Source organism: Pipra filicauda, unplaced genomic scaffold (genome assembly GCF_003945595.2).
Source record: "Pipra filicauda isolate LSUMZ 115617 unplaced genomic scaffold, ASM394559v2 scaffold206_size1356665_pilon, whole genome shotgun sequence".
NCBI lineage: Eukaryota > Metazoa > Chordata > Aves > Passeriformes > Pipridae > Pipra > Pipra filicauda.
In genome coordinates this window covers 618,241-759,921 of record NW_024104317.1, presented here as the reverse complement: position 1 = coordinate 759,921, position 141,681 = coordinate 618,241, and the positions used below count along the sequence as shown (strand labels likewise).

At 45.4% G+C, this 141,681-nt stretch overlaps 3 protein-coding genes across 15 annotated transcripts in view; all 3 read right to left on the bottom strand.

Annotated features, from left to right (window-relative positions):
- Positions 1 to 36,559: 36,559 nt before the first annotated feature.
- Positions 36,560 to 69,912, bottom strand: XXYLT1 (xyloside xylosyltransferase 1). The gene is made up of 4 exons (XM_039380907.1): positions 69,517 to 69,912; positions 63,967 to 64,114; positions 49,895 to 50,027; positions 36,560 to 37,691 (listed from the first exon to the last, which is right to left on the bottom strand). Exons 1-4 carry the CDS (start codon positions 69,910 to 69,912, stop codon positions 37,295 to 37,297), a joined length of 1,074 nt encoding a protein of 357 aa, XP_039236841.1. The 3' UTR covers positions 36,560 to 37,294.
- A 68-nt stretch (positions 69,913 to 69,980) lies between these two features.
- Positions 69,981 to 133,928, bottom strand: ACAP2 (ArfGAP with coiled-coil, ankyrin repeat and PH domains 2). 10 transcript variants are annotated; one of them, XM_039380899.1, is made up of 26 exons: positions 133,788 to 133,928; positions 117,588 to 117,645; positions 114,974 to 115,093; positions 114,293 to 114,346; positions 111,683 to 111,741; positions 111,006 to 111,189; positions 108,664 to 108,708; positions 107,673 to 107,768; positions 103,200 to 103,274; positions 101,827 to 101,838; positions 96,533 to 96,645; positions 92,742 to 92,762; positions 89,632 to 89,683; positions 88,150 to 88,250; positions 86,848 to 86,953; positions 86,221 to 86,429; positions 85,939 to 86,008; positions 84,529 to 84,623; positions 83,030 to 83,214; positions 82,590 to 82,694; positions 82,110 to 82,202; positions 80,624 to 80,811; positions 80,184 to 80,293; positions 79,689 to 79,799; positions 79,385 to 79,446; positions 69,981 to 74,593 (listed from the first exon to the last, which is right to left on the bottom strand). In XM_039380899.1, exons 1-26 carry the CDS (start codon positions 133,838 to 133,840, stop codon positions 74,490 to 74,492), a joined length of 2,481 nt encoding a protein of 826 aa, XP_039236833.1. In that variant the 5' UTR covers positions 133,841 to 133,928; the 3' UTR covers positions 69,981 to 74,489. The 10 variants fall into 10 exon arrangements, with proteins under 10 accessions (XP_039236833.1, XP_039236835.1, XP_039236836.1 ...); XM_039380901.1 differs by lacking the exon at positions 133,788 to 133,928 and adding an exon at positions 118,206 to 118,301; XM_039380902.1 differs by lacking the exon at positions 82,110 to 82,202.
- Positions 133,929 to 136,091: 2,163 nt separating this feature from the next.
- The window catches only part of PPP1R2 (protein phosphatase 1 regulatory inhibitor subunit 2), a 14,419-nt gene continuing 8,829 nt past the window's right edge, over positions 136,092 to 141,681 (bottom strand). For 3 of the 4 annotated variants that reach the window (XR_003543893.2, XR_003543892.2, XM_027738138.2), the window contains 2 exons: positions 140,805 to 140,855; positions 136,092 to 139,450 (listed from right to left, as the gene is read on the bottom strand). Coding sequence is in view for 2 of the 4 variants with exons in the window: in XM_027738138.2 (XP_027593939.1) it covers positions 140,851 to 140,855 (5 nt within the window). In the remaining 2 variants the exon portion in view is untranslated. The remainder of the gene's footprint in view (positions 139,451 to 140,804; positions 140,856 to 141,681) is intronic. The other variant, XM_027738135.2, reaches the window with a different exon arrangement.

Here is a 141,681-nt window from a genome sequence, read left to right as displayed (position 1 = left end):
CTGAGCACAGCAAGGATCCGTGCCACGGGAGACTGCTGCAGGCCCCCGGGAAGGGCAAGGCACAGGGAGCCGCTGCTCCAGGGAGGGGAGGCTCGGAGCGGCTTGGAGGAGCTGCGGGGCAGATCCAGGCTTAAGGAGAAAAAAAAGGGAGAGGATCCAGGTTAGGAAACTGAGCAAGGAGGCGGTGGTGGGAAAGCCAGTCAGGAGGATGTCTTATGCTTTCTGGAGCATGACAGATCAAGTCACTGGGGTTTGTCTTTAGCAACCCTTCCCCTCATCCTTATCCTCTGCTAGTCTCCCTCACCCACTGCCCATTCAGTTGGTGATGAAATCATAGCCATGTTTCTTTCTCAGCATTCCCTGACAGGCATTTTACCTGAGTTCTCACAGGAAACTGCCTGCTCAGTGCCTTCAGCCAGAGGAGGTAGAACACATGAAACTCCACAGGGAACAGGGATGCCCTGAGGGGAGCAGGACTATTCCAAGGGGTGCTGCAACTCAGGTTTTGGAAACTGGACTGCCAAGGGGGCACACCTGGCAGTGTACTGGGGAATGCACAAAGCGCCCCAGAACCTGCCAAGAACCTGCAAATGTGGTGGTGCAGGATTGCATCCTGCAAAACATGACTCGGCAGGCAATGGGGAGAGCTGCTTTGATGTCCTGTCATCCAGCTGGAATTACAGCCCCATCTGCTCTTCCTTGAGGGAGATCTGCATGTCTGGGAGGAGGCTTTGTGACAGGAGGGCACTGCACCGACACTAACAGGGGCTGTACTGCCTGCTCACTCTGGACATGCACTGACACCCCCGCTCATGCTGCACCTTCATCCCCCAGCACCTTCTCCCACTTACCACACAGCATCACTGCCATCTGCCAGGAGAGGTTCACTGTCCTCATCCTCCTCCTGGCAAGGCTATTTGTGTGGTGGCACCTTTTGCTTTTCCCCCACCTGGTACTTGCATGAAGCACTCAGAAAGAGATAATTTTGTTAGACCTAAGAAGTCTGAAAGCAGAGTACATGTATCTCTAATGGAGGAAGTTGGGAATTTTACTTCTAGTCTGATCTAATCCCTATGCTGCAGGTCCCCACTTCTTCCAGCTCCATTAGGAAATTCCCAAGCTGTGTAACATGGCAAGAGATAGGTTCAGAAGGAAGATACATTTCTCCCAAGCCTCATCTCATCCTACTTTAATACTGGTTTATCACACTGAATAAACTGGAGTAATTGTGCAGAAAATTGCTCCATCCACATCATGCCCATCATATATGAGGATTTTCTGCTCTGAGTAACTTGCTGTCACCGGTGGCCAGACCCACCACTGACAGCAGTTTCCTGGGAACATCAGGGAGTATAAGGTTGCTGTGGGGACCAGGGGCTTTACCCCCTGGGAAGGTAGGGCAGGACCTTGCAGTGGGCCCATCCCACCATTCCAGAACAGGACACTGGGGGCAGTCTCAGCGCTGGGCAGCCCCATGGTTGAGATCAAGGTGGGAAGTCCACCTGCAGGTCTGGACCAGGGGAGGCCATGGCCAGGCAGGCACAGCATGTTGGTGCTCTCCTGCTCGCTGCCACTCCGGGGAGTGATGTTGTCACAGGGGTGGGTAGGGGCAAAAATGCCATCTCCCCAGAAATAGGTGCCTCCTTGGACTGGTGTCTACAGGCTGAGCAGGCAGGGCAGGCTTTAACCAGTGCCCAAGCCTGGAGCTTTGGTCCCTGCAGAACACTGACCCCACATCCTGTTCCTGCTGGTCCTGATGTGCTGGGATGGCAGGGACAGGCACAAGCAGGGCACAAGGACAAGTGACTGAAATGTCCTACATAACAGTGTGGGGGAGGAAAGCCTCCACCCCAAGGACTCTTGTACTGCCTGTGACAACAAGAAAGGGAATAAAAATAGTGCCTATTGTAGTGTGCAGGCAGCAGGCTGCAGCAGGGTTGTATAATGGTACCAGCCAGCACAGGCTGGCTCTCCCAGAGATAGCAGGGCTGCTGTGGGAATGTGGGTCAGCTGGGCACAGCCCAACATGGGGCCAGGTGGCAGTGGTCCCTGGTGGAGAGGAGGGGTGTCCCAGCCACTGGCCAAATGCCAAGCTATAACCCCCCAAGTCCCAGTCTGGGGCTGCTGCCAGAGCAGCTGGCACCATTCTCTTCTGCATGCGTCACCCCAGCCTGCCCTTCCCTGGAGCAGACCAGGTCCTGCAATCTATCCTCCCCATGCTCTAGCCCTGAACAGCATGCCAGCCTCCTCCAGATGCTCCCCAGTTCCCCTGTCCCCTCTCAAGCTGGAGAGCCTAAAGCCAGCCAGGAGCAGCCTCACCACTGTCCGGTGGAGGAGACACTCACTCCCCCCTGTGCCCTCCTCCACACAGGAACGTGTCCCCCTAACACTGGTCTGCAAAACTGTGAGATTAAAGAAGGGAAAGAGCTTCCCAGCAGCCAGCATGGCATCAGCAGGAGCCAGGCGGGCTGGACCTGCAGCTGTGCCAGGGCAGCTGTGCTCCTGTCCTCACCCTGTGCACTGTCGACGTGTCAGATTTTGCAGCTGGTGAGCTGCTGTGCTTTGCTGATTGGCTTTCAAATTGCTTTCCGATACCATGGTCCTGTCAAGTGCTTTAGCAAAACCTGGATTTTGCTTTTTTGTGGATTAAACACAGGTCTGTCAACACCAACAGGAGCTGGTCTCCAGCCAGAGGTGTGGCTGCAGGGTAAGTGGGTCAGGGAAGTGGTTTTCACAGACACCAGCCAGAGCTCCGAGCTGCCTGCCTGCTAGACATCATGCCCAGCGCTCTGCCGGCACTCAGAATTCACTTGCAGACGTGGCTTAGCACAGGCAAGTGCCAACCACTCAGGTATTTGTGGTTTTCGATGTAGCACTGTGTCTTAACCTGACCAGAAACCCACAGGTGTCCGTGGGCTTTGCTGGGAATCAGACCAGGGTCCTGGAAAGGGTGCAAAGCAGGTCGGTGTGACTGTCACATCCACTGAGCACCAGCCTGACCTGTGCTAGGGACTCAGGACCACACACATCTGCAAGGCAAGGTGGAGTGGTCTCCTCCATCCCACACAAAACAGCTTGACCTGAACCCCCATCTGACTCCTCTGCTCTCCTTAGTGGTGGCAGAAAGCAAAGAGCAGAGGTGATAAAGGCAGAGACACCAGACATTTGCCCCAGCAGTAACCCCCACCTCATTGCTTCATGACAGCCCAGGGCACAACTTTTCTTATGAAACGCCAGAGCAAGATGCTTCCATCTTAGTGTAAATCTTCACTGTCCTCACCAGCACTTGAAGTTTGTTCCTACTAAATCCCTGCGTGGCTCTCTCCCTCATTCTGAGGAGCATGCAAATACTTTTAGAGTTGATAAGTCCTTCCTATGTCAACTTTCAGGTTTATTTATACAGCAAAATATCGCTTCATTACAATGCAAATGGAGGAATCCCTGGGAAGCAATCAAAGCAAGCAGGGAGGTTTGTTTGCACCGTTTCATGTCAGACAAGCCGGGATGAAAGGACGGGCTGGCAGGAGCTGCTGCCTACAAATGCCACCTACAAGTACCTCTGTGCTCCTGTGCTGTTCGTGCTCATGTGGGCAAAGGGCTGGAGTGAACTGAGGCTCCTCTCCATGCTGGCTCTGGCAGATAACCTTCCTTCCCCTTCACATGGCTCCTGGCCATCACCTGATGTGTTGGTGACACCAGAACAGATTCACAGATTCCCATCAGTTGCAACACCTCCCACAGCAGACACCAGCGCGCTGCCCGGTTGGCTCGGCAGCTGCCGGCGTTGCCCCGGCTCTGTGCAGCCCTGCACCCAAAAGCCACTCAGACCATTACCCAACACCTAATCCTGCTCACAGCCTCACCCTCAGTCCTGTCTCCTCACCCTGCTCCTGCATCTCTATTGCCACTGAAAAAGCAAAGCCATCTGAGCAGCTCACTGGTGCCCAGGATGGGGAAGGGCTGGGGGCTGTTGGTCCCCTGTCTGTGCATGCAGCAGGACAGTACAGTGGGCTGTGGGAAGGAGAGGGACAGGAGGAGCAGCAGTGCCAGTGAAAGAGCTGGCACAGGAAGTCATGGTGCATGCCAAGCAACCACCACAAGCATCAGATCACTACCTGTCCTTAGGAGAAGGAATGGGGACCATGGTCACCGCTCCCCAGTGTGGGAGTGCCCAGCTCCCCTTTGGGCATCTCCAAGGGTGTGCTGGGGCGTGGGGACAGCATCCCCTCCCCAAAGGCACTGTCACCACAGGGACACCCTGCAAGTTCGGCGGTGGTAGCTGGTGTTGGTAAAACAGGTTGGCCAGTAAAGTAGGTTGGCTGGTTCTTGCTGGGAAAGCAGGATGCTGTCCTGGGCAGGGAGGCAGGGCTGTGCCCACAGCCCCGGGCCTGGCACACACGGAGAACCGGGGAAAGAGGGCCTTTGCCCACCCTCTTCCTGAGCAGAGAGACTAGCAGGATCCATGGAAAGGCTGCTGGAGGCTCATAAGCTGCAGACTTTGCGTGCTTTAGAGGGCTGGATATTTGCAGTCCAAGAGGAAAGCCTCTGGCGCGGCTTAATCCAGCTGAAGCAATTGTGCTTAGATAAAGTCACTAGGTGCAAATGGCTCATAATGAGGGAGTTTAGCTGGATGAATATTTCTAGAGTAATTGCAGCTTTGCCTGATAACACAGGCAGCCTAAATGGGTTTGCACTACCCTTTATATGGGGAGCTGAGAGCATAGTGCCCGGTGACAGTGCTCCTGGCCCAGCTCTCAGGGGGTGCCTACTTCACACCCCCAGACAAAAAGGCTGATTTGCCTCAGGATCTGACTGTCCCTGCTAGGGTGCCTGCATAGGCAAGGCATAGGCAAGACTCCTGCCTAGGCAACACCAAATATTTAGCTGAAAATGGTCCTGGGACACTGGTCTATGTGTCTCCCTCGCCCTAAGGGGGCTGCACTCCCTGCACACCCCTACCACGAGCTTGACCTGCTCCAAGTGCCTCCCCATAAGATACCAACACTGCAGTAATAATCAGCCTATTTTTAAAGGTTAGGAAGGCTCCTAGCAAATCCTCCCCCGAGTTTCCTTCCCCAGAGCTTTTTCTCACCCTCTGCCTCTTCCCTGAGATAGCAATCAATGATACCGCAGGTTTAATTAGTGTTTTTGACTTCCAGCACAGGGATGTGATTTCTCCTCTGTGCTTTTGCCAGAAGTTCTTATCCTGCCAAGCAGGCAGGTAATCTGGGCAGGCAAGACTGGCTGCATACCTGTAGCTGCTAACAAGGCAAGGGTTGTGCCTTTGGGGATCTGTGGTGGTGCTGGCAAGGCAGTAGATCCCCGGTGCTTGTGCTGGGCATCAGGTGCTGTTGGTAGAAAAGCTGTGAGCTCAGGCAGAGCAATGCCAGACCTCCACTGGGAGGGGAGGAGGAAGAGGCACCCCGGGGCAGAGGGGCAGCCGGGCTGTGTTTCTCCCCAAGGATACCCTGGTGCAGGGAGGACAGAATGCAGTGGGCAGGATGCTGGTTTGTTCGAGGGACACAGGACCCCGTGTGTTTGACTAGATAATCCTTGCTTTCAAGCAAGAGCAGCATCAGCACTGACTCTGCAAGCCTCAAGTTTGCAAAGCCCTGGCAGTGATTTCTCCCAAGAGCAAAGAGGGACAAGCTGCTCCCATGGGACCCCAGCACATCACCCGTGCAGTGCCTCAGCCCCTGCCCGCAGGCTTTGCCACGGTGCAGCACTGGCGCCGGCGTGGGGGCACCCAGATAGCCCTGAGAGCAGCTGGCACGTTGCTGTGGTCCAGGGCTGTTCCACGGCCTTTCCAGTTTTGTCCAAGACACTCAGACAACGTAAAATTAGCACTAGCCTTAGTGCTAAAAAAGAAATGCTAATAACATTCAGCTGAGGGCTAAAGATGGAGCCATGTCTATTAATACCATGTCATCTTCACCCTCCGGAGTGGGATTTCAAGCCAGCCTGCTCCAGCACAGCCAAGGACTCACTGTTGCTCAAGAGCCACCTTTAGCCATGACTCTCTGTCATGCAGGATGGCAAGAACACATGATACAGGTGGCTACTTCTAATTACAGGGAGGGCTTTTTCTTCTTGGTGTTTAATTAGTACTGATCAGCAGAGATGTGCCATTAGAGCCAAGGAAAGCTCTGTAGGTCAGTGTGATCTGGAAGATGGTCAGGTAGCCCTGGGAACAAGGCAGCAGTGGAGGCAGGATGAGTGGAGAGCTCATGGCATTGGGTGCACTCAGAAAGCACAGGCTGGTCCAGCAGCAGTGGAGGCTTCAGGTCCTCAGGGACATCAGTGCCAGACTGGGAAGGTGATCTGTGCCAACCACAGCAGGGAAGGGGAAGAGGGCCCAGACAATGCACAGTGCCATAGGCCTCTTGTGCTCATGCAGTGCATGTTGCAGAAGGGGAAGGAAAGCTTGGATCTTCTCCCCTCCCAGTGGCACTCGCCCTGTCTAAGGTGGAGCAGAGAGACATGGGGTAAGAGGAGGTGATGATCCCGTTTGTCCTGGTCCTGCCTGCATTCCCATGTTACTGCACTTCTGAGAGTCCCAGAAAACAAACTCCTAAGGTCTATGTGAGGGTTAAGTCTATTAATCAGTTATTAAACTAAAGTTTTGAGTTAAAAGCTTCCCAGAAAGGTGCTGACTGTATGCAAAGCAGGAGATATCCAGTCATATGTGGTTGAGCAGGAGTACCTGCGGGCAAAACATACCCCTTGCACTGAAACAAAAAGCCATGGGTAGATGACATATCCTGGGAGCAAAGCCTTCCCTCTTCCCAGCCATAAATCACTCATGAGTGGGCTGTGATGTTCTCTGCTCTGCCTGTTATCCCAACGACACGTGAAGCTCCCCTGCAAACACTCCCATCTCTGCAGGCAGCATGAGCGCTGCCTCCAGGATGAGCAGGCTGCACCCTGACTTGTTTTTTTTACCACCAAAATCCTCAGAGTCCCTGGGTTACTTCAGCCCCATGAAGCAGGGGATCAGCTAACCACCAGGCTGCCTCTATGCAGAACCAGGGATGACTTTGATTGTTTTGCCTCCATCCCACGAACGTTACAAACACCCTGTGCCGCTGCAATAACTACACTTCTGCTCACGAACCCTCCACTGCAATACCCACAAAAATCCCGTAGTACACTTCCCTCAGCTGCCTCCTACCCCCCCAGACCATGGGCTGGGGGGGCTGCTGGTGCCCCAGGCAGTCTGTGCATGGTGGGTGGGTGCCAGGCACCAGCTGCAGCCCTGACAGACACGGGGACCCCCACACGGTGCCTGCTCCTGCTGCTTCTGGGGCCCCAGAATGAAACGTGCCAGCAGCCATCCCTGGACTGGGAGGAGATGACAGGCAGGCACCCACAGTAGCACAACCTCTAGTTTCCTTGGGAAACCAGGACAACAGCAGCCCTATTTCTGCCTGAATAGATGAAAGCAGGAATGGGGCTTGCTGGAGGAGATGAAGATCAGTGCCAGAGGCAGTTATTCGATCTCAGAAGGAGAGCACAGCCTGGCTGTGGCAGCAAAGCCATGCTCTGCAGGCTTACACTGGCCAGGCTCAGTCCCTGTGGATGCACCTGAAGGATGGCTGTCCTGCACTGCAACTCCTGCCTGCAAGGAGACTGGCAGCTCTTCCCAAAAGCAGCTGGAGCCATAAGCACTGGGTTGTGCTGACAGCTCTGCTGCTCATTTACCCACGGTGCTGCTGGTGGCTGTGGCAGGCACTCACTGGAGCGCGGTGTGTGCTGCCCACCAGCCAACTTCACACCTCTGATGAGCAAAAGGCAGGAGGGATAGTGGGTTTCTCCATCCTGTCACCAGCACATGGCCATGCCATGTGTGCCCAGGCTGTTGGGAACCATCAGCCTGGCTGGGGAGGCTGGAGTTGGGGCTGCAGGGCGGCAGGGAAAATCTGTTAAATGCTTACCACAAATACTGTAGTTTCTCTGAAACTCACAGCAGATACCTGCTCGCTTCCAGGCACTCCTGCCTGGTTGATTGATGCACACCGACCTCGCTGCTGCTTGAGAGGCTGTTTGAGCAGTGAGCTCAGCCCTGGCTCTGCCTGTTTCCTATTTCCCTGGCAGCAGGCAGGGGCACTGCTGGAGTTGTGGGCAGAGGACAGTCAGGGATGCTGAGGCTGTGCAGTCTCCAGGCTGGGTCTCTGCTGCACCACAGGCAGACCAGCTGCATCAGACCTATACAAACCTTTGGGAGCACCCTTGGCCCTTGCTCCTGGTGGTACCCAGCTCTTCCTGGGGACTTTCATGGGCCACAAAGGCAAGTTGATGGGCAGCATCACCCACCCCCCTGCCCTCCAGCCATCATAGGGTGTCTGTGCCAGGGTGTCCTTGGGGGAACTTGCTCCAGCCTCCCCTTCCAGTATGGGCAGAAGGGGCAGCAGAGCTGTGCCACCGAGCACAAATCCCATTAAACGCTCCACAGCGCTGAGCTGCAGCTCCAAGCCCTGAGCCTCCCAAAGGACATAAGGCTGCTTAGGACACCCTAAGCTCTTCATGCAGATGAGTACTTGAGGCCATCAAAGAGGTCTTAAAAGCTTAAGGCAGGTAAATGTTTAAACTGCTCTAAGCCCTCAGTGTCACAGCTGGGCCAGAGGGAAGTCCCCAGCTCAAAGCTGTCTCTGCACAGTCACTCTCTGCCACAGCACAGCAGCCCTTGAGGGCCACCATACCCTTGTATCCTCAGTTGGATTTCTCCTCCAGGTCTGTCCTTCTATCCCCACTATCCTCCCCCAACCACATCTGTACAGCAGTGGCTCAGGCTGGGATGTCTCTCCCAGTACCATATTTATTTTCTGTCTAGACACTGGTGGATTTGATATGCAGCCCTCCAAACCCCAGCCGTGCATTCTGTTCTCTCTCATCAGGAGAGTAATAAAATGAATGCTTTTTTGTGGGCAGTTACACACTTAATTTAAGCTCTACCCACTGAAAAGCCAGAATGAAATTGCAAAGAGTGTAGCTGGTGCCCCAGGAGTGTTTTCATAAATAAATCTGGAGGTTTCAGTGGGATCTTTAATACACACTAAGTAGGAGTCTGTCACAAACTTGTCCTCTTGCTAAGAGACAGCAGAATATCTCTCATCCATAACAGCAGATCAATCCACACGGATTTTCCTCAAGTGGTTTCTCAGTGTCACTAATGACTTGTTCCTTCTGGTTGCAAAGAACTGTATTTGCAGGAATGGGATACCACAAAGTACTTGCTTCCAAGATGCTGAAGCTGCCCTTAAGCTTAATACTGCAAGTTATTGCAGGTATCTGTGCCTTTTTTCTCTGAGGTACCATGAGAAAAGCCTTGCTGCTTGTCTCCCTCCCAGGACTTGTGTTCCTACATGTTTATTGTCAGTGTGGGAAAAAACTGAGCTCTCCAGTTTGGGCCATGCATCTGCCCTGGAGAGGTCCCTGGGTGCGAAATGCTCACCAGCTGAGATTCCATCCTGCACCTATTTCCCTCCTCAGACTCCGTTAACTCAGCAAGTGCCATGAGTTTAACATTTCCAAACATATTCCCACAGGGCAGGAACACCATGTCCCTTCCCAGAGCTGTCTGCCTCGGAGCAAGGCTTGCTTTCAGACTACCTCTTCGGTTTTAGAAATATTTATTGTGCCACGTTAATGACTGGACTTGACGTTCTTAGAGGTCTTTTCCAACCTAAATGATTTTATTCCTACAGCACCAGCCTTCAGTTTGCAATTTAACTGTGCTGGAGTACACACCACCTGCAGCACGTAGGCATTGCAAAATCAAAGCAAATTAATGCTTTATTTTGACACAAGAAACATCACGTCCAGTCAAGAGGTTCAATACCTGCACACGTCCTTTTCGGCATCCTCCCCAGCCCAAGCCACCATAGCATCCCATTCAGTGCACACTCTGCTGCCACTGCTGTGCCCAGTCTGATCCCAGTCTAACATGACCCCATAAAGGATATCTTGTGACCTTCCCAGCTTTTGCAAGGAGATGACACAACGACCAGTTGTGACCAGTGCACTACTGCCTCTGAAGTTCAGCCTGGAAAGCCCAGCAGCTACTTCCCCAGCACTGTGCTGTGTGAGGGAGGGATTCATGGGCAGCACGTGATGGATCACCACTTTTAGCCCTGTGACAGGCATGAGAATCTACTGTTGGGTCTTTCATAGGTTTTATCTCAATGTGGAGCCATAAAGAAAGTGGAAAATGCAGCCAAGCACTTTGATGTGGATCAGCACAGAGAGTTCCCAGCATTCAGGCGGTCACCTCAGACTCCCCAGGTCACCAGAGGACGTTTTCTTCTTCCAGCTAAGGGCACAGACCTCTGAGAAAACTGCTGCAGCCCCAAGAACCTGGCATGTGTGAAAGTGTATTTGGAGGGAGGGGGGAATTTCCATATGAAAGAAGGAGTTGACTTGGGAAGAAATAGGGAGACTGCAGCGATACTAACATGAAAAGCACACTCATGAATATGGGCTGGGTAGGAGAGCCCAGAAACACCCATTTCCATGTTTGCAAATGCAGATTTATTTTGCATGCAGGACAAATGCTTTCATGTCCCAGCAGTACAACCCTGCTAGAGGGGCTCCAGGCCCTTCCAGCATAAACCTGCAGCAGCATGCTTGGGATGCTCCTGTACTGCTGCCACGACACTCAGACCCTGCGGATGGGGATGCACCTGCAGGTCTCATCCCAAAAACCATTGCTTCCCATGAGTCCCACTGCTGGAATAGGAGTGAGGGTTCTGCAACATACTGCTCACAACACTCCCTATTCCTCCTCTTCCCCTGCATGAAACCCTGCTCGCTAACTCACAGTCACAGTTTGGGAGACCCCGGGATCCCAGCACAAGAAATACTGGCATATAAGTTCCCTAAGGCTGAGGTACCCTTTCTGTTGAAGGATTCTCACACATATTTCAGAGTTTCTTTGAACAAAATCCAAGCCCAGTTCAGCAAATTGAATCCTTTACCATGGTGCTAAATTTCATACAAATTTCTAAACCTAAAAAAGCAATTTATTAGGATTCTATAACCATGCAATTACATCATGAGACAGGAAAACAGTGACAGAACTTACAAAAAAAAAGCCAGGCTTACTCAGCTCTTAATGTAGCACAAGTGATCACTCAGGCATCCTTGGAATGAGAATTTTGAATTAAGGTTGATGATAGCCTGAAATAATAACCTCCATACTGTCTACAAGGCTTTTATTCTATTAACTCCAGCATCTCAAGCAGGATGATAAATTCACTCACTAATGGTCAAATAGCACTTTTTCTTATAGCTTATATTTTATTTCTCTTTTGCAGATACTGTCTGTACAATCCAGCCTGTGCCGGTGCCGACAGCACTTGCAAGAAGCCTTTCTATTCAACTGACTTTTAATGACTGAGCAGCTTTGCTGCTGGGGAAGTTTTGGTCTCTGAGATGAAAATAAATGGGACATGCCTTTATGTCTCGCTACTCTGTGCTTTGCCAGTTCTTTTTTTGCACAGAAATATCACCCGAGTCCCCAGGACATGGATGAACACATTCACAACCCCAGCCCTCTGGTCTCTGCTGCCTGGTTCAGCTTCACTTCTCCAGGTTCAGACCTCCTCATATATTTTGAGGAATATCATGATCCCCTGAACTGTCATTTATATCCCACACCTGGTCTGTCACAAGTTTATCAGGGTTGCTGTAAGGGTGATAAGGACCCTGGCTCTGCTGTGGGAATGCAGTGATTCAAACAAAGCCTTGCCTAAATACTGTGTCTTGTCTGTGGACAAGGCAGCCTGCAGCAAATAACTTTTTTGATTTATACTCAGGACACAGGTACAATAAGCAATTTGGTAAATAAAATGCAATGCCAGCTGGGAAGGGCTCAAGCTCTCAGGGAATTTTCCCCTTCAGAAGAGCTGATTATTCAACAACCTGACATTTAAAGTGTCCTAAATTTCTTAAACTGGACTCATAACTGGAAAATGCAATGGTGGATATCAGGTCCTTAGTGACAAAGGGGAAAATGTGAGTCCCGATTCCCCTGGCCCCTTCCCCTGCCTGGTATTTTTCCATGGCCTGGTTACCCTTTGGACATATCCCAAGTTGCTTCCTGTGGTGGTCTCTGAAATTCATTTAAATCAGGAAATTACTCTGCCTGTTTTTCTCCACAGACTATATGTGTCCAGGCTGACAAAGCACAGCAGGATGGATGTCAACCATGATTTAACCCTTCATATCCAGGGCCAGGCCCATCTGAAGGACACCTATCCTCTCAGCCTAGTGTGCCAACACCGCAGCTTCTGGAAAGGCTCATTTTAGTTACCCTTGTCTGGATCCTCCCTGACTCCAGTTCATCATCCTTGGGACTGCTCACAGCCCTTGGGATGAAGGCACACAGTGGTTTTAGGCAGGTACAAGCTCCGCTGCAGGGTGGTGGCTGATGCACGAAGCAGCATGTCATGCAGGTAGTGCCAGGACCCGTGGCAGCAAGACCAACACCACTGCTGGAGCATGAGGGAAGGGGCTTTAAGGAACAGAGCCACAGGGCTGTGCAGAGGCTATTTCTCAAAGAGACCAGAAGTGTTGTCAGTGTTGCTACAGGACAGGACATGGCAGGGACTGTTCTGCAGTCCTGTGGGGGCTAAGCAGGTCTCACCTCCCCAAGAGACAGCTGAGCCACAAGTGCCTTCAGTAATTAACATCAGTTTCTGACAGCTACATCAGCCTTTCTGGTGCATCAGCTCCACAGGGAGGACCAGGGACTTTTCCAAGTCTGGAGCACTCCTGGCATAAATGCATCTGCAGCAACCAAGCAGAGGTGCCACCTGAGCTCTTGTTGTGAGCACTGGCAGCCATAGAGACCATGCCTGCTTAGCAAGGGAAGGATGGTCACTTCTGCTTTTTTAAAGGACTTTCCCAATCCCCATGTGGGACCAGATCACACCCATGGTGGGGCATGGCAGCTGTGGCAGAAAGCCAGATATAGATTTGAGGCTGACTGTAGCCTTTAAATTCACATTGGGAATGATTTGAAGAGACTCCAGGTATTCCTGCAGTGATGATTCATTTGGCAAGCTCACATATGTGGGAAACCTTCTGACCTAGACGTGTATTCCAAGCAGAGCAAATGGCCTGTGCCCACTCCTGCCAGGAAACTGCCCAGGCTGGTGCCACCCATCCTGCCTGGCACAGCAGGCAGAGGACCAGGTCAGGAGGAGGGAGCTTACAGAGTAGGGCTAGACCAAGGTTAAGCCAGCCAAGGTTCCCGTATCCTCCAGCTCAAACAGCCAAGCAGAGCCTGCTGCAAGAAGACAAAAGGTTGGAAAAGTTGATTAATAGAGGCTTGGGAACAAAGTTGACTTGATTTCTTTTGAAATGGAGAGCAGTTCCTCAGACAGCAGCTGGCATGAGCCTACACAGCTTCCAGGGGGAAGGAAGATAAATGCTTACCTGGATAGAGTCCAACCCAGTGCGAAGGGCGATGCATTAAGGAAGTAAGTGGTTCACAAACAAACACGTGGTTCTCAGTCCCAAGGTGCTGAGATAGGCTTGTAGGACCACGACTTGGGCAGGGACCACCCCCAGAGCACTCTGGAGGCAGTGCCAGACAGTGTGGAGTGGTCACAGCCACCTGTGGGACAGCCACACTCTCATCCCTGCTTGAGCAGAGCAGAGGCCAGCAGGAGACAGACCCTTCCATCAAAGCCACTGGGCCAGGAGATGCAGAGAGCTGGTTTACAGCCCCTGGCAAATGTTCCAGGAGTTGGCCAGAATGGAGAGCAGAGCTACTGCTTGTTTCAAAGTCTACATTGCACTGGTCCTATAAATCAAAGCTTTTTCCCTGCACTGTTTGTGATGTGGGTAAACAGAGCACCAACTCCTGGCCAGAAGGACAGGGAAGGCGGCACCAAGTATTTGTACTGCACAGCACCTTCTGCTAAATGGGGAATAGATTGGGGTAAACTACTCCAAACCCATGTGGGAGTGGAGCTCCAGTCCCCCTCTCCCAGCAGGATTGCAAAAGACCTGCTTGGCCTCCATTGAACTGCCTCAGCTTGCAACTGTGGCAGGTAGTCCAGCCACAAACCACACAAGCTAAGGGAATGATTCTTTTAATTAGGGGCAAGCCTCATCTCTTGAGCAGCTTGCAACACTTAAAGGGCTGTTTGTAAAGAAAATGTTTTATTTCCAGGGAGATGGCTCACTTATGACAGCTGTAAAATCCATTAATGAGAGCATAAGAGTTCTAGAGCTGTTACAAAATCCACTGGCTCATTTCTTGCCTTTAGTGTGGCTTACAATTCAATTTGCACACAGGATCATTTGTTTAGCAGATGTCACAGTAGCAAAGGTGAGTTAACTGCATCCAGCATTCCCTCACTCCCAAGGCACAACTGCATGCTGCCAAAAACCTGTCTGCATGACCCCTCTGCCAGGATGGGGCCAGCACACAGCATCTCCTGCCACAAGCACATGGTCCCAGCCACTGCTTGCTGGTCTCTTGGCATTCCCCTGGGTCACACCAGGCAGCTGTCCCTGTGCAGCCCAACTCCACCCAGGGGGGTTCATAGGTGCCCCAGGCAGTTGTGCAGAGTCCCAGCATCATCTTCTGGGCTTTGCTTCCCATCTTCACAGTGCCTAGAGTATCTTGCAATACCCAGCCCACGTGGACAGGTCCCTTCTTTGCAGGTCCTCTCATGTATGGGGCAGCCTTGATTATGGTATGACAGCAAATGGGGGTGGGAAGAATGGGGCAGCTACCCATCCTAATCCTAGTCCTTCTTCCATAGGGACAATAAAAAAATAACATATATTCCCATAGGAACACCACTCAACTTTGCACATTGAACAGAGAATCCATTAAACCAAACAGCCTCTCCTGAAGCTGATTCTGTACAGTTTAATTAAACTCCACAAACAGCTTCACACACCCAGCTTTAACAAGGAGGCAGAAAAAACCCACTTCAAAAGCTCCAGCAAAGTCACACCAGGGCAGAGACACTGACCCAAGCAGGCAGGAAAGGTCTGGGGCAGAGGGGCTGCTGGCAGTGCCAGTCCCAGGCACCTTCTGTCACCGATGCTTTTGTGATGCAGAGATGGGAGTGCAGCTTGTGTTGATTGCTGTGCTGAATTGCAGTGCACTGTCTCCATTTATTTGATTTGTATCGCCTGCAGGAAAATGCTTTTGCTGTCTTCATGCACTCTAAGCATTTGGCTTCAAAATAAAAGCTCTGGGGACCTGTCATCACATGCTTTCCTTCCCATAAAGAAAAGGCAAGATCCAGTCTTTTTGAGCTGAATTGCAGAAAAGTGCTCAAGCCCACCGCTGCTGCTTGCTCAGGGATGACCTTGCAAAGGTTGTTTTTGAAAGCAGCTGCCTCCTCCTGCTGCAGTTTTACATTTGAGCTGTCACATCCTGACTTCCCTGCTTTACCTGGAGGACTTCAATAGCCTTTGGAGGAATCAGAAAAGTAGCAGCATAGCTCAGGCTCTTCCACCCTGAACAAATGCTCTCAGAACTTCATCTGACATGTCCACACGCACGAGTGCTTCTGCTTTTCCACTGGCATCGCAGGGGTGCTCGTGTGCATGGCACAGCCCTGTGCCTCTGTGGGATGGGAACAGGTCGTGTCTGCTGGGGGCCTGGGTCCTTCCCCTCTGCATCCGGTGAGCTCTGGCAGGATTTCCTCCTCTCCAGACATGCTGAGGGCCATGGGGGAGGTATGTGATGTTTGTGTGCTGTGCTCAGTGCTGCTCCTCCTGTGGTCCATTACAAACACGCAGATCATGGGGGATGTCACTGCCAGCAGGGACACCAGGCAGCTGCAGTGCACCCTGGGCCCCACTTTCCTCAGACACCTTCACACAGCTACCTGGCACCTCTAGAGCCACGCATGCCCAGGCACCCACCCACAGGAGCAGAGCCTCCCTGCCAGCCCACCACCAGCCACAGAGCTCATTCCTTATTCTTAGGGGAAGAAAATATTTTAATTATCTAATTTGCAACTGACTCCAGTCCGTCAGATCAAGACATTCAGCACAGCACACCTAAATAATATTTGCCTAATTCTGCATTGCTCCAAAGCACTGTTTTGCTCTGAAATATTTAGCTTGCTTCAACAGCACTGTTACTGCTCTACCAGATCTCACTCCTCCTGTCTCTCACTTTATCTTTGCCTCTCCTCCCTCCCCCTCCTGTTTTTCCCATCTGTGTTTGGAGCAGAGGAAGCGGAGATGAAACACAGGCTGCTGACTCTTCCTGCGGGCTCTGAATCGCCCAAACCAGTCGACTCCATTCAGTCTCTGCCTTTCTCTGCCCAATTCTGACAAGCTCTGTGAAGATCACAATGTATTTACTCTTCTCCCAGTGCAGTGAGGAAGATGAAGCATGAGTACTCAGTGTATTGGTACAGAAACTGCAAAGAGAAGCTCTGCAAATGTGATGGTCAGAGGATCCAGAAGGCTCTGACCTGACCTAGCACAGGGTCCTGGTTAAACGATTTGCTGAGGGTTGCCAAGGGGCTGTGCAAGCATTGTGCAAGGCAGCGTGCTGCTGACTGCACAAACTACCTGCTTATTTGATTTGTTACGGTTTACAAACACACACACACACACACACACACACACAGCCTCTAAAGGGAAAAAAAAGGGTCTTGAAAGCTCCCACCGATTGTGCAGAGAACTGCGCCATTAGGGATGTGAAGGTGGGTGACCCCACCAGCTCACGGTTCATTCAGCAGCAGCTCATGGGTGTTGCTCACCGGAGAGCAGAGCCATCTCTGGCAGCTCCCTGCCCTACTTCTCTTTCAGAAATACATAATTGTGACATTGTGTTACATAATTTATCATGTTACATTGAGATTGGGCCGTCCTTGTTCGGTTGATTCCTCTGGGTGTTCGAGCTGCTAGGGAGGAGAGACAAGAAGTGCTTGCAAGGAGTTTTCTCGACAGGAGAGGCCCCATGCTGCCATCCCACAAACAGCCACTACTTCAGAAAAAGCTTTTAGAGTTTAGAACAGTTTGAGACACCCTATTCCTGAGCATGCAAGCAAAAGGAGTTGTACAGAGACCAAAGTTTAAGTTCAGAGCAGACCTCAGTCTGAGCTGGGAGTAGAGAGATGGCATCTCCTGCCTGCACCATGCATGTGCACAGCTCCCCAGTACACTGATTGAACCACAGGGTGTCAGAAAGGACCCCAGTACACCAGCAGAGATCATCTCAAACGACCTGCTGTTTTTCCAGTGCTCCCTTACGTGCTGACCAAAGGCACAAGAAAGGGGCAGCCACGAATGGGTGGCAGTGCCTGTAAGACGGTCTGTAGAGCCAAGCAAGCCAACATTTGCTGGACAAGTATCCTTACAGAGGAGGGTTACATGCTCACAGCCACAGGCAGACTAAACTGGCCAGAAAACATCTGTGCAGAGCAGCAGGAATTACGGTGCAAGCGCTCATTTCCCAGAAGGTGCTAACGTAAGCAAGGGCTCCAGGTGCCAACATCCCCACGGTGGCTCCACATCTCCCATGGGACAAGCTTCACGTGCACCGTGTTTCCACCTCCTCCACTCGCCAGAAGGATGAGGCTCAGCCTGTCCCGTGACACATTCTGCCGAGTCCTGGCTCAGCCCCTGCCTGGAGCCCTGCCTTTGCACTCCCAGCACAGTCCCAGCTGCTGCTCCCTGTCCTTGGCACATGGAATTTCACTGGTATGCAATAATGGCACTTATCCTGGGAGCTGCCACTCTCATTCCATCAGTGGCAGGATGGCCAGCTCCAGCCTGCATCCTCCCCCGTGCCGGAGCGCCAGGCATCTCTCACCTACTCCCCCGGCCTGACGTGGTGATGAGTTTTGCAGGCACAGCAGCAATTCCTGAACCAACCCCCTCAGCTGTTTAACCTGGAAATGAGTCTATCAGCCCCAGGAATCATGACACTGCCCCATCCCTGGAGACTCCAGCCTTCACCCAAGCAAAGCATGTCCAGCTATGGGACCTACCCATCAGGGAGGGGATGCCAGCCATGCCCAGGGCAGCACAGAGGCACTGTGGGCAGTCACTGCTCATGACACTTCCCCCAATGCCACAGCAGTGGCCCTGTGTGTGTGCACACCACCAGTGAGCCCCAGCACGCCCTTGTAACCACTGCCTACCCCCAACCTCCTCACGAGACGGGGGTGCTCAGCAAGGCACTACCAGGAACTGATGGCAGACAGCAAACAGTCCTTGCTGTCCCCAGAGGGAACTTGCTTCTCCTGTTAATATTTGTAACTGATTGACACTGAGTTTTGCTGCATCAAAGCCTGTTGAATAGAGGAGTCAATGCAGTGTGGTACCCAGGAGCTTAGGAAGGATGGCTACAAACCCAGGAACAGGCAGACCTTGGGGCTTCAGCTCAGAGAGGCACAGGGCAAGAAACACTCCAGTGCCACCAACCTGGCACAAATAAAAAACACTGCATACGAATACATGCTCTGACCAAGTCTCAAGGGCTAGAGAGAATTAAAGATGCCACTTGGCTATTATGAGCAGCTCCTAGGGGATCAGCTCTTGGTGTTGCATAATTTAATACTTTAACCAATTAACTAAATGAGTAGAAAAGTCTTTCCTGGTAAGACAAGCAGATGACACAAGCTGATGGTGCCATAAACAACAAGGAACACATACTGTAAGTGCCAGTGATCTGAGTCACCCAGGGAACAATTCAAAATACTCCTTGAAACTGTGAGCACAAGGTCAAGCTTGGACCTGAGGGCACAGATGCTACAAAGGATGAGAGACTCAGTATAGGGAAGCAATAGCTGAGGACATGACCTAGAGACCACAGCTGATGAAAGCAACCAGGCTGCCCTGCAATGATGAGGCCATTGATAAATCACTGTTCTGTGTTAGACATAGCACTCAGAGAAAAATAAAACAGCTTAGAAAAGATCTCTGGAGGTTTCTGGTCCAACCTCCCACTCTTATCAGGACTATTGTAAACACTGGATCAAGACATTTGAGTTTTAGAGATCTCCAAGAACAGAGACACCCCCAGCCCTCTACCGCCAGTGACTCCTGGCACAAAAAGATGGGGGAAAGCTGCCTGACCAACAAAACAAGGCTTCAAAGTGAAAGGTATGAAGAGCAAGATGTTGCAGGTATGGTTAGTGGACACAGACATGTCAGAAGGAGAACTGAACCCTCTATCTAGGGGAGATCAAATAGCACCTCAGAACTAAAATGCAACACCCAACAAAAGTTACTTCAACATCATTAAAGTTTTTCTACAGTGAGACAGATCAGACACTGACCAGTGAACTAGGAGAACCAACTACTGCCATAGGTCTCAAGCACAAGGAAGAGTGAGCCTTCCTTCGTGAGCAAGGGAGTACCTAAATAGCCTGACCAGAACCAGTTGGGTGCAGGAAGCCAGTGGATGGCTAGTAACAAAAGCCAGCAAGGGCAATGAAGGTGTGTTGTGCTGTGGGATTGGGTTGGGTGTTAGGAGAGTTGTCAATTGTATGCAGCTGTCCTTCCAAGGTAGCAGCTGATGTGCAGCTTTGAGAAGTCCCTGTACCAGCTGAATCAGCCTTCCATCATACCTCTGTTAAACCTTTTTGTCCTGCTCACACCTACAGGCATCTGTCATCGCATCTTCAGCAGGTGTGGGTGTGCTGGGTAGTGGTTGGGCAGCAGCACCCTGTGCTCTGGGATGCTGTCCTTCTTGTGGCCATCTTCCTATTTCCTTCCCCATTCTCATGACTGAGTCAGTCCCTGTGCAATCCCAGAGTGCTGACAGCAAACCAGGCACACGAGCTCTTGCACAGGGCCTGCAGCCCTGTGGGAAGTGCCTTGGGGCTGGGATGGGTGGCGAGGCAGCAACCTGGGAAACAAGTGACACTGGACGCACAGCCCAGGGGCAGCCATGCAATTTGGTCCCCACTGTGTGGATGTGCAGCCCATGGGTTGCACCAGGTGCTGCTTCTGCATGAGAGTACGTGGAAGAAGGCGTTTAGGATTTAGAGCAGCCCATGGATTTGCTGGGGTGAAGGTGGCCAGGCAGGTCAGGAGCGAGGGGCTGGGGCAGGGTCACAGCCAGTGCATGCTGCCATTTAGCCTGGCTGGAGAGCTCGCCATTCCCCAGCCACCAAAAATAGCTGCCACCCAGCTCTTGGGTGATCCACAGGCAGAAATATGTCCCAGCCATGCAGTGACCTCCTTCAAAGAGTGTACAATTAAAAAGCAAGTTTATAATTTGATAATTTGTAGAGAAGAAATTAATTGCTGGCTGTATCTTGTCCTGTTTGGCCTGCTATGATGACTGGTGCACATGCTGGCTCAGGAGCTCCTGGGAAGGGTAATTACTGGGGAGGAACCCACAGGAGGCCAGCACAGCAATGAGAGGTGCTGTTCACCTGACAGCCTCAGACTTGGCCATGCACACATGTGCATCAGGCGCTCCAGCATTAGAGACATTCAGGTTACAGCACTCGTTTCCTGCAGGACCCTTCCTAGATGTGAAATGTGGGAGAGTCCCCCACTCCACCACAGCCCCTGTGGGCAACCACCAGCCTGCTCCTTCTGGGCTTCTTTTGGGGCAGGAGAGAGCTGGAACCTTCACACACTTTCAAAAGCAGGTTTCTTTTTATTTTCTTATTGTTACTGAAGCCAGAAATGTTTTCTGTGTGAAATCCCAGCAGCCAAGCCAACGTGCTGCCCAGGGAGGGGTGCATGGAGGAATCCCATCCCTGCACAGCACAGCACTGAGGAGCCACTCACCCCTCATGGGGCTGATCCTTTGGAACATCACCTCACAGGGTGCCCAGTTTCCCACTAGCAGAAGAGCCCTCTCCCTGTGCTTTAGGTGTTGGCTCCCATGCTGCTAATCGTGTGTGTGGGTAGCATGAAAGGCTTATCTGCCCCTCCTGGGATGAAAGGCAGCCATCACACCCACCCTTGCAGGAACCTGCCCAGCCACCCACCTCCACCTCTGCTCTGCCGGGCGCTGCCTCGGTGCGATGGCTGGAGAGCCCAAGGGGAGCAGCACCCGGGGGTCTGTGCCCACACAGAGCAGGACAGTGCCACAGCCCACTGGAACAGTAAATGGGTTGGAAAACCCGTTACTGTGAAACCTGGAAATGACTGGCCAGCAACAGGGTCTGCAAATAGAAACCTCAGTGCAGAGGCCAAGAACTGCCCCAGCACGTCGGCCTCGTCCTCAAAGCTGTGATCAGGAGAAGGTGCAGATCTGCACGTCACGGGGTAAAGGCAGATGCAAAAATAAAGACCAGAATAAATAGTCTCTGACAAACTGCATGAACATCAGGAGCCCGCGAGAGTGGTGGGAGAAGCAGTGAGCATAAGGAGAAATCTCTGCCCAGACTAGAAACGCAGAGGTTGACAAATCATGTAGGCAGCAACCCAGAAAAGGAGAGGTATTTGATAAATATTTCTGTTCAGCATTTAGTAAGCAAAAGCCAAACAATACAGCATGTTATAAAATAAAATATAATCACTATAAAACACTTTCCACCCTAGGAGGTCTTCAGGAAGATGTTAAACAATAGCTACTGAGGTTAGGTTTTTAAATCGGCAGGTCTGACACATCGGTGAGTGTAAAAAGGAGCCGGGGAGGGAGCCATCTAATTAGCTCCTGCAGGTCCCTGGGACTTCCCCCGGGGTCCCAGCGCTGGCGCACTGCCCGTTCCTCCATGGAGTAAACAGGATGTCCCAGGCCAGTCCAGCTGACATCAGTCCTGTGCTGCGGGGTGAAACGGCCACGACCGGATTCAGTCGATAAAGGTCTGAAGTGGGGAATTATCATTAGTGTCAATTAGCACCATTTTATGAAAAAAGAGATCTTGGCATATCTACGTTCTTGAGATTGTCCCTATCAGTCACACTGGCGGCGGCACTGATGTAAGCGGCTTGCGTAAGGCGTTTGGCAACTCCAGCTGCTTGGAGTGAGCCCATGGAGCCAGTGCATTGGAAATCCAGACACTCCGGAGGTCCCAGAGCCTTGCTGCAAACATGGCACCACTGCTCAGCTGGGGTGTTTCCGGGGGCCTCTGGCAGGGGTTAATTCTCAGCCCTCCATAATTTAACACTTTCTCAGTTTCTAGTGAAGGTGGAGCTGCCCAGGCTCTGGTGAAGCACTTCTGGCACAGGTACTGGGAGCAGGCTGTACTGTTGGAACAGCACCCGACACCCAGGAGAGGAGGCTGCACCCAGGGAGGCTGGGGGACACCCCCCCACCCCCCAAAAAAAAGATGCCTCCCCAGGGAAGGGACCGAACACAGCTGCCTGGGAGGGGCTTGCAGCCTCCCTGCAGAGCCATGCCCAGTGCAGGGTCAGCATCTCAGGAGGAGGCAAGAAACTGAATAAAGCCCAAAGAGGAAGCCGAGGAGTGATGGATGGCTAAGACAGACTTTTAATGGAGAGAAATTCCCGGGACACCATCCATGTGGGCCAGAAAGAGAGGTTAAAGGGCTAACTTGATCCCAGCTTATTAAAGCTCTTTTTGATGTGATTAAATGTTTGGCAGTGCCTCTGTTTGGCAGACAAAGATGAGAGAAGGCTGTGGTTAGAAATAAGGCATGGATTTCAGTGTGTGAGGGCAGCACCCCCTGAAATGCCCTGTCAAAGCCTGCGGTGAGTTCCCCATCCCTGGCAATGCTGTAACCAAGGTGTGGGAAGGCTCAACATGACACAGCCCTGCAGCTCCACTCTGGACAAAACCTGTGTTTACAGACCAGCTCCTGCCATGGGGCTGACCCCGTGCTAGCCCTGCTCAGCGGAATGCACCAGGGCTGCAGGCAGAGGGAGAAGCTATTGATGGGCTTTCATAAATATTGACATAACGACTGCTTCAGGGAGGGATCTGGGTTTACAGCTGGCCTCTCCCTGCCCGTCCTTCATCATTTATCTGGAGCAACAAATCATAGTCCCCATGGACTTGTCACTTACTGGGTTTTGATGAATGCCTCTTCTAGGTAATTCCAGGTGAAGACAACTGGTTGCTCCATTTTAGAAGACAGTTTGCTGCTGATAAGAAGCAGTGAAGAAAACTTGGCTGATTAATATACTGTCTTCTTTGACATGCATGCTAGAAATGGAGGAGTGAATAAAAAGGTGATGATGAGCAGTGTGATTACAGACCCACAGGGGGAAATGAACATGTACTTCAAACTGGAGGCAGCAGAACACAACTCAAGCCAAGATTAAAGATGGATTCTTTAATCTGTCCTCGTGTGGAGGCCACCAGCTTCTCTGTAATTTGGTGTGTAATTGGAGTAATTACTGAGAGCTCACTCTAAGGAGTGTGATGGAACATTATGTTGGGTTGTTTCTCTCTCTGGTGATGTGGCAGCTCCTTGTAAATTGTTCTGAAGTACCCGGGTGTGATGCCAAAGGAGCTGGGCATGGTCTGTGCTGGCCTCTGCACCCATCCTGTGAGAATAGAGAAAGAGTCCTTCAGCAGCAGAGGTAGTGCTCAGAAATTAATTGCCCAGCAATCATTTAACTCACGCTCCTCTTTTCCCCTCAGTTCTCCCAAGAAGCATTGCTTGGCAGGCTGGGCTGCCTGTAATCACTGCTCCACAATCAGAGCTGTTTTCCTTCCAGCAGGCAGCTGCCCTTCTTGGGTTTTTCCTTCTGCTCTAGCCTCCTAAAAAACCCTCTGCCAGCGGCTGCCTCTTCCCTGTCGCTCAGAAATGTGCCACAGTTGTTCACAGTTGCTGCAAACCATCCATCAGTAGTGTGGTGATGCCCTCTTACTTTAATGAAGGCATAACGACCCTGTCATGGTATGACTATTATGGCAATCCCAGGTATCAATCCATTGGCTACTGCCAGTGATGACCAGTCCCCACTCTGTGGTTGCAGTGAGGCTGCAGCATCCCCTGCATCCCTGTCCTGGGCACTCCCAGCTCCCAAACCTCCCCGGCTGTGTGAGCCAGCTGGGGCTGAGGCACCTCCTGGGTGTGAGCCATGGGCAGGTGGGCAAAGCAAAGTGGGTGAAGCCACACACCAGCCAAGAGAACACAGGACATTTATCTGCCACCTTGGGAATATCAGCTGAGGAGTGAGTTTTGCAGAAGACACTGGGCAACACGTGGCTGGGAGGGACATTTATGCCCTGACCACAGTCCCTGCTACTGATCTTTGCCCACACCACGACACCAGTGGGACAGCAAAGCAGCTCCCCCACAAAGGGACCTGTCCCATCTCTGCACATCCCTGTTCCAGCACAAGCCAAGAGCAGCACTGATAGGTGCGAAGGGAGCAGGAGGGTGCTGTGAGTATTTTGAAACTTGAAGAGCAGAAGGCTTTGCACTCCACGAGCAACAGGGCACAGACTGGCCCACAGCCCAGTTTCAGTGGCTCCTCTTCCCAACGGAGGAGCTCAGCAGCACTAGAAATCAGACCACGACATTATGCAAGACCTTTTCATGGCTGCTTATTGCTCCTCAGAAGCCACAGAGCAATCCTGCTCCCTGTGCCCCAGTGTGTAACCAGCTGGAAGCACTCGTGCTGCAGACCACGAGGCCTTCCCTCCCCAGGGCCACTGCTCTCAGGGGGCTCAGGACATCACACTCCAGCAGGCAGGCAGCCTGCTCTGCAAGGTGCCTCCTTGGCTGGAGCTCGTGGTGCTTTCCAGCACCGGATCAAGCGCACGGTCAGTTTTCCTGGCTGCTGCAGTGCTCTGCTGGGAGGTGTTGATTAGCTTGGCTGGTTGTTAATTGCCAGGAAGGGCCCAGTGCAGAGGTCAAGGGTGGCTGTTCTCTGGGAAGAGGGAGGTGAAGGCAGCCTCTGTATGGGACCAGCTTGGTTAAGTGGGTGGAGGCTCCGTCCCTGCTTGGGGAGAAGGGGTCCCACCAGTGCCAGGGCTGGGAAAACCCTACTGCTGGAGCGTGATTCCGTTTTAAACTCCATGGATTGACATTGGTTTTGAAAAAACACAGTCAAATGTCCATCTGTGGCTCACCTCACATCTGCTCCTCACATGCTGGAGGAAAACAAAGACCACAGTATCCAGAAAGCTCCTCCAAGGTGCACAGACAGCCAAGCCACAGCTGTGTGGTGAGCTGCTGCTTAGCCCCATGTTAATAACCATTAGCACCTCCCTCTTCAGTTTTAACATTTTTTAAATTATTTTTTTCCCCCAAATCACCCGCAGGTCTGCCCTGGGGCTCCTGCCTCAGCTTCCCCCAGCAAAATGCTGAGCAAACACCCACGGTCCTGTTCTGCAGCACAGCCCTGTGTGCCCATATGCCAGGAAGAGCACCATCTGACCCGCCTGCGGGACACTGCCCAGGCTTCAAAGGCTGGAGAGTATGGCATGAAGAACCTACCCACATACCCACACACCCATGTACAAATTCACACCCACATGTGCTTGCCCTCCTCAGATACTTGTTCCCTTCAGACAAATGTCCCGTCACACAGACAAAAGGTACACCCTGCATTTTGGGCCAGGTGTTGAATGAAGCCAGTCTGTGAGAGATGGTGAGGGTGTTTAAAGGCTTTGCTTATGATGTCTGCTAATGATAAGCCTCCAAGAAAGATGAAAGATGCCCTTTGGAAGCAAGAATAAGGCAGGAATGAATGCCAGCCTTAAATTACTGTGAAAGCTGACACTACCTTTTAACATTAAATGTGCAAAAAGCCTGTGTCCCACCACCTCTTGAAAGAAGCCTCCTGGATTATAAGTGTGACCGATAATGACTGGAGAGAATTCATGCCTCCTCCTGGTGAGTGCACAAGCTGCCACCAGACATTGTCTCTCGTGCTATCACTTTTCCCTGGAAGGCATAGATTCACAAGGTGTGAACATAAATCCATGCAGAAAGCCCAGTTGATGCAGAATATATGGTGGAGAACAGGAGCCCTGGTTACTGCAAGGTCTGGGAGTAAGGAAGGGCCAATGTTTGGGCTTTCACCTGACCAGGCAGAATAAAGCACCACTTCTTGATTTATTTTGCTTTTTGATTTATAGTCACAGACTCTCAATGCAAAGCCTTCCATGCAACACACATGGAAAGTGTTTCTTCAGGAATGAAATTGTTTACTGGACTTACTACAATCAACAGGAGGTTCTGAGTTTCCTCTCAGGCTCTCAAGGCTTTAAAGACGTCATGGTTGGCAGATATTTCACCTGGCATCATTCTGAAAGAAGAAAAATAGCTGAGGCCTCCAGGATTAACTGTCCTTTCTGTGAGAAACATTTGCCACTGTTCATACTTCTCTCCTCAACCTTTATTTCTATCAAATGCCTGTGACCAAAGATCTTTGCCCTATTTGAAGCCAATTTTTTCCCATCAAACACAGATCATTCAACACTCTCCCACACATACAAATTTCATGCTGCTAGAAAATTAGTTTCCATATCAGCTGGGCAATGAGTTTCACCAGACCACTATACTATATTCTGTGGGATAAAATGTGCTGTTCTCCGAGGGGAGGATGTGGGGGCAAAAAGGAATGATGCTTCCCTCCATCCTCCACCCCAGAACCCTGAGGACCTCAGCTCCAGGAGACAGGTCCCCAGTTCTGGGAACCACCCCAGCATGTTCTCAGCCGGGTTTGCAGCATTCCCCAGCAAGAACTATCCCGCAGGCCAGGAGGGCACCATGGACTTTCTCATGGGATTTTCTGGGGACCAGGAATCTGCCTGCTCCTTTTTTTAACAGCAGTGCTCAGAGAGGTCCCACAGGTTTGGCACTGGCACCAAGGGCTGGGAATGAGCTAAAAGTGCTCATTTTGTGACCAAATTTTCTCCTAAAAAAAATAAAACACCCTCTGCTTGTTTGTAAGGGGTATGGGACAGCTGTGACCCCTGTCTCTGCCCTGTGGTGGGACATTGCAGAGGGACTGGAAGTGACTCCACAGCCTTTCCCACGCCATTCCAGCCACAGGCAACAGAAAGAAAATGTGAGGGGAACCCTCTTCTGTAAAATTTGCTTTGTTTGACCAAAGAGAAAAACAGTGCAAGCAGAGGAACTGCAGGAGAGCAATCCCAAATGGCACCAGGGGACCTTGCACACAGCATGGGAGTCAGGCTGGGAAGCCCAAACCCTTGCACACAAGCCCAGCACAAACCTTGGTGGCAGTTTTCCTGCTGCACTGAACAGCACCCTGACCCACTCTCCACAGGGAGAGCCCATGACAGGACATTGTGGTCAGGACTGAGCTTGCCCAGTGAGATTACCACAGGTTTCTGCACTTCCCTGTCAATCCACATAGGGAAATGGAACAGCAGAGATTTATGTTTATCCCCAGCTATGGAAAAAACGTATATCTGCCACCACCAAATCCCCCCCATTTGTTGCAGAAGTTCAAAGGGCTGTAAGGCAATAAGGAACCTAGTTTTGTTAGCATTGTTGGGCATGGCTGCTGGTGGCTCTGAGCTCTTTGAAGGTTGTGGGAGACACTGGAGATGAGCAGCAGACAGAAGCTACGTGCTTTGAATACAATACCTTGGTTCTTCTTTCATCCAGAAAAGAAACTATTAAAGATTTGCCTGAAAGGGGCATTTTCCTCTGACTGCCATTGATACTTCTAGCTGTAGAAATATCAGCATATTTCCACTGCTTGTTTGTTATGGCAGTTTGCAAGGAGAAGAAACCATTGCCTGATTATTTCCAAGGCAGCAATGAAATTGAATTAACAATATTTGAAAATATAAAAAGAAAACTACAAGCAAATGGTTTGAACTTCTGCAATATTTGCAGCTGATAATGATAATTTTCAACTGGTGAGACACTATCCTAATGACACGCTCATGGAAAATTAGGAGGAATATTTGCTTCCAGCTAATTGCTGAGCCTCTATGCTGTGTAGCAGCACAAAGCACGTTCTAAATAAATCATCATTTGATCTTGAAGGTTATGCAACAAAACTTTTCAATTGCCTTTTCTCATCATCAAAAGAATTTTAGGATTACAGGGGAGAATTAATTTTTTTGTCTCTGAGAACATGGAAAAGCAGAGGCGTGCCCTGACAAGCCAGTTATCTGTGTGCTTTGCCATCTGTGATGATCTGGGGATGTTTCCCAGCTCAGACATTTCCTCGTGTGTGAAGTGAGGGCTCAGGGTAGGGGTGGTGGACTGGGCAGAGAAGCTGACAACGCTGGAATCCCACCAGTGCTGCTGCCCAGCCCACACTGCAAGGCAGCCCCTGCGTTGGACATGCTCCAGAGGCAGGGCAGTGGGAAGCAAAGCAGCCTTTGGCATTGCCCTTATCCCAGACCCATTCACCCCCTGGAGCTCAACATAGCTCCAAAGCTAACAAGGAGGGTGCAGCTCCCTGTGCCCCTGTCCTAGGGGAGGCTCATGTGGGCAAGGGGCAGCATCCCCTCCTGGCAGTGCCCACTGCACCCATCCCACTGCTCCTGAACTGCTCCTGAACACTGCGTGTGCAACCTTGGCAATGGATCATTCCTATGCTACAGACATCAGAATCCACTGATTTATCTTTCTCAGCACAATTTATCATTTCAGCATAAATGCTGTCTCACCTGGTGTTGCAGCTCTGTTTGTACCATCCCAGGCAGGTGTCACAGAGCAAAGGCTCCCCTCTCCTGGGGCTGGCCCCCGCCCCCTCCCCTGCCAAGCTGAACCTCTTGGCAGCTTCTTCCACAATGCACCATATGTTTTTTTTACAGGGATGGTTAAAAATATCACAGTTCAATCTTCCTTATGTGAAAGACTGTGACATCTGAGGGAAAAATCAGAAAAAAGCAAACGAACTTGCCTCTAACTAAAACTGGACAGCATCAGGGCACATCGCTCTGCCAGGGGACCTCCTTAACAGCACCACACAGCCTCAAAGCCTCCAGCTGCTGTAAGCAAAATGAATAGGTCACCTGTGCTCCCCACACTTGGAAAAATTAGCATGCATTTTACTGTGTTTTACGGTCTGAGCCCAGGTGGTCTTGAGAGCTTGCTGCATGCTCACATGGTGGGCAGCGTGCCGGTGGGCAACCCTGGTGGCGGTTCTGGGACCCCAGGACATCACAGCTTATGGCTGCAGAGGGTGCCTGCACTGTGGGCCCCATGGGACAAATGCCATCCCTGGGTGTGTGGGGCCACAAGTGTCCCCTCCTTCAGCCCAGCCCTGCTGTGGCCACAGCACTGATTTAGCTTTGGTCAGGTCTGTGCCTGCTCTTGCAGTACCAGAAGGTCTCTATTCTACAGCCAACTATAAAGGGCCCGAGCACTTGGACAGTATCAATTATGGTTTTCAGACAGTGGATCCACAAAAAGCAAAGTTATTTTGAGAAGGATAAATGTAGCCCAGGCCAGTATATTTAATTCATGTCTGCCCACAGCCTTCCTGCTCTGCGGAGTGCGGTGGCACTTCAAACTCCATGTCTTGTCCTAGATGTGACTTTAGGGGCAGGAGGACTTTGCTTTCTAGTGTTGCAGCTCCTCCAGGAGGAATTCTGACTGCAGGAGGTGTCCCCAGAACATGCTCTGACACCCTCCAATGCTGCTCCAGGTACTCATGTGCACCCTACCAGGTGCTGTTACAGGTATATCCCCAGCATCCTGCACCACATCCTTCCCAGCCAGCACATGAAGCTCTGGGTTCCTGCTGAACTGCCCATCCCACCAGAGCAGGGTGGGCATCGCTGCCCTGTGAGGGATATGAAAATGAAATAGGGAAAAGGACCCACAGCACCCCAGGACACCTGGCTCCCAGGTCAGCCTCCCATCCCTTCTAGTCCGGGGCATTTGGGACTGGCAGCTGAAAGGACAGCCAGAAAACCTTGAAATATCTCCAGGCCCCATGTTGGACAGTGTTGGACAGCCTCTGCTTCTTTTTACTTTCTAGAATCAGGACAATGTGGTCCCTTCAGAGAGGCTTGGCTGAGCATGGGCCACAGAAACTCAAAGGGCAGGAGGAGCTGCAGAACTGAAAACACCAGTAAGTTCATACTGGAGACTACAGAGTCATTCTTCAGGATCTGTATGTGACGCTACTGACCCCCACTAGCCTGCCTGATGCTCCTGCCCAAATCCATCTGACACATTTATTCATTAAGAACCTGGTACTCTGTTTTTATTACAAATGTATGACTGCCTTGGCACTCCCTACTTAGCTCAGCATTATTTAAAAGCTTCCCGTATTTGATTATTTGATAATCCATCCTATTACACACAGCTCTTAAGGGAAGGAGAAGATGAAACACTGTGATTTTATATCCTCCTTGTTCTTTGCTGGTAAAACTTCGCCAGACTAATGACTGGCGAAAGAAATTTAGTGGCATCTGCTGAAAAATTCTTGAGGTTTACAAGTAAGTGACTCATGATAGGATATTTAATTACATTTGCTTTAATAATGCTGACTTCTTGTATTTCCTATTTTTGCAGCATCTGCTGCTTTGAAAATGTGAAACACTGGTGTGTCAGCACAGGCATGATGTGCTGGCCTCCAGTTTCTCTTCCACCATATGGAATTTTCTTCTAGATCTGCTCCTGCATCTTTTCCAGGCCAAACATTTTTGACCTGGAAAATTTACTATCCAGTGAATCTTACACCAGTTTTCTCATCCTTTTGCCCAACTTGGGAGTTAAGGCACTAGCTCGGAGTGCCTTAACTGGCACAGGACTGGCATCCTCCTTGCCTTTTGCACAGGCATTACAGTTAATTCCCATTATTTAACTGGAATACACCCAGCCCTGCTGGACTCCAGGCACTGCTGTTTGCCTTCTGTGGAGTGCAGTAGTTTACAATGCCAGGACATCTTTTCTAATTACCAAACAAAAATTGCTGCTGGACACCTTTGCCTTTTCTGAGGGACTGAAAATCTCCCAAACCGCTGAGCTGAGATCCTGCACAATTGCAAAATTTCGTTTGTTCCCAGGAGAGGGTGGGAACGTTGCTGATTCTCCTCAACTGCACTGTTCTTGTCCATAGTCTGAAGGCTATTTTAATCCCTGGGGATGATTCCCCACAGCTGATGCACAACGCTCTGCCCAGCACAGCCTCTGCTCCAGCTCCAGGGGGCTGATGGAGTGGAGTCCGAGGATGGTTTCAAGGCTGGAGGTGTGACTCTGTAAGTGCAGCCTGCAGGGATACACAGTCAGGCAGAGCATGGCCTGGCATTTCAGCCATGTGGTCCATCTGCCTGCTCTGCACTGGCAGTTCTCCTGTCCTGTGCCCATGGAACAGCTGCTGCAGTGGGTGCCCCCTGAGCAGCAAGTGGAGGGAAATCCCACCCTGGTCCACCCTGCATGTGGGTGCTTGGCTTCAGCAAGGTGAGGAACTGTGATACCTCCCAGATCACCTTCCTGCTCTCCACTGCTCTTCCCTGTACCCTCGAGTTATGCCCTTCTGCACCTGCACTACCCAGCATCTATCAATGATGAATTTTATTCCCATTTTACTACCTACTGCTCCATATCAGCCACATTTTCTGCAGTTCTTCACATCAGCTCTATATTTCCCTCTCCTGAATAGCTCAGCATCAGTGGCAGGTCACCATTATCCCCCATTTTCCAGATAATGGTTTTTGACTGCAGGACCATAAGGCCTGTCAGCTCAGCTGAGCATCCTTTACCTGGACAGCTCTCCAAGCCCCCATTCCACAGCTGAGGGGCTCAATCTCACATGCCCATTCACTTTTTTCCCTATTGCTGCTGGTGTTTTTAAGCACTCTGTATAAAATTTCCCTCTCCTTTGAGATCAGCAGATTATGCTGGAAGGGCATGTCTTTGCTGTGTTCCCAAGGTAGCCAGAGAAGTCCTCCAGCACAGAAAAAAAATGAGTTTGAAAGGAAGAAGCATGCAGGAAAAAAAAAATACACCTTTTCTTTCTGACACACTGCCCAAACCCCCATGTGCCACAGGGCATCCGTAAGCAATTTATTCCCTAAACTGATACTGTCCTTAGGATCTTAGGATCTGAGTAGTGTCCTTAGGACACTACTGTCCTTAGTGTCTGTTTATCCTGACCAGCTCCAAGGAGGGGATGTGCTGTGACAAAGGCCCCAAACCTTTCAACAGCTGCAAAATGCACTAAGAGCAAGACATCTGTAGGTGAGAAATGGAGACACTCCATGCAGTGCTTTCTGTGAGCAGGTCTCTGCCAGCAGCCTGTGGCTTGCACAGTTTTAGGATTGTCACCAGCAGGGTCATAAATTGCTGCTAAACGATGGCTGAGCAGGAGCAGGAGGAGAAGCTGGCACTGGGGCTCTGCTGGTAAAGGCTGGCACTGAGGACAAGTGCCTTGTCAGGGCTACAGGATGCCAAATCCATCAGGAACAAGCCAGGAGAAAGAGCTTGAAGGTGCCCATATGTTCGGAGCCCCAGGGTGTGGTTTCCTACCTGCTACAACGGCAACATCTGCCCCAGGAAAATCACATCTGGCTCTTAGGAACACCCCAGGACAGACACATCTGGCTCTCAGGAATGCCCTGTAAACTGCTGAGCATCCCCTCACTGGTGGGCAATGCCAAAGCCTCCAGCAGTGCCAGACCTGCAGCTCATTCTGGCAGCTCCAGACTCTGCTTTCTTTCAGCTTTTCCTTCAGATAGGCAAATTGTCTGAATTAACACTGAGGCTTTAGGTACAATACAGCTAATGCCTATGAAATACCACAGGAAGGTAATTTGCTCCAAGCACTCCCCTTGGTTAGCAGCTGATTAGTGAATAAATAATTTCCAGAGGAGAACTGCACAAAGTGAACCCTGATAGCACTGAAAGGCTAACAGGACTGGGCAGCAATTTCTTTGCAATTAGTAATTAAAGCCACAGAGGCTTGTGACGGTCAGAGACAGAGCTACTGAAAGCCTGGCTGAAATATTTACAGGTGCTGGGGAATATGTCCCTCCATGGTTCTGCAAAGCTTTTGAGGAAAAGCTCACAAAACAACGCAGTAACCCAATAAAAATCTTCATTAAAAGGAAAATCCAGCAGTTGCCAACCTGTGTCCCAGGCTTACTGCTCTTTTTTTTTTGCCTCTTTCTATGTCCATCGGGGCAGATTTCACCACCCCAAGGCAGAGGGGTGGTTCTGGCACCCACCTGCTCTGCTGCTGCCAGGCATTTCTCAGCAAAGGCAAAATAATGGGTTGTTTTTTTATTTTTTTGTTTCGCAAAGTCAGGAACTCCATCTTAGCGCTGAAGCCCGTTGTTAAGGTTTGTGTTATTCTTGGCACACTGACCGAAGTGTGCTGGGTATGAATAGCAGAGAGCTGAAAAGTAAATATTGTATCCTCTGGGATCAGCAGAGAGGGAGGGTGGTGATATTGCTTAATGGAGCACCCCAGAGCCTGTTTGGGTTAGGCTCATAGTAATTGCTCCCTAGGTGAGTTTATACCAACAATTGATCGTTTCAAATGGGAAAGAAGTACAAATGAGTAAGAGAATAAACACTGATGGTGTTATGAAATGCAGGAGAGGAGAGCAAAAATCACAGGCAGCTCCAGCACAGTGGGCAGAAAATCAGGGATACTGTTTGTTCTACATGCAATTTCTCACAAATGCTGAATGATACAAGAAATTGAATTTTCTTCTAAAGCTCAAGCTACAGAGCTGCTTTCCACAGCCTGGTCTTCTACAAAGAGTTCAAGGAGACCCCTTTACTCTCCCATCTCCTTCTCCGTCCTGGAAAAACATGGGGCTCTTGACATGAATAGCACTTTGCTGTGAGCCAGCAGGTGAGAAGATAAGGAGCAGGAAGCCAACAGGCATGATGGAGGAGCTCTGTGCCCTTCCACAGGCCCTGGCTGGGGCCACTGCAGCTCTCCCATGGGTGTAAGGGGCAGTGGGCATGGTCCCATCCCTTGCCACCAGCCTGTGCTGGTGGGACTGGTCTCCTGCTCCCCACAGCTGTGTTCCCCCAGTACTGTGTGTCACAGCAGCGTGTCCCCACCTGCCACTCACCCAGGGTTGCCTTTAGCCTGCCACATCTCCAGAGGGGCTCCAACCAACCCATAACCAGGCTCTGGAGTCTGCAGAGGCCCTTTCTTAGGCAGGGGACCACCGCTGGCCCAAGGACATGGTGCCAGCCCCCTGGGGACCAGGAGCTGCCTGTCAGTCCCAGTGCTGCTGCCGCAGGGTCACTGCAGCAAACCCCCAGTGCCCACGGGCAAACCGGTGCTGCTCAATGCTTTCTGGGCATCTCTCACTGTGCCTGTGCTGGCAGTTGCTGGTGCTGGCTGCCACAGCCCCGGGCCATCGTCACAGGGACCAGGAGGGGATGCTCAGGTCTGACCTTTTGCGCCTGGAGCAGCATCTACCTGAGGACAGTGCTGGAGGGCAAGGAAGGATGGGGATGGAAAGTCCCTATTCTTCCAGGAATTACCACTGAAGGAAAGGCATGGGATGGCCCAGCAGTCACCAGCTGGCTGGGCACTTAGTGCAGGAACTGCCTGTGGGGGGTGAAGGCTCCTGAGCAGGCGGTGCCCTCAGGGATGCTGCCACTCTGGCCAAACACAGCAATCTCTGCTTCTGTCCCAAAGCGGCCCCTGTGGCAGCACCCTCTGAAAAGGCTGAGCTGGCAGCCCCAGGCTGCCACTGCGGTTTCTGCAGCTGAGCTCATTAGTGCCTGCAATCAGCAGGGCATGAAGGGGAGATAATTACACAGGCAGCACGGCTCTGGCTACGTGCAGGGTCTATATATAGCACCGTGCGGGTCCGCGCTGCCTGCGGTGCTTAGTCACAGCCCCGGGGACCATGTGGGTCTGGATGGGGCAGGCACTGCTGTGTGGGAGCTGTGCCACTGGGCTCTCTGTGGTACCTGGGAAAAACCATCCAAGCTGAATTAAATGTTTCACTTAACTACGTTCTTCCTAGCTGAAAAAATGCAGTGAGTTTCCCAGTGGACTGCCATTCTGAAAAAAATGAAAAAAACAGACTTTATTTTTGGAAAAATACCTCAATGAAAGGTTCCAGCCTGGGGCTACAATGGTAGGTGTACCCCCATCACAGCCCCTGGAACCCCACAGAGAGGGAAAAGTGCTCCCAGCACTGTGGCAAGCATCCCCTTGTCTTCAGGTGGAGGATGCCTAACACCTGGTCCAGCTCCAGGGTTGGCTGTGGGGCAGGGGGGCACCTGGCCCTATGCAGCCCTGGCTCCCAAGGTGTCACCCTGTGGCACCCAGCATGGTGCTTTTGGGCCAGCCCTGACATCCACAGCCACCCCAAAGCTGCTCAGCCACTGGTAAAGCCCTGTTTGCCCATCACCCCACCACTCCCCAGTGCTGGTGACACAAGCCACCTGGCCTGTATTTCCAGCATGGCCATTTCCAAACTGATGGCAAGGTCCTGCCCTGGCATGTGAGGCCCTGTGTGTCACTGGTGCCACCCATGTGCCCTGACCAGCAAGAGCAGGGCTGGTCAGGGCACCTTGCAGCAGCATCCCAGGTACGGCAGGGACTGCGCACATGGGGCACTCCAGGAGCTGCTCAGGGCAATTGCAGGGGCCCCGGGACGTGTCAGGATGGTGACAAAGCGTCAGTGCCAACTATGGGACTGTGAAACTGCCCAGCAAGCACAAGACAGCAGTGTGGCACTACCAGGACAGAGGGGAGGTGGGTGGCTCCTGGCCACGCAACATGGAATTGTCCCTACCCAGCTCACTCGTACATGAGAGTGGGCACCAACAGAGCAAAGCCCCCTTCCCAGGACAGCATGTGCTCTCTGGGCACAGTAGCAGCTCTGGCCATCTGAGGCACTTTCAACCCCCCCTTGTCCTTCAGGGTGCATCATCCTGGTGCATCTCCCACACCAAATCCTGCCCACCAGCACCCTGGGGGGCTTCCTTGCCTTGCACAGCAAGGCTGGATCACCTTGTTTTTTGGTGAAAATGTGAGTCTAACACAGCAGGGTACTGCTTCTTTCCCTCACCTTTAATCCCTTCTTTGCTGTTCTTTCCCCAGGGATGTGAAAATACTCAAAGTGGAGCTTTTGTGCTATTTGGAAAGGGATTGGTTCAGCACATCAGAGAGGGCAGGGTTGGGCTGCAGCCCTACCACAGCCTCATGTCTCTGCACATCAGTTCGAGGGAGGAGAGCCTCTCCCTCAGTAATGATAAGTTCATTCATGGGCACAGGGGAAGGAGTCCAGGACACTCCTGCCAGACACAGTGTGCACCACTTTTAGGTTAAGCCATAATTAGGTCTCCATCCCTCTCTCTTGTACGTGCATATCACACAGATGCACACACTGACACACACAGGCACATGCTGGCTGGGTGTAAAAGCCAGGCTGGAGGTGGGTTAATGTGCTGTGCATCTCCCTGACAGAGACCTGTGCAGGAGCTCATGCCTGCTGGCCGGGCTCACCAAGGCAGCATTTACTTAGGGAACAGCATGCTCATGCCTGAGGCTCACTCATTCACAGCACAGGCAGTTCCCAGCTCCTTCCAGACCAACCCCAGCTATGGTGGTGATGATCTTTAAAAATCCAGCTTGTATGCCAGACAGTTTATTTGCATCACTTGGGTGGAACAGATGTGGGATAAGCTATGTGGGGCAGCACATTCAACTGCCCAGCAGATACACATCAGCTACTTTTTAATCATGATAAAAGTAGGAAATCTCCTATTGCACAGGACTTCAGTTGTGCCGCAAAAAACAGCCGAGCAGGTCTGACATCTGCAGCTTTATTTCTGTACAAAAGGTTAGAGGCAAAGCTAGAAAAATGAATCTATTGGTACACGCTCACTGAACGCTTCTAGGACAAGGCAGTAAAGCTTTTATTGCTAAGAAGAACCAATGGACGGCTTTAAAGCTCATCTAGCATTCAATTTTTGTTTGTAAGTAACCCAATTTAAAGCAGTTTTTCAGTCTTTAAAGCCTTCTTGCCTTTCTGGAATGCTTAGAAAGGAAGATGACCTGAGGACGGTGTCTGCTCTCCAGAGGGACCAGACCAGTGCTCTGCATGAGGTGCAGAAATGGGCCACTGAGGAACGACAAACAACATCCAAGTGCCTGCTGTGGGCTCCTGCTGACCATCCAAGGTAAGGCTGCACAGCACCCAGGGAGCTGCACCCTGCCATGGGCAAAGGCAGCAGGCTCTGATGGTCCCTTGGCTGTCCCCATGCCCCAGCAGCTGTGGCACAGACAGGCACCATGGACTCGCCCCAAGCAGAGCCAGGAGCTAGTCTGGACAGAGTGACTGTGGATATCCTGCTCCAGCAACTGAACTGCCCTTCCTCCTGAAGGGATGAGGTTACAGGCTGTGGGATACTGAAAGCTCTTGGGATCCCCAGCGATTCCCCTGGGATGCAACGGATCAGAGCTGGCCAGCCTTCCCGAGGGACTGCTGGTGCAGCCACTAAGGCTTTTGCAGTCAGAGCTGCTCCCAGGGGTGGTGGGTGTTCTAGTCTTCAGGGATCGGGGTGTTGCAGTTCCCATGGTAAATTTTGACCTCACCCTCGCACTGGAAGTACTGGTCAAACACATCACTGTATCCATGGTCCCTCCACCACGTGCAAAGCTGCCTGTTCCACGTGCAGTCAAGCACATGGAAAAGCTCTGGGTGCTCCATCCCCACCATAGTGAAGAAATCCTGGTCCCCAAGGTGGCCCTTGAAGTGGTACTTCTCTGTCAGCTTCTGTACCATGGTGGGCTCCAGCAGCTGGTTGTAGAGCTTGGACTGCCTCATGGCTTCCAGGTTCAGGAGCAGGACACCACTGTTGAAGCCTGGTAGCCCATCAGGAGGGGGCTCCCCCACTTTGGTTTGGGGGTTCTCACGGCGATACTGCCAGAAGGTGTGCCTGGAAAGAGAGGAAAAACAGGAAAAGGGGAGTCAGGGAGTGCAGCCTGAAGAGCAGCCACCTCAAGTCTGGGCAGGTCTGGATCACAGCACAGGATCTACCACCCACCCAAGAGATCTTGCAGTGCCTGTCTTCTGTCTGGAGGCACCCAGCCCCTCGGAGAAACCACTGCTTCGTGGGCTGCCTTTCTCTCCGTTCCCCTGCACAGGATATTGCCCAGACCTCAAACCACATTGTTTACCACATCCTAAAGCCCGTTTTGTTTCTACCAGCATCGTTCTGGTGAGCCAGCTGGACACAGGATCTTGTGACTGCTCACACGGCTGTGTGGGGAGACAAAACCACATCCCCAGCGCCTGGGGTGAACCACCAGGAGTGTCCCCATGGCTGGTACACACCAGAATTGCCAAGTCCTGCAGTTAATGGGATCTCAACAGCAGAGTTGACAGCATTATTATTATTTGATTATGGGGAAACTCTGGATCAAAGATGGGCCTCAGTCTGAGGCTGTGCAATTAGAAGACTTGAAATATATCTGAGTGTCAGAAATACTTCTTCAAAATAAAAATAAAAAGAGAAATCCAGTGGCAACATCTTATTAGCTAAACAAGCAGTGCCTTCAGCACTTGCAGCCCTGGGAAGGTTCAGCTGTAGCAGCTCTGGCAGACACAATCTTCACCAGCTAATTTCCAGCTGCCAAGGAGATGAGAGTGGTGCAAGTCTAGTAGTAAATAAAACTAACTCCAGAGGTGGATTCAAATGGGAAAAATTTTGATTACCTGAGCAAGCAGCCCCAAAATGTTTTTGGCTCCTTCCTCAGCCCTGGGGCAGTGAATACACCTCACCATACATACAGTGGTTGCTCCCACTTGCAGGAATTGAATTCATCCCATGCTATTACCCAACTCCCTGGGGTTGAATCTGTCCCCAAAAGTCACTCCCACTCAGTCTGAAAATCTTCTTCCCCTCAAGCAGCATCCTCTGCTGCAAAGCTGAGCACCTGAGAGCTGTCCAAGCCTGTGGTTTTGAGGAAGGCAGGAGGGACCTATGACCCCCACCACCATCTGACAATTCAGGGCTGCCAGCACTGCCATCTCCTTCCAGTCCTCACACTTAAGGGAAAGTTACAGTAAGGTTCTTTTACACCTTGCTGTGAAGATGTCAAGGGGAAACACAGTTAGAAAGAAGAAGCCAAGGCTGCCACTGGTTCCTCTTTGAATCTGTCAGACACCGACTAAAGTCTCCATGCAGCTCCAGGCAACGAGAATTTGTAGGTAGATGGTGCAGATTTAGAACCCTAAGGTTTAAAGTGGCCTTATTAATGATGTAAACCATGAACATATTTTTTATTTCCTGATCTGGAGAACCACAACCATCATGCAGCATCACTTCCTTACAACTTTCATTTAGATGCTTTAGATTCAAAGCACTGATATTTCCTGCTTCATTAAGGGTCTTTACACCACTCCCTTTTACCTCATTCAGAATGGAAAGGGTTTTTCCAAGTGCCAGTTTTCCACAGAAGGAAGGCTCAGTTTCTGGGCAGTCATATCCCCTTTCCTGGGAAAGTGGACTGGAGGATGGGCTGCTTCATTGGATTCCATGGGCAGCAGTGCTTGTTGGATCTAAAGGGCAGGGAAGGGAAAAAAGGGCTCTGCCTCTGCAAAGAGCAGTTGTGTCTTGGGGAGAGGCAAAGACAACTCATGGATGCTCCTGAGCATCCAGGCGTTGCAAGGCAAAGCACTCCCCACGCAGCATTAGAGGGAAGCTCAGCCTGCAGAACAAACCCCAATCAGCCTCCTGAGGTGCTCAAGTCCAGGAGTCTGAACACGACTGGCTCAAGCTCACCTCTGCATACTCTGCCCTCTCTGCTTCTCCCTGGCAGTGCCTAGAAAGCCATTCCCATGCTCAAAAAGTTAAGTTGGAAGCAGACAGGAGGGAGAGGGTGAGCAGTGCTGCAGAGTGGGGCACCTTTCCAGCTCCACAGCAGTGAAGCTGACTCTTTTGATGTTCTTACCTCCAAACACATGCTGCCCAAGCTAAGAGACGAGACTACAGCCACTGCAAGCACCTAGGATAAGGAAAATGCAAGCAACCAAGCCCTCAGCATTGCCAGGCCATGGCAGAGCAAAAGCAGATCTGTATCAAATGACTCAATTTTCCAGCAATGCCTTTCCCCAGCAGATTACTCGTCGAAGGCTGATAACAAGAAAGGAGCAATGTGCCCTTTTCTGCAGGAAGAGGAGACAGACTGACAAGCAGCAATTGTTCCACCCTTCCTCCCAGCGCTGGCGTGACAGGGCCGTCCTCCCCCACCCGTGCCTGGGGATCGCAGGGGAGTGGGGCTGGAAGGGAGGATAGGGCCATCCCCAGGGAGCAGTGCTGAGGTGAGATCCAGGATGTGATGAGCTGTGGGTGGCTCCGCAGTGCCGATGGTTCGGGAACTTGCTCACAGCCCTGCACGACAGCCTTGCCAGTACTGGGCTCAGGCCAACCAAGGGAAAGGTGTTCTGGCAGGGCCACTGGCAGCAGCTGTTTAGCCTGGATTTTTCTTGGCTTTTGTCCTTCTAACTGAGGGGTTTGGTGCTGTCCTGCAGGGGTCAGGACAGAGAAGAGTGTGGCTGAAAGGCACCTGCACCCAGTTGGAAGTTGAAGGAGTGGCGCCTATGAGAGCATTGTTCTCTTTGGAGGTGATGGATCTGGGGAAGCACAACCAAACAGCTACTCCAGCCTGCACTCCACACCACTCTGTCCTGCTTGGATCACCCCTTGGCACCCACCTCAAATTTTGGTAAAACATGGGGGAGAAAACCCAAGGGGCTTTATGAGTGTGCTGTCAGGATGTGTCCCTGAGACAATCACCAAGGAATCGAACCCCAGCTGCAATGGAAATATCTCCCTGGCCCAAGCCCCTGGAATGGCTGGGATCTCCCCTGGAACAGGCAGTTCAGACAGGGCAGTGTGCCAGCAGCCTTGGCTCCAGGGTGCCCTCCTCTCTGTGCCCCTAGCAGCGAAAGCCTGGGCAGGAAGGCAGCCCAGAGAGGCCAGTCACCACCAGGATGATTCGGGGCAGGAAGCTGCTAGCCAGGAGAAGGGGAGGGGAAAGGAAGAGGAGGCATTTTTGGCTTTTGTTAACCACCCTGACCCCTCTAGATAGGAGGGAAAAGAGGTGACCCGTGGCCCCAGACCCCGTGGCATGGTGCAGGGGAGCCGTGCGGGGCTGCTGCCACGAGCACCCGCCTGCAGCCCCAACAGGCTTTGCTTTGAGGAGCTGTTTATAAACAGAGCTGGCGTGTGCTAGGAAACATCTGGAGAAGAGCATTTCCAAGCATTCAAAGGCCGGGCCCAGGCAGCCCAGATAAAAAACCCTGCTTCCACTGGGACTTCCCTTGCTGGCCCAGCGCAGGGCGCTGCGGCCGCACCTCCCCTGCCTCACAGCCTGCGGTCACGAGCCCCAGCTCACAGAGCTGCCATCACACTTAAAAATGCCTCAATGGGATCAGCTGCTAGGGCAGAGGGGACTGCTCCACCCACCAGCTGTATTCTGCAGGTCCTTCTCTTGCTTTCATGCACAGCAAGGGACAAACAGTGCGTGGGGGGAAGACTTTGTCCAAACGCCTGATCTTCCACTCGTTCACTTCAGCTCTGGGCTATGGGGCAACTTCCTGGGATGAACTGGAAACAGCTGGTAAAGCAGCTGGGTGCCCTAGCTGGCAGGAAAGGCGAGAAGGAGGGGTTACTGCCAGCTGGGTGACCAGTAGCAAGCTGAAAGCACTGGCCCCACAGACAGCACTGCTGGCCTTGCCGCTGAGGATGCGGAACCTCACCACGAGGCTGTACCTCCAAGAATGCAGACAGCCTCTGGGATCCCCCCAGGCAGTTGGGGAACTGAGGAGCCAGGTCAAAAAGACATGAAATGAAATGAGATGCTGGGCTAGACCCAGAGTGGCTGTGGTTAGAAGATGCTCCTGGAAGGCTGTGGGGTCTCTGAATGCCACTGTGCACCATGCACATGCACTGCATGAGCCTGTGCAGTGTGGTACCTAGGGAGGAAGGCTGCACAGCTTCTCCCTCATCAAAGGGGGAAGCAAAGGCAACAGTCATGGGATAAAGCCACAAAGATAAGGGATCTGAAAGATTCTGGATATAATAAATGTCCCAGAATCAGTAAACTTCTTGCTGGAGCTCACTGGTTTGCTTCCACCTCTTGCCAAGCACTGGCAGAGTTTGGGCCAGCTGCCCAGGAGGGCAGGATAGGCAGCAGCAGCAGGCCAGCACCTTGAGGACACACTTTGTCACCAAGCCTCTCTCACAGGGGTCAGGGGCTGGGGGACCCTGAGCCCCATCCAGCCGGGCACGGAGCTCCTGGCACAGAAAGGAAGAACGGGCTGCCAGCTGTCCCCCTCTGAGCCACATCGACAGCAGCCCTGCCAGCCCAAACACCAACTAAAACAACAAGTGCATGCTCTTGCTCCCTCCAAATACACTGTTCAGTTCCTGAGCCAGAACACAGATGGCTGCCGGCGTTATCCAGCTGCAGCTGCTGGCAAACACGGCGGATCCTGTGCAATGAGCAACGAGGCACAAGGACCGTGCTCTGGGCTCCGTGCGCTGCCAGGGCTCCCCCAGGGTGGGCAGGAGGACACGGCACCCAGCTGTGGTCCCACCAAGCCATTCCCGGCCAAGCTGCTCACATGTTAGTGCCTGGTACCTGTGGAGCCCTGGAGAGCTGGCCACAGAGGTGGATGGGATGGGATGGGATGGGATGGGATGGGATGGGATGGGATGGGATGGGAGCCCCAATGGGAAGTATGTAGTGTCCTGATGGGGACAGGGGGATGTGTTTGAAATGGAGGGGGAGAGAGACCAAACAGAGGGGGTCCCCTTACAGCAGCTTCAGTCCTGCCTGGAGGAGAGGGTGCAGGCAGTGGGAAGAGTGATGGGAATGGCAGCATGGTCCATTCATATGCTGATGGTGGCTTTCCCCCTAAGCCCTTAGAAAGAAGCAAGAGCACAGCCAAGAAACCTCCCTGCACCCTTCTCCTCTTGGCTAATCCTTACTGTGGGATGCAGCTGCCAGCCCCTTACCATCACTGTGTTCAACCAGGATTAACCCTCAGGAAAGGCCATCTCCCCTTCCTCCAGCTCCTCCCACCTCCAAAAGCCATGTCTGCAATGAAGGTGGGCCCTTTCAAGTTTCTGCTGCAGTTGGAGAGAGGCAGCTGCCCCGGGGCTGCACTCAGAGCAGCATCCAAACCCAGCTTCCTCCACCCGCCCCAGAGCTGCCGGACCTCGGCCAGGCGAGCTCAGCAGCTTTGCAACAAAGCGGCCCTTTTTGCTAATTGCTTATTTTCCATGTGCAGTGCTAAACCCCTTCAGGAGCTGGGGCAGTGGGTTCAGTACCAGCCTGGTCCAGAGCACCTTAGCTGAAGCTGAGCAGCTTGTGTAATCCAGGAAATCTCAACTCCATGCTTCAGCACCATGTACTCAGTGATGTGCAATGGCATCACCAGTACAGCATCACCCCTTGCTCTGCAGGGAAAATTGTCACTCTGGGGCAAAGCCACCCCAATTCCCAGCCCAGGACAAAGGGCAGGATGTGTTGATGTGCACACCAGGACCATCTTATGCTCCTCTGATGGGTTCAGGGTGAGGGTCCAGCTCAGGCAGGACCTTCAGTCCTCACACAGAAAACACTGATGAACAGTCAGACTGAGCTCCTCAACGAGGACATCAGTAATTCCTTAATAAACTTCTCATGCAATGCACAAATTATGTCTGTACAGTGCTGGTCTCTACTACAGCACAGCCTGCATGCCAAACTTTTAAAAGGCCTGTATTTAGAGCAGCAAATTGATCCTCAATGATGACATTTCTGCGTGGACTTAGTCCAAAAATGGGAACATTTAAATAGATGATGAGTGACAACTTGAGAACACAGTTGGCAAGTGAAACCTTTCCTTGGGACACAGATTTTCAAGGGCAGCCCTCCTCACCACCTAACATTTTTATACCCCACACTGGTGCTAAAATCATCCTCTGAATAGAGGTGGGACCATAAATCCCTGTCTAGGTCGTATCATTTTCTTTCTCTCTACAGATCAAACGCCCGTGGCACTGTGGAGCGATGGGCTGTGCGTGTCAGGGCCGGTAAAGGATGGGGGCAACCTGTTCACAGGGGCACTATAAAAAACTGTGGGCCTAATTATGGCCAAAATGGCAGATTTCTATTAACTGTGAATGAACTCTGCTCCAGCAGCGTTCTCCTGCCTGCCTCGGAAGTGCAGGCCGCCTGCCTGGGCCTCCCTTGCCTGCTGATGGGGCTCTCAGGAATAGGAGAGATGCTCTCCCTTCACAGAAGCTCACCCGCTGCTTAATATTACTAATAGCATTTGTGCTAATCAATGCACAGTTGCGGTTGTCAGATCTTGTCCAATTTATTCATTGTTTTTAAATGACATTTCAAGTTTGCTTGGTAATGGGAATAAGTGCAACAGGTCCTACATATTAATGTTATGCACAGATGTAAACACAACCCTTTACTTCCTTGGATAATTGTTTTAATCGGAGGTAAAGCTGAATTCCTGAAATTAATTCTGCTGCCAGTTCCTTGCAGGTTCTGCTTGCTCTGTAATTTTGGCTGCTTCGTGGCAGCCATTGCCAAACAATTCCTAGAACCGTTTTCCCCATGTGTCGAACAGCAGCACTTACTACAAATCAAGTCAAAATCTTGAAATGATTTCAAATCCAAAGTGCACTGGTTCTGGGGCTTGCCAGGACTGTGGGCAGGCAGCAATGACATCACCATGGCACAAACGCCAGGGCACAAACTCTCCTGCCTTCACTGACTGAGGGGCTTGGGGAACACAGAGCCCTTTGTGGTAGCCAGCTCCTTGCTTCCCCAGGGCAAAAGCACTTGGAAAAAAGTCGCCAAATCAGGGCAACCTGCCTGCTTGAGGAGTCCATGAAACCAGACAAACTCAGGCAGGAGGACCTGCCTGCTGGAGATGGTTACATCCAGTTCTGGAAAGCTCCATCCCAGGCAGCAGCCCACCTGCACTGCTATATCTTAGAACCACCACCACTGCCTCAACCGGCAGCCAGGGAATCCAGCTGCTCCCTGCTTGCAGCTGTCAGCCGTACTTTGGGGTTTTTTTTAGATTCCAAGAGAAGGTACAGGACGTACTGTCTCAGCCCAGACTCTGACAGCCTGGCCTGGCTATGGATTCAGCATTAGCCTGCTCACAGCCCAGGATAACTCTTTTCCTCTTCCAAACATCTGACAAAGTGACTTAGCACCGCTGCTGCTGAGCTCCCAGCAAACACCCAGCACTGCAAGTGCTGTGCCTCCACGTTTGGAGGCTGCACAGTCCTGCTCCCACTCACTAATGGGCTTCTCAGGGTTATTTTACCAGCTCTCAAACAAACAAAACATGTGACAGAGCACACAGCACACCTTACAGCAGCTCCTACACAATCACAAATAGAAACAAAGCTTTTCCTTTCCACAAAATAATGTCCTGTTTGAGGTCTCCCTAGGTTTTAGGCAGAGGCAAAGGCAAATGGCCTTGCAGCCATACAAGAACCCAAGTGTCGGTCCTTTGTAGTCTGTAGCTGTCCTTTTGATGTAGATATCCTTTCCTGTTGGACAAACTTTTATCATTGCCAGTACTGTGGATTCCCAAGCTGCCTCCAGCTTTAATTAGCTTCTTGTCATGGGGGACAGAAGTGAAGATCTTACCCAACAGCAGGAATGGAGGCAGCAGCCACCCTTCCAGCCCAAACTATGTGCATTCTTGGACCTGTGAACCTCTGGGACCTCTCCTGAGGTCCACCATCACAGCAGGTACCTTCTCCCCAGCTGGAGTAAGGGGCTAAAAGCACCCATCTGAGGACCTGTGGGTTAGGTCCTCCCTCTTGCCAGCAGACCATTGCTCTCCAAGGGGAGCAACACGGGGGCAGTGCTGAGGGCTCCAGGTGGTGCTGGCACTGGTGGGCACCCAGAGCCAATAACAGCAACAGCACTGCTTAAGAACTGAAGAGGCTGGGACGGCTGTGGGGATGGGAACAGGGAGCACGGTGTGGCACAGTGGCCCGGGGTCAGCCCAAGGCTGCTGAGAGCAGCTGTGCAATCAATACCACTGTCCTGCTTCCTCTCACACGCCACCAGCGTGACCAGAGGGATCATAATCAGGAAACTCGGTAAGAATAGGGTTTAAGCTCTGCCTTTAGTAACCTGAGAGTTTTCAGGACATTTTGGGGAGTGCCGCAGCATTTCCCCACTCTGCTCCTCTCACAAGGAGAGGAGCTTGGGGCTGCTTTGGAATGGGGAGGCTTCACCTGGCCATCACACAGCTCCATCACAGCCAGAAGCACGGCTAAGCCGCTCCACAGGCCAGGCACACACCCTGCACACACCCTGAGGACAGTGACCTGCCTGGCCACTTGCTCACTGGCTTGCAGAATGCATCTGCAACACTTGCCTGCACATTTCTTAGCAGGACTAAAGAGAGAGAACCTGGGCTCCTCAATTTGGCCAGGATCTGCAACATAAATATTTATACAGAGCATCATCACTCACCCCCTGTAGCCTGGTGAGCAAGACACTCCCAGCATGGCTGAGCAGCTGAAATGCTGCAGGGGACAACAGGACTTTTAATTAAGTTTATGCTTCTGCTTCCATGCAGAAGCACTTCCTTGCATGGAAAGCCTTTTGGACCATGCAAACTTCAGCTGCAGATTCTAGTCTTTCCATCAAAATCATTCCCACTGAAGCCAGAGCTCCCGATCTTGGCTGCAGTGTGAATCCTGTGTAGGCAGACACACGAGCAGGCACATGTCAGCCTGGGAAGAAGGCGTCTAGGAGCCTAGTGCACAGTACCTGTGTCCTCAACAACCCCACCGGGGGGGCAGCCTCTTGTGGGATGAAGCTCTGTCTGCAGCCCCATCCACAGAGGTGATGACCACACCCCATATCACACATCAGATCCAAAAGCTGCAGGAAGGACAACATGCCTGACCCACGGACAGACTGCCTCTTTCCCCTGCCACAGCTGGAGAGAAGTAAACCTGACGTTGATGGCCCCAGACCTCAGATCACCTCCTGTACCTGACGTGGGCTCCTGTCACCTCCCCCTCTGCATCCAGAACGTTCTGCCAGACACCACAGGGTGGTCCATGTCCAGCTTCAGCAGGAGCTACTGCTCTCCACAGGCCACTCCAACCCACCCAAGTGACCCAAGCGACAGGCCAAGCCCAGACTGTGCAACAGTTAAATCCCAGTGCTGGCCTTGCAGGAGGACCGGGAGATCCTGTTGCTCAGAAAAATGCATTTGTCCAAGACAAACAGAGGCCGGGCATTGTTTCAGCATGAGTCAAGCGAGTGGAAACACTCCCGTGCCATCCTGTTTTGCTGTCTGGAGGTTTCCCCTACCTTCAGGATGTGCAGACAGGCTCCGGGACATTTCCGATTTTCTGTTCTCTTTCTCCTCTGTTTCCCGTGAGTGTCTGTGCCCAGCACTGCTCGGTGCAGCAGTGCAGCAGCCCAAGCCTTCTGCAGCCCCAACCTGTGCCTAGAAAGTACAGCCTACAGCCAGGCAGCCAACAGGAATAGTGCTGCTTCCCAGAAAACAGGGCACCAGCTACAAAACACACCTATTTGCCTTCTCTGATGGGCCAAGCAGGTCACAAGGATCCAACACAGCCAAGTCAATTGATCTCCATCCATCTTCTCCATTGCAACAGAGAGAGGGAAACATGGCACCCAGACCCTTCCCAGCCACTGGCTTACCCTGCCCCAGGGCTGCGAGTTTACAGCTCCGTGAGCAAGCTCAGGACAGCTCTGCTAACTCGCCCCAAGCCCTCTTAGTGCTTTGGGACAAAGCTGGTGCTCCAGAGAGCTGCGTGAAATAGGGAGGAAAACATGAGTGCCAACAGAGAGACCCCACCATTACCCCGTAACCCCCCTCCACCCCCACAGCCCCTTTCCCAACTGATGCTTCAAGCCTGCGCACGTGGCAAACCACACGGCTGGAGCTGGTACCTCTTATTTCACACCTACAACACGTTTTTTATCTTGCTAAAAGTATAAAAATAGCAAAGTTTTTTTTTTTTTTTTTTTTTTTTTTACAAAGACAGTCACGCTTTGTCAGTTCGTGTTTGTGTCTGGAAACCCTTTCAGCGGCGAGGTGCGAGCCCCGCGGGGCTCGGGGCTCGGCGGGAGGGCAGCCTGGCGTTTGCACGGCTCGCCCCGCCACGGGTGGTCTGGCGACAAGGAGGATCAGGAACTTGTTTTCACACAAAGATCAAAACAACACAAGAAGAAAAGTACAACATAGCCCAAAGTGACCCAGAACGTCAAAACTGCAACAACAGAAAGTTCAGCCCAAAAATGCAGCCTGTGAGGGCTGTTATTGCTTGGCTTGTTTGTCCCCACCACAGGCGGCAGGAGGGGAGAACACGGCTGTGGCTTGGGTCAGGTATTCAGCGCTCAGCCCCGTGATCCCATGCCTTGTCCCCTGCCATGCTGAATGGCTCTCCAGCAGAGCACCCCAAAGCTTAACTCGGTCCCCTCCAGGCATGCCCGGCCCCACAAACCACATCCAGGCAGTGGAACACCATCCCCACTCCCTAGTCATGCATGGAAATAATGCAAAACCCTGCAGAGATGAAAACACAATGATTCTGCCATGGACTAACTGCAGGCAAACAAACGCCTGATTTATCCTGTTCCAGGTTGCAGCACTAACGAACGGGACCGGCCCTGCCGGGCAGCGCTGACCGAGGCTGACACTGCAACAGCCCCGTGGCCACACTTGGCTGCGGCTGCTCCCTCCATCCCCCTTTAAGCTCTAACAATTGGATGTGATTAACTGGGGCTGGATTTACCATTCTGGGCACCAAAATCCTGCCAGCACACCCAAAGCAGATACAGGAGCCCTCCATGTTCCCACGCTATGGAGACAAGACCTCAGCATCCCTGTTCCTCTAGTCCCAGCTCTCCTTGCCAAGAGTACAAACCAAGAGGGGAGGTGACACTTCTGATATAGACACAGAGATGTCTTTTTCCAGCCCAGGAACAGTGGTGACTTCTGTAGTTTGAGCAACCTCACGCTCTCAGCTGACTTAGGCTACGAGGAAGTGACTGGTGGTGATTAATGACCATCAATCCCCTGCTGATGAACTTCTCTCTGTCTCCACCCTCCTCCCATCCGGATGCACATGAAATAAGAATGGCTGCTTCAGATCTTTGCAGCTCAGCCTTTGCCTAAGAGTGCTGCTGGTCATGTCTTCGGAGGTTCAGTAAGGAAGCAGGCTTTCAGTAGGGAAGGAAAAGACATACAGAGCTCTTCAACTTTTTTGTCTTTCTCCAAGAAATTTTCCATTAGGATTAGCAAATCTAGCCAAGTCACCTCAGATGCTCAAACTCAGCTCATCTGAGAAGCCATTAAGGCATCCTGAGTTGATTATCTGATTTACTTTGGATTAAAACAAAACCTGAGGTTCATCCTTGGAATAATGCAGGCTAAACTAAACCAATTTCTTTAAGCACGAGCCTGGAAATATCTGTGTCCCTGAAACCCATCAGTGGTCCACGACTGGGAAGAACTGAGCCTCCCCTCAGTGAGTGATTCCCACCGTTAGCTCCCACCAGTCATTGGCTGGTGGACCAAGGGTCTGAAGAGCAAGTGACCATGGGGTCACCCTCATGCTTGCAAGCCCAGGCCACCAACAGAGTTGTCAGTTTGGCCTTCCCTGAGGGAAGCAGAAGGTGCACTCAACTCCAGGGACCCAGAACCTCATTGTTGCCCAAACTCAACCCCTACTCTCTGCAATCTTCACAGCCGGAACCTCCGAGCCCCAACACACACACCGATGCTCCCCAATGCAATCACAGCCCCTCAGCAGGCATGGCTGGGCAAACAATGCCTCTAGCAGATGTACTATAGTCCAGGTATGGATTTTGGCACCAACAACCAGGAATTTGGCTCTGAAAGCCTTGTGATGGTGTGTGAGAACAAGTAAACAAACGACAGCAACACTGTACACTTTGCTCATACCTACCTACAAGTTTCAGATTAAGTTCCCCTGCTGGGATTAAAGTAGGAAGACCATTTAGCCCTAGAAGCCCAACCTGAGTTGAAGAGAAGACACACCAGCCACCCACTGCCCACACCCTGGCCCCCATAGGGAGGGAGCTTTACCTGTACACTGGTTGCATTTCCCTGGCAATTCCAATCACTGCTCCCTCTGGGAAATTGTCAAACTCATCAAACAGGTCTCGGATGTTGGTCTTGTACTTCAGGTCCAAGTCTACCTGGATGATCTGTGTTATTTCTGAAAGCACAAAGGGGGAAAGTCAGCTATATAAGACAAAACTGTAACCAGTGATTGCCAGTGGCTACCTGATGAACTGCTCCCCGTGAGGATTTGGTGCATGGTGAGCATTCAGCTCCATGGGCAAGATTCAGCCAAGTGAGGGCAAAACCAATCTAGCTGCAACCTCTGCATGAAGCTACTGACCTTCAACCATCACGAGAGCCTTTACCACTGTGTATTTTAGGCATGATTTACTTCAGGAATACTTTCTGGTGACCTCCTGCTTCTATCCACTCCCTCCTTCTTTCCAGAAGACTGTTTTTCCATATGACTGACAAAAACAAGAAGCAGCTTCAATCCAGTCTTCTGCGGGAGTAGCCACACAAAACCCCATCCTCACTTCTGCTACCTACTACTGGGAAAACCTGCCAACTCCATGAGCGTTTCCCACCTCAAGCCCAGAAAACAGCCATCCCTGGCCTGACAAACCAGAGCAATTCCCATCACAGACATCAGGCAGCCACATGACACCTCCAGGATCACCTGCACAAGCCCATTAGCTCCCAGCAGGTTGCCACAGCCTTCCCCAAAGGCAGAAATTACAAAGCCCTGCCTGTACAGCATGGCTGGTAATCTGCAGCAGCCTGGAAGACTTTATTCTTGCTGGTGGTCAGAGATAAGGAGAATTATGCAGACATAGAAGCATCTTCCACTTACAGTGGGAAATCAAGAACAAGGAGAGACTGGAGAACGTCACTACCAAGGCCAGGCCTGAGCTCAGCAACAGGGTCAAGCCTCTGCCCAAATTTGTCACCTGTCTCCGCTGCAGGACATGAGACTGATGGATGGAGATGCTGCCTGGGAGAAAGTACAGGAGATGTGCCTTGTCAAGGCTGTTCATCCCATGTGGATCTGGGGATGCTGTATGGATTGCAGCAGGCCCAGTACAATGCAGCAAACACAAACACTGCAACAGGTCAGACCATCAGATGGATTCCCCCAGCCACAGGCAAAGCTATGAGCATCTTCAGCCCTCCTTAGGGACTGTGAGTGGAGTGGAGCCATCCCCCATGGCATTATGTAATGCCACCGCTATTTATATGTGTTATAAAAGCCAAGAGCAAATTGGCCAGGTTGCTTAGCACTCAGCACTAATTGGATTGTGTCAACCTGTTTCGGCCCCACTCATCATGCACAAGTGCCCTTACAGCTCCCTGCAGGCTACACCTGCCTGTCACCACCACTTCCACAGCAATTAGCAAACCAGGCCCTCATCCTTCCTCCCGCTGAGTACCTGCAGGCAGGAGGACAAGCCCTGCCTGCCCTCACCTTCTGCTGCCTGCATCTGCCATGCCTACGGGCAGGGTTTCCATCAGGCTGGTGTCACTGGAGCAGTGCCGACACTCCAGCCTTCCCACCACTACGGTTCCTCACTCCCTCATGCTCAGGATAGGCTGTTGGCTACCACTGGGCTGCTGAGAGCAGGAGGCATTGCTCTGTTTTAAGCCTCCAAAGCCACCACTGGGACTAGAGACCCAGACTGCAGCCAGGCACCAGCAGCTATTGCCTGGCATGGGAGTGCAGCTTCACCATTTCAAACATGCTCATCACTTGGTGTTTGTGTTTCAAGCAGATGCTGGGCTGTACAGCAGTTCTGAATTTTTTGCAGATCTTGCACTAATCCAGGACTCTTGGCAATTGGTCATACCTACCATGCTGTCCTCATTTAAGAATGAAAAGGCCCTGTGAGGTTAAGCAAGAAATATACTGCTTACTCTGCGAAGCATCCAAGCAGAAATATAAATCAAGGAGAAATAGTATCTAAGATACAACCCAGGCTGTATCTCAATTTATTTTTTTCACATCCATCATGCTCTATCTGCTAAAGGGAAAGGCCATGCTCCCTTCATCCAGCAGTACGGCAATCCCCAGGTCTACCTAGTATTTACCATCACCATAATCCTCTGTTTGCAAAGATTTAAAACCCAGGCGCAGTAATTCACCACAGGCTAAAGCAGGTCTTGACCTGAAAGCAATTTCCCCTAGGCTTCTGAACTGCCTTAGAAATGGCCAGTGCAACTCAAGCATGTGAATAAGCAAAGCAGCAGATTTGTGCAACAAGGAACAAGACATGTATCCCAAATACACCAAACCTCCCCAGTGGCCCATACCACAGCAGGGCAAAACCCCAAAACCTCGATGCTACTGCACTTGAGAATATCCAGACTGGTCACAAAACTCCAGGGCAAGGAGACCTCAGAGCTACAGCACAAGTTCAGCCCCAAAGAAATGCAGGGGGAGCCTGAGCCCTGCAAGGTACTGCCAAAGCCAGGAAGAGGGGAAGGGGTTCCCAGGGGGATCCCAGCACAACTACGCCCAGTGCACAGCAGCCTTCTGACGCATGGTCAGGTTTCAGTTAAATCAGCTGTGAGGCACGCCATCCGATTGTTCTCTAAAATTACAGATGAATGCCAACTGCAATTAATCACAGCGGAGAACGAAAGCTGAACTTGGAGGAAGCTCCAATCCCAGCCCTGCCCGCCCCAGGTGAAAAGCTCCAGAGGGTCCCATGCAACCCACAGGGTGCTGCCCAGCAGCAGCATCTGGCCATCCCCAAAAGCCTTGGCCGAGCAGGGAGCAGAGCACGAGTGCAGCTGCAGTGCCAGGCAGCGATGCCAGCGCCACAAGAAGCCCAGCATGGAGACGCACTGTTTATTTACACAAACACGCTGGGTTCTCCATCCTGCCCTTCATTAGAGGCTCCCTGTGTTGGGCTCGCCCCCGCATACTGGTCCCATGCTGTGCCAGCAGAGACCCCAGGAAACACTCACTAAGAAATTAGACCCAGTACTTCTTATTTTCCTTTTTTTCTTTTTCTTTCTTGTTTTTCTTTTTTTTTTATTTTAATTTTTCTTTAAAGCAAGCATGAACACTGCAGACACAACTGAGCATGGGTGACACTAAGCACCACTTTGCCAGATGCAGCTTGCACGTTCAGATTAATGGCTGAGATGATTTCTCTGACTGGGACTGGCAAGGGGCCAGGCACTAATATTTATGATGTATCAAGCGCTTTGTCCTGGCTGCCATGTGGGGGTGGAGGAATCGCGTGCTCTCTTAGGCATAAACTGCTTGGAGGGATCCAGCTGGAAATGTGGGGAAAGGCTGAGAGTGTTCTGCTCAGCAGTGAGTTTTCTAACTTTGCCATACTGCGTATCACCCTCCATTCTGCTCAGCTCCAGCTCTTCCAGCCACGGCACGGAAAGGGGAGCTGTGCCACTCAAAGTAGAGATGGTCTCCATTAGCAGTGACAGCTTTACAACACAGGTTGGCCCCATTAAAAGCTCATAATGTTTTACTGCAGCCTCATACCAGCAGCCACAGCAGGGCTGTGCTCCAAGCTTGGCTCAAATCCTCCCTTCCAGCCATGTCCAGAAGAGAAAGGCCAGCTCCAGGGATGATCTCACAGCCTCATCCCAGCAAGGGGGCACAGGCAGGCAGAAGTCATGTCAACCCCTCAGTGTCCTGCTGCCCTGCATTCTCTGCCAGGACTCAGCAGAGCTATGCCAGCACATGGAAAGGCACCCTGTGTGTGTGTGTGCTGAGGGGCCTGGTGGGTTGTCTGGATGCTCTGAGTGACGTCCAGGAGCCCCTGTGGCATGGGACAGCTTCTGCAGCAAGTCTGACAGCCCTTGCCAGGAAGCATGGATGCCACAGCATGGCAGGGACAGAGTGGGCATGCAGCAAGCCAGGCCACCCACCAACACACGATGAGATACTTAGGAGGAAATTTGGTCTAGATGAGCAACCTGACTCAGTGGGTGGCATCCATGTCCATGGCAGTGGGGTTGGAAACAGATGATCTTTAAGGTCCCTTCCAATCCAAACCATTGTATGATTCTATGACTGTGTAAATGCTCTTCCCAGAAACATCAAGCAGGACCATGAGTGGCAGCAGGGGGCACAGGGAGGAGAAGAGCTGCTTTGGCTGATTGAGCCAGAGCTCCGGGGATGCTGTGCAGTGAGGAATCCTGCAGCAGCTCTTACCTCTCTAGGGCCCTTTTTGATGCGCTGCCATTGTTTGGAGCAGCCTATGGATGGGCAGCCTTGAACCTGCCCGTGGGATAGGACTACATTTCCCTAGCCTGAGTTGATGGACTGAAAAAAATGTAAATAGTGAATTTAGAACTACATGACAGAGGATGGAGGGTCAGATGAAGAGGCAATACAAAGGGTGGAGTCTGCACAGAGCAACACAGGCTGTTCTGCAGCCAAACTCATTTACACTCATCCTAACAACTTCGTATGAGGGTCACTGGCAAAGCTGAGCCCACACAGCAGGTGCAGGGCTGGTGTGCAAGTGTTGGCCTTGGCTCCTAACCCCCCACTTTCATACAAACTATGCCAGATTTGGGGCAGAGCCATGTCACCACTGACGTGAAGACTTGAAAAGAGTGAACCTGTGTCCAGGAACAAAGAGCAAAATGGAGAGCTGCCATCTGCATAGGGCAGAAGCTGTCCAGCAAACAGTGTGGTCTAAATCACTGATAACTGAGCAGTGGCTTAACAGCTGTAGGTAGAAGAAGCAAGAATTGAAACCTCCTGGAGGTGGTGAAATTCTGCAGTCCACTGACAGACTCACAGTGGCACGAACTCAACCCTCTCAGAGTACAAAACCCTGCCTACAGCTGGTCTGGCAGTGGAGATGCTGCAAGCAACAGTGGGATGGCAGGAGGGGACAGGCCACTGCCCTGCCAGGCTGCACTGTGCCCAAATCTCACACACACTCCTGAGGCAGACACCTGTCACCAAGGCTGGTGGTCATTTGGCTCTGCTCTGGCCATCCTCTGCACTGGCATCTCCACCTGTCTCAACAAACCTGTTTTTAAGGACCTAAACATTCTGATGCCCCATGCGAAGGAGGAGAGACTCCAACACAGAATCATAGAATTGTCTGGGTTGGAAAAGACCTTTGAGATCCTTGAGTCCAACTGTTAACCTGGCACTTGGCATGTATCAGATAGAAGCACCTTGACCTCCCTGCACCTCCTCTGCATCACAGCAGCAACTTTTGGGGCCAAAGGCCGGCACCTTAAGAGGCGAGACCAAGGAGGACACTGCTGGGATTGCCAACTGTGCCACGTGAGCTCTGTGACCCAAGCACACGGCTTCACCTTTTTCCATGCAGCCAGCAACAGCCAGTTGGGCAGCACAAGGAAGTAGGATCCCCCTCCATCCTACAGGAGACAGCAGGGGGGGAGGTGGCTGGGCAACGGTCTGGAGAGGGCAGAGTGATGGGCAGAGAGAGAGAGAGCTGCTGGAGGCAGAGCAGCTCAGAGACCCTTCTGCTGGGCTGCAGCATGGGTGACACGATGCAGCCAAGGGACAGAAGTGTCCCCTGCTGGCTGCAGCTCTGGGTGTTGCAGGACTGCAGTGGGGTCTGGGGAAGGGCCAGGGGGTAGCGGTGCATTTTGCCATTTTGGACCATCAGAAGGAAGAGGGCCAGGTGGCCCAGGCTCTTTGAGTTGGGGTCAGAAGGGCTGGAGGGCTCAGGTCTGCTGGTCTGCAAACACTGGGCACACCTGGACAGCTTCCCCTCCACCTCTCTGCATCTCTTTGAGCTTGGCTCTGACTGCCAATGTTTTTCTTTAAGTCAGAAAGTTTTTAGCTGTCCCCACCATGACAGGGCAAGATCCCAAGGATGGAAGGAGCTGTGAAGGACCAGCAGTGACTTTCAGACAACTGCCCTGGTCAGTAAACCTCCTGGAGCAGGGCAGCAGCAGCCCCCGCTCCAGCGGGCAGTGTTCCTGCCAGCAGCAACACACAGACCCACAGAGCTGCCCTTGCTGGCTGTGAAACCAGGATCCTCCGCCCTCGCTGGCTCAGGGACACGCGTGGCCAAGACAAACTCCACTCCCACGGCCAGCACCAAGGCTAGGCATGGGCACAGAGCGGGTCACAGGTTCTGGAGGGGCCCTGTGCAACCCAGAGGGTGCTCCCCAGCAGGAGCCCACTGCTCCTGAATGCCTCAGCTGCTGCAGGGAGCAGGGCATGAGCACAGCTGCAGTGCCAGGCAGCGATGCCAGTGCCTCAACAATCCCAGCGTGGAAACACAGTTTATTTACACAAACACACTGGGATCTCCATCCTGCCCTTCATTAGAGGCTCCCTGGGTTTGGCTCACTGCCCTCCCACTGCCAGCTGCCCCTGGCTGCTCTCCCTCCTGCTGTCAGCAGGGCTGTGAGCAGCTTCCTCTCCGGCTGTGTGCTGCCCTGGCCAGGCCATGTTTTCTCCACAGACTCCCCCACTGCTTCCAGGATTAATCACCACTGCCCGTGCAGCTGACCCTGGCAGCACCAGAGAGCCTTGCCCAGGGGAAGCAGCCGAGGCAGGGACACCCCTGCAGGTGTGCAAGCACAGCACACTCCCCGGAGCTTGCTGCCAGCATGCCGGCAACTGGGGCCTGCAGTCCCCCTTCTCAGGACCTGGTGCTGCTCCAGAGACCACCCTCCCAAGAGAAGACGACCCTACAAAGCTCTGCACCAGCAGAGCTTGCTTGCCAATGTGCAATGCAGCTTACCTTGCCCGCTTGAACACAGGTCCTCACCTCTGCCATGCAGCCAAGGGTCTCCTCTGCTCCTTGGGGCAGCCCAGCAGCCCCCTTCCCATCAAACTGCCTCCCTTCCCTGCACACAAGGCACCAGGGGAGGGCAGGAGGTGAGGGGGGATGTGCCTCCTGCCGCTAACATGCCCCTGGCACTAACCAGGTTTCTGCAGCACTGATTAGGCGCCCAGTAGAGCAAAGCAGTGGTTGCAGCACAGCAGCTAATCAGCCTATCAGCTAATTAAAAAATTAGGCTGCCTGCCAGAGATAGATGACAAATCATTGCTAACACCCACACAGAGCAGGCACCTGGGTGAGCTCAGGGGTCTGGAGCAGCAGCAATGTCTCCAGGTATTGACGATGGCATTGCTCTGATCACCTTGCTCCACACCCCACAACTGTCTCCAGAGGGATGGGGAAGACTCAGCAGGAGATGGATGTGTTTTGTTCAAGGAAATTAATTTTTCCTGTGCACTCAAAGTGTTTCCTTGTAATCCATCAGGGTCTGAGGGACTAATATTTAGCAGTGCTCAACACTTTGGCTCTTAACTGGACTCCAAGGCAGCAGCATCGCTGAGCATGTGACAGCTTTCAGGATGGAGCTGGAAATGCTGTTTGCTGTGTGTTTAATATATGGTGCTTCTGGGGCAGGAGTGTGAAGACACTTCTTGGAGGTGGAGGAAGAGCAGCAGGAAACCTTTTAATCAGACAAAATAAGGTTTGATTCCAGGTTGCTATAAATTACGAAACGGTGTGGATGGAAAGCTGTGAAGTAACAAGCAGGTAAGATGGAAAGGGAAACCAAAAGAGATACAGGATAATAAATTTTCCGTGCTCATGTCCTGTTTAACTGCATACACTGGGGGAAGGGGCTGCAGGTAGATTTTGTACTTGTTTCTTCCTGCTAAGCTCTAATGAGCCATGGCAGAGCGGGGAGAGAGGCTGTGGGGAAGAGCAGCCCAGCATCAATGCTGGGTGACCCCCATCCCTTTGGGGATGGGGCAGCTGGTCTGGCTGGGGACAGAGGAGAGCAGCACCCACCCACAGCACCGGGTGATGAGACCCTGCTGCTCCGTGAGGAGGGGGGAAACAGCCACACACGCCTGCCCTGGCCTGACAGATCTAGGACATCCAAAAATAATCGATGGTGGCACCGCAGCAAGGGGCAGCCAGTGGAAATGATGAGAAGTGACACTACCCCCAGGGGCTGCAGGTCGTGCTGGCCCCCAGAGGCAGCAGTGCCGAAGGGAAGGAGTCTCCACCGTGACGCAGTACCCAGGGGCCTTCCAGGCACCTGCTGAGCAGCATCCGCATCCCCCTCATCACAGCAGCCCTTCCTGACACCTCCACAGCTGCAGGGCTGGGGCCAAGGAGCTCTCCTGCCAGGAGAGGCACATCTCACAGGCAGCCAGACGGGGTTAGTGGCTCACCTCAGCAGGTGAGGACCCCCCTACAAGCCCAAAGCCTACCCTGGTTACCTGGGGTGGGCTTATTCAGAGGTCTGCTGTTGCCTGCTCCCAAAAAGTATCACAAAAGCAACCCCCTTGGCATAACAGGCTCACCCCAGCAAGGAACAATGGCTGGCACCACTCTCCCTATTACTCACAAATTGATTACTTGAGCCTCTTCCCCATCACAGCATTTGACATGAGCGTGTGCAGCCTGGAGACAGGCTGGGAAAAGAAGCTGGATGTTTTTCACATGGTTGCAGCATGAAGCAGGGAGGGAGGTTATGAGAGCACACCAGAAAACATTAACACTCCCTCCATCCCTGTAAAGATGGAAACATTTTTACCAGAAAATAAACCCTTCAGCTACTGCAGCATCCCATGGGAACTGTGGCTTGGGAGCATGTGGCTCTGGGGCCATCTCCCACGACTCCGTCACAGACCCCAGTTTTCTGTGCCTCTTCACAACATCTCCCCTTTGGTAATGCACAGTCAGGCCTGGAACATCTGGGACAAGGACACTCTCCTCCCAGCGCTCTCCCAACCACTGCATCTCTGTGTACCCCAATGTGGTGGGGCCCAGCAGTGATGGCAGTGCTCAGCCAGCAGGAAAGGATCAGGAGTGACGCACTCTCAAAACGCTCACTTACTACAATGTAATTTGCAGTTTTGTGGGCAGCTGCCCCGTGCACCAGGAATTGCTTTGCAGCTGACAGGAGGAAGAAGAGGGAGTGGTGCCTCCCCATCTCCCTCTGCCAGGCTCCATCTCAGAGAGCTCTGATGCACCGTGTGACACTGGGTCTGTGCACTGTAAATCTCTGCACAGGGGTGCCACTGAAGGGAAACATCAGGTGCAGGGACCTGGCACCCCGTGAGCAAACAGAGTCTGACCTGGGCAAGCCTGCACTGCAGATTTGAACATTGCAGCTGCAGTGTCGAACCTCACGCACACACCCCTGCAAACACAACGGATAATGTTTTTAGGACGCTGCCTGCCAGCTTTTCCAGAAGCACACTAGCAGAAGACAGTTATTTGCCAAGGTGTTATTCCAGTAAACAGACTATTTTCCTGATACCTCTCTGCTTAACCCCTTTCCCCAGCTCCCAGGCTCTCCATGTTCACAGCCAGCAGCAGGAGTGCTCGGCCTCAGCACAGGCAAGGTACCCTGAGAAAGCAGAGCACAGCTCAGCGCCTGCTCCAACAGTGTCTCCTCCCTGGCCTTTGCCCTCCCTCCCGCTCTGCTCGGTGGGAAAGGCATAAGCTGATGCTCACAGAGGCCACTGTCTCCAGGCCGGTACTCCCAGAGCAGACAAAGGCTGATATCAGTTTCATGGGAGACCAAGCTGGAGCCAGCAGCTGGATCCTGCTGCAAGCAGCACCAAACCCCAAGCGGCCTGGGGCTCGGTCATTAGCAAGCAGTTTGAACAAACATCATTATAATTTGGTCTATGCTTAACAATGAGTACAGCTGTTGACAATGAGCTGGAGAAAAGGTCCAGTTCAGAGTCTGAGGCCAGGGAGACCACTGGACCTCCCACTGATCCCGGTGTATCACAGACATTAAATCTGGACAGCAGCTATGAAGCCAAAGGCACAGCTCCCCGCTGGCAGCCACCTCCCTGGACATGGTGCTGCTTATTCACCCACACCAGCCATCTGTGCTTCCCCCCACCACACATAACCGTGTCCCCCCAACATGCTCCTGCAGCTTGCAGCTCGTGGAGACCCTGAGGCTTGCTGTCCATCAGACAGCAGCTTGCCATGATGTCCTCATCCATTAGGAAATCCAGCACCTACAATATCCTGCAGCGAGGTGCTCCACAGATCACTGCACTCTGTTTTAAACCCACTTCTTGCCAACTCTGATGCCCCTCAGTTCTTGTACAAACATCTGCCTCACATGGCTTACGGCTTCATGGACCACATTGTAACTCCCTTGGCCAGGCACCCCCCCAGACTGGAAGGTCTCAGTCAAACAGGCTCGTCCCACACAGAAGCCACTGCCCTTCTCTAAACCTATTCAATTTTTTTTTTCCAGCAGACCATGTCAATATGCCATAAATTTCAGCAATACATAGTCATCAGTCCTACTCTTCTCTTTCCTCGTAGCTCCGCATCTTTGTTTAGTCACACAGAAACTTACCCACTTCTCCCACTGCTGCTTAGTCCTCCTACAAGCCACTAACCTTACCGAACACACCTGCAGACCCAGCTCCTGAATTTTCAGGCAGCAAGTCCCCAAGTGCCTCTACAGTACATGGAAGATGCTGCATGAGGACAGGACAGCCCAGGGGCCCTTTGCAGCTTGTGCTCATCTTCCCACCCTTGGTCACAGCTTCTGCCTTCAGGCTGGGCTGGATAGTGAGAGAGAAACCCTGAGAACTCAGCAGGGGACAAGGAGGCCACGTTCTGAGATGATGCTACTCCCCAAGAAGTGAGCCAACTGTTTGTACAGCCAGGAAACCCTGCTGCCTCCAATTTGTCAAATACCATCTTCAGTCAAGTTGTGCTAAATACCCTCACTCCGCATGAGGCACAATACCTTCAGCCAGGTCTCAGAGCCTCCCCTGATCTAATGGACTCCACTCCTCTGTCCAAGTTGGCAAAGAGAAGCCACAAAACTTCTTCTCCATCATATCTCATTTTCCCTCTGCTCCTTCTCTTCTCCCATAGGGTCAACCTGCTGCAACACAGTCACCAAAACCAATGGAGTCAAACACCAAACAGCAGTTTTCAAAGCTCTGCCCAAGCTTCTGGATGCTGACATCTCTCCCTTGGACTACCAGCTGATGAGGATAACCACTTGCTAAATTAATTCTTTCTGAAACAAGGATGGGGGCCAAGAATTCCATGGGAAGGTCCCAGCTGCCCTTCTGTCACCTCAACTCCTCCTCCCCTTGCCTGCGCCACCAGGAAGGTGATAAAAGCTTGCTGGGTCCTCTGAAGTTATACAACTGAAATGACAAGTGATTACAGTGATTGTAGCCAGGTGGGAACGTTCCCTCTGGATGGCCTTACTGAAAAGGAAAATGAAAAGGTCTGCATCCTTGTTCTCCCTCCTCCTTGCCTTGCTCCACAAGTATCAAGACCATTTCATGCTGGCATTGTCCTCATCCTGGCAGGTCCTCCTACACCTGAACCTACTCATGCTCTCTCTTTGTAACCTTCTCATCACTTCTCCCTTGCAGAACCACTGTGATGGATCAAGCCCTGCTCCAGCTTCCCAGGCCTGGCCACAGCACATTAAAACAGGATTTATGAGCCTTGAGCACAGACAAGAGTTATGCAGTCTGCACTTCTGTGTGCTGCATACCAAGTCCCCAGCTGGTTTAAATCAGATTAACTCCACTGATGTAAGACATTTAAGGCAAGAGTGTTCCATGATTTACACCAGCTAAGAAGCTGTTATATTATAACTTGGCAACTGCAGGTTTTAGATCTGGAAGTTTTTTGGGCAAGGATCCCAAGCAACAGTGAACGACAGAGCAGATGAGTGGCAAACCCCATTTATCCTCAGTGCAATATTCATGCAGCAAGCACGTGTTCCACAAAAGTCCTTAAAAAAAAAAAATAACCCTGGTGTTCAGTTTTCAGTGCCATTGGCCCACAAATGTGCCCTGTCACAATCCAAAGGCTCCGAACAAATCACTAAGTCATGATAGTATGGAAATGCTTCCCTTCAAAGAATGATAAATTTGGAAAACTAAAGCCAGGCAACTTTAATGCAAAGGCTGCTGAAAAAAAAAAACAAACACAGACTGATTAATGCAAATGCAAACAAACACACAAGAGTTTAATATTCAGATCAGGGCCTTCATTTCTGCTGGAGGATGCTCAAGCTTCCAATCAAATCTGTCCTCCACAAAAAAACAGTGCTAATGCTATGGAGCCAGATGTGCTTGGAGAGGTGCAGAAAAAGACACATCATTCAGGGCAGGAGAAATCCACCAAGGAAAATGTAGATACTGCCTCAAAAGGAAGGCTTGGTCCTTTCTTCTCCAACTTAGCTAAGTGGCTTCTCGAGACCAGTAGATACTGGCTTGTCAGAGCCAGGAGAGCAGCCAGAGCCCAGTGCCATTCCCACACCACCCACAAGCCTGTGAGTGGGCAGCAGAGCTGAAGCCTTCCCTGCTGCCTCCAACCCACTGCCGGCTGCACATGGAAAGGGCCAGGGAGCCGGGCCAGCCCCATAAATCACCACGCACCCAGCACAGTAAATCTGACCTCCCTCGCAAGGGAAATATAAATCAGCTTTACTAGCAGCTTCTGAAACAAAAACTAAGATCATAAAACTGTAAAAATGCCTCTTTAAACATCCTGTGCCCTGAACAGACCACTGAAAGCCCAGTCAGGATGAGGGAGAGCAAATAGAGTCGGGTTGATGAACTGAGAAAAGGCATTTCAGACCGAGCAGCTTCTTGCTGGCAGGCAGCACGACATGGATATCTTTAGCACACAGTAAAGACAGAGCAGGGAATCGGGAGGAGTGAATTAGCCAGCGTTAATACCATCATTTGTATGCAGTGTACTTCAAAGCCCTGGCAGTGCAGACAGCACCAGACACACAAAAAACCACCCAAGTCTGATGGAGAGTGAAGTACAGCACATTTGCTGGAGCCCACAGAGTAATGATCAGCGGGGGATAGATGGGACCCTCAGGGTCACCACTGCCCCACTGTTTAATGAGCTAGTGTGGGATGGCCGTGCCAGGAGGACAGGGGCAAGTCCACAAAGGACAGAGGAAGTCTCATGAAGCAGTGCAGAGGTAGGAGCTACTGGGTAGAACCAAACTGGGCAGGACTCAGCGAGGGCACAGGGGAGTTATATCTGCTCACATCTCAGCAAGAGTGCACCTTAAACCCATGGTAGGAAGTCTGCAAGGAATATTATGGCTGGGCAGAGGCTCCAGATGCCAAGGAAGCTGCTGGTGTCAGCAGTGCTAGCCATGGGAACAGCAATTTCAGCGACACACACGTGGGAATTGGCCATCACCACAGGACACCCAGAAACAACTTCAAGAAGCTGGTCACCTCCTCCTGGGGCAGGTGTACACCCAGGCAGGATCCCGAGGTCCTTGCCACCACTGCCACGGCCCAGGCAGGACATGTGGCCAGCCCAGAAGGGGATGCTGCCATCACTGGTGTGTCAGGCCAGTGAGGCAGCTGACAAGGAGAGCCCAGGGACCAGCACTGGGAATGGACCGGCAGGGCTGGGGGAGTTCCACTGGAGGGGTTTGGAGCCTCAGGATGCAACATCCTCCTTGTGTAACCAGTCAAAGGCTAGACAGCATGCTGGTCCCAGGAGAGCCAACCGTGTGCAGCCAGGGAAGCAAAACATGGCATCAGCTGAGCCAAGCCCCTTCTGCCAGCTGCCTTGTTTTCCTGTAGATTTATCGTTGTTCCCACAGTCAATAACAGCAGAGCAAAGGCACAATAAGGAAACTGAAGTGATCAGTGGCTGCTAATCAGCAAAGCTTTCCAAGAGCTCCCCGAAGCCCAGAGGAAAGGCTCAACAACCGCCCTGTGCCGATGCTCTGGAGCGCGCAGCCGCACCACGGGCACACAGTACCTCTTCCTGCTGGCACCCCAAGGCTGAGGGGGGCTGTAAACACATACAGGGCAGACACGCTTGCTCTTGTCTCACCTCTCCTACCCTCTCAGGGCATGAGGGCATGGCCAGCTGCCATATGGCACAGAGAACCTCCTGTCACTCACCCCAGTGGAGACCTGGACGTGGACAGTCTTAGACTGATGGGTCCATCACTCTGCAGGAAGGAGCAGAATCCCAGGAGCCCATCCCAGAAGTTTATTGACTTTCTTTGCGTTTCAAATAGTATTGGATAACACCTCTGCGGAGAAGAAAAAGGGAGCCTGTGTTGCTGGAGGCGGCTCAGCAGAGCCTTACCTTTGGGCATGATGCGATGCATTGCAACCGACAAGAAGAAGATGGAGTCGCTGTAGTAGGTCCCTGATCCAGCGCTGAAGTGTTTCTGCATGGCTTCAACGATGGGAAACAGCTTTTCCGTCAGCTCATTCACATCATGGACTATTACCTGGGAGAGACACCAGAAACACCACTCAGCTGCTGCCTCTGGGGACTGGCCCAGCTCCAGCAGCCTTTGCTCAGCCCACACCGGCACGGGGCAAGGGGGTAGGTTGTTAAAGCACAAATCATGCTGGTGACATTGCAGCTGCACAAAGGGGCCTGGCTGCACCAGCCCCTCTACGTCCCCTTGCCACAGGAGCCACTCACGTGCAGCAGGGAAAGGAGGGAAGGACTCTTACAGCCATTTCATAACTGTAAGATGGGCAGAGACTCGAATCCACTCACACAACCATGTGTGTTCCATGTTTTGTGGTTTTTTCCTAGTCTGTTCCCACTGCCTGATGCAACCACATATCTGGTGTCCCATATGGAGTCCATCAGAAGAGGTGACAGTTTGCTCCAGGCTCTGGCATCATGACGTTTAGAGGTCAGACCACATCACTTACCCCGAGGACCAAGGCTTGCTCCCTGCTACGGAGGCAGGCTGTGACAGGGCCAGGATGCAGCCCGGATTTCCTGAACCTCAGCCCAGCATGGAGGCAATCTCTGCAGCACATCCCACCAGGGCTGCAGGGGAGAAGGGAGGATGGGCTGCAGCATGCCGATGAAAATCCAAACATCAGGAGTTACAGCAGAGCTGAGCAACTGCTCTATGTGGATCTCAGCCCACCTGTGCTGGAGCTTTGCTGGTGCTCAGCCAGCACTGCTCTGCACCCCTCAGCCCTGCGGGAGCCCATGCACCAGCACGGGTCCTGACACGCCTGCGCTGGATCGTGGCTATGGCCCAGAAACAGGAGCAACCCCAAATGCACCTTGTCAGTTACTGAAACTGTACAAGCTTAGAATTTTTTTTGGTCAAAGTCTGATGAACAGGAAATTTCATGCAGCTCGTTACACCCACAGAAAGATACAGGTCACTGAATCACACAAGATAATGAGAGGGATTTTTGGGATAATTAAGAGAGACAGGGACATGACCCCGGTGCAGATAAGGGGGAGTGCAGGAAGTGTGGAGACTCGAGGTTGTGCTGCCTTCTTCAGGCCAGGGAAAACAGGAAGAGCCTCACTGGAACTGAAGGCCAGCAAGAACATAACTTTGCAGCAATACCCGAATTTTGGACAGGGTAGCCTATACCTCTTGTTTGAGGGATACCAGGACACTTCCCCAAGCTGGCCCTGCCTTCAGCAGGGAGCTCAGCCTACAATCTTTGTATGTCCCTTCCAAACTAAACCATTCCAATGGCTCTACAGTTTCAATTCTTTTCCTTACTAAAACTTCATCTGCTTAAGAACAAGGGGAACATGCAGGAGAGAGAACTTACTTTTTTCTTTTTTTTAATTAAAAATACCCATAAACCAAACCAAGTGCTTCAGAGAAGGCAACTTTGGAGCCTGTGCTGGTGCAATGACCATCCCCTCTATGGGGTTCACAAGGGGTTGCTTTGATGCCCAGTGAGGCTGGCACGGAAGCCGCGAGCAATGTGGAGATAGATTCCTCCTTCCACAGCTTCTTGCAGAACACGTTACCCCAAAGTGCTCTCACAGCAGAGCAGAGCAGAGCTCGCTGGGGTGCTGCCTGTGGGACCCGCAGTACAGTGAACAAGGTGATGGGGCCATCCTGGCACTGGCCATGATGGCTGAGCCCACAGCAGGGTCCTGCTGGAGGACAGGCACAGCTGACTCCCCAGCCCTGGGAAGGGCACCCTAAACACCCACCCTTGGCCACTGGCCCTTGCCATCAGCAAGAGAGCCCTCACACAGGCTCTGTGGCCAGTGTGTCCCTCAGTGGGGCGGCCCCGCTCCGGGCCCGGGGCCAAGCGCCTGCAGCAGAACGGCAGGAAAAACACAGAACAACGTGTACCAGGAAAAGTGCATTGGGGAGAGTTCACCAGCAGCCACACTTGGCTTTGGATAGCACGGCATATTCCCCCAGACGCTGCAGTGGAGGAAGCTCTGTTCCCGGTAACATTACACAGCACCTCGCCCAGCCCTGCCGGCTGTGCCATCGCGGTGAGCGCCGGTCGGAGAGTGGCACAGCTGTGGGGAGCAGAACAGCAGCACCAAGTGCTGCTGCCAGCAGCCATCCCAGGTGACCAAACAAGCAAACCACCATTACTCTTCACGTGCAAAGGCACCGACAGCCTGTGCATGGAGCAGAGCACCACCAGCACCACCCCACCGTGGGGATGTGCAATGCTCTGCTCCCAGCCCAGCTTGAGTGGGGCAGCTTCAGGGTCTGGCTGGATTGGAGAAGCATGAAGGAAAAATACAGCACCTGTAACCACCCTTCTGCATCCAGCAAAGGCAGCCTTAAGTCTGTACAGCATGTAGGAAAGGTGGGGGGAGGGAAAGCCAAACCAATTCCAGTCACCTCCAAAGAAAGCAGAGTGCCAAGCATCACTGTACAAAAATTACGGGAGAAATACTCCTGGAACTCCAGACACAGCATCATCTGCCTTCCCTCCCCTGCCAAAGACAACAGGAAAACCTGTCTTTTGCCCACTCTCTGGTTAGGTACTTCTGCAAAGCAAACTCCTCAAAGCAGCTGAATTGTCCTCCTGCAGCCACAGGTCAGGCAGCCTCTCTGGGGCCACAAGGGCTTCTCCTCTCCTCACTGCTCACTTTAGCACAACTAGTTGATCTGCTGCTAATTTTGTACTTCATTATTTATTTGTGTAACAGCTTTTAGTAAATCCCTGTAGCTAAATCTGGCCATGTTTGCTGAGGACACTAAGAAAAGTTCTAGGGGTTTCCTGTGTAAGCACAATTTTATAAACACACGTCCCACACTGATAAAAGACCCTTTCTACTGATTCACTAGGAAAAAAACAACCCACATTTCTTTTCCTTTTAACTTTCCCTCCTTCCCACGTCAGGTATTCTCATAGCTCTCCACAAACACGGAGTGATGGCAGCCGAGTTACATTCACTCCCAGCAGGATCTGAACAGGGGACTGGGACGAGCAGCAAGCCGAGCACGCGGTTCGTGTTACTTTGGCAGGAAAATGGAATCAATAAGCGATAGGAACCGCACAAGGAGTGTGAGCACACAGGCCGGAGTGGCAGAACACGGGGCGAGCCAGGGCTCTCTGTAAGCACAGTGCCCACCGCCGAGGCTGGCCCGGGATCACTGCCGGGCACTTCCCGCTGGCCGGGAAGCGGGAGAAGCTGCGGAGATCACCCTGCGACCCGCGGGCGGGCCACGCTCTCTGGGACTGCGGACATAAAGCCCTGGTAAAAACCCATAGAGCCTCGGCAAGCGGGGGCCGGGAGGCCGAGGCACGGGTAGGACGGCGCTTCCCGGCCCTTCCCCTCCGCCCCGCGGCCGCACACGCGGAGCTCGGGCTCCCTCTGCCGCCGCCGCACGGCTGCGCTCCCGGCGCCACATCTGGGACACATCTGTACATCCCTGCGGGACGGGTGACACAACGTCACGCCCGCCCACGCCCAGACAGCCCTGCTCTGCCGGGAGGATCCTATCCCTGAGCTGCTCCCATCGCCGTCATCCTCCACGCTGATCCCAGACTGCTGCCGGCTGCTTCCGTCTCCAGGAGATTCTGAAAGTTCCTGAATCTGCCAAGGGAGAGACGAGCCGCCCACAACCTTCCCCACGGGTTAGGAACCTTCCCCGTGGGTTGGGATCCACGTCTGACTCTGGGCTTCAGTCTAACAGAGGAGCCAACTGATCCCAGCTCTGCTAGAACGGGAGGGCAAGGGAAGCCCCAAAAGCAGGGCACGAATCGCTTCCTCATGAAGAATAAAAGTAAAGTTCAGAGGTTTTATCAGTCCTGCGTCAGCAGTTCCAGCTGTCCCCTGAGCACATTATCAAGCCTCATCTCTGGGCCTGATCTAGGAAAACAGCGTAAGAACCAGGAGAATGTTCTGGAGATAACAGGGGAAGCAGGGATGGAGATGGTTTACTGCTGGGGCTGAGTGTCAGGATCAATCACCTTCGACATTTTAGCAGCAGCACCAAAGGTCCAAGCCAGGAAGATGTTTTCTGCTGGTAAAGAGGAGGAATGAAGTAGGTTACAGCAAGATTAAAGCAGTGCTGTCACCTGCTGGCATTCCAGAAACTGGCACAGGGATTAGGGGCAAGGCTGTATGCTTTAGAAGCAGGAACAGTCTCTGTTCTGTACTGGGAACTCCACCTAAAAGCAGAGAAGTGGACAGATCCAAAGTGTTCTGTCACTGACTGGCCAATGGAAACCAGGATACATCAGGCTCTGCCAGGAGAGAAGGAAGAAGCTGACTGAGTAGATCCCAGTGAGATGTCACCCGAGCCCTCCAGACCATGTTGCCTGCTTACACCCCAGAGATCAGTTCTGGTGCACAACCTACTCACTGAGCCATGAGCCAGGGTTGCCTGCGAGTCCACAGGCACGTAGAGAGGCCCCTCCATAACAGACACATCACTGCATACCCTCACCTCCAACTCCCAGCCCGTGTTGCCCTGGAGAAGCAAGACCAGCAAGGCTGCCCGCAGAGAAGTTTATTTCCTAGAAGGGCAGATGGCATAAGGCAGCCACACACACAGAAGGGGTGACGGCAAGGGTGATGCACACCATGGTGGCCCCAGGGGTCCTCCCACTCCAGGGGCCATAATATCACAAACCTGAGCTGGGCTGTTGCACCACATCAGCACTGCACCATCGTGGGGCAGTCAGTCCATCCTGCTGTGGCACATGGGAATCCTCCTGTGCACCCCCTCCACAGAGCTGAGCACTGCCGGCATGGGGTGGGTCACCCACCATGGGTATGCGACCTGAGTGTCAGCACTAGGAAAGGGCTTGTTTAAACAAAACAAGAGGTGGGATTATTTACTAGGAAATATCTGAACAACATTAAGGTTACCTGTCTGCCTACATCACAGCAGAGTTCACCTAATACTAAATAACAGAAAGATGAGTTATAAAAAGTCACAGCAGGACTAGAGGACACTTCCAAGCAATCCTCTCAGCAGCAGCACCTCAGGACAGGGGGGTCAAGTTACCTGGAGTCTCTGAACTTAACACCCTTACAGTTTTCAGATACCTGTTTGATGCGAAGGAAAGTCTGACTTTGCATGGACTGCACTGGCTATGTTTTTGGGAGGCAGGACGAACATTCTCATGTGGATGCACTCCTACCCCTGCAGGCTCTCCATTCCCGTTCTCAAGAACCACCAGCAACAGGCCAACAGCCTCTTCCGATCTTGCAGGACGCTCAGGAAGCCACTGACTTAGGAGCACACGTGGTACTTGTGTTGAAACGCTGAACCAGGACTGAACCGGGAGTTTCTTCCCGCTGGACTGTTCCCAGTGTACCGCAGGAAGATCACACGGGACACCCGAGCGCGCCCCCGGAGCGCCCCCCGCAGCGGGCAGAGCCCCGCTCGCCCCCGGCCCGCCCCACTCAGCCCCCGCGCACCTGGTGGCGGAAGGCGGCTCCGCGCAGCAGGTCCCGCAGCAGCCCCAGGCCGATGTCCCGGCTGGCGCCGTCGGTGACGAGGTGGAGGTGCAGCGTGTCGGCGGGGCCCAGCCGGCCGTGCCGCAGCAGCGATCGCAGCGCCGCCTGCGCCTTGTCCCGGAGCGCGGGGCCGCGCTCCGCCTTGGTGAACATGAGCAGGAGGTGCAGCCCGCGGGCCCCGGCGCGGGCGGGCGCGGACGGCGTGGCCCGCAGGCGGCGGGTGGCGCTGGAGAAGGTCTCGCCGCCGCCGCCCAGGTAGTAGAAGGCGCAGACGGCCACGGCCGCGGCCGCCGCCAGGGCCGCGGGCTGCGGGCACCGCGCCCAGCCCCGCCGCGCCGGGCCCCGCTGAGCCGCCATCGCGGGGGCGGCGCCGCCCCGGGACCCGCCCCCGGCCCGCCCCGAGCGAGGCGCTGGGCAGTGACAGCTTTAATGAGGCCGCCCCTTTACAATGACAAACCACGCTCAAGTTTGCGATACAAAGTCTACAGCCATACACAACGTGGAGTACACAGTCTGTACAGTTACAGCTTAAAAGGGGAAGTGTTTTGTTTTTTACATTTTACTGCTGGAATGCTTAAAAAAACCACCAAGTACAGAGGAAGGCGTGGATAGAGAAATAAAAGTTCATTATTTCAGACGGAGTAACCTCTCTGCTTGAGGAAATGATGATTTCTTGGCGATTTCTGTCGAAACATGGAAAATCTGGGATCCTAACAGAAAAGTGAGTGGAATTTTTCCTTCTCTGTCATCTCCTTCCATGGGAAGAGAAACAAGAAAATACCGTATGCAGAAAGATAAAGCAAGCATATGAAAGGGAATATACCAAAGTGGTACACTCATGCTTTTTCCCAGTACTGCCTTTCCAGAGTTGTCCCTGTTTTAAAACTGTGCCTCCGTGCAAGCACAACAGCAAGGCACATCGGTCAGGATGCACAAAGCAGTGGCATAAACTCTAACTTGGGAAAAAGTGTCCATGGTGAATGGGCTGAGGTCGTAGTCTGCAAAACTGATTCTCAAAATACTTTGTGTATTAAAGAATCAGAATGATCAGCTCAGTCCTTTTGACACTGTAAAAATATCACGTCCTTGGTACTTACACATGATTTGCAGTTCTATCAAAGGGTCCTTTCATAGTCACTATGTCATTTGAGATTCTCATGATGAAGAAGCAGAGGTAACATCCACACTTTAAAACAGACGGTTACAGAGAAGCACTGAAGTCCTGGAAACATCACATCAATGCTCTGCTTATTCTAGTTCCACCTTTTTTTCTTTAGTGCTACAAAGCTTTTGCTCTATCCAGGAGAACTAAGAATCTGGACAACACATACATACTGATGTCATACTGCAAAACAGGAGAAACTTCCTCTCATACGGGGATTTGCTGACAGCAGTTGGAAGGTCTGGTTGCATTTTCTAAAACTATTTCAGCTCAGTATACAAACAGGTGAAATATAAAACCCCATGGAGTGAAAAATGCAGTATTAATACAGCATCCTTTAAAACACTAACAATTAGAAGTCACAAATGGTACAATCCAGAGCCCCTCGAAATCAGTGGAAAGACCGCCACTAATTCCAGTGATTTCCTGGATTAGGTCCTAATTGGCAAGGAGTCTGAAGCCAGCTAGGTGCTAATGAGCACCTGGAACATGTTCATCAGACTGCAACATGGGCTGCTTGTGAAGGCAAAGAAACACCTCTACCTTCACCCAAATTCATGGGAACAAATTCCAGCTAACACAACTCGGTGACAAATTTCTGAATTATCATACTGAATTATAAGTTGTTATGCACTGAACTGACATTAATATAAAACATGAAACCTTATGAACAGTCAAAACAATTGAGACACTAAGGACACACCACAGACACTATTTAAACCAACGTGCAATGGACGTAAGTTACACCTCTGAAATCAAGCTGCATTAGAATATATGTTGAGCTCCTCAACATTTGTCTTTCCAAGAGACTCTTGGAATGTGTGTCTATAAATAGGAAAACTATTGCACTATCTTTCAATGGGCCATCTAGTAAATTACTAAAAATCCATGTGAAAGCTGCCTTTTAAATGCATTAGGAATCTACTGCTTTGTCCCTCACTGATTAAAGCCTACTATATTTCATACCTACGTGGAAACATGAACTGGAATTGAAGCTTTCCATTGCCTGGTACAGACTACAGGATGTTAACCCACAATGGAACCTTACTGTTTACTATTCTACTTGTACTCAGATTCATTTTGTGATAAAAATTTCATAATATTACTGAGCAGAAGATTAGCACTTGAGTCAAAACTTGATATGGAATCCGGACCTTCAGAGCCCTGGTGACAATCATACATTACTACTGAGGGCTGAATGCTGTGAGCCACTGAGGCCACAGAGCACTGAGCCTGCCAGAGCCTGGTGGGACTGCACCATCAATACATTCCATGTAATTTAACGGTATATATTCATTTTTGCTGATGAGCAACATGTTACCACATGCATTGCACCTGACCTGCAAAAAGCTCTAACTGACTGCAGTTTATACTGGACATCCTGGCGTACCTGAGAGGACTGGGGAACGAGGCTGCAGGATGAGCAGTGACATAGCTACTCCCTGAGCCACTGACACTCCAGCACTGCTGACAAGAGTCACACAACCTGTCAGTCAGGTATGTGATTAGTCCCTTAGCACAGACACACTGATACTGTTTCCCAGACAGATGGGAGTCAGGAATGCAGCGTATGGATCTGCAGAGCTACAGGGAAGCAAGGTTTTTGTCTAGAAAAGTCATCCTGCAAAATTTTTTAGAGAGATTTTTGTGGCTAGGAAGGAAATCACCAATGGAGATTTGAAATAAGTGTCTCAGACCTTTTTCCAGCAGCATGGACTGAGACAGAAATTATGCCATCAAGCTTTAGGCAGCTTTAGATTACAGCCAATCACACTACATACTGCCTGTCACCTGGCTGCAAAAGACAAATATTTAGAAAAACCTACGTCTAAAGTGTATATTATACAGTCATATCTTACATTGTCCCATCTGTACATTGGGAATCTTACCTTCTCTAAGATCTACTAAAACACCCACTCCACTGCTGTTAAATACTGATGATTAGGAAGTATATTATCATTCATAGACAGCTATTTAAAAACAACTTACTAAAAATTACTGCTTACAGGTGATATCTTTAACTTTCTTATTATTCAGACTAAATGCACTCTTTAAATGGGCACAGTCTGCTTTTCCTAGCATAATTAGACCACACACAAAGCAAGAACTGTAAGAACTTGTAAGATTCTTCTGCTTGGAAAAAGAATCTAGTCGACAATTCTACAACACTACTAATATTGTGGCAATAATAATATCCAGATTTGATACATTATTATATATTTGATGCAAAATTATAAATGTTTGAAATACTTTGTTAAAATTTAACGTGACAGAAAGTTTAAATTTACCATAGTTTACAGATTTAATTTTTTTAATCCAATTTTGCTTATCTTTGCTTGGAGAAAAGCCAGTTCATTTCCTAAATACATTTAAACAGCAGGTTAGCATAATGCCACAGCTACTAGGATTATTAAAAACTGACATTGATACTATGTTACCTAAAATTTCTGCTAAAGTTGTCCATAGGGCAGACAAATAGAGCATAAAGAATTGCATCTGCTGGTTTGAGGCTTCAGGTGATTCCTATCTAGGTATTAAATAACCTGATATATAAGCATATATCTAGAGACACCATTTATACATGCACACCATCAGAGTGGGGCTCACTACTGAATAAAGCAAATTGTGCTGCTGCCCTCAGAACATAGCTGGAGCTGTGCTCACCCAATACTTGCCAAAAATGTGGAGTGAAATTCCTAGGTTTTCTCATGCTCACCTTAGTTTAGACAACACATACACATCATTACAGATCATATATGGGATACTGCTGCCTGATATAAAGGATTGATTGTCCTAAATTTAGGGTGGCTGCATGACATATGAGACTTCATATATTCAGCTTAGGGCTAGCAGTGAGAACAAGAAAAAGAAAAAGTAAAAAACAGCCTGTGCACGACTGTTCTACACAAGCTCCATTGGCTCAGTATTTATTTTCACTTTTCAAATTTCAAGTTTTGATGTCAAAATACTACAAAGAACCCCCACATCATGTCCAGAAGGATTCAGTTTATTTTTCATGAAAGGTTCCACATGCTCATTTAGAAGGATACTTGCTGCATTGAAAGTTTAATCTAAGAGGGGGGGAAAAAAAAAAGAAAATCGAGTGCTCTTAAGAGTTTGGTCCCCCAGGATATATCCCTTTGTGACTGACCTGCAGTCACCAGCATAAAGGCCAGCCTGGTGTTAGAGCTTCCACTGTGAAAGAGCTTGCAAGAGCAGGAGTTACCATGTCTGTTACTAACAGCCTACCTCTAACCAGAGTCAGCACAGGCACAAGAGGATCTGTTAAGTTACAGCCCCACAAACAGAAGGACAACTCAGTATGTCATTATCTGATTTCCCTTCCAAACAGTCCCAGAAAATGCAACCCAGACCTTCTTGTCAGAGGCACATTCTTGACGGCAACAGGAAGACAGACGACAGTGGGTGATCCTGGACAGCAGAGCTGCTCTGACCATCCTGCCATTGGGAGTCTGTGACACACACCCAGCTGTGCTCGGCGTACGAGCTGCAGACAAACCTCGTACTCACAACTGGTGCTATTTTTATACTGAGCTAGCAGGTATTCAGGGTTTTAAACATTATTTCAGCTGCTGAGGTATACGTACTGTAGAACACAAAACAACTCATACATTTCCCCAGCTACCACAATCTAAAGCTACATTGGAGTGGTCATTTTATCTGAACTATCTAACAAAATGCATATAATTCATTCTGTCAAAGTAAAAAATGACTTGTACTATAAGCATCAGGTTCTTTTCCTTCTTGACACTTATGACTTCTGGGAATCTGACTGCTGGAAGCGGTTTAACTTCTCTGGATTATTTGTTGCCATTTGAGAAAAGTCACGAAAAATGTCCTGATAAAGTTCATCTCCTAGATAGAAAAGAAAAGGGAAACAGTATTAAACATTTGTGATACTCAACATCACCCACCACTGCACAAATGCTCTACTGTGCAATCAACTACTGTGTAACACTTATTCATGTAAAAAGTTTGCTTATAGATGGAATGACACTGATGTGAACTGTTGGAGACTGGTTACTTGCATGCATGTTCTGTAGAAGCAAATTAAACAAAGCCAAACTATACCTGAAATAGTACCTCACAGGCAGCCACACAGAGGAAAGTTTAGAGTTAGAAAGGAAAAGTGAAAGCATTTTAAAGCAACTTAAAAAGAAAAATATTTATTAGCCATTAAAGAATAAAATCCTTGTTTTTGCAAGGTAGTGCTAACCAAGATCATCTTCAGAAAAATAGAATTATGGCATAAATAAAGATTAACTTGGAAACAGAGGTCAGAATTCTTACAGCCAAACAGAACTTTCCATGAAAGAAACAATCAGCAAGCAATAGTATATAAAAAAAAAAAGCAATCCTAAGTAGATAAATCATGGATCATAAATTCTTTTGGTCTACTACTTCAGCAAATATAAATTTTTACATTCGCTTCATCTACATCTTTCATTACATATTTCAGTTTTATCTATTAGAGTGATGATATTTCCCTTAAAAATATTTTTTTTTTTTTTTTTTTAATCTTCACTCTTTGTGCTTAAACACAACCCAATAGTGTATATTCCAAAATGAGGGATGGCAGCAATTTCCACCAGGCCTGTGTTCCTCCCCCTCCACACAGGAAGACATATTCAGGAATGATTACTTCTTGAGTCATTGCCAAGTTATTCTTTTGCCACTTTAAAATGGACATTTTCACATTCCTTTATCTGTTGCAGCATTTTGGGCCTTGAGCTCAGGTTTCATTTTAAAACATTAACCATACCCTATTGCCTTCAAAGGGCATTAAATGCATCACACATTTCATTTGGTCTGGAGTTATGCAGCCATCCAAATTTTACTGTCTTCCCCACACAGATGATCACAGAGTGCATAAGATCCCAGCACTACTGTTTCTTGCTGACAGCTTGATTAATAGCATGACAAAGAAATCAACCCAAAATCCCTCTCATCGTGTATGTTGAACATGAAGCTTTTTTTCCCAACATGATTGTGGAAAAAAAGAATGTTTCTGTGCTTAGACATTTGCACTACTGTGAACAGTTACATTGTTTTGGTTTTCCATATCTTATTTTCTATTTCCAATGTTAGAACTATTATTCTTTTGGAGATGAGACTCCATTCTTTTGAAAACACTTTTACAAATGATAACTGACCTTCCAGAAATATTTAACGTGCATGGCATGTGGGTTTATACAAAGATGCAGTGACATAATTCTTCCCAGACTTTGAAAGATGAATACATTCAATACTGCTCTACTAGGAAAAGTCAGTTCTAGGGAAATTCCCTTTTGGTTTTCAGATTTAATTTCAAGTATGGTGTCCCTGCCCATGGCAGAGGGGTTGGAACTAGATGATCTTTAAGGTCCCAAACCATTCTGAGATTCTGTGTTATAGAGATGAAGCAGGCACAGGACACATTTTATTGTAGCAGTTTGTGATAACTGCCTGCACTGGGAGATCAGCACAGAACGGAGCTGCAACATTCACCAAAAGAACAGCTACGAAGGGCACAAGGCAGAATCAAGCTTGTGTGATAAAAGCAATTATGCTTTTAATACAGAAGTGGGTTTCACTGCTGAACTAATACTGTAGTTCAAGTTGCCATACTTCTTTCTTTCAAATTAACTTGAAAGAAAAACGGAAAGCTATTTTTGCAAGATACATTGTGGCTCTGTTTTTGGCTCTATTACATAACAAAAATATTACATACAAAAATAGACTAAAATAAAGTGCCCCTTTAGTTTGTATGCTGCATTAAAGTACTTAATACTGTAAACATTATAATTATTTTAAAATTCTACTTTAAAACTGAATTCTGGAAACTCCAAGCAATGTTTTCCCTAAAGTGCAGATATTATGTACAAAAATACTGTAACACTGCTTTACCATTTAACACCAGAGTAACTCAAAAGGCACACATCATACATTCAAGAAAAGGTAGGAAGAAAAAGTAGCAATGTTAGTACCAAAGAGTTGGCAGACATACTGTAGCACCAGGAGATGAGCACTCAAGTGTTATACAAGAAACAGTACTATGGTGCATATGGCTTCTACCACCAGAAATGAACCTTTTGTGGAACAAGCTGCTTTCAGCTAGTTCCCATTCTAGGAATATTTTGGAAGACCAACTGTACCTTGCAAAGCAATATATACATTCTCTCAGTAGCTCAAACCAGCCAGATAGATTTACATTAGAAATGTTGATGCCATTAGCTACATTAGCAATTGTTCATCAACTGCATTACTAGAGCTGAGGAGTTGGTAGTTGGCTTCACTCTGATGACAGCAAACTCATACATCAATATTTACCCTCACATAGCTCCCAGCAAAAATACAATTGTCTTGAAAATCCTTATTTTCTTCTAGAATCATAATTTTGGAACACTGGAGCTCTAAAATAAGGGCAGTGCAAATAATTTAACTTGTATATGCAGTGAAAAAGACCTGCATCTCCTACAACCACAAAAAGGTGTGATAGCTTGTGACAGCAGAGACAGGTTTTGTGCTTACTCTGACACAACCCTTCCAGCAGACACGAACATTCAAAACACTCAAATATTGACTTTTAAACTTTTAAAAGAGGCTTCAGCAAGTAAAGAATAGAAGGGGGCAGTGCTGTGCTACCCAAAGATACAGCAAGATCTGTCTGGGACTCTGTGCTACAGCTTCTGGCCTTAATGTCAAAAATTATTTTACTGACACCTTCCCCTGATTTTGGGGAAGCTCTGCCTCCTGTGGCAACTCACTGTTGTCAATCTCACCTTACCAGCTGCAAAGTATCTGGATGAGACTGTATCAACTGCAGTCTCTAGATTCTACTGTAATACAGACTGATAGAAAGGTCACAGTATTTTCAATGAAATGTTTTTCTAGCTTTTTATTTCACCTACCTAATTGAAGAATGTGTCTAAAAAATATATATATATATAAATGAATTTTCAGGGGAAAATAGTCTTCCCCATCTACTTCATGTTTTCATGTAGGCAGTGCCTGTATTTGTTAGGAATGAAGCATTCATAAACATTTGTAAGGTTTAGTAAACAACCAAGGATTTTTGTACAAACCATGGAAACATATTTTCTGGTCTATAATAATTTTGGATTTGTGATAGGTCAATGAAATGATCTAAAATATTCATTTATGATTTAGCACAGAGCTTTTGAGCCAAAATACACACCTCCCTTAAAACAAAGCCATTTTACTATTTGAAACTGATAGTTATTATTTTTACCACTTAAAACAAAACAGAGGAAACTCAGAAATACTTCAGCATTTGCTACCTTTAGCCTGTCAGTGAAGTAGTATGCATTGTATCAGAAAACATCTTTAAATTGAAATTGGCCACACTGGCAACAGCCTTCCTCATTTTCTGAGAGGGGAATTCTTCCTCTTTTGAGCTCATAATCAGACAAATACTTGTAAATTAACTGTTTCACTGTCAAGGAAAGCATTTGAATTCCTGAGTGTCTATAGTACTTTTCTTGTTTGAATTTCCTTGAAGATTTGTTCAAAAATAGATTTAAAAAAACCCCTATTCTTAAGGAGAAACCAAATAAAATTGGTCTATTTAATAGATTTCATCTAGGATTTTGACATTAGACTCAGTGTTGCCCCTTGACTATATTCCAGTCTTAATCTGGTAAGAAATATAAGCACACAATCCTTTTGAATCAGTGGAAAATACAGAAGGGCTTTATAGGAGTGAGCCAAGAGTACTCAGCACTTAACCTTAAAAGTAAGGTTTGCCTTTCACCTCTGCCAGGTATAGCGAGGTGCTTTAATTGTCTAACTTTACAATCAAGTGTGCCTTCATTACTGGTATTTGCATGACATTAAATTAGGTTCCTGTGGAAGTATACCATAACAGAGGAAATGGCTTGCACAAATATCACACTAGGACATGGTGTAAATTGGGACTGAGTGCCTGAGAATAAAGTTGCACATATTCATTAAATATAATTTGATACTTTCCTGTTGCAGTTGGCTCAAATGTCTGCCAGTTTTTTAACCAAACAGAAAGATACTATGCATACAAAAATACATACTCAAGAATGACCGCTTTGTTTCTTATTAGTATCTTAACAAATAAAAATATTTAAAAATAAAATTTGAGGAAATAATACTTTCCTATTTCTGTCTGGAGTTATTTTGAAATATTTGATGTACACTTTTTACATTGGTGTGCAAGCATTTTTTTCTTACAAAAAGAAAAAGAGGACCATTCCACAGGAAGGAGAATGGTATCCTGTAATAAGATGAACTCCTCAACTCCTCTGAGCAAGATGGGTCAGAAAGCCACTGTTAAATAATGTCAGATATATCCTAACATTATACAAATTTCAAAGGAACAACAATTGGAAGAAAACTGTGGACAACTACCAGCAAAACAGAGTGGTAATGGCTGTAGTAACACACTACTATAATGATGCTATTTAAACTCTCCTTTTAGTTCCTCTAAATACTCTTACAAAGTCACGCCAGTGAATTTCAATGAAGTTTTAACATGTGTTGGTTTATAAAAAAACATTAAATGTATGAAGCTATCTTGGATTTCCCTCAGACACTAAGAATCTAATTGTAAACTGATGAATTCCTGTATACACTTCCTGTACTGCATTTCAGTGTGGTTATTAGTAGAGTATTGACCTGGCTGCCCATAGAGTCCTTCTGATTCCCGCATTTCTTCATTCATCCTTGCTAAGCGCAACCTGGGATTTAGAAAACAAAAAGAACAATGTCATCTTCAAAGCACAAAAAAAGACTACAATGCAAGACCTACAATACATTCCTGAACATCACAGCAATGAGGTCATCTATGGATAATGAATTCTGATTTTAGCTCATTCTCCGTGTTTTTACGTAAAGGAATTTTGACATTCTTTTATTTTTAACTTGAAACAGAATAGCAAAACTTAAGTTATCTAGTCAAAAAACAGAACGTACAACTTACAATGTTACAATATCTGCATTTGCAGCTTCTACCGCTATACTCAGTGGGTCTTTCCCATCTTCATCAGTGGCATGCTGGTTTGCTCCTCGTTTTAGGAATAAACACACTTGTCTGTTTAGAAAAAGCATTTAAGAATATTTTTGACAATAATAAAGGAAAAAAGGCAAATAAATTCAGGCTGGATACAATGTATTTGGCTTAAATCACAAAAAGTCTCTCAAATATGTCAAAATAGTGCTGTTCATCTAGAACATGTTACCACAGTAGTAAGCAAAACCTTTATTTAATCCACATTAGCAAACACATGTGTGTTTTGCTAGTGGATGAGACTGCTAAATCAAAATATTATTTTCTTTCTCACAGCCAGAGTTTAAAAAAAACCTGTATCACCTGAAATAGTATTAAAATGCCAGAATATCTGGGGCAATGAAGAAGCTTCACATGAACAACTACAGTAAAGGACGGCCATTTACAAATTGAGAAGCAGCAAGTTACCCAGTGTGTCCTAGAACTGTGGCATGGTGCAGGGGCCCTCTTCCCTTCATGTCCCTGATGTTCACATTGGCCCCATTCTGCAGCAAAAATTCACAAGTAACCAATGAACCCTATGGAATAAAAGCAAGGAAACAACTCAGCACCAGATCTCTAGAATAAGAGCCAGATCTGTTCTGCCTTCTCACCATTTAGCCATGTGGCAAAGGAAACAAAAGGGATTTGCTTCCATATCAACTTTGAACACTACTAAGGTTATATAATTCCAAACAAAGCATTAACAGGAAAAAAATAGTTCAGAAAGAACTTAGAACACTGTAAACACAACTTCAGTATCATGTTATCATCCATTAGTGAAGCAGTTCAAAAGGAACAGTGACACAGAAACATCCCCATTATCCCTTCCCCTCCTCCCCCACCAGCCAGGGCTGTATATCACATACCCCTCGCACTGCCTGAATGAGTGGAGTCGCTTTGTTTTCTTCTACGTTGACCCAGTTTACTTCAGCTCCGTGGGCCAATGCTTCTGCCATATGAGGAAGATTCTTCTCAAAGGCAGCTCGGTACAACTGCAATCCTGGACTAGGCTGCTTGGAGTCACAGAACACAGAAGACTCTTGCTTGTCTCCTTCTGAAAAGAAAAAAAAATTGCTTATCTAATCTCTGTTTTTACAAAGTAACTCCTGGAATTCTGGTCAAAACCGTCACTCTGACATAAGGAAGTTCAGGTTTTGCAGAATGCTGTGTATTCTTGCCCCATTCTGCCAGGGGAAATCACAGATGCCCTTAGCCTGTTCCAGCATTCAGGCACAGCCTCTTCACAGACTTATTACTGCACAGAAATCATTCTCTCCACATTACTAGCACATGTGTATATCCTTCAATCTAGATATTCCATGTCATTTCTAAGAAATTATTTTAGGTTTGAAGTGTGTTTTATTCTAAACTACAAGATATGAATAAAACTAACCTCCTGCAGAGATGTAGTCATACATATATATCTTTATCTGCAACAGTTTGATACACCTGAATTTGAGACTAATACTGTTTTGACCTAGTTTTCATTAAAAAATACCATTGTCATTTACCAATTACTTGCTGTGGCTATAATCTTGGGACTAAAGCATAATCTTTCTCTTCACCTCAATAACAGTTATACAGAGTGAAGTCTGGGAGATAAAAAACGTTGTTACATAAAAGCTTTCACGAGCTACAGCACCAGAAATGTTTTTATAACGCAGTCAAAAAGGATCCAAGCCACGTGCTGCCTGCCTACAACCACAGCTGTGAACTACTGGATTTACAACATACCTCAGAAGAGTGCTTTGATGTAGAAGACTAACTTTGCTTTATAAATAAATGTTTTGGATATTCTGACAAGTGAAACTCAATACATCTGTCAGAACAGCATGCTAATATTAGATAGCAAATAATTTCATCCATAAATTTATAGAACGTCTGAGTTGAGAGGGTAATGTTTAAGGACATGGTCAATTCCACATAAGCAGAAAACAGAAAAATTAAGCAAGAATGCTCAAACAACACATAAAAGCCCATTATCTGTGACTCAACAGGAATTCTGCCTCCAAGGATTTATCTATTTATAACAGGATTATGCATTTCTGTGGAGACTTGTCTGCCTCAAAATGCAGCACTGCTCTATCTGCAAAAAAACCCAAAGTCTTGGATCAGTCTCATATGACTGGAAAAAACATAGTTCTTTGAACACATTTAGAAGGATTTAATGCCATTCTTGGTAGCAAGTCTGGAGGAAAGATTACTCAAGCAATTTTTACCCTTGTTAAAAGCATTTCAACCCACCAGGATAGCAGAGACAAATTGTATCAGCAAGCACTAATCTCTTTAACAAAAAATGCTACCAAGTGGTAGCATTTAAATTTTCATCTTAAAATGCAAAGCCTAACACACCTGGTTCATACAAACTGTTAGCTGATACAGTAGAGGCAAGGTGTTCTCTGCTGTCCTCAGCGCTCGGCTGGATCCCACTGTCACTGCTTCGGACTGTTTTGGGGAGAAACTGCAATTACTATGCAGAGCCTAAATTATCTGCTCTTCATAGATACCATGATAATAAAGCAAGCTCTTATACTTGGTCCTGAACACAACTTTTAAAAATGGCTAATAATTATTCAGTGTCCTTAATGCATCCATAGAAAAATATGGAGTCATGTTTTGCAACCATAATGTTTATAATAATAATAATAATAAATGTCAAAGATTACTAGAAAGGAAAAAAAAAATCAGGATAAGTAAAAAAGCTTAAATTATTTCATGAAGACACTAAGCAATGCAGTAGCCCGGAGACAATAGATTAAAGCAGGGAGATGGCCACAACACATGATGGATCACTAGTGCAAATACTGAACACGCCACAGCTGTAGTACTTACTACTACGTAGTTTTGAAGAGGTATCAAAGTAGGAGAAGAGTGAATCTAGTTCATCAGGACAGAACAGAGACTCCCGTCTCGCCTCGTCGCTACTTACAGCAACCGCTGGGACATGCAAGTTAGCAAAGCACAAAGCAGGCAGTAAGGAAGGGACAGGGCAGGAGAGAACGTTATTGCAGAAATTAAGGGTGAAAATACGGAGGGAAGAAGGTGGTTAATATGTTTCTGAATGATAAGCATCCCCATTCCAGGTTCTTCCCCATGTAAAAATGCACGTCTCTGAACAAGTCTTTTCTCCCCTATACTTCTGCACTAGGCTACGACCCATTAAAAAGTAGATTCTGATTTTTCTGCATGAGGCAGAAATCAATGGATATAAAAATATATTACTTTACAAAGAACAATGAATAGCACAGCTAAGAAGATAAGTGTGTAAATACCTTTTTGGGATGCTGCACCTTGTTCCCCTGCCAAAAGGGATTTTTCAGGGCCACTGTGCCTTTTCTCTTCCTGACTTGGAGGCAAAACTTTTGTTCCAGATTCAAGCAGAGGTACTGATGCAGCTTGCTTCTCTACAAACTTTCTCTCCACATATTTTGCTCTGATGTATGCCTCCTTCTCCTGCCTGTCATGTACAAAATCCCTGGAGTTAGTAAGCTAATATTTTAGTATTTTCATGTATTAAAAGAATGCCTATTTCATACTAAAGTCAGTAACCAAGACTGTAGTTTGGCATTACACATAAGACAGACCTATAGCACATTTTCAGAAATATGCAAAGCACACTGTCTAACTTTTCCTGGATTCTTGATTAACTTTCCATAAGGCTCAAAAGAAAGTAATTTTGTTAAGTTTATGCAAGTGTATTTTCCTTCAGGCAGACACTTTAGAAAGTGGTATGTGGAAGAAATAAGCATTAGTTACTGTATGTTACTTCTCGGTATTAAACCTTTATACATGTTTTACATTGTTAATAACCAATTAATAAAGCATATATTTAGTTTCTTATGTAAATATAAATTGCAACATTTGTTAAGGGAATATCAAGATTATACAAGAAAACATAACAAGTCTTAGGTAGGCACAGCCCCCAATTCCATATCACATACCAAAGTATTTTTTCTTGTAACCTGAGGTTATCAGCTTAAAACACAAAGCCAATTCAGCCATGATGAAAGGGGCTATAATTATTACCATTGAAACTGCTGAAAGCAGTTACCACTAGAAGGAATAGCTAGCAAATCTCCTACATTATTTATACTAATATCACTGTCTCCAAATTGCCAACACTCCATAAAATGCTGTTTTCTATACCATAAAACTACCTGGCAGCAAGCAGCACAGAACCAGAAAGGTAGTAAAAAAACAAGTTTTAAGAGACACCCTATACAGCAGCACAAAATATCAGAAAACTACCTTCAAACACAAATTGGCATCAGAGGAATTGAAGACAGCAGCACAATGATTAGAAGGCTGCTGTAAAGCAGCAGAGCTCATGTACAATGTAGGCAGGAAGAAGAGAACATTCTGGGGGACCAGGGAACAAAAGTCAAACTCAAGAACAAAGTCACTGTAAACAAAGGCACAGCCAGAGGCTCCTTCCAGGAGCACTCAGGAGTACTGGCTGGCTGAGCTGGTACCAAGAAGAGAGGAAACAAAATCCACATGCCCACTTTGATGCTACAGAGCTGTCATCAAAAGGAGAGAGTGAGATCAGAAAAAGAACAAGTGAACAGGAGAAGCAGAAAGGGACCAACAGAGGGAATACCCAATAAAGACAGAGTGAGAAAAGGGAGAGAGCAAAACATCCTGGTGATACAGGTAAACAAAGAGTACACCAAAGGAGTGTTACACAGTTAACTGGCAGCATGTTTTAAAGCCAGAGGCTGAAGGAAGCAACAAGAAAAGGAAGTAACAGGCACTGCTAGTAAAATACTACCTTTGGCTTCCAGATTGTGGCTTCTTTATTCCCACTTTTTCCAACTTCGCTTCATATATTCTATTTATAACATCATTTCCCAATTCACACATAAGCTATAAAGCAAAATAAATAAATTCAAATATAGTTGTAATAGGCTTTATCTACCTATTTAGTTGTTTTTAACCTCACTCAGCCTATTTTTACAATATTTTTCCCCGGTAAAAGTACACTTACAGAAATAAGCATGGGTTTGCATCATGATAATGAAACAGTCAATTAACAGAGACACCAAATCCTGAGTAAGAGAGCAAAAAACACAGTCCACTCTATTAAATTGCCATCCCCTACTGAAAGAGGATTGCTAAAACAACCACCAGAATGACACCTGCAGGCCTCATTAACAAAGGTGCTCTTTCCCACCAGCTTTGCCAGGGGCTGTTCTTACCCCATCAACAACCAACAATTTAATGAATTCTACTCCATCCTATCCAATGGACAGTTTTGCTAAACCATAATCTGATACGACTATAGAAAAAGAACAAATGCAAAACCCAGCCTTCAGATACCACTTAAAGGAGAATTTGGCCCTATTGATGGCAATGAGCAGACTTCTTGCTTCTAATACCAGGTAAAATACTTTGCTCTGGTATTTACATAAATAGTACAAGGAGTCTAAGGTTTTTTTTTTGGGGGGGTGGGTTGTTTGTTTGTTTTCTTAGCATGAACACACTGATATTAAAATAACTTAATGTCAAATGAAACAGCACTACTCACACTGTCTTTTGATAGTTCAGAATAGAGAAGCAATACCTAGGTGCCAGAACATCACAGCTAGAAACAAACGCTTTGCATCAGTTATCCAGCTGCACACATGCACCCGTGCACGAGTTCCTATGTCAGTATTGCAGACTCACATGACTTCCATAGCCATCTTTCAAGCTGGAAGTCTGGCATACAAATAGCACACAAGCAGTTGCATGAGTGATATCCCATAAGCCAGTAGGATCTCACTGTTAAGAGCTGGCATTCCAATTTTCAAGTACGATTATGCTTTAGGCTGATACACCACTTGCAAAACTTTTCAGCTTGCTACAAGACACTATTGGTCTGTAAATAGATTTGCCTTTTTTAGATGTTGAAAATATCAGATAAAACTTGGTACTCAGAGTGCACTTGCGAACCTGAAGGTGGTGTAAATTTTTCTGACTTGCAAGTTTGTAACACAAACGACTCCTGCTACAGTGGGGATTATAAAAACTGTGAATTAAAATAAAACAACACACAACTATAAACATTTTCTACTCAGAAGTGTAGGACATCTACTGGGTACAAATTCCAGTGTTTCCTGCACTGAATTTTCTGATATAGAGGCTTTAGAACAACAATCTAAGTACCAAACAGAAATCTCCTTCAAAAATACTATCATACCTTTAGGAGTTCAGGTTCCCATGAATCCAACGTTAAAGATCTTACTTTTGAAAAATGGACTCCCAAGCTCCTAAACAGCATGAAAAAAAAATTAACCTGTAACTACTATGCTATATCTTAGACAGATTGAACATTAATTTATGCAGAGAAAGCAGTTACCTATATTGTGTTTACAAACAGGGGTCCCTAATTTTGCTTCCACATACATTTGAAGAGGCAAACACCACCCTTCCTAATTAAGTCAATGCACAAATCAAACACAGTTCTGAAGAGTTCCCCAACCTGTGTATCCCAGAGCACTCGATGCACAGTGTGATTCCGAGGTTGATACTGGCCCAGCGAGGATCTGCCAAACCACAATCACAGCAGGCAGCATTACCAGGAATACACTGGACTCGCTGCAGAGCACTCTCTCCCTTTAACAACTTCTCTTTTGACTCACTCCCAGATTCTAGGCTTCCAGTAGAAGGGGATGATTTCTTTTCCTGTTTCTAAAAGAAAAAAACCCAAACAAACCAATAAAAAGAGACATACTAAATTAAAGTAACAGAAGTCCCACAGATACTGACTGTGGACTAGAATCCAAGAAAAGTCACTACTGCATTAAAGGCCAAGGAAATCCATAGAACTGAAAAAATATTTAGCTTTTTAGAAGAAATACAGAACTGAATATAGGAGTATCCTATGAATTTTAATCACACTACAGAAAAATCTCATAAAAATATATAGGCCAAAATAACATTAATAAGATGAAATGAAAGACAGATTACACATAATTTCATTGCATTTCCAGTGGAAGACAAATAATGGATTCTTTTTTTTCCTTCCCTCTCATTAAAAGAGGTTTTATCTATTTTAAGTTTTCAGTGTCTAAAGGGGGGTTGTCATTTGGTTGATTTTTAAACTCACCTCAGATTCATCTCCTTTCTCTCTGTATGCTGTGGCAATACTGGTCTGAACAGCCTTAATCCAGGCCTGCCGCAGCTTTTCCGAGTCCGCCTGAAGCATGCAGCTCCTGTGACAAACCACGAGTGCTCAGAGTAAGAGAGAGTGGCCAAGCAGCTGACATCCAACAATAAAAACTCCTGAGGAACTTTCTTGCTACCCCCACAAGTATACTGTTTAGCAGGCATCATCTAATATACCCATTTATTTTGAGATAACAAAGCGGCTGAGCCTTTGTGAGGTGTAAACTCCGTATTTCAAAATTATTTGCAGGTAATGCTAAAACACACAGATATGACTCTTCAAATAACCTAGAGAATGCCTTAGCTTCCTATTCCTTTTTTTATTCCAAATTTTTCATTTTCATATCCTCATATGCATTTTACCCCCATGACTAGTTACACAAGATACAAGTACAGTCCTTAGAAACACACTTTCATTCACTGAGATCAAGAGAGAATAATTTAAAGCTCTCTGACAAAGAATGAACTGCTTTTCACACCAACAGTCGAAGGAAACAGGTCATGAAGTATAAAACTGTTCCAACACTCAAAAAAGCACAGACAAGGAAGAGCAAAATGCAAGCTATAGTGAACCACAACTGGGAATGCAAACATCAGGATGGACAGAAATCTATTCAGAAGAGAAATGTAAGGAGTGGGGAGTGCACATAACATCCAAACCTAAAAGCAGGTTGACCTCGTATCAAAAACTTAAATATGGTCACATCTCAAAACCACTACTGAGGAATCCATGTCCTGCCCTTGCTGTGGCAGGATGCCAAACTTCCCCAAATACAGCCAATGCACTGCACTGTTGGAGCTGAAAAACAATTTTATTTGGCAGTTTCATTTAGTGCATTCTGAAATATAATTTAGCATTACCAAGAGAACTTACTAATGTGCTTCTCTCTCATTACACCAATCAGAAATGTGGAGAAATTGAGACCTATTTTCTACCTTATTAAGCAGCTGATAGTATCAGCTACTACTGAGCTGCAACAGTTCTGCACCAGAAGCTATTTATGCAAAAAGCACAAGAATGTATGTTTATTTTAATGCCAAAAGTAAACTAAATACCAGGAACACTTCTCACAGCATCACTTACTCTTAGCCAAAATTTCAGAGAACAAAATTGTTCAGATAGTTTTCCTGTTTTGATCTATCCCAAGAGAAATGTCAGTCTTGCATTTTAAGACAACTGGATGTAATGATTTTTTTAATTATTATTATTTTTAAATAAACATACTATATCACTTCTCCTTACTTTGTTGGAGAAACCACCTCAAAACAGAAACGTCTTTCTATGTCTTCACAGTGTTTAACTGTGCAGAGCCGCAAGTCTTCAACGACTACTGTGGGATTATCCTAAGAAACAAAAAATTAACAAAAATCTCAGAGAGGAAAAATAATATCGTTGCTAGTAATCCCAAAATATGCATAATTCAATTCTATTTGCCTGTTTACACAAATTTTTCCCCTAAAAATAAAATTGGAAACAGGTGGATCTGGAGATACCTAGCAGGATATATTTAGATAAATTTTAATGTTTAGTTACATTTAATGAAAATTTAATACAGACTTGAGAGAATTTCTTTTTGCCTACAATGCAATTTACTAGGTATTAAACACCCTCAATTTAAACAACAGTATTTAAACAACAGTATTCAAAGGAGTACAAAGATACTTTCTAAGAGATGCTATTAACTCACAAGAAAATCTGAAAAATTATCAGCAGTACTGTAAATGCCAAATAAAAAAACCCCAGAAGCTGAAAGCATTGCTTTTGAAAATCTGATTCAATTCATAAGAATTCTATTCTAAGCTATCACCATTTTAAGGGTGCAGTTAAAAAATAAAGGTAATGGGAATTTACAAACAGAAAATGCCCAACCCAACCAAATGTGCTCACACACACACAACTGTTTCCTTCCTTTCCAACCACAAAAACGAAGCCCCTTGGTTTGACAGCATCGGAAAACACGGAACAGCTCTGAACCCAGTCTGTTTGCAGTAAAGAGGAAGGACTTGTCATAAGCTCTTTCCTCTTTTTTCCCCACGGTCTCCATACAGTTTTCTAGTTTTTTCCAACCTGAAGAACAGTTACAGCTACGTGGTACAAAAGCAGATTCTAGAACAGCAAACAAAGGAGCAGGGGCCCAAAAGCTGACTGAAAAGGCTTCTACAGCTTGGGGCAGAGCTGGACTTGCTTCTGTAATATACAGCTACTGCCCCTCCCCACCAGCAGAAAGGCAGATATTGACTGCTGAACCCCTCTGCATTTTCGTCAGTCAATACATGTACAAAGCAGCCCTGACTGCTTCATAATAAATCTTTCATGCCTCTTTTCCCCCTCTCTCCCCAACTGCTAAATTGGGTATGTGAACCAGTAAGTAACTGGAGGGAGCAAGTCCTGAAAGAGTTAAACACAACTGCTCAGAGAACAGCATGGAATATTTGACTGCCAGCAAGTGTGCACAAGCCTTTTGGGACCAACAACTTTTAAAGCTTTAACTAGGTTACAAACCCCACAGCAAATAAAGTATGTGCTTACAAGTCACTGCACAGGAATCTCAGAATCTGTGAGTGTAGCCATTAGTCTCATTTTACAAAGGGAGAAACTAACTTAGAAAGAGCAGTGGGTTGTTGAAGATCATGCAGGATGCCAAAGTCAGCACTGTTTTCCCAATCTATCGGCAACACCATCACCCAAACCCCAAACTATCCCAAGCCAGTTTTCGATTCCTACCTTAAATTTCTTCTGGTACACAAGTTGGTTATTTTGTATTGAGAACCAGCGCCTATTCAAATGGAGAGACATCCAGAGAATATGTAACTGATTTTACAGTGCTTATTGGACTGAAATGTGCAAACATACAGTCTACAGAGAGACTGAATAAAAGAATTCACGAGAGTAATGCTGCAGTCAGTTTTGGCAAGTATTTCGTGAGAAGAAGGAAAAAAGGGAAAACAGAGACAAAACAGAAAAGAAAGCAAGGTTCAAATAATTTGAGTCCTAAACAAACACATTCATGTTATGACAACATTAGTTAAGCTATCATAAAAAAACATTTTCATTTCAAAGAACATTTCCTTCTGTATTTTAGCAGCAAGCTACAATTTTAAATAGCCGATAACACAAATTCAGATAGTTTGAATAACAAAAATACTTGAACTATGTAAACTACTCCCAAAATATTTTTGAGGGTAGAACTAAGAAATAATTTATTAAGGCACTAAAAATACTAGTGTTGCTATCCCATGCAGGTTTAATATCTATATTGGGCATTTCTTAAAATTTTAGATCCTGAAATAAAAAGATTGCAAATAAAAACTAAAAAAAAACCAAGATAACCTTTTAAGTAGGATCTTAACTTAAGCCTCAGCTTGGAATGAAAATATAAAATAAAAGATTTAATGAAGGCATCCTTTAAAATTCAAAAGATAATGTAATGCTTAAAAACTCTGCACTGTACCATTCCCTCTCTAATCCCCTGTTCAGATAGGATACAACTCAGAGAATGAAAAGATTTTTCATATTTGGGAAATAATTAGAAGTGTCTCAGATCTCTAACAATGGTGTTTTATCAGACCACTGAATATAACAACAAAAGGACCAGATATAACCATACCTTTCTAGATATTCTGGGGAAATAAAAGCTAACTAATCATCACTGGTTTTGAACTGACAAAAATGAAGGGAACGTAAAAAATAATTCCATCCTGCAGTGAATTTTACACTTTTTGTTTTGTTCAGGCTTAAAATGCAAACCTGTGTTTACCACAGCATAATTCCTCAATTATCTCAACACCCCACTTGTACCACACGTCATTTTTGCCTGCACTGCCAATTAGTTTGAATGGTAACCATACACAAAATATTGTATTGCAACAGATGTTGTTATTCTCCACAGACCTTTGAGCTTCAAGCTGTAGTTCACTACAGTTAGTAACAAGAGGGCTCCATGTATTTATTCAACCACCAAAAGCCATTCATGGAAAGAAGCGCACAAAGATTGTTAAGGAAAATTAGGATATACAAAAATGTTAGATTCAAAACAGAAAACCTAGTATTTGTTAGAAAAGTTAGTGCTTAGTAGACAGATGAGATTCTACCTTTTAACAATTAATCTTTTCAAATGTTGTGCAGATATATTTAATTTAAAAAGCAACAACAGGATATCCTGTTGTCCTTGATTTTTCCAATTTATTAACAGCAGTAGTTTTGGTCACCGCTATTGAAAAGGTATCACCTTTATCATCTATTTACAAATGCAGTAACTAAGCCTCATACCCTGCATAAGGCAGGTTGTTGCTAATATTTAAATAGGAAACTCAACAAAAAAAGCAGACCAGAAAAGGAAAATAAACTCAGGCTTTTTTCACGTGCCTTTTTTTTTTTTTAATATAACACAAAACAGAAAAACATGAAAAGTGGTGCCTAAGTAATAAAGGGGGGGAAAAAAGCAGCCTTGCCTCAAGACAACATGCAAGGGAGCAAATCCCTAATAATGGCCTTAGGCAGTGTAATTAACTTCGTTAATGCAAGGCTTCATTTGTTCTACAGCTAAATATTTCAGGATTTACTATAGTAAATAAGCTCCACTCTCATCCACTGGATACAACTGAGCACACAAATTGTAACACAAATTTGTGTCACCTTCAAAGTCTAGTCTAGAAGTTTTTTTTCCTAGCAGAGAAATTAAACCTGTTGAAGAGAAATTTCCAGTCCAGCTAAAAAGGTTGCAGATTTTGGTAATTTTTTAAAAGAAACTTTTATTGAACAAGATCAACAATTCAGAATGTAGGATAACTTGCAGATCACACTTTTGAAGTAGACGTCAGAGCTGATGCATTTACTGTATGCTTGACAAGATAAAAGTGGCAGGCTGTCCCCCAAGGTGTCAGTGCCACAGCACTTTTATTCAGGCCAAAATCTTTCAGAGTTATTCCTCATTAACCAAATACCATCAATAAAGTCTATGTAGGAAACAGAATGCTGGGGGGCTGCAGCAGTAACAGCCATGAACTCCTGAGGGACAATGAAGGTGCTTTTATAGGGTAACCCACAGCTATTCTGTTGTAAGAATAATGTTCATAAACTCTTAGGCAACATGTGTGCAGTAAGTACTGATTATTACCAAACTTTCTTTAAATGTGCCACTCTGTCAAAAACAGTAGAGAAGCATCGTGAAGAAGAAAACATACTTGGGAATCTTAAAGTAATTTACACTGTCTCAGTAGTGCTTAAATTTAGTTTGTGTTTAGAAGCAGAATGTTTTCCATCCTTTATATCTAAACAATTCAAAACCATATTTGTTAAATATAAAACAATGCAAAATTTATAAAAAAAAATCTGATTTCAGAGAACAGAATAATACTGAAAATATAGAACTTAACTTGAGTTTTACATAAAAACAATGAATCATGCTTATTGATTCTTAAAAGGAAACAGTTTTCTCCTCTTGTTGCAAGCAGCACACAAGTAAAACAGAGTGACTAAGAATGCACAACATTTAAAAGTACATCTCTATTCCCAATGCAGTTGATAAGAAAAAAGAAAATCTCACCAACTTCAATTGGAAAAAGTCAAAACACTGATTTGTACGCTCAGAAGTTTGAGTGCAGAAACTTTGCTTTAATTCCTTTTTAGCTAAAAACTAGCTCAATCTTTCTAATTCTTTTAAAAGTGTTGAGCAGCAGGTATGCTGGCATCCCAGGCAGAATCCTTCTGTTATTTTCTTAGACTGAGTCACTTATACATCCATTGCAAGTAATCAAAATTAAATGCAGGGTTAATGAAGAGCTTTTTGCGTGCCAAAGAAACATTGGGAAGGTATAAAAGAAGCTGGTTGGTACCTGATGTGATCTGGCTTTTTCCTGTCATGTGAAAAAATGGGGTAGGATTAAAACATAAGGGAAAGGAGGAGAAGGAATGAAAAAATGCAAAATGAGCAAAATAAGCAAAGAATTAGCCTGACCTGAAAATACAAGAGAATTAAAAAGGAAAACATTTAATGCACCCAATCTAAATGCTATTTAGAACATACTAGTGGTTTGACAAATGCTTTCCTCCCTACACACATTTATTCACGCATATCTTTCTTCATGATATGAACTTATTTTTCATTTGAATTTCTAGGAACCAAAACAGCTTTCCAGCTACTGTGCCATAGTAAATGCACCTGACTCCAGCTCCTGATGCCTTAAGAAAAATGGTGTACAATAAGGTATATCATTTACCAACACATAGACACATTCAAAACACAGGTATATCTCCCTAGCTGTTACTGTAAGACTTAGCAGTATAAAGATGTAATTCTGATTTCAATAAATGGTATTATCTGAAATACTCGTGTACGTTATACACTGTCCTTTAGTCACAACAAAAAGAGATTACAAAATCTCCATCTCTTTCAAAGCACAGCAACACTGAATTGCAGCTAGCTCGTGGTTTACTCTGCAACTTGCTCAAACACTTATTTGTTTCTCAAGCCAAAGTTTTCTGTCATGCAGAACCATTCCAAGAGCAGGAAACTTGATGCAAAAGCCCAAATAATTAAAATCTTGAGACAATGAAACCCAAGCTGCCAGGTGCCCTAGGAAGAAACTTCATCATCCCAGCAAGACATTACCGTGGACCGGAAACAAAAGAAGTTTTCATTCATTACAACACATTTGCCCTCCTTCAAAGGGTTGCATTATACAGTTTTGATTTTTTTCTCCCCCAACAACAAGGCTTTTTCCAGGATATGGGACCCTCATAATCCACTATGAGGGTCCATGGATTCACTGACCAATAGGTGACACAGAAGGATCACAATTCTCTAGTCTGTCAGCTAGAATCACACTGACGTGTGTCAAACCTAGACTAAAATCTATTGTACCATTTCCTTTTCCCTTATGTTTTTAATACTTGCAAATTTACACTAACAGTGGTCACTGTAATGGCTTTTGGTGCCTTTAATTTGGTCTTAAAGGAGTTCTAAAAAAGGCCTAGAATCAACAAAATAACAAGTGACAGCAGTAGAGGGAAAAGAGAAGCTTCCATTTTAAATACATATTACTACTGATGGTGCAATTAGCAGTCAGCAGGAAGATCAGTGCTGTCGCCCTCGGTTCAGAACAGCAGGAAATTCCTGTATTTCTGGGCAAATTCTTCTGGTTTTGCTTCAGCTGGTTGATTTTCCACCCACCTTCCAAAGATGGGCATATAATGAAGCAGCAAACTACCAATCTGATAAGAACATTGAAAGTATCTTGTGTGTCTTGGGGTCTCTGACTTCAGCTCAGAATTCCCTCATATAAAATACATAATTCTCTAAATGTTTCCTCCTTTGATATTTTGTATATTTTTTTACACATAAAACAGTTCAATGCAATAACACAGTCCTTTCTTGTACTCTACCTAGTGACTGGAAAAACATTCTAATCTCTAATATATGGTAAACTTTAATCAGTATTAGCTCCCCACAGCTGAAACTGCAACACTACATAAGTAAAGCATTCCATCAGGGGAAACAGGCAGTGGAAAATGGCAGTGACCATTCCAGTGCCTACAATAAAACAAGCAATTACAAATGTATTCAGAAATAAAAATAACACAAAAATACCTCTCTATTTTTATTAAAACATAGAAAAAAATGGAGGGGCTAGATTCAGAAACTAAAAGTTGTCTTCATGAAGGTCTTAAATGCATATTTTATGTATGAGTAGTAGTTTCATAACAATTAGTAGTGGTTTGTGAATATGTGAAATACAAAATTAAAATAATTGATTAAATTTCTGAACTGCTTACGGATAGCATATCCAATCCTATTCTCTTATTCTGAAGCATCCAACTAGTCTATCACAGTGAGATAAATTATCAAGAATCTAATATTAAAAAGGTTAAAGGTTTTGCTTTATTGAACACTCCTGTGATAAACAGGAGAAAAACTATAAGTAAATATCAATTATGTAATAAAAGTAGGTAGCTCTGACTCATTACCAAGCTGTTTACCTTGGCTCTCTTAAATAACTTATTGTTTGGGTACACTCTTATTATGTATGTTCAAACCTGTAACTTAATCTGAAGGAATGTCATGGTGTATCTTGATTTAATTACAACTTATTTACTTTGTGTCTATTTAAATTTCCAACATACAGAAGTCAGTTTTAATTGAATCCTACTCTCTAAACACTTTAAGGTAAGATACATGCACAGTATTACTAGATATGGAGCCATGTGGAAAGAGAATATTACCCAACTATCCTCCAACACTCCTCTCCTGCTCCCTCCTGTCACCTCCCTGAAGAGGAAGGCCTTCCCGTTACCCAAAAGAGGAACCCAGAGAGAGTCAGTTTTGCCTTCAGTTAATCCCGCAAAACACCTTGGCAAAAAGGTGTTTCCACCTTTCAGCCCACTAAGAATCCAATAAAGGACAATGTCCTGCCCTGTTACTGCAGATTTTTCTCCATAGTCTCACACTAACGTTTTACTTCACACCAGGAATACGCTCTGGAAGCACATCTCCCCATTTTCTCCCTTCGCTGTCCTTTGATGCTTCACAGATGTGTCTCAGAGAACTCTGAATTCTGCTTGTAGAAAACTAACCCAGAAGGTACATTACAATTACAGACAAATAATCAGACCATAGGACCAGACCAGAATTAGTCCAAAGCAAAATCCTGTGTACAAGCTGCCTATGACTTGCTAATACAGATACAGTTTTATTGACAGCATAGCCCTTGCATCAGTCTATAGATTGAAGTGAAGCAATCCCAATTTGTTACAGATTTGTGGTGTTCCAAGATGCTCAATACAGTATAGAATAATTAAGACTGGAAGAGACCACACATCCAAATGCATATACTGGCCTTTGAAACAAAGCAAATAGTTTAACAGAAGCACTGCTGAAAAAATTGCAGAACACGAGATAGGAAAAAGAACTCTGTATTACAACAAATTATCTTTAAAATTCAAGAACTGTATCCAACTGTGCTATAAATGCTCCAGCATATGTATTTCCATGAGAAAAGTATATACCCTCAGAAACTCAAAAGAAATCCTATTCAGGAAGAAAAATATTTAAATAGTAAAATGTACATTGTTAAAAATATATGACTAACAACATACTTTGAATTTTCAAAAGAACCATCAAAACTACTTAGCAAAAGTCACTGCACAAGACAGGAATTGTAAAATATAACAATTACATTGTTTATCTTTCAGGAAAAATAGCTTGAGTCCTTGACTGTGTTTCCCTGTTTCCACTGGCCACCCAACTTCCATTTTACTTTGTCTTCTAATACTTTCCTAGCATATCCACTCAGAGTTTATTGTATGCAATCACAAGGATTGCTCTGTTTCAACCCCAAAGTAAGGCCAAAGCACAATTACAAAGCAAGGCTGCACCCAACAAAGCAGGCTTTCCATACATAGGACTTTTACAAACAAAGGTACACTCTTAGAAAAAGGTCTGCAAACAATTAGGACAGAAAACAAGGAAAAATGGCTTTGAAGTGTCATCTCTACTTTAATTAACAGTCACCCCAGTGTTCTGACAAAGCTGTGGAATCAGAGAGTTACACAGATTTTAAGTCAGACCAGAATTCAGCTTACCAAGCAGTGTCTTTATAAGCAGCAAATAGAGATTCTCAATAATTACCTGTTCCAAGTCTTGAAGGCATTGCTGGCTCGCTTAAACAGATAACCTTCCATTACAATACCATTGGCTGCATCTACATTGTATTCTAGTTTTGTATCATCACTGGAATAATCCTAGGACAAAGGAACAAGACAAGAAAAAGACACTGCAGTTTCAAATGAAATTTCAAGTATGGGCAGTACTATTGTCAAAGAGTAAACATATCTAGGAATGATGTTTTGCTTGCAACACTTAATAGTCAAACCATGACTCAGTCCCTGAAGATTTTTTTTTAAATGCAGTTTTAGGAGATCAGAACACTGAAGATTTTTACTTTACCTGTACACAAGGGGAATTTCTTGCTCAGGTGTTGGTGACCTCTACAGAGGGCAAACATTGCTAACAGAGCATCTCATTTGAGCAGCTTCAACTGCTCAAGTGATCTCACATATATTCCCAAGAAGAGGGACAGCAAAGCACAGGAAATAGGGCAATGAAAGTCAGGAATCAAAACTGAAAAACAGCTGCAGCCTGTTGCAGACACCTGAATAAAGCCAGTTGTGCTTCAGCATTTCCTTCAGCTCTGTCATCTTGACAATTGAGCTGAACATGAATTTAGAAGACAAGTAATCAAATAAAGATGATGCCATCAGTTAACTCTAAATTAAAGCAGTTACAGTGCTGGAAATGATGACAAGAACTTGGTAATTTTTCCTTTATGATCTTGGATAAGATTAGGAAACTACAGGTAGGACAAGGGAATATACATTTTCATCAACCTAATAAGAAATAACATCAGCTAATAACAGTTAATAGCAGTTTTACAAATTTTAGAAGGCTGACTGCTTCACATCTCCAGCAAAGGCAGATTAGACTAAGTAATAATACATGTGGTGATCATTTGCTTTCACATCTCATTGAAAACAGCATGGACTCTTCCCAGGGAGGTAGAGTTCAGATATTCAGTGAGTGGGAGGCTAACAGCTACTAGGGGTGCATGAAAATGGAATGGAATCACATAATTTATCATATGCTATGTCCAGATATCAAAATAACATACATGCTGTAATTTAATTTCACTGTTAGTACAATATATCCTAAAGTAGACTAGCAACATATGGCTTCTTCCCCTTTACAAGGGCATAAGAGACACATCACTGAAAATTAGCTTTCAGAAAAAAAAAAATGAACAGGTTAAATACTGAAGATACAGAACATTTTGTAATATCACTCTCCTGAACCTTCAGCAGTTACTTATTTTACATTGCAAACATCAGCTTTGTGTGAAAAGTGTATCTGTAAGTCTGTTTTGCACTTTGCTCCTTAGGAATTTATCTATGTACAAGAGGAAAAGAGGCAATTACAAAAAAAAGAAATAAAAGGTAATCAGCTTCAAAACCAACATCAGCAGCCCTATGTAACAGCCCGGGCTGCACACAACTTTTGTGCTACACATGATGTTTGCTCTTATACATGCAGATGGTTTGGTCCAACCCAAGGTTAATTAGACATGACAGTGAAATGGCTACAAATACTAAAATGGGGCCTTTAAACTCCCTGGTCAGCACAGCATAAATACCTTAAACTTACTCAGCGTTTTCAGCTAGTACCAATCTGAATAGATTAACTAAATTTGAAATGTTAAATCCAGATTATTTAACTGACAGATGATCAATGGAAGATGTCTGCATTTGTGCATTTATTATTCGGCATTTAATAACTTTGATTTTCTGCCTGTTTTGGAGATCAGAACATGCTGAATATAAAAGACTTAATGTAAGCACAAACACCTAAGTATCATACTACAATTTTAATTTAGTATTTCACAACTTATGACACACACAAACTTTCTCAGTGTTAAAAACTCTTTTTGGTTTCTTATGCTCTCAAAAAAAAAAAAAAAGAAAACCACTATAAGCACAACTTTGACAGGCTGATGTCACATTCCCTCCCTCCCACAAAAATGATAAATTACTCTAACTTACCAGCTCCCAAACATAATGAAACCTGCTAAAGATTTGCATCTTCCTGCCTCAGTGATGCTTGCAACTCCTTGTCTAGTGAAAGACAACATACATTCCCTCAGTCTTTTCTGATCAAACTACTGTGTAATCACATTTTCCTTGGGGTTTGGAGAACTGCTGCAGAAAATGTAACTGTCTTTTCCAATGAGTCTTGATCCGTGCTTTGAAGACATAATACAAGTATGACAGGAAACCTTCTTTGGATTGTTTATCACGCCACAGTCTCAGTCCAAATTGTCTAAAACACTGACCCTTCCTCATGAAGTGCATTTAGTGTTATTTTAATGACTTCCCTGATTGAATTCCACCTTTATACAGCAAAAAAGACACAAGAGTATACAAACAACTGTTAAATAGCTTCCTAACTGCAGAGAGCAGACTACCAGCTCAAGGAGGAGGGAGTAAGGCTTCCATATGCTTTATCCATAAAACTTCATTAATAAAGTTGTGGTCAGGAAAAAGATGACCAACCAATCACAAAAAACCATGCCCCACTTCATTTCAATTACATGGATACAAGTAGGAAAAGAAACTAGATAAGCTGTATCTGATCTTATAGTCTCTGCTATTTTATAATTAAAAAATTGGAGAAAAGCAGTCACATTATAGTTTATTTTTAACTTGGTATATGGAAAAGTTTAGTGAATCATGAAGAATCATCAGGGGGTGGAGAGAAATACATCCATATCTTTCCAGTGTCCTGCATAAGAGAATCACATGTTAATAAACCCAGTCACTGTATGTGATTCAGAATTTTGTGTTCATTAAGCAGGTACACAACTGATAAATATTTTATTTTAAACATAATTTGTTTACTAATTAGGTGTCAGTTAGGGCTAAAGTACATTTCACCTAATCAGAACTAAGAAAATCAAGCCAGTATTATGCAAGTTACACTGAAGTGCTACATCACACATTTCATTCAGATTTGAAAGAAGAAACATCTATGGATTCTATTCTGACACTCGTTTTTCATGGTTGGCTGCTACTGGAAAACAAACATGTACAAGTGGGTTATATAAGTGAAGCATACAGCATGTTTTCAATGCCTTTTTTCCCCCTCTTTTTCTTTAAATGTCCATGAGGTACAGCAAACCAGCTGGAAACGGAAAAACAACTTTCATCTCCAGAAATAATACTAATCCGGTGTGTCACAGAACACTTAATATTCCTGACAGTGTTTCAGTGAATGCTTTTTCATATGAACATATCAATTCATCACACATACTTGATTCATTTCATAGCTTGCATGTTTTATGTTTCTCTACATACAATTCTCTTGTTACCAAAACAACCCCTCCCATGCTTTTCAGCAGCAGAGCTTTTGATTTACTTTCAACATGAAAATTGCTATCAGGTCATGAAAGCTGTTCAAGCCATTTTACCAGCAAATCTTAGGGACTGTATTTTAACACTGAGTCTTAACATTTATCTTAACATTGAATACGTTTTCAAAATGTTTTTTTACTCTAGAGATGCAGCATTTTAAAAGTTTTTTATAAGGGAAGTAAATGGGGGAGTGTAACTACCAAAGAAAACACTAACCTGAAAAGTTAGGCCGGAATATACTAAATAAAGGACAATAATTGTGCAAACCCCCCATTCAGAAAGTTGCTTCCATTCCATTCCCTTCCCCATCGATCAGCAAGAAATGTTTGTCATGCTTAAGCCAAAAGTCCCTCTAGAAAGGGCTTAAAACAACAACAGACACAACAAGTAACAAGGTTTTTAATCCAAGACAGAGAGAGAAGGCGAGAGCCTCACTGAGCAAACAAGTCACTTGAAACATGAGCACATCTTTGCTTTTGGAGGCAGGAATTAGTTTGCATTACTTCTCAACAGCAGTTCTGGTTCACGTGACTGTGGTAGCATCTGGTTTCCTACCACTTTGTTTACTCAAGATGTTAAAAATTTTCAAATCATTCTCACTCCAGCTGTTTCCTGACCAGTTTTTCGGAAGCAGATTTTTATTTTAATGAAAAAGGGATTTGAATAAAACGAAAACTATTTGAAGTTCAAAAGAAATAACTTTTCCTGTATTATTTCCCTTATTTTAGAACAAAATATTAGCTCTGTCACAAAACCAAAAAGCCATAATGCTGTTTACAGGTCCAAGTGACTTTTAAATTATTTCTTAATTCAATATGTTATTGCAGCAGTGGGCTGCAAACTGCTCACACAAAAGTAATGTCTTAAGTATTGTCACTGTGACATCACTCTTTTTTCCTATAAAAATATATTGCAAATATTTCCCAGAATGATGATGTCATTTCTAGATTAATTCATAGTATGTATTCCAGTTTAATATGGAAAAAATAATTTCTTACACTAAAGAAAATAAAATTGTTTCCTGCATATTTTCTGTGTCAATAGACCTGAACACTTAAAAGAAATAAAACAAACAAAAATCAGATATCAGCTCTCTTAAAAAAGAAATCACACTATATCGGTGAGATGGATTATTTAATTAGTGCAATTACTTTGCATGCATATGCACATATATGCAAACACAGGTAGTGGGTGGGTAGGTGTGTGCACATATGCACTTACCTATACATTTCAGAAAAGGAACTGTTCTTTATCCACACAATGAAGGAAAGGCATCATTCTGAAGCATTAGATTAAAACTTCAGTATATTAAATGCACATATACCTCGTGGGATATTCAACACAAGCAGCTTCAGAAGTTTCAGTTTTTATAAAACATGGAAAGATTTGGGAATGTATGTCTAAGAGGCAACACAGTAGAAAGCAACATGACAAGACATGGGAGCAGAGAATAGAGTTGCCATCTGGGTCAAACTGACCAGATGACAAATAATGATACAAAGAACAAGATCCAAAGTCTAAGGCAGTTCTCATCCTGATGAGCTGGAAACTAACTTTGTGTGAAGGTTGGGAAAAGCAAGTAGGAGGAGACAAAACCAGACAACATGATTTGAATAAGAATCCAAGAAAATGACTGGACAAGCTATAAGAGCAATCTCCAAGAAAGCACAGTCTAGGCATTATCATCACAAAAATGCAACAGTGACTGACAAGAACAGGAGACAACACACACAACTCGAGACACAGAATTTAAGAGGGCAACATACAATACAATCTGACTGCCCTGATTATATTTTAGAGACAGCCTTGTCAGTTAAAGCAAGCAACAATATAAGTAACCTCATTGTGATTGCCATTTGTACTAGAAATCAAGAACATTTATATTACACACAGATACGACTTATCGAGTTTCATGAAGCTTAAAAGTTTCAGTGATATTTGATACTACTAAAAATAGTTTACCTGTAAGGCAGCCTTAAGCAGCATTTGAAGAAAAAACAAAGACTGTAAACACCAACCATAATTCACAGTAAGAAGTTATTATTCCTATGGCTAATTAAAAGATAATTGCTCATAACTTACATACTTCACCAAGCACCACTGTTCTCTAACAGTAAACTCCTCAACTAGTGCCCATTCCTAAAACTAGGCCTATTAAGCCCAAACAAATTAAAATTTGAATTTCAATGTTAATTCTCCAGTTCCATCTCTTTCCCACTTCGCCCTCTTTCTTCCCTTTCCTTTCCTGTTATCTCCTGTCTGCCTCCAAACACAGCACATCAGGACTGTCCTAAACTCCATCATCACATCTGCTCGATTTCACAGCAATCCTATTGTTTCCCACCAATTCCTGAAGGAATGACAGGATGAACCAACAAAAATGTTTTCAGCAACCAAAAATGTTACCTTTTCCCATTAGTATTAATATTGGCTCCTACTAAGGCTACCTCAATTATAATCTCCACTTGCTTTCATTTCTGAATTTATTTACTCGTCAGATTTCAATTACATTGAGCTTTTTTTTTTAAATTTATGCCATCTGAATGGATACAGAACATATTTGAATGAGAGTAAGAAGTGTAGCATTACCTTTAAACTGGTATCTAATCCCTTTCAAAAGTACCTGCAGTATTAGCTCACTACCAGAGTTCAGTGGAAATATTTTTAACTTCTAGTATTATACCTGCAAAACCAATACTGACCTAGAGCTTCTGAAACATCCAAACAACAGAAGTCATTTCCCCCCTCAACATAAACTATCTACATTTTTCTCAACAAGCAAAAGGAAGAAAATTATTGCACATAAAAATCTTCCCAAAGCAGGAATCCAATGTTATCACTTTCATATTTGTGTACAGTTAAACCCATGCATTACACAGCCTTTCCAAAAGTTCACTTTTGCTCTTTATATGCGACAGCAGCTGCCACACCACCTCAAAGTGCTGCACTCATATTTGGCACAGCCCAAAGTGCTGTGTATGTGTGTGACTGTAGGGCTGTGCAGCACACACACCTCTTCTACAGACACACAGCAGGGAATCACAGCAACTTGTACAACTGCATTGAATCCAAGATGTAACTGAAATGTTAGAATCCCAGCATTTGAATAAATTATACTGTTCTATTCATGTTTCAGTAAAAACATAATATTTGGTTCTGTAAAACAAAATTAATATCTCCAATCTGACCCTGTGCTTACTGATGTGTAAATCTGTCTCTCTGCACTAAAAGATACCATCCCTCACAGTTCTGATGCAGAGATGCAAACTGCTGGGAAGAGATGCTACAGATACAAAAATGTGTGTGCAGCCTGCCTTTTATATTCTCTCAAGTACCTTTTGTTGAATAGTGGAGTGCTTTTGCTCCATATCTCTCTTCTCCTTTGCAGCATCTACAGCCAACTGATCCAGCTGTAAAGAGAAACAGAAAATTGGATCTTTAGATATCACAAGAAATTTAGCTCAGTAGATTTCATAATGCTGACAAAAAAAAAAGAGAACACATTATGTCTAGACACTGCACGACTTTTATTTTATTTGCATAGTATAATTACTTCTTTGTCACAAAGTGTTTACCTTGTATAACCACTGAAGCCTCGTTTAAAGCACTGCACTACCATCCTGAATTAACCTCTACAGAGGTGTACATTTCTTGTAGGCACTAGAGGGAATGTTTCAAAGAACAGCATGGTGCCAAGCACAGCAACTCTGCACCGCATTGGTGCTCAGCCTCCGAGGGGGATGACTCAGGCTTTAGCTGCTCCTGCTGGCCTTTGCAGCAGCACTGGCAGGAGCAGCAGAAACTACAAGGAGCAAATGACAGGGATTTTTCCCTCCACAAAGCAGGGGAACTGCCTCAACCAGGCTTTTGCATAGATAGTTTTGATCAGGTCACCAACAGTGTTTGAGCAAGATTCCTGGAAATCTTAGGTAAAGGCATTCAAATTGTTTCTAGTTTCAGAAATAACAATATGATTTTGAAAAGAAGAGAGACTGTCACAGTATTTAAGTTGGCATCCTTACAGTGATAATAAAAAAGCCCCAAAACTTGCTGCAAGCATTTCTCTAGCACTACCACATAAACCTTTTCCTTATAAAAACAGAAAACAAAACAAAACAAAAAAACGCAGGAAATTTTACAGAACCAAATATCCTGTATGAGAACGTATGTTTGGTTGGGGGTTTCTGTGGTTTTTTTGTTTGGTTGGGGGTCTTGTTGTTGTTGTTTTTGTTTAGTGGGTTTGCTTCTTTTGTTTTTGTTTTATGCTTGTTTGTTTTTTACAGATTTTCATGTTTAAATAAGAAATGCAGTGGACAGGCAGATGCTGCCTGAAAGACCAGTTAGCTTGGTACTTACGCGACAGGAATCTGATGAACTCCTTTATCCAGCCTGTAATACAAGCCTGCCACTAACCCAGTCCCAGCATCTCACTGACTAACCATGCCGATGCAATGCTGAGCACAGTGCACAGCCTGCAGCTTTCCATCTGTGGGACAGACCTGGCTCTGCTCCAGGCCTAGAACGAGAAGACCAGGAACAGGGAGCAGCACCAGCTTTCCAGCTAAGTCAGTCACGTGGCAGAAGGCACAGTGTGACTAACAGAACCTCTAATCCACACACAAATAGGATTGCCTCCACCCACTCTCAGAAGTGACAAGCCCTGCCAACCCTGGCCATTTCCCCAGTGTTTTATTTCCCCTGCTTGACATGACATAAATGAGAAAAGAAGTGACAGTAACAGGCTCTTACACCCTTGTGCCAGACAATCCCCAACAATTACGGAGCCACCAGATAGCTGGGACATCTGGATCCAATTCCACACTCTGTTACCTTCCTTAACTCCTCTCTCCCTGTCTTCCTCTCTGGCTCAAAAGGCCACACCAGCACTTTCACACCTTACAGGTATTTGTGAACATGAAGACATTGAAGACTGAAGTATTCAGATGTCACATTTATGTAGCTATAGGACTTAAAAATGACACAAGAGCCTCTAAAACAGAGACTGGGATGCCATTGTTCTCAAAGACTATTTTGCACCAAGAACCCTTGGGAATAAAGATGAGAACTGATCTAAAGGCTGTTCAAAACTTCATAGGAATCCAGTTTCTTGCTAAAACTTCAGATTCAGGAATCTGCACATGGCCCCCCAGAAATTCCTCCTCCTACCCAGTTAGATGAAACAAAAGACAGCCACATTCAGATAGGGCAATTACCTCTAATTTATCTTAAATACAAGTGTTTGAGGATATATTTACCACAGCATAAGTGCCAAAACAAAGTTTTAACAGCAGCTCATTCCATCATTTTTTTACTATAAAGTACAAAGTTCTACTATAAAAATAAAGTTATTTTTTTACTATAAAGACAGCATTGCATCATTCCTGTTTGAAAGCTCAAATCAGAATTCCTTCCTTTTCACTCAGGTGAGCAGCACACCAACTGTCTTAAAAGAGACTAACAGCATACAACTATCAAAAGCTGTAGCATATCACATAACTAAAAATAAACTATCAAAATCCCAGTTATTATACCATTACTGGGTATTTCTCAAAAAATTAGGTTTTTCAAACTACTGCATTTACTGGCAAATGTATTTTTATAAACATAGTGCTGTAGGCGGTATTCTGTAGAGAATTAAGTCAGACTAAAATGTTTAGCTTTTTGAATAGTCATCTCAATGAAAATTCAATTACACTTTCTTTTTAAGATAACCACATTTCACATGAAAAGTGCCAAATTCCATAATTTCCATGCAAAAGCTCATATTACTCTTCTGTGTCATTGAAGATTCCCCTACAATGATCTCATTCACAGGGGATCCTACCCCGACCAGAAAGCAAAACTGCTCAATCCTACTTCATCATGTAAAACAGTTATTTGAAAACATAAAGAAAAAGAATTCAAAAATTATAACTACACTATTCAAGAACACTTCAATTTTATTTCAGGTGCTGTTAAACCTTGTAATTAAGATCATATATGAAGTTTACCTGGGAAAGAAAACTCACTCACCAACAGAAGGAATCTAACAGTGTTGTCACAAAAATCCAGCAAATCCCAATTATGTCACACACACTTTCTTAGAGACAGAAGCTTCAAGCAGTATCAACTGCAAAGCCATTAACTGTTAAACTTTCAACAGTTATTTACAAGCCTGCTTCTGTCATGAAAAATATCCGTTACTTAAATGCCAAGGTCTGCCACAAAAGAACAATTGTACAACTTCAGGGTCTTCAGTCCATCCTGCTCTAATTGCAATGTATTTAAAACATTCTCAGCTTCGGATTTGCTAAATTTAACTCCTTCAGTTGCTATGATACCAGCACCAAAATCAATGTTACACAGTGCTCCTTACCAGAGCAAGCAAAAGCATGACCAGACATTCAAAAATAACCTTGTGTTTTCTTGCTCCAATCATGTCAATGAAATGGAAAAACTGAAGCCTGGTCAGCAGCATAAACCACTACCAACTCCATAGGTTTGTTTCCTTTCCCCTTCCCTCTTCCACAGAGGTACAGGACACACATTTTATGTTACCAAAACACTCCAGTTCAACAATTACAACCCAAACCAGAAGGATGTGAAAGAATAAAGGGCACAACTAAGGAAGGGTAACATGCACCTGAACTGTTCAGGTGCCACTATTATGGCAAACACTGATGTGTTTCTTCTACAAGGAGTTAAGACCCACAGTAACCCGACTGGGGACTTGTCTCGCAGAAAAATAACTATTCGGACATTGGATTACTGGGAGTTATTTTCTACAGTTCCCAATTTGCTTCACTGTACAGACACAAAAGCAGGTTGAGGGGCACAGAGGACAACAGTGTGGTGGCAGGAATAACCAGATCAGAACAATGTAATTTCTTAGACATTCAGGGACACATCTACTCAAGATAAATGTAAATAAATGTTTGCTGTCATTTACTTGCTTTTGTACCTGGAGAGACACTTAGAATTTGGGTTGGCGGCGTGGTGTATCTGGTTGGGAAGTGGCAATAAAGGAGTTTCTATCAGAGCACTTGTTACAAGTCCTCAGATGTAGGCAAATAAAAAGTGTTGTATTTTCAGGCCCATTTAACTTGCACTGAAAACAAGTCAAGACACTGCTGAGTCTTCTTCCTGTACCACAGACATACATTCGAATCTCATATGCTGTAATCTATTTCTATAACCATTTTCAATGTCTCTTGTGTGCAGTTGGCAGTGGTCCATCTAACCTTCTCATGAGTCCCTCACTGAAAACCCAGAAGCTGAAATTGCTTGTTCTTAAACGTAAACAACAAAAGTGGGCAAGAAGGATTCCATGTAGGAACTCAATTTTGCACCACTTATTAAAATCAGACTTCCATTTTATGGTCTAAGTTGCTAACACTGAAGTTATTTTTGCACACATCAAAGTTTAATTATGCACACCACATAATTTATACAGTAAATAAAGCACACGAGTGGAAGGAAAACCTAATCTACTTTTTATTATTAAATATATTTATAACATGGGTCATATACAAAAATTAAAAAAAAGAAATACCTCAGTGTCCTGGATACCACAGGGTACTTCAAAGAGCACTCCTGGCTATTTTTAAGTAAGTAAATCCTAAAGGCAGCATTAATTTTAGTAAATGGACAACTTTCAGTTTGTAACTGGTTTCATTCAAGCCATTTACAGTATGTTTTTATGCTTTGCCTTTATCATACCACAGTTCCCCTTTTGTTGAATAAATCTATGATGTACCTGATACATAGGCATATATCAGGTTTTCATCCATGCCAGCATATAGTTATGAATTTTTAAAATAATTTGTTACCTGTGCACCAAGATCTTTCATATAGGGCTCAAGTTCACTAAACAGATCATAGCCTTGATGGAAAAAAGCCAGATGTGCATACATAAATGACAGCATCTAGAAGGGAAAAGTAAATATTTATTCTTTTAAAAAAATACATCAGATATCATGTAAACACATCACTTAAGTAACCCACATGAAACCAACTTAAAATACAATTCCAGGTTTAACTTCTGCTCTTGTGTCCTGATAATTTTACAGCAATACCTCATAGAGCTTCCAGTGTTGTAAAATAAATGTGAAAGGTAAAGGCAGCAAAGAACCAGGCCAAAAATCTCAGAAATCAGTTGATGGGATTAACCCCATGAGCAAAACAAAAGAAATCTACTTATGGGCAGAAAATTACTTCTAATTCATGTCAATTTTATTATCTCCTGTTTAAAGGAATTAAGAAAATTATGGGAGGAGCAACTTTAGACATTTGATAGAAAAGCACCATTTAGTTTGTCAGTCCCTACCTCAATAAACTTTTTACAGAGATAATGTGAAACAGAAAAGGGAATACAATCAGAAGAAAATTGGCATGCAGATATAGCTGTTTATTAATTTAGCAGATACCATACTATTTATATTAAAAATTATCCTCTTCTTAGAAAGAGTTGAATCCCTCTTAGAATAGTAGTAATAGATTGTAAGTAGTACTTATTGTTTATGAAGTAATGTACCAGACCTAAACAGCAGAATTCTTGGCAAAGTTTCACTTTAACCGTGAAACCCAGCAGTGAAAATCTAAAAAAGTGTTCAAATCTGAACCAAAAGGACTGTCAAAAGCAGTTAAACATGTACACCCAGTCATGGTAATGGTCAAAATGACTGTCAGCAAATTGCTAAATGTACCAATAATGCTTTGATGAGTAACAGGATCAAGTTTTTAACATATTGTTTTATGGTCACATTTTTAATTTTAGATGTGTGTAAATATTTTCTATGTAGAACATAAAGTGCATCTCACCGATTTTAAGATTTCTGCTCTCCTTTTAGATTGAAGAACATTGATCTAGAAAAAAAGAACAAACAAGCAACTTATTTTATTCTATTTTTGCAATTTTTCCCCAAAAAAGTAAACTTCAAATTACTTCCAAATAATCATATCAAAGCTTAAAACATTGGAAGAAGATAACATCAGACTTCACAAAGCACTTTCAAAAGAAGATGCATTCTAGTTGTGCCACGATATCAAAATGATGCAACCAGAGAACACTTGCAAAGCTCGAATTTCACAGTGATAGTCACCATTTTCTTACACTGGAAGGGAGAATACAGGACACCACGTGCTGGCTAGAAGTAACATAATACACCTTTCAAGCTAGGAAAATAGGTACCCATTTCCAAGAGATTGAACTCAAGATGTTTCAAACAGCCTTTCTGACAGTGTGAGCTCAGCCAGCCCACCAACTTCCTAAAGAAGCTGCACTCAGCACCACTGCTGTCTGCTGCCAGGGGAGAGGAAAGGATGGGGGCATGGTTATTTTCTCCCCTCAGACTGACAGTGTTTAAGTGTCCCAAAAGTGGGATTATTGTCCCAGTCTCAGAAACAAGCATGATCATAACAGTTTCAATAAGTAACTTTCCATGTATATTTGTGCTTTTAAGCTATCTGAAGTCACTGACCAGTGGTGTTGCCCTAGGACTTAAGATTTCACATTCCATAGAAAAAAAATAACTGATTTTTTCCATTCATCCAGTTCCTCCATCTTCTTTGTTCCCTAATCTTTAAAGGTTGACATCCAGAACTACAGACTCTACTTGAAAAGCCCAGCTTAGCAGAAACATGCATGATTTTGTAATTTAACACCTCTATGTCAGTTTAAAATTCCAGCAAAAGAAATAAACTTACTGAAGATATAATCAAAACCAGACTGCACTTCTCTACTTAAGTGGTCAGTATTTTGGAAAACCTTCTGCAGCAAAAATAATTAAGATTTGTTTGTATAGAATAACCCCTCAACTTATGAGCAAAAAAAATTAAAATAAAATAAAAGAAAAGGTTTTGAATTACAATTTAAAGCCAATCTAGCTCCAAGGAGATCATAGTTGTGAAACCACTTTTTCAGAAGAGCCACCCAAGTAGAAAGAATTTCTAAAGCTGAATTCATTTTTGCCCACATTAATTAAGAGATGTTGAAACTTTTCCCTGTAACTTTAAATACATCTTTATCCCAGGAACTGCTCATACTTTGAACATACAGATTCCAGGAGACAATGCAGTTCCATGTACACACAAGAAACTGGCCTACTACAGTAATGACTGCCAGCTCCCCCCCCCACCATTTAGTGCATCACACCTGATAGCACAGATATTCCATTGGTACATAATTTACATGACTTTTTAAACACCAAAATTATCTTTGTTCTCAGTGCAAAAAAGACAGGAGTTCAGGTTCAGATTGACCACAGACCATCATATCTGTGCATGTGCCCGGGCTGATCAGTTCCACTTCACTTTACAGGTAATAATGCAAGCTATAGAACAGTTAATTAAGTTTTAAATAACTGACTGGACTGTCACAAATCAAGATGATAATGTCTAACATAGAATCAATTTAACTGTAAAGGGCTGTTCTGTGTTTGGTTATAGGAGAACATCAGGTCCATTTAGGAGCCCTCAACCTCTCGTCCCATCTGAGTTGCAATAATTCTGTTTTGCTGTAGCTGTGTGCAAGTATGAAACAGATGAATTTTAATTATCAAAAGAAAATTTATTACTGTATTACAGGATTCAAAGCAGTATGACAAAGAATACATCTCAACACTCTATGGGAGACCTGCACTAAAAAGTAAAAGGACAGTTCTAAGTTCTTGCCCTCCCATATGGCAAAATGCCAGACTTTGAGGCATCTAAACAACTTGGGTTTGTTAAATAAAAACCAAAGCTAACAGCTGAAATAGCCAACATCCTATATCAGAACTATTCAGGTAACTTGTATTTCCTAGGCTAGGTTAAAGGTTTTACTTCATATATATTAGCAATTACAGCATAATCAACTCATGAAACATTTAGGTGAATGTCAGGTAAATATGGGGATTTTTTCAAAATTAATGTTCAACTTGAAAATTAAACTGTGCCATTACAGTAAGAGCACTGAATACTGAAGAACCAAGCAATAAGAATGCATCAAGTAAATGAATGTTCCCTAGATTTTATTAAAAAAATAAGTTACTTGCAGATAAAGTTCTCCCTTTTTCACTCTCTGCACAGCTTCCAAGAAGCTTGCAACAAGAACTTCTAAAGGACACATCTCTAACAATATGTAACAAATGGTTTTGAAAAATAGCTGTAATTGTTGCACTTACCTGGAGAACATAATCCAGAGCTATGTGTCGGAAACACTTCCGAGTTGCTGTCAAAATATTGGTTGCTTCCTCTACTTCGTGCTGCTTATTTCTTTGAACTTGGGCATTTTTCACCAGAGCATTCTCTTTTTCTTCACTCACTTTTTCGAACTGTTTCTTTGCATCTTTAAATTTCCTAATATCTCTAAAGAAAAAGGAAAGGTGGATAACAAATTAATTCCAAAGCATGAAAAAGTGCTTAAAGCTACATTAGACAGACCATGTTCAAGACTGCCTTAGGTGGTTTCTCTGTTTTCATATTCTTCAATACATGCTTGGGTCAAATGGGAACTCACAAATTGTAACAGAAGCTTCTTAGTCTTTTCCGAGGAAAGGACAAAACTGACAAGTAAAGACACATCTCGTGCTTACTGGAGACAAGCTTTGGCCAGTACTTTCTCCCCCCAAGCTTAGACAATTACAAGTACTTAAGATCAGTAATTCATACTATTTCAATATTTCTGCAGCTGGATCTAGAGCCTCAGTGATCTGGGGTGATATCTGACAACTTTACTACACACTTCTCAATTTATGGCTGGATATTTGCAGGAAGGATGTTTCACCAACCCACTCAAAGCAAACGTTTTTAAATTCTACTTTACATATAATTTTCCCATTAAAAGTGCAAATGAACTTACTCTTTAACAAAAGTCTGAAGCTGTGTTTTAATTGATCTTTGGATTTGGTCAAAGAGAATCTGAAAGAAAAGCATTATTATGTAGGTCAGTAACTTAGAGCTATTTGTACTTTCTGATTTTAGATATACAAATGGTAATTATGCAGAACTAAATGAATTATTATTAAACCAATATTGGTGTCTCTAATACCAAAATATAACACCACCCCTTCAGAGTACTTTTGAAATAAATAAAATATAAAGAAGAAAATAAGGAAAACAAACTGAACACCTTTTGCTGGTCTTTTCTTAAAGACTATGGTTATAAGGGGAGATAAGAGCTCCTGGTATCCTATTCTCTCATCCTGACAATATGAGACATACCTACTTTCAAAGAATAAGTTTATTATGTTAATTGTACAGTAATAGTCTTTGAAGAAACAACTTTGAATGTTAAGTAACAACTCTTTTGCTTCTTACACTTTCACAATTTATCAACAATTAAGAGACAAATGAAACCATAGAAAGAACATGCCCTTAACTTCTGGCAAAAAACCCCACAGACTGAAATCAATGGTGAAAATGTAACATTCATGAGTAATTAGTACCATCTCCTTTACATAATATGTTTTTAAAAAAAACACCCACTATTGAACTGCTAAAAGGAAATTGTTAATTTTTCAAGGCCAAAGCACACCTGAATGTGAGAGAACTTGAATTTTCTCTTATGACCCCAGAAATTCTAACTGGGGAATGAAAACACACATCCCTTCAACCCTCATCTGCCCTCTGAGTTTTAGGATGGAATAGAACAGGTCAATGGCTACTGAACAAATCCTTTTGTCACTTCTTAACGTGCAGACAGCAAATGATGCCTCAATTTCCACCCCCTCTACACCTCCCATTCTGCATTACAGAAATAGGCAAGGCACCATCACAAAAATAAAGAGGTGAAAGAACATAAGGAAGCAGCAGTTGGCCCAGTTGAACAGAATCTCTTACAAAAGGTAAAGATCTTGAAGCATTAAATAATTCTATTGAAAGAGCAAGTCAAGAACTCAGTTTCAGGTCAAACAATGTTTTAAGTGTTCTCAGCCTTAGTTTCTCTTCACAGACTTTGGAAATGAGAAGCTATGCAATGCCAAGTACAAACAGCAAAACCTTTACCAGCTTGCCTTTTTTTTCTAGAAACACTGAAAGAGGGAAAACATGATTGAGTTTAAGTCACCCATTTACAGTGGTACTGTATCTTCCATCCAGTCTCTGTGTTTGGAGGTCTTCAAGACCAAATGGGATAAAAGCCTAAGCAACCTGCTCCAGCCTCAGATGACCCTGATTTCGGCTGGAAGTTGAACCATACAACTCCTGAGGCCCCCTCCAATCAGAATTGTCCTATATCTACCAGTAACACGCAGAAGATCTTGTTTGTACTCCCACTTTGGGAAACCAGAAAAACAGACAACTAGAATAGATAAAGAACTTCTTGACAAGCTGGTAGTCATGCTGGGATACTCCCACTGCTGACATTTAAGCTTGCCAGTGCCTGAGGAGTGCACCAATCAAGATCAATAACAAAAGACCATAACCAGATGGGAACTCAAATGATTAGAGGACTCCCAGAAATATGAGCCTTGCAATTCTGCTTACAGTAATGAAGAGAAAAAATGTGCTAGGCAGAAAAATACATAAACATCTTTTCCCCAAAAAGAACAGAAAGAAGTGCCCAGACCACAGTCTGACTGGATTTACAGCCTTTCTAACACACCACCTTTCATATACTCCAAGTTTAAGAAAGTCACTGTTTGCCATAAGCTGTCAAAGCTACTCCCCCACTGCTGACTCAGTGAAGATGCTGCATTAGGCTGGTTCCTGAACTTATTTGTAGCAAAACCTCATATGAAAAAACTGACAGTCATTCAGATCTCAGTGGGAGCATCTCCTACCTCTTTAACTTGGTCAACAGCAGAGTGACACTCTGAGCCAGGAAGCCCTGCAGGACCACAGCATGTCTGGCAAAGCATTACATCAGAGCCCCACAATGTGCCTCACTACTGATGTTTGTACCTTTTGGTAAAAGCCACTGTTCTACTCACTATGCCTGAGCACAGCAAGGGTATGGAGGGAAGAGAAACAGGACAGAACTCAGACTGGTCCTACTCAGATCTACAAGGAATCTTCTTTTAATATTCCCTGTTCTTTGCTTTCTTCCTTCAAACTGCCCAAAAGGCAGAGTTGTGCTGTGCCAAATTTTACCAAAGCAGTGAAGGAAGAGGAAGAAAATAGAAGAATGAATACATGCCTTTGGCTTTCAGGATACAACTCTTTAGAGTAAAACAAACAAACTAGTTTTCAATCCAGGCAAAACTGGACTTTCTGATGAACTCTGACGTGCTAAAAATCACTATTAGACTTAAGTCCTAGCATTTTCTACTTTCTCTACGCTTCTCTAAATCTGCAAATGAAAAATAAACCAAGACAAAAATCTACAGAGAAAGAGATATTTATAAATACTTGGTAGACAAAACATTAATAAAATATTTACAAGTATGAAATGAGAGATATTTAATACCACTTAAACCATGACTTTGCAAACACTATCAACAAGAAAACCTTTTCAGCTAGAAATACTCACATTGTGATAATTGATCATTTCCTGTAATGTATCAGAGAACTTTGTCAAACTGTTCTGTAAAGAGAAAATCAAAGTGGTTTAAATTAAGCCCTACGAAACACACAGCACAAAAGCAACATTTCAGAGGTTTACAGCTTTTCAGTAAATGACATGGAAATTCATTTGCCTTATAGCATGATTATTACACTAAAATCATTATGCTAGGAGACCATGGGAGTAATATCAAGTAAATTTATCACAGCTTCAAGGAACAAAAATGTTACTGCTACCTGTACATAAAATACCCAACTGAAGCAAAGCAGGAAAAATTAAAGTTGAGTAAATACTATGGAAGTTCACACAATCCAACACATTAATTTACAATATTTAATACTGCACTAGTTAATATTTTTCACATTTACAACTCTTACTCAAAAAAACTGGTTAATGTGTTGCAATCACTAGTACACACACTAACCTAATACCTATTTTCTGGAATTTGGAAGACCCCTTCCACTGCAGGTTAGAGGTGAAACTAAACACAGACACTTGCAGTGCACCACAGGCAAAAAACCTCACTCTTAAAGACAAAGAAAAAGGAGAAAAAAGGCATAAACTTCAACTACTTCTGTTGTCAACTGTTATATTTTACCCTTTTAAGTTTGTTTCTCTCCCTTCATTTTCAATTCTTAAGGAACTTACCTCAACCAATGCATCTTTAAAGGAATATTGTGCAAGGTCTCGAATTCCATTCATGAACTGCTTATTGGCTGTACAAAATGCTTTCCCAGTATCAATCATTGCAATACAAAGCTTCACCAGCTAAATTGAGGGAAAAAAGGAGAAAGCAGAAGGCTTTTTTTTGTTTGTTTTTTACACTATCTTATAAACATGAACACACTGAGCTTAATTAAGGCTTTGAAATACAGATTTGAAAAGTTTACTGCTAAGTGTACAGAGCCCTGGATTTTAAGAAAAGCTTTCTACTGTATAGTGACAGCTATAAAAATACTACTCTAGGTCAACTGATATGCCATTAGGAAGGTTACCACTCTTCATAAATTCTTTCATTTATTTTTCATTTATTTTTTATTTGTTTTATTGTTAACTAAGATTTTGCACATATTTCAAGAGAGAAATGGGGGCAAAAACCATAGCAACTGAAAAATTACTGTTTAGAACCCAAGCAAATACAAGGGTTTTGTGGTTTCCAAGTCAAAACCAACCAACCAAACAAAAAAGAAACCCACACCCGTTGTTTCATCTTGAGCCACTGGGAACACAGGCGCAGGAAAGCAAAGGGCTCTGTGCACAAAGCACAGCTGAAGAGAAATGGTTACACCTCAGAAGGTGAATTCATGTTTTCACTCATACAACAGACAAGTGTCTGATGGGTTTCCATCCCCACCATTCATTGCTTCGGGCAGCACCACAGCCCTCATGGTACTGCACAGTCTGACAGGAAGGTCCCCAGTACCTTGTGACGGATGTTTGCCCACTTTTTGAGCCATTCATGCACTGGGCCATTAATGAAAGAAAGAATGGTTAGTTCGATTGCCAAGGAGCTCTCTTGAGAAAGGGCATGTTATAATTGATTCCCCCATTCTAAACCAAACTGAGAATAAAATCAGAAGATTGAACCTTCACCTCTGAAAGATTTTTCAAGGATGTCAGACAAATTTTCATGAAAAGCAACACAGAAGTACTTGATCCTATGCTGGGGCAAAGAAATCACCCAAGTGTCCCTCCTGCCTTATTTACCCAGTAATTTTTGACTCAGATCCTCCTAGGAAAAGTAGAAAGCTGAGCATGATCTCCCGCATTCTGATGAATGGCTTGAACAATAGACAGAAAAATCACTACCAACATGAACCTTTTTCCTTCACTTCTGTTCACAAGCCTGAACTCAGTGTCCTTTCTTCCAGAGAGAAGAAAACTGCAGACAATGTAGCCCAAAGTCACAATTCTGGGACAATAAAACCCAGTTTAGTGTGAATAACTGAGCAGAAAAAGTTATCAACCTTGCCTAGACAAATCATTAACCTCAGGCCATAGTTAATTCAGCTCACAAAAGAAGCTTGGCTTTCAACTTCAGTGTTGTACTACAAGGCCCTGAATAATGCTCTTAAGGAATTTAAAAATTCTTGTCCCCAGAAATGACCCTTTTAGACTGATGGAAAAGTCAAACTTCCAAAATAGATTTTTCAGATCCTTCAGACTCCTGGAAAAGTCAAGCTTCCAAGATTTTTCGGATCCCTTAAATACTTCCAGTCTGACCTACCAAAACAGATTCATCATCCCTACAGTAAAAGTGTCTCTTATACCCATCAGTTTCACCAAGATTCACACCAAACCAAAATTAAGTTTCTTGAATTTATTTTGAAAGAGCAAATGGTTAGATTATTAACTACAAAAACTAGAAATATTACTACAAGAAGTAAACAAGAACACCAACTTTCTCTCTAGCTTTCTGCAGCCAACTCACAGCTGCAGGAATAAAAGTATGTATTCAAAAGGCAGCTAAGGAGGTGAGCAAATGACATCTGCCTGCCATGTGAAAATACAGACAAAAATAACTTTAAATGTTTAGCATAAAATGCAAAGGAAAGAAGATTTTATACAGATGAAACCCAAAAATAAGCCACTTTCAAAATATTAGCACAGAAAGAACAAAAGCCTCCAAAGGTGAGGAAAGCAACAAATGGACTGTAAGGTGCTGAAAAGATGCTATGCAAATTTTTTATACACGTGCATAAAGCATGACAAAAAGCAGGATGAATTTTATGGTACTTAAGTCCTCCAGACAGCAGTGAAGGATATATATATATATATATATATATATATATATATATATAAACCTGGCCTGTTGTGACTGTGCCTCAGATTACCAAAGAGAGAAGGCATGGACTTTAAAACAAAGAGTATCCAGATGTCCCCACAGTGTGCAGTTGTCATAAAACAGGCTCTGGATGCAGCGATTGCCAAGCCCTGGCTTTTATCTCAGGTGAAACCTGAGAAAGCTGAATGAGTTTGCACGGAGCTTCCAGGGGGGCTGAGCCCCAGGGGTGTGAGGGGGCCGGGTCGGGCACTGCAGATGCACACCCTCAGCTGGGACAGAGCGAGTCCACACCGACTGTTCCCGCTGTTACTCCAGCCCGGGTCTCCCCAGCTGTGCCCTCGACCCCGATCCCTTCCCTCTGCAAGAGCTGAGTGCTTGGTCAGCCCCTGCCACTTCCCAGCTGTGAACTTTAAAACAAAACCTAAACACATCTTCTAACATTTTTAAGAACAAACACTGTTGAATTAAAAAGCTTACCTTGTCAAGTTTCAGTTCCAGTTCTGTCACATCTCCTTCTACTTCTTCTAAAGCTGCCCTGCAAGAGTAAAAAATGTTTTCCTCTAAAACTTTATACAAAAATACTCTGGGACTGCGGGGAAGGGACAAGGACACGTTCATTAAACTCACTTATTGGCATCATAGTTTCACTTAAATTTCAACTACAAAACAGCATAGATTTTAGAGAACCACAAGAATTGCAGAAAATTTGACATTAAAAAAAAGAAAAAACTACATCACTGATAAGACATAGTTTATTGATAAAGATTTGACATCAAATTTTATTAATCCTAATGTTTGTCACATGGAAATAGACTTCCTGTATTCTTGTATAGCCAGTAGTAAGTTTGAAGGTAATGACATAGGAAAGAAACTGAAATTCTGAGTGAAATTTCTTAAGTAATTCTATGGGAGACTCTCCTGGCTCAAACCTGCAAACCTGCAGCTATGTCATGACTGACCTTGCAGTGAGATCAGGAAAAAATACAGCATTTGCCACGTGTCAGCTGACTTGCAGGAAGGTTGGATGGCATGCTTGTTTATATCATTTACCTCTACTCTAGACTGGTTGAATCTTCCAGGCCAGTCAAATTTTACCTGCCAGTAAAAGCTGCTTTCATGGAGCACTGCTAAAGCAAAACTTGTTTTTGCTTGAGAGCTGGTGTTTCTTTCGACACCTCCTTCCTTACTGCTACCTGAAAAAACAGAAGACTGAGGATGGATGACATTTTGTTCAGAGTCTGTGGACGCTGTTGCTTCATCGGGCTATTGCCTTGAGAGCCCGGATGTACTAATTTCTGGCAACATCTGGCAACTAATTTCTTGGCCCATCACAGGGCACTCACTCTGTCAGTCATTCCAGCATAACTGTTCATGGAACCACACTATTTACCAGCAGTGGCCCATCTTGGGGGGAAAAAATAAGTAATAGGAAGTTTTCTGTAATGCTTTTTGGAAAATTGGATCAGACAGTTCACATTTCAGTCGTACAAAAAAACCCAGCTCTTCCTGGAAAAAGTTATACAGGCAGGGAAGTACAATTTGGAGCAGGATTTTCTTAAGCCAACTTCACCACTCAGGAGAGACTACATAGAACCACAGCTTTACTGTCTCTTGCTAATTCCATCTTAGTTCACATGAGTACAAGCCAAGAACACAAAAAAAAAAAGTAAAAGAAAAAAGAAAGACTTGATCAGGCCCCAAACTCATGAAAAACAGTTTTTTTACTAGCATAGTTCTGAAAAAACACTGCCAATTGCCTGCAGATTTCAAACACTGAGCATGACATTCCCAGTTTTTTGCAGATTTCACTGCACATAGTTGCATTCCAGTTTTTGTATCCAAATCCATTCCCACAGTTACATCCTAAGTTTTATATCTAAGCACATTCCTGCAGTTACATTTTGGCTTCTTCCTCTTCTCTAGCTTCAGACCATGAAGGATTTCAGACAATATCAATTTCTCTTTTACTTTCTTTATTTTCTTACATAAAAGATTAATTTCCATCTAAGTCTCTAGATGATCTTGTTTCAGAAAGTATTAAGGAGAAAAAAAACAAACCAACAAACCAAAGGAAAGAAAAGTATCTCAATATTTAGACCACAACTTTGTATTTGTTTGTTTATGATCACAGTGCAACAAAATTTTATTTGTTTCTGTTATTAACATAAAAGCATGATTAACTAGCTTGTTTACAGAACTGCAGCAAGATCTGATAAGAATATTATTTTTTTCAGTGTCTTTAACTAGCAAAGAGTTCCAGCTCCACAGGAATCAATGAGCCTAACATTCAAGATGAAGAAGAGAGATAAAGGCAGTGAGAACGGGCAGAATAAAGACAACACATCTGCTCAGTAGTTAAAGCTCTATTCCAAGAGGAAAATTTTGAGACAGAATAAGCTCAGCTGTAAGAAGTAACAACAGAAGATCAAAAAACTGAAAAGATGAGGGGCAGGTCAAGAAAAGAGAAGTATAAAAAAAAAGCAGATAGAGATATCATGAGAGAAGGAAGACACACAGCCCCTCTACCACTTGATTCAGTGCAGATCACCTTTGAAATGCCAAAGGTCTGAGGCACCAGGCTGCTCCTCTGGGCTATTTCCCACCACTGCCATATAATGGAGGGATGGCACATCTGGGCCTTACAGCTGGATATGAATCAAACAGCTGTTGGGTTCCAACCAAATCCATGTTTCTTTGCACAGAAATGGTTACATTCACTGTTTCCATCACATAAAAACTAGCAGAAGTTCTTATCATACAAATACATTCACAGTATTAGTTCAGCATTGGATACAAGCACAAGAACAACAAAGGATGCCCTCAGCCTATCAGAAAACAGACACATATATCCAATTATGTACCACCTAGTCACAAAAATTGTTTTCATACTGGGTTAGCAATACATCGAAAACAACTGATCTGAACTCTGCTATGTTAATTCTATCCTTGTTTTTCTTAATACTTTCTGAAGCCACAGAATACAAAGGTGCATTTCTCTCTGAAACATCTGTGTCAGGAGTAAAGTTCACAGAAAACTGTCATAATTCTGAGTAAATGTCATGTCCACAGCCAAGACACAACTTCCAGCTATAAACACAGGAAGTGGTGGTGAAACATCTGACGACCCGGTGCCAAACCTGACATGTAACAAAACTGTTGCTCCTTAGTGAAGTGGGAACTGGGAGCAAGGTTTGCATCACAATGATCTCAGCCAGGAGGCTCCAGCATTGGGAATCGGGATCAAATTGGCCCCAGTGTATGAGTCAAAGTCAAACATCTGTGGCTTCCCAAGATATTCCAACACTGCATGGCAATGCACAAAACCAGAACAGCTGCTTCAGGGTGGAGGACAACTTTTATAAATGAGCAGTCTCCCATACTCTTCATGCTCTGTAATGAGGACTCTCAGGAATGTGTTTCTTTCCTCTGCTGTGACTCCTCTCCTCCATCACCCCCCCAAAACACAGTTCAGTTTGCTAGATACAGCTTCCTGCACAGCTGCAGTGCGGGAGGAATACAGAGATGATGGAAGAAAACTCAAGATCTGACTTAGCAACCTTTTTAAATGAGGATAATGTCACCAGCTACCCAGCCCAGTAGAAGTGAAGAGCACTGAACTCTGATGTCCATCATAGCATTCCCTTTAAGTGACCAGTGAAAGACTTTCTTCCAGGCTAAGGTACTTCAAGGAACCAAATCCCAGGAACCAAACAGAACGATGAGCCAAAATCTCCTCAAAAAAGAGAATGGGTCAGTCTTAGATCTGAAGCTGCAGACATGTGCCAAGTAAACAACTTAGTCTGGACTAATCCACTACACCCTCCTGACCATAAGGCCAAGCACACCATGGTCACAGACAGGGGCTGTTGGGCCTGTTTGCTCTCACAAGAGTAATGATCACCAGGGCTTCTCAAGTCAGCTTTTCAAACAACATCTAACTGCCACCAAGGACACATCCTGCCCTTAGGCTTTCACTCAGTTATTTATCATATTCTAGCTTGCATTTTCAGACTGTGTTTCTGGAAGTGAGGAGGTTGGCATCAGTACTCATTATAAACCAGATGCTGACACACATCAAATTGGAGAAGTCAAAGGTGCTACAGATAATTAACGATTAATTATTGTTAATTCTAGAATTAACACATCACTATAAAAATATTCATCATCATCATCATAATAAAGTAATAAGGTATTTTCCAGTACTTTGGGGTTTTTTTATTTTAATCGAGGAAAGTTTCAATTCACCTTTTGAATATACTTTCGGAAGAACAAGTACACAAAATCAACTGCTATTCAGTCTGGGACTTCTGAATATATTCATGTATTTGGACTCATGAAATGGAAATAACTGATTTTCACCACAGCAATTTTAATAGCATTACTGCTAAGGTCTTGTCCTCAACTCTTGGAAAGACACAGCTCTCTCAGTTGCACATATTCTGTGCAGAACAGCTTCTCAATGCACAACTTGGACTTCACTGCAGATGACAGTTCCTTTCAGTCAACACTCACTACACCTTAAAGACAGCATGGAAAAAAAGGTACTATGGAATGTGAAAAACTGGAAATAAGATGAGATGCGTAAGTGCATGATAAGAATATGGACCTGATGATTTACAGGGATGTTTCCTCCTCTATGTCAGAGCCTGTCAGAGGACAGTAGACATTAATCAGAGGATAGACTGTGAGCTGCAAGTATGATGTAAAGGTAAAAATGCAGGTTTACCATAGAAGATGTTACGTTTGCTCACCTATTTGGTCTGATCTGTTTATCTTTCTCTCCCTCTCTCTCTCTCTCCCTGCCCCCTCTCCTGAACAGCAGACCTCCCCTCCAGCATTTCAACTGCTCATTGTGTACTTCATTTGATTTCCTGCTTCTATAGTGAGATATAAAAACCTATGTAGAAGAACCTTAATCAAAATGCTAACAAGGAATACAGTTGGTACATGTATAATGGCATCAGACAACCACAGGCTAAAAAAGAAACTTGACATATTGAGGGACAAAGAGGCCATACACTGAACAATAAGGCCTAATAACTTTGGATAACAGCATGGGCAGATAGAAGAGTTTTACAACTTATGTGTCATAACCATTAATACGGTCTGAAGAAAGAACACTGTTGCAGCCTGTCATAGAGCCCATTGAAGTCCTGGTTTGGCACTGCAGAGATTTTTCCCTGCTGGCACGGAGTCCCTCTATACTGAGGAACAGATGATGAACACTCCCTGACATGCTAAGATAAAATTCCTCATTCATGCTACTACTCCTTACACTATTAATGCTTCAGTCATTGCCACAAAACATTTTATCGATAGCTTGGAAAAACGTCTACGTGCCCTACATGAACAGTAGGGCTTTTAATCAGAAATGTGAACCTCTACCCTGAAATCCTAGAAATTTTCAGTGAGTTTGGTGGATTGAAATATGGAAATGCATTTCCTGAACAGAAGATTATCATGTTGATGAATAAGCCAAGGTCCATAGCAAGTGCTATCTGCATTTCAAATTTCCCCAGAGAAACAAGAATCAAGTCCTCAATATTTGAAGGGCCATTCTTCTACTCCTCCCAAGTCAGATTTCTCCTCTTACAAAATTATCAAATGAAATAAAGTAAGGGTATTTACTGAATTCATAGAATCATTAAAGCAAAGGTCTGCCTGTAGGTACTACTTTTTAAGGTTGTTTTCACCTAAAAAGTTTAGTTTCTCCTCAATAATTCCCATGGTCTTTGATATAACAAAGAAACAGGATAAATCCTTTTAAGACTCATGCTTCTCTCTTGGTTTGCTCTTTACTGCTTTACTACACATGGTTCAAGTACTGAACATGATAAACAAATCAGTCCTCAATCAGGTTCTATTGCCCTTAATATCCATGTCTGGAAGTCAAATCAATTACCACTAAACTTGCACGAGCACTGAATGTATCACACACAGTCTGTAAGGACCTCTGTGCTACAGGCTGGCCCTAAATTCCCAAGCTTTTTCTCTCATTCCTCTTTTGCACTGAATTGCCAGAAATGCCTAACAGTGTTCTTTTCCCAATAGTTTTGCCTAATATTTTTTTCTTAAGCTTGTTTTTATCCCAGGAGAGCTTGATAGCAAGCCTAAGCAGGAAATTAGCAACGCTTTTCCTCCACAAAGAGTCTGAGCAGCAGGATTTTCTTCAACTTTCAACTGGAGTGTTTTGCTCATCATGAGACAGCTGTTAACAAGATGGGGACACAACGGTGACCATGAAAACTTCACAGACAAGAACCTGATTACATTGAAAGTCGATAAGAAAGCAACACATCACAATACATGTCCTGCACAACTTTGACCAGAGATTCCAACATCCAAGAACGAGTCAAAACCTTTTTATGAGGCATTACTATCAGATAAGGAAGTAGGATTATAGTATCAAGATGTTGCAACAAAAAACGGGCAGCAGAAACAAGCTCAAGAAACTGATGGTGCTGTGCAGAAACCTCTTGTGCTGAAAATTTGCAAACATCACAGAACTGTTTTAATCTTTTAAATCTCAGCAACTAATACAGAATCTTGAACACAGAAGCAGCAGATGGAATGAAGGATTTCAACATTTGAAAAGTCAAATATGTAGTAAGGTCAGGAAGTGGAGCCATAAATATAACCACCAAGCTAACCAACTGCAAAAGATACAAGATAGGACATCTAAAGACTACACCCTCCTACCCCCATGATCTGGAGTTACTAGTCAGGGGCTAGAGTTATGTCAACTTTTAAAAGCTGTAAGTAAGAACAACCTGAAGAAGAGTGAAGATATTAATCCCAGATTTGGAAAGTTGTACCTCAACTGCAGCCAATGCAGAAAGAATAACTATCACCAGATACCCCCAATATAGGATTATGAGGATCAATATGCTCAGCATTGGTACAGCAAGACTTAACCTGCACAGAAAACCTTGTGGAAAGTAGAGGTAAGCGGAGGTCAGAGTACTGTGTAATTAAACAGAAAGATACCATATAATCTTCATATGAATCTTGTGTTTGTCTTGATATCAAAAAAGGTAATATCTGTCCCCTTCCTTTCGTAATTTCCTTAGTTGCTAACTCATACCTTATCCCACAGATGGAGGAGCACTGCTGTGTCCAAACCACCATAAGCTGGCAAAGCTTTTGTAATCAGAGCTTGCCATCCAGAAGAGCCAAGGACCATTCGCTCTCTACGATTCAGTTCTACCAGATGGACCTTCTTTACCAAAACCTGAGGAAAGCTTCAGATTTGCTATGAGGACTTGAGTCCTCAGCAAGCATTTCTCCTTTTTGCCCATTTCAGAAGCTGAATATTTTGGTAATACACTTTCACCAAAGCAGAACACTCTATTTGATAGTCAGAGGGGAGGCTGCAGCTTTGCTGTAATAGACAAATTCTGAACCTGAATTCTGTATTTAGCTCTCAGGTGAATACACGTACATCTATTTCACACTCAGTTACCATTAGTGCATTCTACATGTAAATTAATAGTTTTATTGTTCCCTCATATAGCAAAAAAGCATTTTGTTTGCCTGTTATGCCTTTGCACTGAAGCAGCCAGTCAAATCAATCCAATCTCAAACCAAGAGAGTGCACAAGCACTACAGTAGGAGAATACAGAAATACAGTGTACTGGTGCTTTCCTCAAATTTACTGGTTTCACATTTGGAAAGGCCAGTCTCTTTTCCTCATCATTCCTCTCAAATGATAATGGGTGACCCATTAAAAAAATAAGTATTTGGAACTTTATAAGATAAAAACTACAAAATGCATATGGTACACCCACAGCTCTGGAAAAGGTTTAAATGTTCTTTGAATACATTTAGTATCTTTTCTCCCACTACTTTTAGTCATCAAGAGATTTTAAAGAACCTGGGATTTCATTCATTTACCAAAGCTAATCGCAGGTAAGCTGTTTTTCAACCAAACAGAAGCTTACATATCTTTTAATAATTACATATTAAAGGCTTTTCATCTCAAATCAACTGCAAATATTTTCAAACAAGGTCTTGCAAGATTGATGCTGACAATATAGTAGCAATAGCAAGCACATTTAATGTTTCACCTTGTCATTTTTCATCATACTTTTTGAGATAAATCAAGTAGGATAGAATAAACAGGACAAAATGAGACATTTCACAAAATAAAGTACTTCAGGAAGTTAAATGACTAATTTTAAAAATCATTCTCTACAGATTCTTCTGGACAATAATCCTGTACATGTGTGTAGTCCTTTTAACCAGACATCACTTTAGCAACAAAGTCAGCCAGAAGCTGCATCCTCAATGAAACATCAGATTCCTCAGTCATCTTAAACAGTTTTTATCCTCAATGACAACCCTGTCTGGCAAAGCCAATGCAATTGTTCTATTGTTGTAGTGTGTGCCTTATCTGATCAAATACTGGTATCTACACAGAGATACCCCAGTTAGTCATCTAAAGCACCTTTGGAAATGACAGAGTAGAAACACGTGATTTCCAGGGTGCAGTTCACCTTATCCTGACACATATGGTTAAAACAAATCAAGAGGCACTTGGGATCAAATCTTAATGGAGATTATTAGTTGTAAAGAGCCTAAGCCTAAGATCTGCCTTAAGAGGAGGGATGGCCACACAGCAGATGAGATGAACTCTGCTTTTCCTGTTTAAGGAAGTTAAGAAAGAAGGGGTCTATGTCATTATTTACTGAACACTTCATACAGACAGGAACTCGAATTTACATGAATGGTACAAGTCTAGGAAAGACAAGACATAACCTACATTTCCAGGTGAGCAGTTGAGTCTTTATAGTGCCTTTTGCTAGTGTCAGTTAAGATCACAAGGCCCAACATTGCTCCACCTACATTATTTTTCTTCACCCACCTAGTTGTTACTTGGGTTGTCTTAAACCTAAAGTAAATTAACAACAGCATGTTATATAAAACCAGTGATATTGTAATATCACTGTTCTTTACATTGAAGTTCACCACAAGAATCCAGTCAAATGCCGAGTCTGATTACTTTCATAAGTACAACAAACAAACAAAACACAAGCTGTACCTTTTTATCTAAACACTTAGCAACATTCAGACACCCATTACTGCCCACTGAGCAGGAAGGGAGTCACTGGAGAGCTGGAGTCTAGGAAGGCATCGGAGAGCAGGACAGGACTTCCAGCATGGACTCATGATGGCCACGACCGCTGTGCCAAGCAGAGACCACCAGACAGGGACAGAAAAGTCTCAGCACCTCCCTGAGTAGAGTCCACAGAGCAGAAAACCAAACCCCATCTCCCAGAATAAATTCCACACCTCTTTTCTGACAGGCAGAAGGGATAACATTCATGGCCAGAAGTCCGACTCCGAATACAACATGCCCTTCCTTTGTACCAAAGGTTTGAATTTTATTCAAATTTCCTTCTAGAACATGCCATTCTAAATATCAGTACACTAAAATCTGCTACGTGATCTGCAGCATTACGTAAGTTATACATATTTTTAAAAATAACGACAAGATAACTAATAATTGAAGACTAGGATATTTAAAATGCATAGAAATGTTGAGTGTGTTTGATATCCACGTGTTCCTACTTAAATTAACATCTGGCACACGGAAAGATGGAAATATGAAATTGTCTTGCATAGAATATGTTTTTGAAATTTTATCAGACAGAAGACATTTCAGTACACATGGCTTCTCCAATTTCTCTTTGTATTATATCCAGCTTAGAAACGTCAAAATCACATCATGCAACCTCTCGCTAGCTCTGCCTTATGTTTATTCATACAAAACTGCCAGTAGAAGTATTCCTTTAATGACTGTTACTGAAGGCAGATCACAAATTCATGAAATGAAAAAGGTAGTTTGTGCACTGACTGTTAGACTCCCAACTGAAACCACAATACAACTATTTAAATGCCCATTACTATTGCCATATGAACTACAAAAATTATTCAAGAGTATTGTGCCTGAATACCATAAAGTCGTAGAATATCAAACAGAAAGCTCAGAATCAGCAAGCCCGATTCACAGAAAGGCTCATGCCACACGAGTAAGTTTGCCAGCCATCTGACAGGCATTTTCTCTGCTCAAAACCTCCTCTCATTCATAAAACCCCTAAGAAACTACTTTGCAACAAATTATTTTCTCAGTCTATCCTTGTGCCTTGTCAGTTCGAAGATGTATAAAGGCCATCACCCCATAAATTAGATTTCTCCTTCACAAAGGCAGGAGTTCTTTGCAGCGCATCAAAGCAACACAACTGATTTACCCAGGTCTGAGGCCTGGCTGCTTTTAAAATTCACAGAGTAAATGTTAACCATAAAGTCATTATTCTGCCACATACACAAAGAATCCTCTTGAAGAGATTATCAGCAAGGCAAAGCAACGTTTCACTCTACGGGACTGTTTAAAACTGTTTACTTTATGATCATAATAATATCTACTATTTCTCTAGTTCTTGATCTTTTGGTCATATGAAAAAGTGGCAACAAAATCAGGATTTACACTGTCACACAGAAAAGTATGGAAAACTCGTGCATGTGTTAAAACGACATTACAGTCCACACGCTAATCTGCATTTCCTCCTCAAGGTCTTCCATTGCAGACAGCTACTTTTTAGTTACAAATCTGCCACCAGCAAAAAGTAAAGCACCTTAAATCATTACCTAAACTCACAGGAATACCTAAACCCCAAACAAACAGCACAGTATCTGCTCAAAAAGATCACAAACGCATTTACACCGTTTAAACTTCTATACATGTTCTTAAACTGAAATCTGCATGTACAAGTGAGAGGAAAAAAAAAACCCCACACCACAACTAAATTACTCAGAATTTATTCTTCTGTTTCCTGCACACATAAACATGACACTTCTATATTTGCATCTCCTTGAGATACTAAACTAATTGATTCAGGCAGCAAGGTCTGCATCAAGACCGAGGCAAAGGGTTCCTGGTTCTATGAACAGTAACTTTAGTAGGAACATTCCTGTAGTCAATGAAAATTAGGTATTTTCTTTTCCCTTTTCTCCCCAAATGGGTTATCAGGACAGAGTTTGCTTTGGGGAATTTTTAGATTTATTTCTAAATAATTTAAGTCACATTGTTCACTGCACGAAGTAAGAACAGGAAAAACGCTGACTAAATAATGTAGCTCTGAGTACAAGGTTGTCAAGAAGCTAAGCCTGAAAAAAGATCACAGGACACTGCTGACATAGCTGAAATCAGCACATTTGCTATTCAGAGGCCAACAGTTTCACAAATGTGCACAGGAAAAAAGTAAAGCCACCCAAAGCCCACCTAACCCAAGACAGAGATTTCTATTTTATAGCTGCCACCTTCCTAGTGAATATTCTATTTACCAACCCGACTTTCCAGAGATTTTAACAGATATTCCTCCCCTGCCCCCCCCAAAATACGAAACTATCCGTAACTTCAGTTCTTAATGGAATTACATGAGATGTGCTTAGCTAACATAAATGAGACACTCCAGGCTAAAGAACTAAACCTCTTCAAATCTATATTTAAAACCTGAATGACTGTAAGGACTCGTGTAATTACAGTTCCACCGCTCACACAAATACGCTGCCCTTCTAATTCTGCAAGTACTCATTAAAGATCAGTTGCACAGGTTTAATTAACATTAGTTCTTCAGCAACTGCCCTGCTGCTGTGCTAGAGCAACGCTATGATAACTTGCAGATTTTGTTATTACTTCCACTGTAAGTTCCCTTCTCAGTGTGGGGGTTTTTTTTAAAGATTCCCAGACAAAAAAAAAGGAAATTAACATCTTGAGTTCCTATTAGCAATTTGAGATATAGCAAAGATTTTTCAGTTTGCTGTTACTTAATGTAAATCATAATCAAACAACAAAGAAATGGAATCACCATCAAACCTCCTATACTTTGTAATTCATAATTGTAACAGTCAACTTTTTTTTTTATTATTATAATTAAAAACACTTAGGTTCACTAACCAAATGAAGATGACCTGATTTCAGGACACCTCTAATCTCCATTAGGAAGGACTGCAACAACTTACTGTTAAAGCCTTTTCAGATTTAAAGGGTTTCAGCGTGAGAGATTTTTAAGACGTATTTGAGAAGGATCTTCGACAAACCTTTTTTATTCTTGAATGATTTCCCTAGAAGAAAATGCTCTGACATTGCACACTATGTTCAAATACACCCCCCTTTCTTTAGGTCAATCATTTTCTTAATGTACATTTGAAAGGCATAGTTACAGATTTAAAAAGAAATAAATCCTTAGAAATCTAGAATCAATCAGTTTAACTAACTCCATCAGGAGGGAGTCCAGTCCCAGCAGTAGGGACAGGGATGTTGTACACGTGTAACTTCCCAGCACCCTGCCAAGATTGTCCTCCATGTCACTCACTTCAGCCACAAAAAGTGCAGTTCTACAGTCACAAACTGGAAATTATAAACATTAACACCACCACACAAATATGAAAAATGCTAAATGCAAACTTAAAGGTTTGGCAGCTTTCTCTTCTGACTTACTGTATCTTTTTTCCTATTCTTCTGCAACACTTTCCACCCTGCCCTGCCAAGTAAGTTACAAATTTGCTTCTCAGTCCCAAACACCAAGGACAGAAAACACAGACTAAACATTTCTTTGAAAATTTATTCTAAAACAGCTAGGTAAGTCTGAGCAAAACAAACAGATTTTGTATGCAGAGTTCTTGGTCACATAATTCTTCACATTTGAAATGTGGTTGAGTTTGGCCACAGCAGCCCCAGTGATTTCAACTCAGCCACAACCCCACAGATGAGCTGTGCTATAAACCCAGACCAAACCCGAGGGGTTTGTTGCCACTCCCAGCAGGTTGGGAAGCAGTTGCCCTGCAGCACCTTCCCAGTGGAACCCAACACTGAAGGGACAACTTTACTGATGTTCTTATTTCTACATTTCCTCAGAAAGTAATAATCAGACCAAAGTATACGTGTTAGACACTTAGGATAATTTTCTGAGTACAGAATACAACCTATTCCAAAGAAGTTAAATAAGTCACTTGCTTATATTACTCATATTTTAAGTGACAAAACGTTTCTTGTTACCTGGGAAACAGATGCGAAGTGACTTACCTCTGGTTACACAGCACCAAAGAGGAGAGCAAAAAACCACATCATACACCCAGAAAGCCATAAAATGGCACAAGTGGCCCGTTCAGCCTCATCCCCTACATAAGCACGAGGTGCCCCTCAGCTGGCCCCATTCAGACAGACCAGAAGCAAAGCCACAGAAGAAGAAAACCAGCACATACCAGGGAACTCCAGTGACGAGCCAGTCTTACACCAAAGACTGCCCACCCAAAGCAACACTCTAGCTCAGACGAAATGGAAGACTTCTCAGATGAGTCCCTTTGAAGGGAATACACTATAACCACCAGTTCTACTCAGATACTATCCACGAATACTTTCACTTAGAATGGTAACTGGCAACAGTTTCATTTATATTCTTTCATCTACCTCATTCACCCGTCATCTGTTCTGCAGCTGGGGTCTCAGGAAGCAAACAGGAATTTAAATAAAAAAAAAAATTTAAACTTCAGCAACAGTGACAGATAAGGGTAAAGAAATTATCTCAAAAACGTTCATCTTTTTCCTGATGCATTTTTAAAAACCGGATCAGACCAAAGGTTTTTGTAGAGAGTTCTACAATTGCACACACCGCAAGCTTTTTCTATTATTTGTTGTTTATCAAGACTGTTAACTGCTACTTACAATAGCTGTTATTTCCACATCACTTAAAATTGCTTCTCTTTCTAATAATTTAGCTGCAGACTGATTCATGTGGTTAACACAGTGCCTACCTCACTCATTGAGAGAAAACGTTCCTTAGTTACAAGAAAAAACGAAACAGCAATGTAAAAGCCTGTTCCATTAAACTCTGAAACTCAAACTCTCATTGTTTAAAGGAGAAAGAATTGTTTCACAAGACTATTTGCATATCAAAACCTACTCTAGGAATTCCTGATTATATACACAGAACATGCCAGCACAGATCAGTTCTTACTACTCAAGGACTGCCCCTCCCCAGGCAACTTCTTCATTTGATGGGAAGTCACCACACACTGTTGCAGAACTGCAAATGCATTTCCTTGCCAGATCTTTGGCCTGTTCATATTTTAAGAGAGGCCATTATTAACTAATCACGTATCAACAGGCACAACCCCCTCTCCCTTCAGATGCATTTCAGGCAAGGAAACAGACCTTTGTTTCTATGATTCAGGGCCCAATTAAATCTCAAAGCCAAAAGAGATGAACATGAACTCCACAAGAAAAAGGTAAACAAGAAAGCCATGTGTCTGAAGCTGTCTGTAGTAGCATGTTTGAAAATATTTAAACAGTTCCCCATGAAAACAGAGATTTGGTGACTCAGGAACTCTGATTCACCCATGTCCTCCCAGATCTCTCCACGACCATAAGAAAGTAACCTCTGTGACATTTCTCTACACCATATGCCTCCCAACAGGTTTATTTAACTGCTCCAACAGGTACAGTGATGGGAAGGAGGGAGGCTACACCCTCCTGCTCAGCAAAGTCAGGAGAAAGCTGCAGCTCTGCTTTGCTACAGGGAACACAGCACAGGAAGGTGCTTTATGTCCACGCTACTCCCTGCAAGAGTGAAGGACTTTGTCACGACCTTGCTCTACATCAGTGTCTCCAACATCCCTCAACAAAACCAGAGCAGTAACCTTCATTCAGAAGGTTTCTGGTGTTTTGGTTGGGCAATTCACAGGAACACTAAAAATGATCGAAATTATAATAGCAAATATTAATGACTAATAATGAGAGATATAAACGTTTTTTTCAGAAATACTATAGGACTTTTTCTTCATGATTTTAACCGCTTCCTAGCAGTTAAAGGCTGGAAGGATGTTTTGCTGGCACCAAGTGATGGCACCACAAGGTTTTCTGCAATTTCTTCAAAGGTAGTAGTATCAGAGACTGAGGGAAAGACCATGAAGTACTAAAGGATCCTGAAGACAAAGTTTCTTTCCTTGAAGGAAAGGAATCAAGAGGGGCAAAAGGAGAATGATACAAAGTGAATTCAAATGAACTTGTATGTATTAACCTGAATAAACAGCAGCACAGTACACTTCTGCTCACAAATTTTAGTCACAATTTCTTGTTTTCTCTAATGTATTTAATACTTTAGCAAGTATCAGTAACCAAAAAAATGCAATTAGTTCTGTGGTTAAATTAAGTCAATCTACAACTACATTGTCACCAAACAGGATGGACTGATTAAATACAGTTGTGACAGACAGTACACACACTAGCAAGCATGTCCAACTCAGGGCAAAGTTTTATGGAGCAGCTGAGCTGCCTGTTGCCCTAGGGGAGGTCTCACTCCTTGCTGCCTTCCTCTAGCCTTGCTTCTGGCAGTGAAGTTTCCTCTCTCTCCCCCCTATAAGATTTAGCAGGTTTCACACCCCTTGCAGTGCTGACTCAATGCACCAACCTGGCAGAGAACCATCCAGTCTCTTCTGCCAGGACACCCAGCTCATTGAAGGATCCAACAATACATGTCACAGTCACCAAAAAACCCATGGCAGAAACAGCCAGCAACCAGCTGGCAGCAGGGACAGTAGCAAAGGAGGGAAGAACAGGAACTCCAACTTCTGCCAAGCATAAACCATTCAACCCTTCTTCTCCAACTTCCTCCACATCCCAGAACCACGCGATTGGTAAAGCTGATACAAAAAAGGAGGCGTGAACACACAGCCAGAGAGCAGAGGAAGGGCAGGAGTACTTCCCTCAACAAGCAGAGCTCATCCAGGCTGTGTCAACCACAGAGCCACAGGCACTCCAAACATGGGCTCAGCATGGGACAGGAGGGGCACAGCAGTGACACATCATGTCATGGAGCTGTTTGTATCTCCACCAACAAGAAGGGAGGGTGGTAGGTGTATGGAGGCACAGACCAGCCACACATCCCTTAGAGAGGCACAACTATGTTGAGTAGATACAATGGTGTAAAATATATAGAGAGATAATGGATAAAAACATAGGGAAAGATGAAGGGGAAAGCTGCCCGACATAAGCAGAAGTAACCCTACAGCAATGACAGACAACTGGTCACTGGAGTGGGGAAAAAACAAAAGAGTCCGTGCCTTGGTGTGACAACAGGAAGTGAGATTATACGAGTTTGTTTGGTACTGGCACCCCAACAGTGGGCACAGCGAGTACGGACCGTGCAGCAGGAGACACGGGGGACTGAAGCACGAACACAGCCCTGGAGAAGCGGAGATGGACCACCAAGAGAGTCCACGCTCCCGAGCCCGAGCTGGCACTGCTGTGGATGATGAGCACCAGCTGCCTGGCACTCCTCACCCATCTCTTCAGAGGGGGTGACCCCAGCAGCGATCACCGCGCACTCTGCCACCTCCACACGAGCCCCAGACTCGCACACTGCCCACCCAGTCTCACGTACCACACACGCTGCCCCTTTCCCTCGCACTTCCCGCGTCCCCCTCCTCCTCAGAGCCCCCCACAACCCGGCAGGACCCACCACAGCCCCGCCCGCCGCTCTCCCCGGAGCCGGCTGCCCATACCTGTCCCCCCCAGGCCCCCACGGCCCCCGCCCCGGCAGCCCCTGCCCGCCCCGCGCACACCCGGCCCCGCTTCCTGTCCCCCGGCGCGACCCTGGCGCGGCCCCTTCCCGACGGTACCTGAAACGCGGCGAGTCCTTCAGGCACTCCTCGAAGTCCACGGTCACCTTCATGCTGCCGGGGCGCCGCTGCCTCCGCTGCTGCGGCTGCTGGCGGTGGTGTCGCGGAGAGCCCGGGGCGAGGCGAGGCCGGGCCGGGGCCGGCGGGCGGTGCTGGGGGCGGGGGCAGTGCCGAGGCGGGGGCGGGCAGAGACCTCCGAGCACCGCCCCCGCCCCGCCGCGACTGACGGCCCGGGCAGCCAGCGGGGACCGCCCGCCGGGGCGGGGGCGCACGGGCCAATCGCAAGGCGGGAGAGGCGGGCACAACGGGAAGAGCGCTTAATCAGCGCGGCCACCCAGAGGAGGCAGCCAACCGCCGGCCCTGCAGGGATCGCTGTGCGAAGAGTGACAGCCGGTCCCACCAATGGGAGCGCGGCCGCCGGCCTCTCGCGCCAATGGGAGGTTGCATGGCCGTGGCCGCCCGGAACAGAGGCCTCGGGCCCGGTCGGCCCTGCCGGGGTGGGACGGGCCGTGCTCGGTCTGTGCCTGCGGGATATGTTACATTAAAGCTCCTTATTAAACAGGGGAACCCCTCCCCTGGGGAGCGACACCTGTGCTGGAAGGCCCGGCCCGGCGCCCGTCTGAGCAGGTGATGCCGGGGGGCGAGCAGGGCCCGCGGTGCCGCGGCCGGCGGGGCGGGCACTGCGGCGGGAGCGCGCACGGGCCGGCACACACGGACTAACACGGGGGTTCAGACAAGGGCACACACAGGGGCACACAGGGCCAGTCCCTGCTGAGGGTGTCACCGTGCAGAAGCCCCAACTCTCGGTGCTCTCCGGCGTGATGCACTTCTACACCGTGGTAATCACTGCGGAGTTGTGTTACCAGGAGGAGACTTTGAAGGAGAAAGGCAGGCCGCAGGTGTTCCTGTCAAAGACTATCAAGTGTTTGTGTGTTCGTGTTTGCCTGATAATACTCTTTGAAGGGCCGTATCACAGAGTGAAAAAGGACCATGTCGGTCCTCACGCAGTTTGCAGTGAAGGACAGCAAAAACATTGTAGATTTCTGATCCCTTAAGAGAATGCAGAAAAGATCTTTAGCCAGTTTGGCACTGCTTACTGTTCCCAGATGTAAAACTAACAAGCAAAGGAGCTCCAGCCATGCTGCTTATCCCCAAAGGAGGGACAGACAAGTACTACTTACTGTTCAGGTTAGACCTGGCACAGATGAAGCAGTCACATGTCCCGGGCTCCATCCTGCAGGCACAGGGGCGCCGTGCTGGGAAGCTGATGTGCATTGATAATCTTCACACTTGGCTCCTCCAGGAGTTTGAGGAGCTGCCATACCCGCTTCCAGCGAGCCCACTTACCCCTTGCAGCCCTCACACCTTCCATTGCCCCAGCACCTGCACCACCTTTCACCTCTCTTTTTCTCTTTCCTGTTCTCCCCATTCTCTCACCTCTGACATCCTTTTGGTGTCACAAGGAGAAACAGTCAGCATGGAAGGATGGAGGGGAACATAAGACTTCTTTTGTTTCCAAGAGGGTGAATGCCTGCAGTACCCTTACTGTTGCTCCCTCAGTTCAGGTGTCCTTTCACAGAAGCAAAGGGACACTTTGTGGTTCATTCAGTTGTGGTTTAGGGTGTCAGGGTTTTTTCCGAAGACTGGTGAAATGTCAGAACCAAACTCCAAGTTACACAGATATAACAACCATATGTTTTTGGGAGCTGTCCCTCACCAAAAGTAGCCAAACTACCACTAGTTTGGTTAAGGAGTCAAGTCACACCCACTGAGAAGAAGCATCATGGTAAGAAATATTTGTATCACTTCGGCTGCATTGATGTGAAATCCACTTTTCAGCTGAAGTACGCAATTGAAAAAAGCCCAGCTCTTTTTCTGAGAATAGTTTTACTTCCTAAGGAGTAGCTGGTGTTAGTAATTTTCCATTACACAGTGCTGGTGAGTGATTACTCAACACTGACCATGAAGAGACAGACCAGTCGTGCCTAAATCCTACAACACGCAAAGAAAAACACCCTGAAAAATGCAACCTTTTATGTGGTGCTGCTGTCTTAAATTTGTGATTCGGGTTACCAGATCTACCCTGAGGTCCAGGTAAGCCAACAAATCTGAAAGTGTGTACAAACTTGATTTATATAAAAGTTACACTAAAGAGCACATCCTCACTTGCAGTCACAGGGAAATTGCAATATTGGTGTAAGAATTTATCTGTGAACACACCTGCAAACTCTGCAGTAGCTGCTGGTTTCTTCTGAAGAGCTCCAAGAAGTACAACCAATAGATTAGTATTAGTGCCATAAGGCAGTAATGAAAACAATGGTTTTATTTACATTGTGACACTTAACACTGGTTTCCAATAGAATAATTACATTTGCGAGGTGGCATCGTAATTAACACCACAAAAAAAACATATTACAGAAACAAAGAGTTCTGGTAAGATTTACAGCTTTAACATGAGAGAGTGGAAAAAATATCTGCAGTTTCCACGAACTGTGTACAACTTGGTGTGAAAGAAACTTAAAGAACAGAAAAAAAAACCTTTATAGACAGAGTTAAGGCTCTTATTTGCAAGTTATCTTCCTATTGGAAGCATATTGAAAATGCTCTCTCTGAACAAGATGCAGCTTGAGGACTCAAACCTGTGCAAGAAGCTTCACAATTATGATGCTGTGGAGCTCACTGTCCACATTAGTAAGGGCTGTATATCTTTTGTTTCCTCTTTGTACCACTCTGTACTGTACAAATGAGCCTTTACCATACGCACCTAAAGATTAAGATGTGCATGCAAGCTAAATCCCCATTAATGTAAAAAGAGAAAAGGCATTTCTTCTCTTGTCCCTTCAGCAGGGAACTATAACTGGTATTTCCCAAGTAGAGGGAAATCAGATATCCCTTTGGAAAAAAAGCTATATAGAGTATCTGTAACTACTTGCCTGGTTTAGCTTTTAAAATGCATGAAGGTGTAAGCCTGGAGAAAACCAAGTAAACCCGCCTTTCAGTTAAAAGCAGTGTCAGGGACATCAGGTTTGCACTCCTGGTGAGGAAGATGAAACAGCAGAACAGAATTTTTGCCAGCACCGAGGAGAATGAAGAGAACAAAGCCTTTAAAAAACCCCAAACTAAAACAAGTTTCAAAATGGCATCAAACTAGAACTTAGGGGTTTGGTGGCATGGAAAAAGGGAAATCACTCAGCTTAAAATCATCTGACTGATGAAGGGGCCTACTATACATTCGGAGGTTAATTTAAAACCATCTTCATGCATTTATGTACTGTACCTCCCTCAAAGCTACATTTCATTCGGGACTTTAGGAGCCATTGCAGGAAGGGTCTTTATTGGAAATTAGCAGTTTGTTTGTTAAACGAAATGCTTTCTAGACCTTGTAGGGTACAGAGAAGCCCCACTGAGCACCAAAATGGTCTTGGACACAGAAGGCAGGGGGTGGGTAAGGAGGACAGGACATTAGCTTGGATAAGAGCTGGTGCTGCTGGATTTTACCTTAACTGCAGGTACAAAGTACCCACGTGTACTTATCACCAAGTACAGGTAACGTGTTGTACAGCCTCGCAGAACAGATCTGTGTTGCCCACACACATCAGTCACCCCCCGACCCACCCACACCCCTCTGAAAGCGACGTGACTTTGCCGAGCAGGACCCCAGTGCCTGGCACGGGGTCTGAAACACAGCTCAGTGCACACAACACTCTGAACACTGCAAACTGCTATGGAAAGGGAGCAAACTTAAGTTTTGAAATCCTATTCTTGCGAGCCAAATTTAAAGCTCAAATAAATTACTTGAGGAGTCAGAAGTATCTAAATGCTTGCTCTTAACCCCTGTTTTTTCTATAGAAGTGACTGTGTTTGATGCAAGAAGAAATAGCATTATCCATCTTGAAAAATTAGCATCACCACACTGGCCTGAATCAAGAGTTCAAGTCTTTCTTGTGAAAAGATGCTATTAATCCTGATTCAGGACCTTAGAAGATTAAATAACCCACAGCTGACTAACTACCCTGTTACCTACTAAAGAGAGGAGATAGTTGGGAAAGGCACACTACAACACCCAGTTAGCACAACTCACAGGTATCTTTGGCAATGCATCCATTCTAATGAATTATTCCTGTATAAATCTTCCAAAGGACAGCATCCTATCACCTTATTCACTCTCAATCTCTCTGGGACTTCAGGAAAGCTCACACCTGAGAATGCATATAACTGTAAAATAACTTTCATTCCTTTATTCAAACTTCACATATACAGTGGAGAAAAAGACATTTTAAAATAGATCCATATAATTATATGGATTTTTGCAACATATCAAATTCAGATCAAAATTAAGATATACACTGTATTCCATAACCAAGCTAAAGCTTAAGTGTATTACTTTGTTTGTGTAATAAACCCCAGGAACTACTCTGAATACCGGAACATTCACCAGTCAAATTTCACCCAGTGGGAAGTTGCTTACAGCAATTTGGAGGTGCAGAATCCCTCTTTATGGGGGCTATATAACCACACTGTAAACAAAGTATTTGAATTAGGCAGTTTCCCTTCTAGTCTTCCAAAAAGCCTTCATTTATAAAAGCAGTTGCTCTAAGTTGCAATGGACATAGGAAGATACAGACCAGTGGTTTTCAGTATGGGGGTTGCCAACCCCAAATGAGTAGATCAACAGCAGTTATCTTTAATAAAGAACAGCCAGAGCCTAAGCTCAGCACATCTTCACAGTCCTGATGTGGATTTCCTTGTGGCTGGGTGTTTTTCCTCAGGTGCTAGTAGCACAAGCACTGTTCATGCAACTGGAAAGAACCAAACGTCTGAAATGAGCCAGAAGAGTGACAGTGGATGTGGTTTTAAGAGAAAAGCAGGAGGAAACTTCCATGTTGTCACAATAAGCCAAAGAGAACTCCACAAAACAGCCAGTCCCGATGGAAGAGATAATGACAGTGAAATGCAAAGATCAAGTCAGCCATTTCCAGTGTCAAAACATTCCCTCCACCAGATGTTAGTACTGCTTTAGTCAGAAACTAACAACCGATTCCAAACACCGCTCTTAAGAAATAACACAGCTCTTGTTCTACAGACTGGGAAAGTGCAGGTAGTAACATACTGAAATCTAGATTAACAGGTCAACACTTTACAAAAAGGTTGTAGGACTTAAATAATCCCTTTTTAAATTGCTTAACACATCTGATAAATAGCTCACATGTCAATCTGATATTATGCTGTACCGTTTGGCTCTTGAATCCCAAACCTTTCGATAAGAGACACCACATCTAGAACACTCTCAAATAAATAGTGAGAAACCGAAAGATAGTGAGTGTTTCAAAGCAAGAGTAACAGTACATCACGCAAGATGATCAGCATTATACATACAGGGAATGCCATTCTGGTTGAACAGATTATGAAGCAGTATTTTCATGAAATACTAGGCACAAGAATAAATCAATCAGACAGTGTTTTCTGCCTAATGGACAAGTCTAAAATTAACATTCTTGGCAATACAACATTGTAACTGATATGCTTCTCAACATTTAAGAGCCTTAACTGCAAAAAACATGAAGCGATGTTTATATTTGTGTCTTTGACAAGCAGTTACAGTTCTGGACAGATTTCTTCTATGCTGTGTGCTCTACTTTCCAGCTGGTCACGAGTAACATGTGCTGTGTAAGAAAGATTACAAAAAAACAGATAATTCTTCACACTCATTGAATATTTTCAAAACACACATAAATATCCTCCTGAAATCATCTTTGCTTCTCCAAAGGTTATGTTTGCCATCTTAGCAATGTATTAGCTTTTAGTCTAAGAGTGCAGAAACTTAAAGTAGTTATTTTACCCTCACGCTCTGAAAAGGTGGCCAACACCGCTGCTCAGCACACTGAGCACCACCCCTGGAACTGGGAGGATTTAATCCAGGAGTTAAGACCTGTCACATGAAGTTCTTGAACATCAACAAACACAGTACTTTCCATGTCAAATTTCAATTCAGTGAGACACTTGAAATAAAACCCCACAACTTTATACATGAAGGAGCACAGTCTGTTGTGTTTTCAGGAAGTTGTTAACTCATGGTTTTGAGCCAAAGCACAGCAATAAATCGGAGAAAACTCCTTATTAGTGCTTTTTATACAAAAAAGCCCACTCTCTCTCTATATATGTATGTGCCTAAAAATTAGTGGCAGAAGAGAAAGATCAAAGAATACCACATCAAAATGATAATAATCTTTTTAAAAGACCAGTTAAGCTTGGGCATGAGTTAGGTTTGGTAATGTGCAGTTTAACAAGCAAACAGCATAGTTATAACCAGCAGAACCAATTGCTGTGTGCTCCCGGCCTTCTCACTCAAATCATCTTTAGGGCGATGCTTGCCCTGGTTAAGAAAACACAGATATTCTGTATCTACCAAAGGCCAAAGGGCACACCCAGTCAGTGACAGCTCAGCTGGTGGGCACTCTCTGAGCAGGGTTAGCACAACTAAATGAACCAGAGAGAGAGAACAATAGTCTTACAGCTTGTCAATTAAACTGCTACAGACAACACCCTCTACCTGATACTTTTCTGCAGCAGAAGTAAAGACAGGTCTGCAGGGCAATCATCATGCTTAAATTTACCTACATCAGGAATATTCCCTTCAGTGATTTCAAAGAGAATTTCTAAAGGAAAAGTTTTTATGGAGAGGAACAAAGGTCACTTCTGCTGGCAAAGTCTATTTATGTTGTTCATGGAGTCATAAACAGGGAGTAGCCAGAGAAGCTGAAATGTTGAAACAAGCAAACACAAAATCATAGTATGGTTTGGGTTGGAAGGAACATTAAAGGTCATCTAGTTCCAATCCCCGTGCCACGCGCAGTCTATTGCGACTTCAACTTCCTTTTCTGCAAAAAATCTTGGCTGCTAGAATCCATATGAATAGGATAAGGTACAGCTACTTGAGGCAAGCAAGGAATGACCCATCCATTTAGAACACTCAGCAGCCACAATGGAGATGGGCAAAAATACACGAAGGGTTCTCACCATCACTGACTGGACTGGCCATCTTCATTTCGATCGGCAAGAAATCTCAGTCTGTAACCAAGAAGCGCAACTTGGATTAGTGAACCTGGGAGTATCTGACAGGAGCCTTCTTAAAAACCTGCCCTAAGACTTTAGCCCCTTCTTCAAAAAGGCAGTGTAGAGATTAGAAGAGTTAGTTTTACTCAAATACAAAACAGACAGGATTAGAGGGTAAAAAAGAACATCAGATCAGGGAAGCACAGAACCTTTTAGGGATCTTCATAGACAAAAAAAACTTCCAAGTGAGAAGAGGGTCTCAAATTGCCTAAAAGACAACCCAGGAGCCAGTGGAGCCCTAAAGTCACAACAGACCACTAGGAAATGCCTCTTATGTCACGTCTTTACCTGCAATAATCATCAGTACTACAGAAATCATGTTATTGGGTTGGAATAAAAAGACAGTGCATTCCAGCTCCCACTCACATAGACTGACAGGCCTAATTGGTGAGTGGTAGCCACATCACCTCACGCTCTCCACAACTTCCCAAGAACTCAAGTCAAATGGAAGGATTTATCAAAACGTAGCTACAATACAACACCAGAAAACCCAAGACATTTCCTTTGCAATTAAAAGCAAGCGTCAGGGCTGTTAGTCAGGGAAGCCAATACAAGCCATTGCAAAAATCAGCTCCTGCATCACTCAACCCCTCCTTTCCTATACAAAAGCACTTTAAAACACAATTTGAAGTCAAAGAGCTCTTTGAAAGCTATCCAGGTGAATAATCTTTCCATACTCTTACAGTACTAACAAGGGAATCTCAGGAACATGAATATTAATAGCATTTTGATCTAATTCCACAAAAGAAACAATCAAATTGAAATACTGTTTTAAATACTC

Bases quoted from the DNA above. Each gene is read 5' to 3' on its own strand.
- XXYLT1 (XM_039380907.1), bottom strand. From the start codon at position 69,912: ATGGCGGCTCAGCGGGGCCCGGCGCGGCGGGGCTGGGCGCGGTGCCCG. The intron at 64,115-69,516 runs GTGCGCGGGGGC...TGTCTCTCCCAG, and splicing joins GAGCCGCCTTCCGCCACCAG to GTAATAGTCCATGATGTGAA. The intron at 37,692-49,894 runs GTAAAGCTCCCT...CTCTCTTTCCAG, and splicing joins GAAATGCAACCAGTGTACAG to GCACACCTTCTGGCAGTATC.
- ACAP2 (XM_039380899.1), bottom strand. From the start codon at position 133,840: ATGAAGGTGACCGTGGACTTCGAGGAGTGCCTGAAGGACTCGCCGCGT. The intron at 117,646-133,787 runs GTACCGTCGGGA...TTACTCTTGCAG, and splicing joins AAGGACTCGCCGCGTTTCAG to GGCAGCTTTAGAAGAAGTAG. The intron at 79,447-79,688 runs GTAAGTTGTACG...TCTAAATCCCAG, and splicing joins AATGCAGATATTGTAACATT to GTTGCGCTTAGCAAGGATGA.